This window comes from Engystomops pustulosus, chromosome 1 (assembly GCF_040894005.1).
Source record: "Engystomops pustulosus chromosome 1, aEngPut4.maternal, whole genome shotgun sequence".
Taxonomy (NCBI): Eukaryota; Metazoa; Chordata; class Amphibia; order Anura; family Leptodactylidae; genus Engystomops; species Engystomops pustulosus.
The window spans coordinates 265,892,394-266,036,572 of NC_092411.1; the positions used below are offsets into that span (position 1 = coordinate 265,892,394).

At 42.3% G+C, this 144,179-nt stretch overlaps 2 protein-coding genes and 1 long non-coding RNA gene across 3 annotated transcripts; 2 read left to right on the forward strand and 1 right to left on the reverse strand.

Moving 5' to 3' along the window:
- The first annotated feature begins 22,902 nt into the window (after nt 1-22,902).
- Nucleotides 22,903-39,807, forward strand: LOC140112885 (uncharacterized). Its single transcript, XR_011852707.1, has 3 exons — nt 22,903-22,932; nt 38,394-38,493; nt 39,700-39,807. It is a non-coding gene; the product is annotated as an uncharacterized lncRNA (long non-coding RNA).
- A 7,546-nt stretch (nt 39,808-47,353) lies between these two features.
- Nucleotides 47,354-75,610, forward strand: CLNK (cytokine dependent hematopoietic cell linker). The gene is made up of 7 exons (XM_072132613.1): nt 47,354-47,411; nt 49,586-49,677; nt 52,299-52,409; nt 55,566-55,691; nt 61,120-61,197; nt 62,945-63,100; nt 75,426-75,610. Exons 3-7 carry the CDS (start codon nt 52,320-52,322, stop codon nt 75,576-75,578), a joined length of 603 nt encoding a protein of 200 aa, XP_071988714.1. The 5' UTR covers nt 47,354-47,411; nt 49,586-49,677; nt 52,299-52,319; the 3' UTR covers nt 75,579-75,610.
- Nucleotides 75,611-83,161: 7,551 nt separating this feature from the next.
- Nucleotides 83,162-106,579, reverse strand: ZNF518B (zinc finger protein 518B). Its single transcript, XM_072126076.1, has 2 exons — nt 106,402-106,579; nt 83,162-87,835 (listed from the first exon to the last, which is right to left on the reverse strand). The coding sequence occupies exon 2, from the start codon at nt 87,571-87,573 to the stop codon at nt 85,624-85,626; it is 1,950 nt and encodes a 649-aa protein (XP_071982177.1). The 5' UTR covers nt 87,574-87,835; nt 106,402-106,579; the 3' UTR covers nt 83,162-85,623.
- Between the last annotated feature and the right edge of the window lie 37,600 nt (nt 106,580-144,179).

Sequence of the window (144,179 nt, forward strand, 5' to 3'; positions counted from 1 at the left end):
GCAGTGCTGGGTTCCTGGGTTCAATTCCCAGGGTCAACATCTGCAAAGAGTTTGTATGTTCTCTCTGTGTTTGCGTGGGTTTCCTCCGGGTCCTCCTGTTTTCTCCCCCCCTGCAAAACATACTGGTAAGTGGGTTTATTATATAAATAAAGGAATTATTATTATTATCTTGTTTCTATGAACTTCACATTGTACAGTTAGGTTGTGCTTTAAGGGGTTAATCACCAGGCAATGTTTAGGCTATTTCTTGATGTTCAAGGGGAATCAGCCAATTTTATGTGAAATACTGCGATATAATTAGACACATAATAGACACAATAATCCTGTAAACTCTCAGTGATAAAACATTTGGCATTTTCCCTGTGTCAATCATTTTCCATCAGATACCAGGCTCACACCGGTGTCTTTCTGTGACAGAGACAGGAAAGAGAAAGCTCCCGTGGGAGGGAAGGAACTGAAATGGATATTGTGACTCGTATCTGATAATACAAGAGATAACAAGAAAGGGGAAATGACTAATCAATGTCAAAATGGGAGGAGGATAGTAGGGAAAATGACAATGGATCCGCCAGCAGGACCCCCGGGGGGGAACCGCGCCAAAGAAGAGTCTGGAGAAAGGTTATACAGAACAGAGTGGACCCTGTACAGGTCTTGTCTTCTGTTGTGACACTTCTCCTTATTGTCATTATGTTTATTTATAAGGCCATAACATAGGATGCAGAACGTAAAGTAAAAGAGAGAAGAAGAACGTAATCCGAGTGATATTATACATTACAATACAATAACACTTTATTTATCCCATCAGGACATTGCTCTGAATAGTGCAGCTCCGAGCATAAAAATCAGTTCATAACAAATACATATCATGTTCCATACACATAATAGACATCATGGGGCAAGGCCTTAGGTGGGGGAGGGCTGTAGATTTAAAATATATATATATATATATATATATATATATATATATATGTTTTTAATGTGTGCCTCTGAATATTGTATAAATAGTTAATATTTTGTAATATATATTATTTAAATGGAAATATTATTTGGATTGCATATGATTATATATACTCGGGTATATCCCACCCAAATATAAGCCGAGACACATAATTTTAACACAAAAAACTGGGAAAAACCTGTTGACTGAAGTATAAGCCTATGGAGTCAAAGCCTCCCAGTATACAGCCAGCCTTTATTCCAGTAAATAGCAAGCCCCCTACAATCCAGCATACAGCCAGCCAGCCCCCTGCCCCCCAGTGTATAGCCTGACCCTTCCTCTAGTATATTGTCTGGCCCTGCCCTTAGTATATAGCCATCCCCTGCTCCCCAGTATATAGCCTGCCCCTACCTCAAGTACAGGGACACTTCTACCATGAGGCAGGATGAAAGTCTTGTTTCAGGCGGCATATATCAGAGGCGGCAGGATGGCAGCCTGGATGATTTAGGAGGCAGCCAGTGACCTGATCTATCACCCAGCAGAAGTTCCTGCTGGCTGCTCTCTGCTCCCCCTAGCACAGGTCATATACTATTTAGTAAGGATCCTTTTAGCTATCAGCCAATTAACCACTCAAGCCACCATGAGATTCCCTGATGACGTTCCCCAATGTTATGGGCAGCAGTGCATAAAGACACCATGACATTGTGGGACGTCATAACTTCTGTCTGTAACTCTGACAAAACACAATTTTAGAGTTTCTGAGAGCCAAGGCTCTGAGCAACTTGTCAGAGGGGGATAGAAGTCCCCCCCCCCCCCCTCAAGCAATTGCTGTGACTGGTCATTGTGACTGGATAAATCCCAGCAAAAAGCAGGCTTTCGCCCTCTGAACTTCCAGTATCAGTATAGTATCTCCACACCATACATCACCAGCTGCATACCTCTCCCATCTGTGCTCACCTCTACATCTTGATTTAACTTTAAAGAAAACCTAAAGGGTTAATAAAGCTCCATAAAAAAACATTTTGAATAATTTAAGGGGTGTAGTTTCTTAAATGGTGTTATTTATGTGTTTTCTGTTGTTTAGGTCCAATAAAATCACTTGAGAAATGAAATTGCCCTTAATAAAATGAATTTGGAAATCTTCTTAAAATAGCTACCAAACACAAAAGCTTCTACCATCCTACAAATACAATTTTAAAAAATGTTGCCAACATAAAGCAGACACATGGTGAATATTATTTATTAAGTTATTTTCTTGCTATGACCATTTGTTCAAAAATTATAAAAGTTCAAAGTTTAAAAAAGAGCGCATTTTTACAAAGTTTTGGTATTTTTACAGTTTTTCATAAATACATTCAACATATATCACTCACATGTTTCTAATAACATGAAGTGTAATGTGTCACAAAAAAAACTCTCAAAAAGTTATTACAAATTTAAATTGACACATGTCGGATTAGAAAAATCTGTCTGTGTCCATAAGGTCAAAATAGGCTTAGTCCTTAACTGGCCTTAGAAGGTCATGTGACCTTCTCCAGACCCGAGTGAAAGAGATTTTAGTGGTATCTAGCCCTGTGTGATAGCAGGAGCCAGGCAGGGGCTCCTTTATACTCTATAGCAGTGGTGGCGAATCTATGGCACGGGTGCCAGAGGTGGCACTCAGAGCCCTTTCTGTGGGCACTCAGACCATTGCCCCAGGACAGAGTTCACAAAACAGGACCAAATCCACCAAATCTTTCTGCAGTCCCAGGCAACTGCTCTTAGTGCCAAAGTGACACTTCATTAACACTTCAAAAAAGTTTTGATCTTTGGACGTCATCCTGTGCTTTAGGTACCAAGATGTGGAATAACAGGTAGCAATAAGTTACTCCTTAAAATGTCATGTTGGCACTTCACAGTAAATAAGTAGATATTGGTTGTTGTTTGGGCACTTGGTCTCTAAAAGGTTCGCCATCACTGCTCTATAGACTAGGCCACTAGGGGAAAAGTGAGGACAAATAGCTGCCACTTATTCTGCCCCTGGAGTGAGCTGTATCCTCCACCACCCGGAGAGGGAGAAAATACTTATCTCATAAGGTAAACAATTGATAAATATTGGCATGTGTGTGAGTGATTGTCTATATACAAAGAGTGTGGAAATAAACATTTAAATAGACATGTGTATACAGCGTGCCATTTGAATTTTCGCCTCAGGCAGCAAAAAGGTTAGAATCGGCCCTGCTCTAGTATATAGCATGCCCTTACCTATAGTATATAGCCAGCCCCCCAATATATAGTCTGCACCTGCCCCTAGTATATAGCCTGCCCCTACCCCTAGTATAGAGCTAGCCCCTGCCCCTCAGTATATAGCCAGCCCCCTAAACCTAATATATAGCCTGCCCCCTGCCCCCCAGTATATAGCCAGCCCCTAGCCCTAGTGTACAACCTGACCCCCAATATATAGACTGTCCATGTCCCAAGTATATAGCCAGCCCCTAGCCCTAGTGTTCAACATGACCCCCAATATATAGACTTTCCATGTCCCAAGTATATAGCCAGCCCCTATGCCTAGTACATAGACAGCCCCTTCCCTCCTCCCCTCCAGTATACAGTAAATCAAAAGTTTTTAGGCTGCCCAAACATTGTGAGATCCTGATACAGCAATTTGCAAAAAGTTTCCAAACTATATTAACAAAGTTAGGAGTGCCCCCACATGTTGAGTCCCAGTAACAGTCATACGATGTGAAATCCGGCTAAAGGAGCAAGTTAAACTCCAGCATGTCCCGGTGCAGCCCAATGTTTAGCAGTAATTCCCATGCGATTTAGTGTGTGCACCCTAATGACTTTTTTAAAGAATCATTAATAAAAATTATCAATAGCCAATTATCCTCTTATACCTTACAGGGGCGCAGGCCTTATATCGCAGCCCATTGGCTTCTGCGATGAGTAAAAAGAGACATAAACAGCTAAAGACAATATGAATACAGCTGTTTCAGGCCGGGGGAATACGCCGATCGCTGTAAATCACATTCCGCCTCCATCAATTTGTATTGTTAATTACAGTCATTACAGGGAAGTCATTTACTTAGAATCAGATTTAGCGCTGCGGAGTGTGACATCTCAGTGATTTGTACTGAGGAGAGAATCGGGTTTAGTGCCGCCGAATACTTGACAAGCCCATTTACCAGATGGATCATTAAAAAACTTTAATTGACCTAAAAGACATTTGTGTTACTTTCTTTGCGCTCATTCCCTCCAATGATAATGTTTGTGTTTTACCGTGGGAGAAGACGTAAGTGGGATACAAGAGATATTTTGTGCCAAGAAACGCACATTCACTTCTTAAAGGGGTTGTCCATTTTACTTCATGTTTTCTATAATGTGTGTGTAAGTGTAGAGGGCAGGATATTAGGTAATTTACCATTATACATCTATTACTAGTCGTGTTCCGCTTTCTTGATATGTAAAGTGAAGCCTCGTGTCTTTTACCTTGTCAGCCAGAGATTCCTGTCCATAAAATGGCCGCAGATGGAGGGTCACATGATCTCTTACTGTCAGGACCTTTATCTTATATTCATGAATACCAGGCCCAGAATACCAGACTATAAGGCCCTGGCAGGGTGATTACTCATGGTCAGAAATCGCGGCCATTTTATGGACAGGAATCTGCGGCTGATGAGGTAAAAGTCAGGAGGCTTCACTTTACATATCAAGAAAGTGGAGCAGGACTATTATAGATGTATATTGGTAAATTACCTAATATCCTACCCCCTTGCACTTATACACACATTGCAAAAAAATTTGGAAAAATGGCCAATTTACATGCTTTGTTCTCAACCCTTTTGTGATGTGGCCTGAAAAAGCTCTAGTGACCGGTATTTTTAGCGAATTTTCGTATGTGCCACAACTTTTTTTTGGCAAGCTACCTTAAAATTTTTTGCAGTGCTTTTTCAGGACACATAGGGGCAGATTTACTTTCCCGGTCCATTCACGATCCAGCAGCGGGTTCTCCGATGCTGATTCGAGTCTAGCCAGGATTCACTAAGGTCCGTGCGCCAATATCCACCAGGTGTCGTTGCTGCGCCGAGGTCCGCTGGAGTTCACCGGAGTTCAACTTCTATTACTTGGTGCAGGTAAGTGCGTGTCAAGCACTTTTTTTAAAAAAAATTCAGCGGTTTTTCCGGATCTGTCAGGTTCTCCAACGACCATGCCCCCCAATTTCCATCGCATGCAACCCGGCGCAATTGCGCCGAAATCCGATCGCGCGCACCAAAATCCTGGCATAATTCGGCGCAAATCAGAAATCGTCGGATAGTTAAGACCCCTCACTTTTTTTTTTTTAATCTTACTTTATTTTTTCTCTTTTACAAATTTTCTCCTGTAACTGAGGCATCTATAAGAGCCTCAGTTACAGAGGAAACGACCACCTGTGACTGGTGGTGCCGATCAGAGCTGGACTGAGCAGCTCTGTTTAACCGCTTTAGACCAACGAGCCTATGGAACTGCTGGGCGCGCCGGCTCTGCTCCTCCATGCATCGTGCTCCTTTAGCGTGAAGCTGTGAGGAGCAGAGAAGGGAGAAGCGGTAACGAACAGTATCTCCCCAGGGTCTCCGGTTGTCTCTGACACCTGGAGACCGGGTCCTGCTCCTGCGAAGTAGACCCTGCGCCCGCTGACGTCTAAAGTCCCAGAAGAGTTAATAATAATAATTATCAAATTCCGTAGCGCTTAAAAACAAAGTAAAAACCCTCCACAGTTTCTTTTAATTCACTTAATCGATGAGGGGATAAAGAACTTGTGTTACAAGCAAATTAATGGAGCAAAATGTAATAGCAGGTTGTACACCAAGGACATGTGATAGCGACACACGCACATACCAACAATTACGGACTTTTAACCGAGAACAGAAAAGGAACTGTAAAACTCCCCTGTTATCAGAGCCGTGTGTGCTTAGGAGGGCTTTTAGTCTTCTTCCATAATATTTACTTTGTATTGTACTGATATGTGATTGTTTGGTCAAGTTTAAAATTTTATAGAGCAATTATCCAAGGTTTTAAAGGAAATCTACCATCACAATGAGTCATGATAAACCAGCGACACTTAGGGTACATTCACATGGGCGTTTGGGGGGATGTATATGCGGCTGAAAATTTGGGGCTGGATATACGTTCCGATAGATGGCAATGACGGCCCAGCGGCAGTACAGTGCCACACATGCTCTATCTTTCCCTGTGTGTGTTTGCGGCCGTGCACCGCTGTTCTAAATGGAGGGGTCACCTCTTCCTCCTCTCCAGTGCACCAGTATCCCTGGTCATGTGATGTTCCACAGATGCACGTCTCGTTATATCCCTGGTCATGTTATGTCACACAGGTGCACAGCTCGGATATATCCCTAGTCATGCGGTGTCACACAGGTGCACGGCTTGTTATATCCCTGGTTATGTGATGTCACTGGGACCGATGTTAACCGGTGTTAGCAGGACAGCAAACAGAGATCTAGAAAACCATGAGGAATTTATACAGAAAGTATTTTAGAAAATTGCTTTTTATTTTAAAAAAATTATGTCAATTATTTGCTGAATGAAGATAACCCTTTATGACAACAAAACTATATACATTTGCTAAGTCTGTGATTCATTCCAGCCGATTGCACAGAATATTAAATGTCTCCACCAGGCAGTATAATTTGTCCAGCGGGTAGAAAGCCCTCGTATAGCTCTTTGTTTTTTGTAAGTTGCAGAGGGGCAACAACATAAAGGAGTTAAAGAACATGAAGGCCACACACAATCTACAAGTCATCCTGGAAAGCATCTTATTATATCTTCTTCTATCTTTGATGTTTGGAGGATTTCTGAGGTTCCCCTTATAGATGCACTTGTGCCGTTCTATACAGTAAAATAATGTCTATTGATATATGCAGTACTTACATTTACCGTATATACTCGAGTATAAGCCGAGGTACGAAATTTTAATGCAAAAAACTGTAAAATATTGAACTTGACTTGAATATTAGCTGAGGGTGGGAAATGCATTGGTTACAGCTCCCCCCCCCCCCAGTATATAGTCTGCCAGCCCCTGTAGTATATAGCCTGCCAGCCCCTGTAGTATATAGCCTGCCAGCCCCTGTAGTATATAACCTGCCAACCCCTGTAGTATACAGCCTGCCAGCCCCTGTAGTATATAGCCTGCCAACCCCTGTAGTATATAGCCTACCAGCCCCCTGTAGTATACAGCCTGCCAGCCCCTGTAGTATATAGCCTGCCAGCCCCTGTAGTATATAGCCTAACCGCCCCCTGTAGTATACAGCCTGCCAGCCCCTGTAGTATATAGCCTGCCAGCCCCTGTAGTATATAGCCTGTCAGCCCCCTGTAGTATATAGCCTGCCAGCTCTATAGTATATAGCCTGCCAGCTCCATAGTATATAGTCAGCTAGCCCCTCTAGTATATATCCTGCCAGCCCCATAGTATATAGCCTGCCCCTTCCTCCCCTGTAGTAAAAAAAAAAATAACACTGTACTCACCTTTCCGACGCCCCCCGTAGATCCTCTTTTTGCTCTGGATTCTCTGCAGCTGCTTGCCAATGTCATTGTTTGTGAGCATTGCGAAGGAACCCGAAGAGGAGCAGAAGGACCAGAAGTGGAGCCGAAGAAGAGCTGAAAGACCCAAAGAGGACCCAAAGAGGCACCAGAGCATCGGAAGCAGAAAGATGACCTACAGGGGGCATCGGAAAGGTGAGTAAAGTGTTTTTTATAGACTTGAGTATAAGCCGATTTAGGGTTTTTCAAATTTTGTGCTGAAAAACTTGTCTTATGCTGGAGTATATACGGTACTTATGAAACTGAGGTTTCCATAGGCCCCATATTTTTCATGAATATAATTAGTTGATATATTTATTGCCTAATACCCCTGCAGGCAGCTTATCCCCAGCCGTGACATCACTGTCTCTCCCCAGATAACCCATCTCCGCGCCAGCCTTCTATCTTGAATTTTTAGCCTTAGCTGCTCATGTATTGCCGGGACAGTAAAACCTGTAATTCTGCCATAAACTCTCCAATAAATGATAATGAGGTGATAACGTTCAGTTTCGCTGCAGGCTGTAAGACAAGCTCCATGCAGGTCCGGTGTGTACATCATTGTACTGACATCTAGTGTCCGACATAAAAACTACAATGTATAAACATCATCTTATAAAATTCTTCACAAGTTCATGCAGAGAAATACAGAGAGAACTGATGTCCTATAACAGCGGTGCCAGAGGCGGCACTCAGAGCCCTTTCTGTGGGCACCCAGGCCATCGCCCCAGCGCACCAGACAGGAGTCCAAAGAATCTTCCTGCAGTTCCAAGCAACTTAGAAGATGCTGCTTTCAGTCATATTTTGATACTTACTTCGCTACTTGGGACTGTAGGAAGACGGAGAATGAATAGACAGGGGCAAATTATCTTTGGAGGACCTCCTGAAGGCACCCGGATTCTCTGTGTACAGAGGGACACTGGAAAGAAGCTAAAATGATGCAAATTTTCCATCTCCTGTGTTGCTGTCCTCAGGAGGCCAGTATGATTGAAAGTTGTTGAAGAACAGGGAGCAATAAGTTACTGCTTTAATTTTTGGTTGGCACCTTGCGATAAATAAGGGGGGTTTTGGGCACTCGGCCGCTAAAAGGTTCGCCATCACTGTCCTATAGGGTAACACTGCATTAAATACCTTTTTAGGGGCACCCTATCGGGATGGGAAGTGGGATATAGAGAGGATGAGGGTGGGAGGGGATTTGGTCTTGTTCTGCTTTGATCTGAAATGAGGAAAGGAGGCAGAAGATGGCGTTTTCGTTCTTCAGTTAAAGGTCTCGTGACCTAAGTGGATGCGCTGCATTCCAGATGTTGACCTTTTCGTAGGATTACTACATGTTTTCCAGCTTCATGATTATACACACTCAACTCTTTGTGTATGTGAATTGCTTGTAAAGGGCCTATAAGCCAAATATGTTGTACTGTATAGTGAATGCAGAAAATAAAATAAATAAAAAATACATTTAAAAAAAAAAAAACTTTTGTATTGTAGTTCTATCTGCAAAGAATGAAGACCGCCATGTGGTCACCTGACTCATTTCGAGACAACCATAAAATGTTCTGTAGATGGTTCTGTGTTCCTCATAGCCCTTGCCGGTTCCTTTTATCTGAAAAAAATAGTTGTGGAAACTTTTTTGGAAGACAACAAAAACTACCCAGTGCCATAATACTGATGTCTCATGTGACAGAGGAGCCTTAGGGCCCCTATTCTCACATAGGACTCCTACCTCTCACTACCTCTAGATGTATGTACTACAATACTAGTTAACATAGTGTTGGGGTTAGCACCTGGATTTTGCAAGTCAGCAGCAGCAGGAAACGGCTAAGCAGAGGTGTCAAACCCTCAGACATGACCTAATATTTATAGCCTTCTCTATGTAGGAGATGTCATTGAGAGAGATCCTTCACAATGGCCAGATATGTATTTGGATGGATCTAGTTGGGTGGTTCTTGAACAGATTCCTCTGGCAGCTGCTTTTTTTCATTGATATTCAGAATATAGGAATGCTCAGCCAAACTAAGCATGTATGTGCCTAAAAAGTCAAGAGTTGCAGCCACTGCCTGAATAGAGGTTTAGCTGATAACTAATATAATGTACATGATAGCTGTAAATAGGACCTAAATCCAGCTTTTTGCACCTTTTAGGTGTCCGTTAAAGCGTTCCAAATTTATAACCACTTATAGTGACACATATCAGATTGTGGTGACACATGTCATAAACTGGTCAGGAAGGTGCAAACTGGCTTCAGGGGGCAAGGGGTTAAGTTAGCACAGGTGACATCATTTTCTTGTTCTTACTTTGGAAAACTTCACTAGTCGTGAAGGTAAATAGGGAAGCGATTCTTCCTATAAGTAGAAATTTGCTAAGAATTTAATTTTAGGACTGGTTAGTAGATACATTGCAGATTTTACATGTCAAAAGTTCATGTAAAAAAATCCTCAGCACATATCAGGTCAAGCAGAGTCTCATTCACATTGTGATGGTGCAAATTTTGTCAACTTTTGAAGTTAATTTTTCATGGAATGCAAGGGATAAAAACCACCCAAAACTGTCCCAAAACATGCTCAAAGCACACTTTTTCTACTAAAGAAGTACCAAATTACCACCAGCAGTATCCGTCTGGCATATGTTGGACTTACCAGAGGTGGTGATCTTGAGGGCCCACCCTTCAACCACGAAATAGATCATAATATGAAATGATTATTCCATTCACTTCCAAATGAAGATTTTTGAGGGCCACTATAAAGTGTTAAAACCTGGGGCCCACCAGGGGATTCTCTGATGCTCCGCTGGGCCTGTCAGACACTGACCAGTAGAATCAGAGATGGTTGTGCCCATAACTCAACCTATGCAACAGAGATGAGAGGGCCTCAAAGGTATGGGGTACCCATGGGCCAGAACTTATATTTTTGTAAAAATCTGAGAATGTTTTTGTACTTTCTCCCTGCACTATTCATTCTCTTGTAGTAGGACAGGTGCTCTGTGCACTTGATCTCTGTAGTGTCTACTACAAGTGACCGGTTGAGTACATTGCAGTCTGTGTGGTTGGGAGGCTGTGTAATAAGAGGAAATAGCAGGGGGGGGGAGCACAGTCTGTTCTGGTCACGCAGAAGGTAGAACATGCTCACCACTATATACAAGGCTTCACACCAAATATCTGATGGACGGCAGATACTTATAGTATAGCTAACCACATGTAGAAACAGAACTTAGTGTATATTGTCGCTTCTCTCTGTACAGGGGCCACATCCACCACCTGGATCTCAGCATGCACAGGAGGTATGTACTATGTGTCACCTGTATCGGATGGATAGTTCACCATGTACTGGGATATCAATTTGTGTACATTTTCTATAGATTTATGTAAATTGGATACTATCCTAGGTGTCATCCAAGGTGCTGCAAAGGGCTTCACATTTTCTGGTGATCCTGCAGCAAGCTATATGTTTTCCTTATATTAGTGACATAAAGTAAGTTAAAGGGCTGTGCCATAATAGAGACTTATCCACAGAACATGGATTCCCATAAAATGCCCCATACAGAATGAAGTGCATGCCTGACCTGACCTGAGCTGGATTCATTTCTAGGTCAATTGTACCAAAAGCTCCTTAGATGTGAATAAAGTTCATGTTCCATTCTGTATAGGGCACTACATGGGGTCCCGGAGGTTACACTTTATACCCATGAGTTTTTATTATGGCTACAACCGTTAACCCAAGTAACCCAATTAAAATATAAAGACTAAACCCACCAGTGATGGCCAGAAAACCATCTAAAATAGGGTCCTCATGATTCTCTCTGACCACTGATGTTTTAGGGTGGATAGAATTTTAAATCAGATTAAGAATGCCCGATTCTTTTGTTTCAAAGGAAGACAAGACTTACTGATTATAAAGACCCTGCATTCATGGCACAATTATATATAATACACGTGACCAGTCCATGACTTGTATCTTGTATCTAAGATCTTTTTAAGAATAAAGGCTTATAGAAAGAGTTATTTTTCACAGTCAACATTTTTGGAAATTAGATTGGCCCATTAGAACATGAGAGGTTTTGATATGGTAAAGATCCATACAGGTCGATGGCAGTGATCCCCAAATATAGACCAAACCCTGATGACACGCGTATTATCCATTTGGTGTCTGTATTTTTCATGTGCCCATAGACTTCTATGACCTGTTCTCTACAGCCTCCACACAGACCCATGAAAAAATTAATGGGGGGGGGGGCATTTATTATTTTTTTGGTGGCTGATTTTAATGGTGATTTGCACTGTGATTTTATACTGTGCTGCCCGACCTTACTATGTCAATTCACTTACTATGTCAATTCAATCCCTCACTCCCAAAAAATGTTTTCTTCAATTTGTTACTTAAAAAATAATTATGTCCATAATGTACTGTGAATGGGGCTTACCTGACCCCTAATAACAGCCCTGTGTTAACACTAGATATGGCCACTGCCGCTTATTAGCAGAGGTGGCAGTGCAAGCACATGGAATAAGGCTTCTCTAAACCCATCGAGAATATGTGAATACGCATAGCTAGCGTATGCACAGTTCACATATTCCTGGCATCCTCGCTCCCTAGATCAGGACGGCTGACGAGTGTCCACACAGGGCCGTTAAAAGGGGGCAGGTGAGCACATTCACAGTATATTATGGGCATATAGGAAATGTTTTAAAAATAACAATGAATTGAAGAAAACATTTGTGAAGGGGTTTAGTTGGTTGTTGCTTTTTGTTGGTCTTATTACGCGCCACAAATTGCACCAAAAAAGGGTCTGGAAACTACAATTGCAGGAAAAGTTTCAGCATTCAAAAGTTGCCCAAATGGAGCATGGAAAAAAAAATATGTGAGAGTCGGAAAACAAAGTTTTTGGGAAAACATGATAAATATGGCGCACACGATGCAGAAGGAACAACAAAGGATTTAGACAAAAAAAAACTCAACCGATATCTAACATAAAGACATTAGTGTGCATGAGGGCTAAGACCAGGACGCCGTGGCACTGCGCAATAATTACAATAATTACGGGGCGGAGCCTTGTTCGGTTGCAAGAAAATAGGAATGTTTTTCTATTTGCTCACAATTTGTTGTGTTTTTTTTTATTACTAGCTATTACTAGAAAAAGTCTAAAATATCATGTACAGATATGTGACATCTAAAAAAAGATTGCATTATACCGTCCGCAGAAATGATTGGTGACGTTACTTGTCAGGTAGTAAATGTCTTGCCAGTCGTGTGTGGGAACTTCAAGGAAAAACCTGCATTTCCTGTGATAGACGGTCACAATACTTTCTAAGCGAGTTATATATAGATCCAGTATGAAGCAAGAATCATGAGACTGAAGCTTGTAGACGTGAGAATTATAGCACCTTGGCTATAAACACTTTCACACCGACGTCATATACCCGACAGCCAAATATAAGCTGAAAACATACATTTATATGTATAAGGAGGACACGCCCACTTATTAACCATAGATATTTTTATCGTAATTTAAACCTACATATTACTGTCATATAGAGCTACAGAATATATAGCCCACATAATTTGACCATTTACAACTTATTTTATTAGCAGTATGCCAGCATAGCTACTGCAGCATGTAACAGCTGGTGGAGTGAGGGTGTTACCCCATCGTGACTGTGAACGGCACTCCCATGACATCATCAGGGAGTGACAATCCATCACCAGGACATCGTGGGGTCATTTCTGCAGATCTGTTACAATGTGCCGCAATGCACCATACTGTAGTTTGGCAATATATGGTAGGATCGATCAGAACCCCTAGGGTTAAAGTACCCCAGGGGGTCTAAAAAAAATAGTACAAGTAAAAAAAAAAAAAAAAATGAAACGTTCAAATCACCCCTAGAATCATTTCTAGAACTTATATAAAAATAAATAATAAAAATCATAACATGTTTGGTATCACCGCAACCGAAAAGCGCAGAGCTCCAGAAGCCTCTTTCACATATTTGCATATTAGGGTGATAAAATATTTGAAAAGTTAGAGGGCACTAAAGGATTAGCTCTAAAAAGGGCTCCCATGCTACCGGATTTACTTTAATAGACATGGTAGGTTTCCTTTACAAACACACAATTATATTGTAATGTAAATGCCTAGAGAAGGCAGAGTGCAGGAGGTGCTGCAGGAGTGATGGGCGTCTGTATCCTGTCCTTAGTGAAAATGGGGTCCCTGGTGACATGTTCCCTTTAATGAGCAAAAAAATAACTTTTTTATTCTTAGCAATTGGCTCCAATGAATCAAAGAGTTGAAACTTTCTGTACCCACTGCATATATAAGTTTTATTATGTTTTAATAGATTTTTTTTTAAACTTGTACAAAAAAAATCTACATTGTGCCATTTTCCAAAGCTAATTACACTTTTGCCGTATGGAGATGTGTAGGGTGGTTTTTTCTATTTTTTTGCAGAATAATATTTTCATTGGTATCCCAGTGGAGACTCTACGCCTTTTTGATCCATTTTTATAAACACTTTTATGTGTTTTAAGAAATGGCAAAAAAGCGATTTGGACAGTTGGCTGCTATTAACTCTTACAGGGTTTAGCGCCTGTAATGATCATTGTTATATTTTGATGTGGCATTTTGGGATGTGGCCATACCTAACATGTTGAAGATTTTATTTGTAGGTGATTTGAACTTTTATGTTTTTAATTTTTTTTTTACATTTTTTAAAAACTTTTTAAAATTCTTTTTTATACTGTAATTTTAGAACACCCCCCACCCCCCCACCCGGGGTATGTGAACCTGAGGGGGTCTAATCACTCCTACCGTATAATAAAATTCTACTGTATTGCAGTATATGACAGTTTTTCTGGTGATCTGCAACGTTTTATCATGGCATTGGGTCATTGCCCATCAAGGGTCGATGATCCCATCCAAAATGCTGCCGTGTTTAATTAACACCAACGATTGATGCTAGCACTGACCATGGGTGTTAGCGGTGGGTGTTTGCAGAATAATTTAGCAAACACTCACTATCTATAAGGAGCACTTGGCCCTCTCCATACACCCTTAATGGCATCATTCTGTACTTTTATGCTACATTAAGGGGTCTCCAAAAGGGGTCCTAGCTGAAACTACAGCTCATCACACACAAAAAATAAACATTAAATACGCTATTTAGAAAATACAACTTCTCCCACAAAAAGAAACCTCTCATCTCATCAGAAATGTCAATGTAACAATTAAAAAGGCCCAGCGTTGTTTTGTCCTCAAGAGGTAAATTGACATTTTCTAACAAAACATTATTAATTTATGCAAGAAGAAAAAAACCCATATCGAAATGTCAAACACTCAAAAAAAATTAGGTAGTTGGGATTACAAAAGAAGATATAAATATAGCTCATGTGGTTGCACTAAGTTCATGACCAGTCCTTCATATGTCCTTCAATTGTCCCATTTATGGAATGTGGCATCATTTATTCCAAAATATTTCCACAAATCCACATCCGTGGAGACCCTCACCCAACAAAGAGCAACCCTAAAAGTCTGAAGGATTTTAGTAAAACAAATTAGAGAAATTTATCTACATTTTATGCTCCGGAGATTTTTCTGCTTTGATCATGTCGAAGGTTTTGATAGTCTAACGTGCTTAAAGTCAGATTCTGACAGAATTTGAGTACCTAGATATTATCAGGATAGGAACTGAGTAACCCAATATCCCACCGCGGTCTCAGTGGAGATGACCTTGTCATTCCTTTTCTAAGTGACACGTTAAAATATTAAGGATGATCCTGGGCCATGGTGACAAATAGAAGCAAAGTTTACATTCACAGATACATTGCCATAAAACTGAGGACATGTTAGAATTTTAGTTAAATATTAAAAACCTCAGAGGCAGTTGTAATTGAGCATTTCAGTAGACCACAAATGCGGCAGGAAGGTCATCCTCTCCAGCCCAGGTTTACAGGACTTTCAAGGCTGACTTCTGCTGGAACAAGCAAAGATGGGGTTGAAAAACATGGCTGCTCTCTTCCAAAAACAGCGCCACACCTGACCATGGTTCATGCTGGAATTACAACTCCGCTTCATTCATCTACACACAGCTGAGTTGCAATACCAGCAAAAAACTTGGTCAGGTGTGGCGCCGTTTTCGGAAGAAGGCAGCCCTCTTTTTCAAATTCTGGAAAACACCTTTAAGAGCTCAAATTATTTGTAGCAATTATATTGTGGAATCCAAAATCTGAAAAACAAGGCAAATCAGAAGTACCATATTCTACAGTCAAATCTGAGGACATCTATGCAACAGCTAAAGCTTGGCTGAAACTCATCAAGTCACTCAATGGACAGCACAAAAGAAAATCTAGAAGAGAATATGGATATGCAAATTAGCTTAAAGGGGTATTCCCATGGTAAAAATGTATAACCTAGTCACAGGATAAGTCTATACTAGATGATAGAAGTAGGTCCCACTTCTGGGACTTGCACCTATCTCAGGAACAGAGACCTCCTTCCCATAGTCGGGTTGGGAGAACACTGTGCTATTCAACTCTATGGGAGAATTGGGTGTATGGCCTGGGCTCTTGTCAGCACTCGAATGGAGAATGGCCACATCCGCACAGCACTCTCTCCAATCAGCCTGGCTGTGAGAAGTAGGTCAGCAGACCTCCAATGCTAAGATATGTGGGAGTCCCAGGAGTGGGACCTGCTTTGGTCATCTATTTATGACATAAATGGGAATACCCAAGTGCCACGGTGCAGGGCTGCTGGGGGGACCAACTTAAGGCTGTACATAAGGAATGCATGGGGGTGAGGGGTCTTTAGATAAAATAACCATGAGGGGGCTGTTTGGGATGATAAATGGGGGAATATTTTAGGGAACAGGAAACTTATAGTTTCTTAATTTTTAATGCCACCACATGAGTTCACTGCAAAGAGGCCTACTGAGGTACTGTCGCCCAGGGGCCTACTGAAACCTGGAGCCGACACTGGGAATACCCATTTAAGGGACACATGTGTCGAATAATCCTATTGATGCGTCAAATGTAGATTTTAAATTAAACTTTTTTTAGTCTATTTCTCGCAGATGAAAATGTTAGGTTTCATCAGTTTTTTTTCCTCCACAGAGACAATAGGCAGGCATATCGTGAAACAGGTAAGAAATGTGTGATAAATATACAGATAATTGCAAGGTATCAATAGTTTCTATGTGAACATTGCTTATTTTATTTTCCATATTGATTCTATAAGAACATTCCATGTGGGGATTTATCAGGGCTTGTGCGGAGGAATTCTCTAGAAGGTATCGGGCCGAGGGGCCAAAAGAGAAAAAAATGGGTGTGTGTAAAAGTGACAGAAGTGACAGAAGTGGAGATCATTCCTGGGATGGAAAGAAGTAAATCTCCAGGACCAAGTGAAAGAGACTGTAAACCCTGAAGTATGAGTTCTGGATGTAAAGTTGCCACAGTCCCATGTTGTTAATGTCCGGTGGTGGAAAATGAGAAATGCTCCTCATCGGAGTGTAACCAACAAGATATGTGCCTCTGTTACATGCTGATCACCAAGATTTATGCCTCTCTGTGAATTAAGAAAAGGCTTGTTAATTTTTCCCTATCTTCTCTGTGACGATCGGTGGTGACATACCCTACGTTACCATACTCTACAGAGAGCGAGCCGAGAGGGAAGATGGAGTATCTTGATCAGCTGCTACTCTTTAATAAAATATCCAGCAGCCTCCCCTCATCAATAAAATGTTCAGAAGTCTCATTTTGCTAACAAAATATCTAGCACCAGACTGAATTGGAGCACTTCAAAGGCCATCAATATTTAAGACCTGACCACTAGGGGCGATCGGCCAAACTCATGTTTTCTCTTCATTACTTGGAGAATAGAAAGCTGAATAGATGGTGTGGACAGGATTGGTGATGGAGGTGCTGGTGGTGGTGGTAGTGCTGATGGCGGCCGCATCATATCCTCCCTTAGCGGGGGGACAGGTGGCCGTGTCACAAGGATATAATTTAGTGGTACACACGGCACAGTGAAAGCAATTAGAATTAGTAAAAGAATATATGAATATATGATGCGTAAGTCATAGATCACACGCGACACGCTTTTTTATATTTTATATTAATTTAGATTTTATATTACATATATTTTATTTGATATCAATCCAGTAAATATTTGTTTTTATCCATGTATTTTTAATTTTTTTGTACCCTCCCACCCCTTTTTTACTTATGGACATGATAAAGGGAGCTGTATGCAGGGAATATACAGATTTAGCAAACACTTGCACTGCTATTTTGAAAAAAAAAACCTGATACATTGAATACAGACTCTGCAATTTAGGATCATTATAAACTGCTATTTTGAAAAAAAAAGGCAAAAACGACAGATTGATACTCTAATCACATCTAGAGCTGCAGACAAATGAGATGACATCACAGTAGTTAGATGATTGTTGCCCTGGATGTGACTGGATTATTAAAGTTGATCTAACAGCAGATATAAGACCGCTGCTCTGGATGTGACTGGAGTATCAAAGACTATCTAATAGTAGATATAAGACTGCAGTTCTGGATGTAAGGATATGGAAGATGGCACTCAATCCAATTTTGAAAATAAATGCTTTTATTCTTGTACCCATCCACTCTAATACATATACATGACGTTTCGGTTAAAAAGACCTTCCTCTGATGCTGTGGATAATATATACAGTATCATTAATAGACGCACAGAAATTCATTCATGTCAAATATTCACACAGTATGTAGGGAATAGAAAATACACAAATGCAGTGCGTATCTATGGAAATTGAGGAGCTTCTTTATAGACTTCTCATGTTATACAGAGGTAGTATTATGCAGGATTAATTGTTGTTTCGCACCTGTAGGAAACTGGAATGAAAACACATATGTGTAAAATTATATGCATAAAATGACCTTCACTGTTTACCTGCTATTAGTGGACAGACCATCGGATGGGGACCATTTTTTTCATTCCAGTTTCTTACAGGTGCAAAACAACAATTAATCCTGCATAATACTACCGCTGTATAACATGAGAAGTCTATAAAGAAGCTCCTCAATTTCCATAGATACGCACTGCATTTGTGTATTTTCTATTCCCTACATATTGGGGGTCATTTACTAAGGGCCCGAATCGCGTTATTGCGGCGGGTTACCCGAATTTTTCCGTTTTGCGCCGATTTTCCCTGAATTGCCCCGGGTTTTTGGCGCACGCGATCGGATTGTGGCGCATCGGCACCGGCCTGCACGCGACGGAAATCGGGGGGCATGGCGGAACGAAAACCCACCACATTTTTTTAAAAAAAGTGTCGCTGGACACGCACTTACCTGCGCTTACCGGCCCGGCTTGGTGAACTTCAGTGCATTCCGATGAACTTCAGCGCAGCAGCGACACCTGGTGGACGTCGGAGGAACTGCCTTAGTGAATCGCCGGAAGACCCGAATCCTTCACAGAGAACGCGCCGCTGGATCGCGAATGGACCGGGTAAGTAAATCTGCCTCATTGTGTGATTATTTGACATAAATGAATTTCTGTGCATCTATTAATGATACTGTATATATTATCCACAGCATCGGAGGAAGGAAACGTCATGTATATGTATTAGAGTGGATTGGTACAAGAATAAAAGCATTTATTTTCAAAATTGGATTGAGTGCCATCTTCCATATCCTTACTTGCATACGGGGTTGGGACCCTATTTTCGCACCATCAAATACTGAAACAGAAGTGCAGTGGAATTTCTACACGTATTGCTGCTGTGGATGTGACTGGAGCATCAGAGTTGATATGGTAGCAGGTATAAGACTGCATTTCTGGTTTTGACTGCAATATCAAAGATGATCTAATAGCAGATATAAGACTGTCGCTCTGGATGTGACTGTAGTATCAAAGATGATCTAATAGCAGATATAGGACTGCAGCTCTGGATGTGACTGTAGTATCAAAAATGATCTAATAGCATATATAAGACTGCAGCTCTGGATGTGACAGAAGTATCAAAGATGACCTATTGGAAGATATAAGACTGTTGCTCTAGATGTTACTGGAGTACTAGAGATGATATGATGGCAAGGATAAAACTGCAGCTCTGGATGTGACTGGAGTATCAGAGATGACCTAATGCCTCTACAACAATGTTGGCTAAGCATTGCAATGGAAATCACATAAACTCATACTGTAAGCTGTCTTATACTATACTATGGCAACCAATCAGAGCTTAGAGCTCTGAGCTATGATTGGGAGCTCTCCACAGCAGCCAACCAACAATGGCTCTTTTAGTTTGATGGTGAGGTTATTTTGGATAGTGTGGGCATTATATATCTAATGACACATCAAGTAAAAACTATCCACACCCAAATAAATAATATATTTACAATCTCATTGTCCAAAATGAACAGACTTACTTATTACATGGATGTTTTATCACCACTGCTAAAACTAACACTCTAAAATAACGAACTGAAAATGTTTTAGGAGCAGAACAGAGAAAATATATCTGTCTTGATTCAGTTAAGTTTTTTATAGACTCTGAGACAGATAAATATTTAGTACTTTGCTGCCACCTGGAGGCAGTTCCAGCAACTGCATGAGGACAAAGAAAATGAACACATCTCCATACAATTACCATTGTACAATCTTTCTACTTTTCTAACCTGAACATTACTTATGTAGATGCTGGGTTTATTTCCAGGATCGTATTCTATATGAAATGGGTAATTGATGAAAGTTGCATTCATGAAGTAGAGAAATGAAATAAGACTAAAATATTATTGACCTGTATTACTACTATTGCAAAATAAACGGGGATGTTTTACACCACAAAGAACATGTCACAGTACAAAGATAATACTCAAAGTGCTGTCACAGTACAGAGAAAATACATGCAGTGATGTCACAGTACAGGGATAATATACACAGTGATGTCACAGTACAGGGTAATACACACAATGATGTCACAGTACAGGGATAATACACACAGTGATGTCACAGTACAGGGATAATACACACAGTGATGTCACAGTACAGGGATAATACACACAGTGATGTCACAGTACAGGAATAATACACACAGTGATGTCACAGTACAGGGATAATACACACAGTGATGTCACAGTACAGGGATAATACACACAGTGATGTCAAAGTACAGGGATAATATACACAGTGATGTCACAGTACAGGGATAATACACACAGTGATGTTACAGTACAGGGATAATACACACAGTGATGTCACAGTACAGGAATAATATACACAGTGATGTCACAGTACAGGAATAATATACACAGTGATGTCACAGTACAGGGATAGTACACACAGTGATGTCACAGTACAGGGATAATACACAGTGATGTTACAGTACAGTGATAGTACACACAGTGATGTCACAGTTCAGGGATAATACACACAGTGATGTCACAGTTCAGGGATAATACACACAGTGATGTCACAGTACAGGGATAATACACACAGTGATGTCACAGGACAGGGATACTACACACAGAGATGTCACAGTACAGGGATACTTCACACAGAGATGTCACAGGACAGGATCAATACACACAGTGATGTCACAGCACAGGGATAATACACACAGTGATGTCACAGCACAGGGATAATACACACAGTGATGTCACAGTACAGGGATAATACACACAGTGATGTCACAGTACAGTGGTAATACACACAGTGATGTCAAAGTACAGGGATAATATACACAGTGATGTCACAGTACAGGGATAATACACACAGTGATGTTACAGTACAGGGATAATACACACAGTGATGTCACAGTACAGGAATAATACACACAGTGATGTCACAGTACAGGGATAATACATACAGTGATGTCACAGTACAGGGATAATACACACAGTGATGTCACAGTACAGGGATAATCCACACAGTGATGTCACAGTACAGGGATAATACACACAGTGATGTTACAGTACAGGAATAATACACACAGTGATGTCACAGTACATGGATAATACACACCGTGATGTCACAGTACAGGGATAGTACACACAGTGATGTCACAGTACAGGGATAATACACACAGTGATGTCACAGTACAGAGATAGTACACACCAGAAGCAGAGACCTCTGGCAGTAGTGTAGTTGCCATCAAACTGTAGGCTGCAGGCCCGCCTTCTGCTACATTTAGCAGAGCCTGGGCAGCCACCATGGTATAACTCATGTTGTCTGCTTCTAGCGCAAGATCCCCCACCGGGGCTTTAGTTTCACCGGGGGCCTGGCGGTAGCCGGGGCCCAGAATACTGGAGTGGCTGGTGGTTGCGGCACCTGATGTCACGGTGCTTGGTATGGGGAACCGGTAGGCTGTCCTACAACCTGGCAGGTCTCCAGCAGGTGGTGTTGGCAAGAAATATGGAGGGAGAGGCTGATGTACTGGTTCTCACTGGGGCAACCCCTTATTGTCTGTAAGATGAATCCCTGGGTAATGGATGGGGAAGCCCGTGGTGGTAGACAGCCGTATCCAGGGATGAGACGGAAACAACGTTGTGCAAATCAACTCACGGTTCTTTATTGAACAACAAGTAGCAGGCAACGGGCCTAAACGGTCAAACAGCAGATTCGGATTCTGGTACTGGAGTGGTCAACGAAAGTGGTCTGCAGGATTAATGCACCAGTCCGATAGTAGATGTAGGCTGGGATAATTGAGATGGAGCTGTGTCCAAACTGTGGAAGCTGCAGCTCTGGGTTAGAGTCTCCAGACTCAGTTCCTGGGATTGGTTTCTGTGGCAGCACTGAAGGTGTGCTGTGCACTGACTCTCTCTTCACTCAGACCATGTGCTCAAATACCATGTGCTCCCACTGCACGGGGGTTTTATCCTTTCCCTGGTCAGGTGGTAGCACCTCTCCAATCACACTCCGGTTTACAATACAGCCACATAATTGGGTAACATCTTACACCCATTTAACTATTGCCTTCCCAAGCAGAGGCTACATCTGCAGATTACCTGAGATCTCCCTGTATTATCCTCTGGATGAGTTGCGCAGGGTCACTAGATGGATCCTGACAGGTAGAGAGTCCTATTCGCAATTACCCCCTTGCCTTTACATTGGCAGGGGTGTTGCACAAGCTCTATCCTTTGTTATTCGGCTCTTCTTCGAGAGTGCGACTTATTTTACTTTTACTAATGACCTGTACTCATCGATCGCTCATCAATAGTAGCCAGGAAAACTGTTTTAAAATATTTGGACCAGTCTTAAAATGAGCCTTACTTGACATCTATCTGTAATAACTTCCATACTTCCCTGTATTTTACAACTTTCAATATTGAAGATTTCGGTGTGTCAGCTAAAACATTTTGTAGGTACAGTAAACCTCTCCTCTACTATTGTCTCCCTAACCTGATAGACCCTGCCACAATACACTAATGTTCTGTTCTCCTTATCTTACAGCAAAGGAAGATGATTGTGCTGTAACAGTAAGTATAATTTATATAGTTACCATATATTCTCGAGTATAAGCCGACCCAAGTATAAGCCGAGGCCCCTAATTTTACCACAAAAACCTGGTAAAACCTATATATTTTTTTTACTCAAGTATAAGCCGAGTTTGGGTTTTCAGCACATTTTTTTGTGCTGAAAAACTAGGCTTATACTCGAGTATATATCATATACAGGCTGTTAGAATTGGGTAACACAAAAGACAGGGGATAGTGTGCCCTGAGCTTGCCCCAACCTCTGTCCCTTCCTATAGCCCCCCCACGCTAAACCGTGGGGCGACTACTTGAAGACTCGAAATACACTGGATAAGTGTGGGAAGGGAAACACAAACAGACTGACAAACATAAAACACAAAAGAATGGTAAACTAGCCGGAGTCACAACGAGAGGGTAAGTCAATAGCAAAATCAGTAGGCAAAGAGTCAATGTCAAAAAACGAGCCGAGGTAACAACGATACAGATACAGATACAGAGCAAGTCAAACCTAATGCTGAGAGCGAGTGGAGAAGGATTTCAAACACTGGCACAGGTGACTAGTGAAGCTGCAATTTATGCAGCCAGAACTCCACCTCCAGAACCTGATAGGAGCTGGACAGCTTCTGGGAATTAACCCCTCATGGTGCAGAACAACCAGGCATCATGCAGAGGTACCACAAGTCCCAGCAGTTCCGAACACAACTCCTAGACAGCGCAAGATCTTAGCAGCCGCTGCCCGGGACGAGAGGTGGAGTTTGCGCGGATACGCGCCGGGGGTCGGAGAATGCTGCTGGCACCAGCAGAAGTCCCAGTATTCTCCCTAGCGACCCTGCCACAGGCGGTCCCCTACTTAAGAACACCCGACCTACATACGACCCATAGTTACAAACGGACCTTTGGATGTTGGTAATTTACTGTACTTTAGGCCTAGGCTACAATAAACATTTATAACAGTTATCACAGGCGTCGATAATGAAGCTTTATTGTTAATCCTGGTTCTTATGACAATCCAACATTATTAAAATCCAATTGTCACAGAGACCAAAAAAATTTTTGTCTGGGGATACAATTATAAAATATACAGTTCCGACTTACATACAAATTCAACTTAAGTACAAACCTACAGAACCGATCTTGTTAGTAACCCAGGGACTGCCTGTAATGGTCATGACATCGGAAAAATAAAAATCTACAAAGGATACTATTAAAATATTGAAAATATTATAAAAAATTAGACCTTACTTACACCCAACAGTTATCCTACCATACACTATACAGAGAAACAACTCGAAATCTAAGAGGCTCTGATTTATTACTTCTAGTGCGAAATTGCAAAAGTAACACTTTTTTTTCTACTTTTTAAAATACAATATTAATTATATTATTTTAAAAAGATTTACATGTTTGGGGGGGGGGGTGAACAATCAAAAGAAAAAAAGTTAATGCTGTAAATTAAATGCTGTGATTCAAAGTAGCTAAAAGTTGTCTGATTATTTAGGACCAAAATAATTAGGCTTGAAAATAAAAAAATAAAAATTCATTTTAAGAAAAAAAACTTTTATAATAATAAATGTTTAGTTTGAAAGGCAGGAAGTGAAAAACAGGAAATGCAAAACCTGAAAATGACGCGGTCTTGAAAGGGTTAAGTACTGAAACCTTAAACAACAATAACTTCTGACTACAATGTGGAATAACCACAAATTCCCCCATAATGCTTTGCACTGGTATTGTGTTAGACATTGAAGGGAGTTTGTGGTCAGCAACGATTTGTACAAATTTTGCAGGTATATTTTTTATCTTACGGAAGCGAACAACCACAATAACTGCTGAAAAAAATTGCAGGAAACTTCTAAATAGAATTGAAAAGTTAATATAAGCAATTGGATGTTTACTGTCACTAACTTTTCCACAAATACAGTTAGTGACATGTTCCCGTCGAGTCTTATTAACTATATGCCACCCTTCTTTTAGCTAAAAATTGTTCCCTTCACATTCTTTCCCCACAAAAATTGACTTTATTCTGTTACTTGGCATCAGCAGTGAGTGAGAGGGAACATGGCCTCTTCATCCGAGTCGGGTCGAGTCGGCCTCTTCATGGGACCCCATGTCCCATGCCTCCTTACCATTCAGCACTTCATGTCCTGTGACCAGGGCGATGTCATCTGAGGTCCTTTACCCCCTAACATTTGCAAAAATCTATCCCATGTATATATCTGATCGCATGAAATCACAGCAGCCTCCATGGACTTCTTCTCCTCCCCATCCTCCATGGAAACATGTCACTGTTTTTTTTTTTATTGCATTTTATTTTACATCGTTTCTATTAATACAAACATATAGTCCAGGATTAGCTTTGGTAGATACAGGTAAATTGGCTTTAATAGATTAAGATAGGAACACAGACATTAAAAAACAAAGTTTAAAAAATATGACTGACCTGTGCTTTATTAAAAAAAAAACTCAAACAAAATCACAGCCTTTCTGCAGAATAAAATAGAACACAAAACCTGCTTGTCCGAGCTCTAACTGAACAACAAGTCACACCTGACCAGACCAGGTGCCTCCCTATCAGACCCTGCATAGGCAAAACTCCCAGCCGGGTTTGCAGCCCCAGTTTGTTGGTCTTAGTTGTCACATGCAGCCTCTCCTGGAGACTGAGTCCCACAGTTTGCACCTTTTTATGCACCTGCTGAAGGTGCTGCTGACGGAACATGGAATGGGAAACTGACGCTCCTTTTCCCAATCCAGCTCCAGGGTCCCTTTCAGCCTTGGAAAGTCTCCATCCCTGGAGCCTAAGACACATAAAACAGAAACCTAGGGTAAATATATCTGCTCTGCCCTCAACAACTTTCCCCATCATTATCGTATATAGTTAGTTCTGCATCCCTATTACAGTTCTACATGGAAGGTGTGGGAGATAGGTGGCTCTAGAATCTTGTCTGCACTTTGGACTGTATGTTGTGGTACACTGCATACTCATGATATAGATTTATGATTGCTACTGCTCCAATCATGGCTGCTTAGCTCTTAAAAGGTTAACAGTGGCAAGCCTAAGACCTTCATTAGGCCTGTAGCTGCTACGGCAAAGAATCAGAGCCCCGAATCGCATCACGGGGAGCCATTGCAGTTGGTGAAACTCCATTCAGTGCTTTAGATGGTGCAGTGCTCTCATAACCTGGGCAGCCGTATTCCTTAGATCCACCTTAGTCCTGCATTTTTATTACATACCTCCTGCGACAAAAAAAAAAGGTTATACTGTATTAAAAAGTTTAATAAAATAAAACATTGAAATCCTCTTTTTATCCCACTTAACTACCATATGGTGCTGAGTCGTTAACCATAAGGCTACATTCACACTAACGTATGGGGGACGTATATACGGCCGACGTATATACGGCCGATATACGTCCCCCATACACTCCTATGGGCGCACGGCACCCTACGGGAGCGGTACGGTGCCGCACACGTGCGGCACCGTACCGTTCCGTACCCGGGAAAAAGATAGGACCTGTCCTATCTTTTCCCGTAATACGGCGCCGTGCGCCATAGGTTGCTATGGAGAGGGGCGGAGGTGAGCTGCGCTCACCTCCTCCTCCTCTCCCCGTACACTGCCGTTGCCCGCTACGGTACGGTACGGGCGGGCAACGGCAGTGTGAATATAGCCTAAGAAGTGGGAACCACAGTTGCTGTGTGGGACCCTTGATTCCACAAGATCTTATAAAAGTGCATCAGTTGAGTTTTAGGCGCCACCACCCATGCCAAGTGGTCATTGTGTCGCATAGAGTTGGCACCACTTAGTACAGGCAGCCCCCGGGTTACATACAAGATAGGGTCTGTAGGTTTGTTCTCAAGTTGAATTTGTATGTAAGTTGGAACTGTATATTTTATCATTGTAACCCCACCCAGAACATTTTTGGTCTCTGTGACAATTGGATTATAAAAATGTTGGGTTATCATAAGAATCAGGAGTAACACTAAAGCTTCATTGTAGACACCTGTGATAACTGTTATAGCTGATTATTGTAGTCTGGGGCTAAAGAACAATAAATTACCAATATCCACAGGTCCGTTTGTAACTAGGGGTTGTATGTAAGTCAAGTGTTCTTAAGTAGGGGACCGCCTGTACTACAAAGATTGCCGAGGAGTAGACACGGGAAATTATAATCCACTTTTTCTTCTCAGTGTCCCAGCTGTTAGATCTGACTTCCCAATTGTAGACTTCAGAAAATGGAGCTTTATTGGAAATCCACCATCATAATCCATCCTGATAAACCAGGGACATTACTCACAGATCTAGGCCCCTGTGACTGTGGTAATCTAATTATATTTGTTATCCATGGCCTCCTTCTAAAATCAACAATTAAAATTGCACTCTTCCTACTGCTTCCCCAAAATGTCCCCCCCTGGTAGAGCCCTTTGGCTCATTAGCATGATTATAAAAGTTGATTTTAGAAGGAAGGTAGCCATGGATAACACATATGAGAAGATTACCACAGTCACAGTGCCTGGATTTTGTAGATAGATTTCCTTTAATCTCCTCAACCAAATAAAATGTGGCTCATCTTTTGACTCACTTTGCACAGGTTTTATCTTTATTTATTTCGGTATTCTGAAAATTTTGATAAAGTGAAGAATATATCACATGGAAGCTATAACCCCCCTCATGTAACAGTACTGAGTCATGTTGTATAAATAAGGCGAGAGCCTACGTCCTGGCCCCTTAGGAGAATTCAGCAGAGAAGATAAGAGGCTCATCCAGACACTGGAAAACTAAGAGCTTAGAGCTTTGTCCTTGCAGACACAACATTAACTCATCGTGTGCTAAATGAGCCCTGAATAATTTATAAACATACACATATCTACAATGCAGCTCGGTAGTAATCTGTGACTCCAGGGCAATCTGCTGCTCTGGTACCAGCTGGTCTGGTCCTGCTTATATTTATTCATAAGGTATATATCACTACAAGTAGCTGCTGCCAGGACGCCGCGTCTACAGCTTCTCCTCGCCTGGTGCCACAGATAAGAAATAATGGAGAAAGACTGGGGGGAACCGAGAGAAGAAAACATTTCACAGGCAATCAAATCAAAATATTTATAAAATTAATATTAATATTGACAACAATATCAATAGATATATAGATAGATAATAAATATATAGATAATAGATAGATAGATATGAGATAGATAGATGATAGATAGATAGATGATTGATGATAGATTAATAGATAGATAATAGATAGATAGATAATATATAGATAATAGATAGATAGATAGATAGATAGATAGATACTTATGAGATAGATACATATGAGATAGATAGATAGAAGATAGATAGATTGATTGATAGATATGAGATAGATAGATAGATAGATAGATAGATAGATATATATGAGATAGATAGATAGATAGATATGAGATTGATATCTATCTATCTATCTATCTATCTATCTATGTGAAGAGGCAGCACTCCAAGTAGTGTTGAAAGTGGGTGAACCTTTCACACCGAAACGTCGCGGTTCATGGAATATAGGTTCGCCCACTTTCAACACTACTTGGAGTGCTGCCTCTTCACTTTGATATATTTGGGATTCTCCGCCAAGGAATCACCAGCTACTGCACTCACTGCTTCAGCTGTGCTGCTCAGGACTCTCCCTTGTTTAGATAGATAGATATGAGATAGATAGATAGATACACATGGAAAGTTCAAGTCCGCACAGTGGAAAACTCCTTCAAAGGAGGGGTGCAGAGCCCCCAAGGATCCGGGCCAGGTCCTTACTTGTATATGCGTTGGAAATGGTAGGCAGCACTCCAGAATTCAGGTCAAATAAAGGTGATTTTTATTTGTTACTTGTTCCAATAAAAATCACCTTTATTTGACCTGAATTCTGGAGTGCTGCCTACCATTTCCAACGCATATGCAACATCCCCCACCGGGGCCTAGCTCTTGAGGTGAGGCCTGGAGACAGCCGGGGCCCGCGGTACCGGAGTGGCTGGCGGTTGCGGCCTAAGCACGCTATTGTCACGGTGCTTGGTACGGGGGAACCGGAGGGCTGTCCTACAGCCTGGCAGGTCTCCAGCAGGGTGGTGTTGGCAAGAAAAGATGAGGGAGAGGCTGCTATAGCGGATCTCCCTGGGGCAACCCCTTAATGTCCCGAGTGTGAGTCTCTGTGTGGTGGACAGGGTGCCGGTGATGAAGGCAGCCGTATTAGCAGGGACCAGACGGAGACAGAAGTTGAAGAAAACAACTTACAGTTCTTTATTTGAACCGGCAGGAACCGCAGCAACGTGCCTTTAACAGGTAGATGGAGTGCTGAGATGCGTTTGGAGGGAGCCTCAGGAGATAGTTCACCAGCCTGGATGTAGAGGGCAGGCTGGGAGGCAGCTGTGTCCTGGTAGGAAGCTTCAGCTTGTCCTGTAGGGCTTCAGGTATCACCTTTAAAGGTAAGATGATACCCCTTTTCCTCACTATACTAACTCTAGTCTGATACTCCACTCTTCAGAGGCAGGGGCTAGGCTCTTCCTGCTCTGGTATGGGCTAGACAGAGATTACTCACTCACTCTAGGATTCTCCTACACTAGAATCTCTCTGAAAGAAGATCTCTCTCAGATCTGGGACTTACTAGAATTCCTCCAGAACATTCCTGGCCAGGGGTTTCATTACCTCCCTTTGGTCAGGTGGTGGCTGCTCCTCCAATCACATCTCAGCTTACAAAGGACAGGATGTAACACAGATCATTGGACAATAGCATCTTGCATCATACAAAACACTTAACTCCTGCCTTGCCAGGCAGGATTCACCACTGCAATACCCCTATGTCCTATCAGGACCATGTAGTGTAGTGATTACATGCAGTTGGGACGTATTCGCAAACCCTCCCTCGCCATTGCATCGGCGAGGGTGTTGCATACCCCGGGGGCAATTGAAAGAGCCGCCCTCGGCTCGACTACAGATGGTTTGAGGGGGCAGGCGTGGATAAGGGCACTTCTGGGAAGTGCAGGCTATGTGAGGTGTAGGGACAAACCGCCCATGGTTCTGGAGACAGGAACCTGGGTTGGTGTCGGACTAAGACGAAAACATGTAGCTTGACAGTTGGTCGCTGACGCCATTAAACCGAACTGTACAGTAGGAAAGGTGTGGTGTCATGTCCTGTAATCCACTCCTTGCACCAAGGCCTGTATATTTGTTATATCAACGCTTCTTCCCTGGCGGCAATTATATAGTGTGTATATCTGCATTGCGTTAGCATATGCGACACGAGTACCTCCTGACTGGCATCCTTACCCATGTATGGGTGGCATCCAGTTGCTAACTGTGTAACACCCCCGGTCCCCTAAAGACCCGCAGTTTACGGACTACCCCCATGTGCAAACCTCGGTTTGAGGGATCAGGTAGCGGTCAGTGTTTTACACAAAAAGACGGTCCGACACAGCCACACTACAACCTGAAAAGCCTATGAAAGGGTTAATGCAGACTACTGGCATATATGACAGTGTGCAAACAGGTGGTAAATTCACATTGGCTTAGGAGCCCAATGGGTACACATCTTGAACGTTACAAACGTTACAGAGGTAGATAGGCTACTCAGGGTAGCACGATAGTGAATGTCTCTTTACCTGAAAAGGAAAAGGCATAAAAAGTGCAAGCAGAATGTCCATACCTAAAAAGGAGGCATTAAGTGCAAAATGACAGTCAATAGACACAGCAACTTTTCCCTGGTAGTATCTGGCGAAAGTCTCTCAGAAGGTCTTTAATGACAAAGTCCATCTTCTGGGTACAGCCCTTGATGTGGGGGAAAAGTGCAATGAAGAAGCAAAGGGTCTCCTCTAGTGTAGAGGGACAGAGTCCTTTGTAGGAATCTCTGCTGTGGCAGAGGAAGGGGTGCTATCATAGCACATGACAGTGTATAATCTCTTGACTGAGATAAATAAGGGTGAGAGTCTCAGGACAGTTTCTGGCTCTTTAGGGAAAGGACAGAAATATACAATATGTACAATGGACATAGTACCTGGAGAGGGCTACAGCCCTTCAGGGGTTACTCTGCATCTTCTTCGGTGGTAAGTACTTCGGTGTCAGAAAAACGTACCTGCCTCCTCCTTCTGTGTGACACCAGCTGATACTCCTGCAGGTACGCAGGAGCTTTACCTTTTGTCTCCCTTTGAGACCTCCGCAGTTCCGGCTGGGAGAAGATAACAATCTCCTCATCGTCGTCCTCTGATTCAGGCGCTGGAGTCGGAGTCTCAGCTGGCTCTGATGTTTCAGGGGTTTCAGACCGTGGAGCCGGATCATCCTCCACAGGCAGCAGTATTGGAGACTGCAGTGGGGATGATGGTCTCTCCGAGGTACCTCTTACTGGAGTGGAAACAAAACAGAATTGAGGCACAGTCACAAGTTCTAAGAAACTGGGGGTAGGTGAACACAAGGAGGTCTGTAAGTTGGGGGTCGAGGTGAGAGGTGTGGACATAGGGGCAAAAGGGCGAAGACATCTCTTCAGCCGGTTCCTATGTACCCGGAGTGGTGGACGGTCTCCTCTTGAAATCTCGTAGACTTCAGGGGAGAGACTGTCCCTAACTAGGTATGGCTCACGCTCCCAACGCCCATCTAGCTTACTGGTAGGATGGTTGTTGCGCAGCCACACTCGATCTCCTGGGGCAAAAGGCTCAGCGCAGGCATTACGATCGAAGTCCCTTTTTTGTTTCTCCCGGGCCTCTTCCAACCGCAGATCCACAACTTCTCTGGCATCCGCCAGGCGCCTCTGGTGTTCGTGAACCCAGTCAGTCTGGGGGAGTAAAGACTGGGAATCAGGGGACTCCATGTCCCAGGTCATATCCGCAGGGAGATGGCCGTGCCTCCCGAACATCAGATAATACGGGGTGTATCCTGTGGAGCAATGAGTGGTATTGTTGTACAGGTACACTAATTCGGGCAACAGTTTTGGCCAGTCAGCCCTTTTTGTAGGGGTCAGAGTCCTCAGCATATTGATTAGAGTCTGATTCATCTTTTCACAAAGCCCGTTGCCTTGGGGATGATAGGCTGTGGTCCTCAGCTTTTTGCAGCCATATAGAGTGCACAGCTCCTGGAAGACTTGGGACTCAAATGCTGTTCCTTGGTCTGTAAGGATCTGGTCCGGACAGCCATAGGGGAGTATGAAGCTCTTCCACAGGGCCGCTGCGGTGGTCCTTGCAGACAGATCTCTGACAGGTACTGCAACCACAAATTTGGTATAGTGGTCGATGATCGTAAGAGCATAACTGTGACCGGATCTGCTGGGCTCCAACTTCACGTGGTCCAATGCCAGGATCTCCAAGGGCCGTTGGCTCACAATGGGACGTAGAGGGGCCCTTTGATTGTGTCGCTCTCCTCGAGCGATGGCGCAGGCTGGGCATTCTCGACACCAGGTTTCAATGTCGGACCTCATGTTGACCCAGTAGAATCGCCTTCAGAGGGTGGCTTCAGTCTTTTGAGCGCCAAAGTGTCCGGACTGGTCATGGTACATTTCCAGTACTATCTTGGCGTCCCTCCTGGGAATCACAATCTGGTATAGCCGGTCATAAGTGATAGGGTCCAGAGTTCTTCTCTTTAGCAGACCCTGGTGCATGCTCAGAGTCTTTCTCTGGCGCCACAATTGAGACAGTTCTCCATCAGCTCTTCTGCGCCGGATTCTTTCAGGCACTCGCCCACTAGAGAGATAGTCCATTACTTCTCCTATGGCACGGCTATCAGCCTGAAGACTCATCCATAGGTCCTTTTCCGCAGGGGGCTCTGACTCTTCTTGAGGAGTAGCTGGCACTGCCTCTGTCGGTAGGGAGTAAACTCTCTGGGCATCTTGACGCACAAACCGGGCATAGAATGCTGGCATCTCGACATCTTCCCACTGAGCATCCGTGGAGGGTCCCTCCCACTGGTCAGGGAGACGGGACAGAGCGTCAGCGTTGTCATTGGTCTTACCAGCCCGGTACTTGATGGTAAAGTTGAAATTGGCAAGTCTGGAGGCCCACCGTTGTTCCAGTGCTCCAAGACGCGCGGTGTTCAGATGCGCCAAAGGATTATTGTCTGTGAAGACAGTGAAAGATGATGCAGCTAGGTAGTCCTTGAACTTTTCGGTCACAGCCCAGACTAACGCCAGAAACTCCAACTTGAAGGAACTGTAGTTCTGGTCGTTTTGCTCCGGTTCTCGGAGGGAACGGCTGGCGTAGGCTATGACCCTTTCAGTTCCGTTTTGGAGCTGGGATAATACCGCCCCTAGACCTTGCTTGCTGGCATCAGTGTATAGGGTGAAAGGCAGACTATAGTCTGGATATCCCAACACCGGAGGCTCAGTCAACCGTTGCTTGAGCATCTGGAAGGCAGCTTCTCGTTCGGCCGTCCACTCAATGGATACTCGGGAACGTTGGCTCTCTTTTGGCAGGCCCCTTAGAAGCTCTTGCAGAGGAGCTGCCAGCTTGGCAAACTTCGGGATGAAGCGCCTGTAATAACTGGCAAATCCCAGGAAGCTTTTGATGTCCCGTATGGTTGAGGGGGTAGGCCAGTCGTAGACAGCTGCAATCTTCTCTGGATCTGGCTCAATTCCATGAGCGCTCACCACATGTCCCAGGCACTTGACGCTAGGTTGTAGCAGGTGGCACTTGGATGGCTTGACCTTCAACCCATATTGGGTCAGGATTTGGAAGACTTCAACCAGATGGTGGAGGTGGTCTTCATAAGTCTTGGAGTAGATGATAATGTTGTCCAAATATAGCAGGACGGTCTCGAAGTTGCGATGACCCAAACATCTCTCCATCAGCCGTTGAAATGTGCCTGGGGCGTTGCATAGCCCGAACGGCATGTTGTTGAACCCGAACAGGCCCATTGGGGTGGTGAAAGCCGTCTTCTCTCTGTCTTCCGGCGCTATGGCCACTTGCCAGTAGCCACTGGTCAGGTCCAGGGTAGAGAAGTAGGCAGCTGACCCTAGGGCTGCGAGGGATTCCTCGATTCGAGGCAGAGGATAGGCGTCCTTGTGGGTGATATTGTTGATCTTCCTATAGTCAACACAGAATCGAAGGGTTCCATCCTTCTTCTTCACAAGGACCAGCGGGGCAGCCCATGGGCTGTGACTCTCCCGGATAACGTTGGCTGTCTTCATCTCTTGTACCAGCTTCTTCACCTCTTGGTAGCAGGCTGGAGGTATGGGCCGGTATCGTTCCTTGATGCAGGGTGTCCGCCAGATTAGGGACCGGTCCTGTTATGCCAGTAACTTCCATAGCCGCAGGAGTAGGTGATGCTGACTGCGTGGGATGGCAAGCGAGAGCAGATTCTTCCATTTCCACGGATTCAGGCTCTTTCTGCGGCCCAGTAGGTGGTCGGTCTCCTAATATGTCAATGGCAATTTCCTTAAACTCAAGGAAAGAGGCCTGGGCATGTTGAGAAGAGATGATCTTTAGTTGACACCTTTGATTTCTATCAACAAGTCCATTAATAAATTGTTCCCTTAAGGTTTGATCAGAGGTTTCAGCGTCTTTGGGCTCAAGGCAGGTGATGGCCTTCCATGTCTCCTGTAGGGAGAGGGCAAAGTCTCGGAGGGACTCTTGGGACTTCTGTCTTTTCCCGAAGAATTTCTGCTTCAACTCAGAGACGGTACACTTGTCAAAGGTGTTGCGCAGCCTATCAAGAATTTGGACCACATTCTGACACTGTTCTCGGGGCCAAGACTTAACTTCCCGGAGAGCGGGTCCTTTCAACTGCCCGATGAGGATGCCCACTTTCTGTTCCTCTGTGAACGGGAGCAAGGCGAAGGTGGCTAACAACTTGTCCCTGAATTCAGGGAGAGTATGTGATTCTCCCTCGTAGTAGGGTAACCAGGGGGCCCCCAGATAGTAGGGCATAGTCAGAGGCATCATGGTGGGAGTCCCAGGGACACTAGCTGTAGCAGGGCTGAAGGGACTCTCTGGAGGACTTAACATGCTCCGGTACCCTGAGGAGGGACCAGGGGACGGGACTTGCTCCAGTCCCGTATCTTCGTCCTGGGTGGACATGACTGGCCTAGCTGTGGGAAGCCTGTAGGGTTACACAATGTCCGTTGCTATGGGCGATGGCTAGAATGGGACGTGGGCACTTTAAGACACAGTCACTATTCCCTGGGAGCTGAGCCAATAACCTAGCATCGGAAACAATCTCTACCCCCCTTTAACTTCCCCAGCGGTACTCACTCAGGATCAGCCGCGGTGACAGGACATCTCCGATGCACGAAGGTCTCCGTTCCCGATTTCCGGCAGGCAGCAGGGCTCAGTGATGCTCAGCGGTGTTCTCCAGTCACAGGACACGTGCGCCGGAACTCCGGATGAAGCGCACACTGCTGGCAGGCCTGCGGCGAAATCCAAGATGGCCGATTAACCCTCTTCGTTGCCGGTCGCACTTGCTCCAGCTCCTCCTCCACGGTAGTTTGCGCCACTCGCGCAGGGGGCGGAGCTTAGTGACGCCTCTGGCGTTCCCGCCAGTGAGGATTTGGCGGGCTGGAAATACTTGCTGCGCCACACGCCTCTGAGGTAAATGCTTCAGGCGCAGCAGCGCCGGATGTAGCAGAGCTGGTACAGTTCTTGCAGGGATTAACCTCTTGAGTGCTGGAGCGGCGCTCGACAGCACGTGGCAGCAGTATAACAGTTCAATGTGAAACACACAATCACTTGGGCCTAAACCCGGATGGCAGCAGGGTTAGGCAGCACAGTCTTTTTAATAAAGGAAAGTCTTTAATGCCGGAATAAGGCACAGAAGTATCAATCCTGTTCGTGACACCACTTGCAACATCCCCCACCGGGGCCTAGCCCTTGAGGTGAGGCCTGGAGACAGCCGGGGCCCGCGGTACCGGAGTGGCTGGCGGTTGCGGCCTAAGCACGCTATTGTCACGGTGCTTGGTACGGGGGAACCGGAGGGCTGTCCTACAGCCTGGCAGGTCTCCAGCAGGGTGGTGTTGGCAAGAAAAGATGAGGGAGAGGCTGCTATAGCGGATCTCCCTGGGGCAACCCCTTAATGTCCCGAGTGTGAGTCTCTGTGTGGTGGACAGGGTGCCGGTGATGAAGGCAGCCGTATTAGCAGGGACCAGACGGAGACAGAAGTTGAAGAAAACAACTTACAGTTCTTTATTTGAACCGGCAGGAACCGCAGCAACGTGCCTTTAACAGGTAGATGGAGTGCTGAGATGCGTTTGGAGGGAGCCTCAGGAGATAGTTCACCAGCCTGGATGTAGAGAGCAGGCTGGGAGGCAGCTGTGTCCTGGTAGGAAGCTTCAACTTGTCCTGTAGGGCTTCAGGTATCACCTTTAAAGGTAAGATGATACCCCTTTTCCTCACTATACTAACTCTAGTCTGATACTCCACTCTTCAGAGGCAGGGGCTAGGCTCTTCCTGCTCTGGTATGGGCTAGACAGAGATTACTCACTCACTCTAGGATTCTCCTACACTAGAATCTCTCTGAAAGAAGATCTCTCTCAGATCTGGGACTTACTAGAATTCCTCCAGAACATTCCTGGCCAGGGGTTTTATTACCTCCCTTTGGTCAGGTGGTGGCTGCTCCTCCAATCACATCTCAGCTTACAAAGGACAGGATGTAACACAGATCATTGGACAATAGCATCTTGCATCATACAAAACACTTAACTCCTGCCTTGCCAGGCAGGATTCACCACTGCAATACCCCTATGTCCTATCAGGACCATGTAGTGTAATGTGATTACATGCAGTTGGGATGTATTCGCAAACCCTCCCTCGCCATTGCATCGGCGAGGGTGTTGCACATAGATAGATAGATAGATAGATAGATAGATAGATAGATAGATAGATAGATATGAGATAGATAATAGATAGATAGATATGAGATAGATAGATATGAGATAGATAGATAGATAGATATGAGATAGATAATAGATAGATAGATATGAGATAGATAGATATGAGATAGATAGATAGATATGAGATAGATAGATAGATATGAGATAGATAGATAGATAGATATGAGATAGATAGATAGATAGATAGATAGATAGATAGATAGATAGATAGATAGATAGATAGATATGAGATAGATAGATAGATATGAGATAGATAGATAGATAGATAGATATGAGATAGATAGATATGAGATAGAAAAAAATAAACTCTGCACAGACCGGCCCCCAGATACAACAAGAGACGGGAACCTCTTGATGTATCCAGCGGCACCAGAGGATTGGGTATTGCAGCATGATAAATCTCCCCACGGTGTTAATTAAGGATTGTTTTTGAGTATTAGTAAAGGAAATCAACCAGTTGTAAAAACATAAAAACACCTAGAAATACTCACCTCCGCTATTTGGATGCCTGGACAAGAGGTCCGCTGGGAAAGGGAGGTGACGTCACGCCGGAGGCTCTCCAAGCAAGGAGAGGCTTGTCAAGACTACCAGAGGATGGCACCGGGATCGAGATAAAGAGGGGGGGGGGGAGAATTTCTAGGTTGATTTCCTTTAATTTACTACGTGTGTTTCTTATCCACTCCCCATATGTAGATATTATTCAGTTAGTGTATGTCGGTATTATTTTTCCAATAAGGTCTAATTATTCTTATTATTATAATATTTAGTGACAGTATGGTGAGGTTATTTGGAAAATTACACATTTTGAGCACCTGTTCCCTAAAAACAGTGATGATACTAATGTGAACTGTATGACAAAATGCGATGGTAATATATTATTATTGTTATATGGCTACATTGTAATTAAAGGGAACCTGTCACCAGGAGACCCATTTTTAGCACTCCCCCAGTCCCCACAGAGCATAGTACATACACTGCCAAAGTGTTTTGTATTAAAAATTGGTTTTACAGAAAAAAAGATATGTTATATTGTACCTTTCATTAGCATCTGCTGTGTGACTAGGCAGTTGCCTTTTTGGAGGAGCTGGAAAGGAGCAGTTCCCCCCCACCCTTGGGGAACAGCTTCTCCATGTGACCTTTTCAAATATATGAAAACACCCATCACTTGGCTTAGCGACGCCCACTGCTCCTCTGCAGCCAATCCCGAGTGAGGGGAGTTATTCATATATTTGAAAAGGTCACATGTTTCCCAAGGGTGGGTGGGGGGAACTGCTCCTTTCCAGCCCCTCCTAATTGGCAACTGCCTAGTCACACAGCAGATGCTAATGAAAGGTACAATATAACATATCTTTTTTTCTGTAAAACCTATTTTTTATACAAAAACACTTTGGCAGTGTATGTACTATGCTCTGTGGGGACTGGGGGAGTGCTAAAAATGGGTCTCCTGGTGACAGGTTCCCTTTAAAGGGGTTGTCCACAGGTTGAAAAATATTACTGCTGCATAGAGATGAATGTTGCTGACCCCTTCAAGTTCAACCTTTCTTTTCCTAGCGAGTCCATTAGATAGGGATTTATAGAGAGGTCCTTTTTCTAATTACTCTTACATTGTTAATTATTATCCATTATATTTCTTTGCTTCCTGTATAGGATGAAGACTTGGAAAGCTATGAGTTTATCCACGATGAAAGAGAATTTTATTTTGGTACAATGCATTCCACCAAATCCAATGATACATCGGAATATGCTGGTAAGTAACTGCATATGTAGTTTAAGTATTTAGATTTTACATAGCATTTATTTATTCTGTATACTACCTGATAAAAACATTGAATGGTAACAGAGTGACTATGGCACATACATCATACATTGTCACTTTGAGCGTAGGTATAAAACTTGCCACTCTGCCATGCCAGATACATCCCAATTCTCCTGGATGTGGCGTAAGGGGTAAACAATAGCAAATCTCCCCCATTGACTCCCTCACCTTCAGTCTCCTAGGGATCAAGTGTAAAGCAATGTTCAATCCATCTAAAGGACTCACCTGCTTAGTCACTCCCCTACAGAAAGCTCTAGTGATCTTCTTGTCATTACAGAACAGCCAATGGAAATAGCTTTCTGCCCTGCTTAGCAGGGAAGGAGCAAAGTCTCTGCAGTAAGATGGCAGTATAGCAGGGGAAGCAGTGCCATACTGCATTGATTATCAGAGAGAGATGGAAACCAATTCTGTCCACAGCAGTTGTCCAACATAACAACAATAGCACCAGATTTATTTGTTTTCTGCTACAATCACTAGGTAGATTCATCCAGTTGTGTTAATTTTCACCAAAATTTTCATCAAAATACCTTGCACCACATTCATCAACAGTTTTAGATACTTTAACAAGTAGTACAACAAAAAAAGGATGTGTCCAAGATGAGTCCAGATGAGTACACATATGGGTGGGAACCAAAATGTATCTGCAACCCGTCACCAGCAGGGGGGTTGAGCAAAACCTGGACCCAACACCAAACTTTGAATGAATTTCAGGCTCGGGCCTCGGGGGCCAAACTGAAAAATTTCATTACAAACCTGAACTTTGCATTTTGGCTCCACTCAACACTACCTTAAATGACTTCCAGGTCAGAGGATCTTTTAAGACCTACTAAGGGAGTTTAATGAGAAGAATTTGAGTACTCTAGGCTGAAACCTCCCAACCAATCAGGCTGCTCACACACAATACAGTTTAATGCGTCCAATTTGCATCAAACTCGCAGCATGTACCGGAACGCTGAGCAGCAGGAACTTGACCCATGTCCGTTTATGTGTGAGAAGCCTAAGTTTTGGACTCTTTTGAGAAATCTGTCTCACTGTTAATTACTTTAACACAATAAATTCAATCCTAAAATTCACTGATTGTATTCAAATATTCAAGTTCAGATGTTTTGCGAATGACTATTATGATTTGTTTTCTAGAAAGAAGGTCGTTCAAGCCAGAAACAAACAACCGAACATTTACCAATGCGCAGCTACGTCCTGCTGTCCATCCTGTATCCCCCAGTACAATGCCACAAAGACCACAAGTAACAAAGCTGTATTTTGTATTTCATATACTGGCCTTCTATTCTATTGTGTAGAAGGTTTTTGGGGTTGTAAAAAGCACTAAATGGTCATACATTTCTTGAAATTTTTAAAGATGTCATTTTCCTAATAATCTTTCAACCATTTCTTTTTAAACATTTTTTTCCCATGGAGAATTATACATGAAAAGTCTTGAAAAAATATTCTATATGTAGAGTGTGTTGATTTTTTTTTTTTTAAAGAATGCAAACACACAAAAAAATGTAACTACACATTGCTAAGGGATGTAAATTACAAAAAAAACATGTTGTAATATTTTTCATACTTCTATATTAATTTACATTACACTATGCCATTTTGCCTCTCAAATGTGTCAAGAGTGTGTACAAATGGAAAGTATGTCGTTGAACTGCATTCATTCAGACCAAACTTTTGAGGGTTGGGGTCCCATGGATCCGCCCCAAACTTAAATCTTGCACTCATTTGGACTCATTTGCATAATGTTTAAGCCTATATTTCTTAAATACAAGAGCAGATCCTGTCAGAGGGGACACACACCAGCATGTCAGTGTGCTTAGCTTACAATCCTTCATCCTGGTGGTAGATGTCCTTTAATTAGAAGTTAAACGTGGGGGAAGTTGGAATCGGAACCTGGCCGTTAACACCCCTGATCGTTGTTGACACCAGTTACTGGTGTTAACTCTCTAAATGCCACTGGCAAAGTTGCTATTCCATGATGTCATCAGGAGCAATGACACTCCTGAAAATGGCGGGGGGGGGGGGGGGCTACAACAATTTAAATACTGCTGACTTTGCCAGTGGCTTTTAAACAGTTAACACTCACGATCTGTGCCAGCACAGATCCGTAGGCAACATTGGCCCACATACCTAACATCTGTTCATCAATAATGTTGATGAAAATCATATAATCATATCCAAAATTTATATCCATGGTGAAGCACCTTTGCTTTTATATTTAGAATAATTTAAGACATTGGGGCAAATTTACTTACCTGGTCCTGTTGCGATCCCCGTTTCGGACGGTCCAACGAGGATGTAGTCAGGAGCGATTCATGAAGATTGTGTGCCTGAGTTCCTGCATCCGTCGTTTCCGCGCCGAGGTCCGCCGGAGTTCACCTCCTTCTTCCTGGGCTTGTAAATGTTAAATCTTGCGCATTGTCCGAATCCGTCGGGTTGTCCAACAGCCCGCCCCCGATTTCTGTCACGTGCAAGCCAGCTCCGATGCGCCAAAATCCGATTGCGTGCGACACAATCCCCAGTTTGATGCGGCGCAAAACGGAGATTGTCGGAAAACCTGATGAAAATGCGCTCCACGGACCCTAAGTAAATGAGCCCCATTGAGTTTGTTAACTATGACTATCGCACTGTTGCCAACTTTAGACGCATTGGTTCCCCCATGACATTATAGTGGTTGTCATGGCAGTTCAGAGTCCATAAAGGATTTGGAGCATAATAAAACGTGAATGAACAGGCATATTGTGGTATGAGAAAATCTTCTTGAGCAAATCTGTGACCTGAATGCAGTGAAAACCCCATTTTTCTTTATATAGTAATAAGCATTTTTCTTCAACATATGTTTGGACAAGTTCTTGTCCAGTTTCACATTGGAGGGAGCTGACAATAGAGTTGTCTTATGCAGAGTTAAAACATGAAGCGCTTTTCAGATGCCTCCTATCGGACAATTTAGAAAGATACAATTTTTGTAGAGGAAGAGCCAAAAAGCTACCACTGAAAAAAATAAAACATATATCTATAATCTGTATCTAAAACATTATTTTTCAGGCTATAAGATGCACTTTTTGGCAAGATAAAATCTTACTAAAAATGCCTGTAGTAGGGAAGAGCATCCAGCATATATGGTCATTTCATGTGGCAATTATTTTCTTTCAATTTTTCAATCTTCATTCACAGGCACAAAGATCCAATTTCAGGGAACCAAGAACGGTAAAAGGTACAAGCCTATTGTTGGTTGTTATATATACAGTATATATTTTATTTAAATGTAAGTACTGTATTTTATGTATAGTTTAAATTTCTTAACATTTTCACAATTGACCCAGGTTGTATCCACCAGTACTTAATCTTGATTTTGGTTAAGGAATGCAATTGCTCATGAAACAAACCTTAAAGGGGTTTCCCCTCAAACTAGAGTTAGGTCCTATCGCCCCCCTGGGGCAATTCAGGGGAAATCGGCGCAAATCGGAAATATACGGGTAACGCATCAGGAAAACGCGAATTGGGCCCTTAGTAAATGACCCCCAATATGACAAAACAGAATGTCCTTAGTCTCAGGTTATAGCCCGTGTGATACCTTCTGGTGGCAGTGCTGGGCTAGGAGGAAGGTAACGGTGAAAACCTTGAGTGGTTTTACTCAGTTGCCCCACAGTTAAGTCATTAGCCAGTAATAAAGCCTCTTTCATCCTAAATCCTGAAACTTTTTTCCTCTCCAAAAATTACAATAAATATATAGGCTTTCATGTTTGTACTTTATATATTATATTGTCATCTATTTCTGAATGTAATGAATATAATGAATGGTTTAACAGTTCTTTTCATATTTGGGAGTTACATTTCATGTATATTTTCAGACCAAAGATTGCCAAACAGGACACATTTCCGAGATAAAACTCCACCACAAAGATCTAACATTTATTTAAATGACTGTAAACAGAATGTAAGTATTCACTTAAGGAAAATTTCGTTTCGATTTTTAGACAAGCAACAGAAAAAAAATGTTGTAGACTGAGAACTTGTCTTTCAACATTGGGTAGTCACACGGTCGGTAAGCCAACCCTCCCACTATAACTCTGACTCAATTTACAGAACTTCAACTCAGAATCCGACTCTCCAACTCCACAGTCTTGTTTTCCTGGTCACTCTAACAGTGCTTCAGCTAAATGTGGACATTCCTTCCCAGTGCCTTATTACACTAATCCTGAGCATGTACATAAAGTGCAGCAAACATTCATCTCAACTAAAAGGGGGATAAGGGGTACACAAGCCGGTCTTTCAAGCCATGAATTGTGGTCTGCCCCCTGCTGAATGGACTGCTGAGTCCAATGAGCACTTCCATAACTGATGTAACAAAACTGATGGAAGCTCATTGGTGCATTAGGCCGGGTAGCGGTGGGTACAGCTGAGAAGACTCAGGAGTGGAAAGTGCTTGTGATCTGTACTACACCGCTCCTGGGTCCTGTCCTGCTCCCGGCAGTTCTTCTTCAAGTCTTGATGCCACCGCATAACACCAACCCGTAACACAGAGCAAAGTGACGCATGGAGGAGAGAAGAAGCTGCTTTGGTGGAGGGAGGAGAAAAAGATCCAGGAACGGAAAGTATCCATTTATTTGTCTGATCTGGGGCCTCTAGTATTATTACTTTTATGCTCCGGAGGTCTTCAGTATTGTCTTCTATGGGGTCTACAGTATTATTGTCTGCTTTCTGATGGTACTCAGTATCATTATTTGTCTGCTCTAGGGGTCTCCAGAACTGTTAGTCTGCTCTGGGGGTCTCCAGTATTAGCAGTTTTAAGCTTTGGGGGTCTCCTCTATTTTAAGCCCCATGGGAGTGGCCAGTGAGGAGTGGTTACCCCCATTGATTTAAAATAAAAAAAAACTCCCATGTCCCCCATATCTCCTCACCATTCCCCCATAACTTCCCCCCTCAAGACGTCATACATGTCTGCCTTACTACTCAATGGCCACTCCCGTGGGACTAGGGACACAGCTCTGTATATAGAAAGGTAAACTTTGATCTAACTTATGGTTTTTTTTGGCTATGTGAACATTATTCTCTATGGGGACATGGGGGGGGGGTCACATGTCATTAAGGTGTTAATTTGTTTGTCTTTCTATGTAATGTGTAGAAATGTTGGGTCCTCCTGAACAAGAGATGTTCTTTGTAAACACTGGGGGAATTTATCAAGAGCTGGTCCTTCCTGCTGTGGTATAGCGCTACTACCTGCGATATGTCCTGATGTCCATTACAATACACAGAAGGGAGCCATAATAAATGCCCCCCACTTTTTCTCCACTTTTCTTGTATAGAGAAAGGTCTTGGAGGATGCGTTCACACCTTCAGTTTTTCAAATGCAGTTTCCGATGTTCAAACCTGGAGCGGAGTAAAAAAAGGAGGAGGAGGAGCTTCTCTCAATGATATGTTCTCACCCATTACGCTCCACACCTACGCCTGGTTTGAAAACTGAACGTGTGAATGCACCCCGAATAGGGTGAATTTCCTTATAGGGTGTTTGAAATCAGTTCTAATTAAAAGTTTAATCCTGGAAAAATGGCAAAATATTTTTTCCTCTAGTAAGGGTTTTTAAAGTTTTGATAATTTCTAGAATGTTACTGGAGATTTCATTTCCTTTTTTTGTTTTCTTTAACTGAAAGGACAGAGGATTTCAGATCTCAAAGTGTTCAGCAGAAACTGCCAATGTTATAATAATTTCTCTTTTTATATTTTTAGTCTATCCAGAACAGTTGTAGCTCGCAATCTCCTAAAGGTATAATATCAAAGTCATCACATCAATCAATATCTTTGTTAAATGTATATACAGGCAGTCCCGGGTTATGTACAGGGTTATGTAGGTTCTTTAGGTTTGTTCTTAAGTTGAATTTGTATGTAAGTCGGATCTGTATATTTTATAATTGTAGCTCCAGCCTAAATTTTTTTGGTCTCTGTGACAATTGGATTTTAAATATGTTGGGTTGTCATGAGAACCAGTATAAACAATAAAGCTTCATTGCAGACACCTGTGATAACTGTTATAGCTGATTATTGTAGCCCAAGGATAAAGTACAGTAAATTACCAACATTAGGTCAGTTTGTAACTAGGGGTTGTCTGTAAGTCGGATGTTCTTAAGTAGGGGACCGCCTGTATATTACGATACAGGTAATACAGAAATAACTTCTAGTAGATAGTCTTAAAGGTAAAAGAGGAACAGTCCCTCCTAAGTTTTTAATATTTTTAAATACTTTTATTGTTTAACTTTAAGTTCTCTACAAATTTAAATATGGCTTTGGTAACTGGTAAAACTTTAAGTCTCACTTTATACTTAGAAAAAATAGGAAAAATATATTTAATACAAATTAAGAATTTCCATTATTTTCCCTCCTCTGGTTTGCTATCAATCCCATGATGCTGCCACTTAGCTTCAATGTATGCAAAGCAAAAGAAAAAGTTAGCTTCACATAACTAGTCAGAGAGAGCACCATCACTTATAGCTGGGGTGCACTGTGATTATACTGCCCAGCAATATTCTCTATACAATAAATATACAGTCAGGGAGGCCAAACTGTAGGTTCCTTATTTATAACTATGTGACAGGAAGTCTTATAATTATTGTTAGCAACTGTGATGGGAGTTACTGTCTACCTGTGGCAAGCCTGTATGGCAGTAAATTAATGCTGACTAGTTATTCTCTACCACTAAGGGTAGGCGAGGAAAGTAGGCAGGGACACCTGTCCGTTTCTCAGAGCCTACATTACACAACACCTGCAGAATTTTAGATTTGGGACAAAGTAGGATATGAAGACTTTTTTAAAGTCAAGCATGTTTAGCATCCAAGTCAAGCATGAGAAACCAGTGGCACCTAGATCTATGCACCGTGACTGTGGTAATCTTCTTATTTTTATTACACATGGTCTTCTTCCTACTAAAATCAACTTTTAATATTATGCTAATGAGCCAGAAGGCTACTCTAGCCCCTTTGTGCTGGAGCACTTCCCCCCTATCATTGTGTGCTGAAAATTCCTCTGAGATTAAAGCAGGCAGAGGGAAGGGAAGTGCTGAGGAAGCAGGGGGGGGTGTTACAGTGTAACAACCTATAAAGCCAGAGCAGGGGGGACTAGGGTAGCACTTCTGTCTCATTAGCAGAACTTTAAATGTTTATTAAATGGTAGAAGGAAGGAAGCAGTGGATAACAAATATAAGAAGATTTCCACAGTCATGGTACCTGGATTTATGAGTAATGTCTAGAGATGAGCGAACATGCTCGTCCGAGCTTGATGCTCGTTCGAGTATTAAGGTACTCGAGACGGCTCGTTGCTCGGACGAGTATTTCCCCTGCTCGAGATCGAGCATTTAATTAAAAAAACACAGTGAAGAACAATGAAGAATAGAATAAAAACAGTGAACACAGTGACCACAGGATCATTTAAGTGAAAAAGACAGTGAAGAACACAGTGAAGAATAGATTACAGATGTTCGGCACATCTGCTTACTTGTCGGGAGATACGCGCGGAACGGTGCGAACAAAATAGTATGTGAAGAACACTATATATGTGTGAAGAACACATTGAAGAACACGGTGAGCAGGACAGAGACAACGGGGAGCAGCACAGAGACACCGGGGAGCAGCACAGAGACACCGGGGAGCAGCACGGAGACATCGGGCAGCGGCAGCACAGAGACATGGGGCAGCGGCAGCACGGAGACATGGGGCACGGAGACATGGGCACGGAGAGCAGCGGGGCACGGAGACATGGGGCACGGAGACAGCGGGGCACGGAGAGCAGCGGGGCACGGAGACATGGGGCACGGAGACATGGGCACGGAGAGCAGCGGGGCACGGAGACATGGGGCACGGAGACATGGGCACGGAGAGCAGCGGGGCACGGAGACATGGGGCACGGAGACATGGGCACGGAGAGCAGCGGGCACGGAGAGCAGCGGGGCACGGAGACATGGGGCACGGAGACATGGGGCACGGAGACATGGGCACGGAGAGCAGCGGGGCACGGAGACATGGGGCACGGAGACATGGGCACGGAGAGCAGCGGGGCACGGAGAGCAGCGGGGCACGGAGAGCAGCGGGGCACGGAGAGCAGCGGGGCACGGAGACATGGGGCACGGAGACATGGGGCACGGAGACATGGGCACGGAGAGCAGCGGGGCACGGAGAGCAGCGGGGCACGGAGAGCAGCGGGGCACGGAGAGCAGCGGGGCACGGGACAGCGTATCTCCCGACAAGTAAGCAGATGTGCAGAACATCTGTAATCTATTCTTCACTGTGTTTTTCACTTAAATGATCTTGTGTTCACTGTTTTTATTCTATTCCTCACTGTTCTTCACATCTGTTAACTTGTCGGGAGATAATATACGCGCGGAACAGTGAAGAATAGATTGCAGATGTTTGCATACATCTGCTAACTTATCAGAAGACATTCTTTTTCAATTAATTAACACATTTTATTCCCGAACCATGGTCCCTTTGAAAAATGCTCGAGTCTCCCATTGACTTCAATGGGGCTCGTTATTCGAGACGAGCACTCGAGCATCTGGAAAAGTTCGTCTCGAATAACGAGCACTCGAGCATTTTAGTGCTCGCTCATCTCTAGTAATGTCCCTGGTTTATCTGAAAACTGCATCATCATCATCATCATCATAATAACAATGATAGTAATGATAATAATATAGAGAATGTGTCATTTATTTAGGTTTTATATTATGTATAGTAATAAGTGCTAAAGATAAAAGGGAAATTATCAACATTCAGATTTTTATTTGTATTGTTTCTATTTTTCTATTAAAGGTCCAGTCGTAAATCGAAGTTTAAAGCCACAAAAACTTATTTGCCAAGTTAATGGTAAAGTATTGTAAAGCATTTATCAACATAAATACAGGCAGTAATAGGGTTATGTACAAGATCGGTTTTGTAGGTTTGTTCTTAAGTTGAATTTGTATGTAAATCGGAACTATATATTTTATAAGATGTAGCTCCAACCAAATTTTTTTTGGTCTCTGTGACAATTGGATTTTAAAAATGTTGGGTTGTCATAAGAATCAGGATTACCAATAAAGCTTCATTACAGACGCCTGTGATAACTGTTATAGCTGATTATTGTAGCCTAAGGATAAAGTACAGACAATTACCAATATCCAGAGGTCCGTTTGTAACTAGGGGTCATCTGTAAGTCGGGTCTTCTTAAGTAGGGGACCGCCTAAAGAAGCAATGCAATTTATTATACGAGAGATCATGTGATCTCATGTGAGTGTCCCCTAGTTTTATGTTCCAAAATTTTTTTTTATACATTTCATAAAAAATTAAGAAGAAAAAAAACACCAATACACAGATTCACTCAAATGTGTGAAAAATCACACACATTGGGGCAGATTTACTTACCCGGTCCATTCGCGATCCAGCGGCGCGTTCTCTGCGGTGAATTCGGGTCCGGCCGGGATTCATTAAGGCAGTTCCTCCAACGTCCACCAGGTGGCGCTGCTGCGCAGAAGAGCATCGGAACGCAGTCAAGTTCACCGGCCTATTCCTAGTGAAGGTAAGTGCAAGCTCCGCGACACTTTTCTTTTTTTAAATTCGGTTTTTCCGAATCCGTCGGGTTTTTGTTCGGCCACGCCCCCCGATTTCCGTCGCATGCAATCTGATCGTGTGCGCCAAAATCCCGGGTCAATACAGGGGAAATCGGCGCAAAACGGAAATATTCGGGTAACACGTCGGGAAAACGCGAATCGGGCCCTTAGTAAATGACCCCCATTTTGTTCTTTCACACCCGTAGAAACCTAGGCTAGAAAACTATAATTTTTTTTAACAAAGTTTATTTTGTTAAATTAAAAATAAAAACGAAGCCCATATTGACAATTTTAATTATCTATCACATAAAAAATTATATTCCACGCGATCAACAAACTTTACGGATGCCACGTGCATGCAAATAAAAATAGCAGGCTTTTATGACTAAAAAATAAGCCCACCCATAGCCACATTAAAAAATATGTCAAAAGTTTTGGTGCTTACGAGGCAACAATGAAAAATGTTTTTTTTTCCCAATAGGATTTCATTATGCAAATAAGGTCATTTGTAAAATTCAAAAAAACAGGTAGAGAAAAAAACATTTTATGTTGTGAAGGTTGTAAAAAAATGTAGACATGTTAAATAAAAGTAGGATAAGAAACCCAAAATTGTTCTAAAAACTGTCAGTTAAATTTGTGAAAATAATTTTTTTTTTTTTAACTTTTAGAAGGCATTAAGAAAATTTCATTTTCTTAGTCCTTTGTTAATTATCTGACAATTCAATAAAAAAAATTCTAATAATCACAATAAATAATCTAATCCTTTCCACCCAACAATCCTCGAATTCCAATAAAAGACCTATCACCACCAGCTCTCCGGCAGACCCATCACTACTCACCATATTACACTTTATTATTCATTAACTATACTGTTTATGTGCTTGAAATTGTGATGATATTTTCATTATTGCTCTGTTTAAAGGAAATCTACCATCAAAATGAAGTATGATAAACCACGGACACTTACTCATAGATCCAGGCACTGTGACTGTATGTGACTTATATTTGTTATCCATGGCATCCTTCCATTTAAAATTATGCAAATGAGCGATGCAAGCTGTGGGGGTGTAACTAGAGTCCCTCCATGCTGTAGCTTCATAGGCTGTTACACTGTTTCACCTTCCCTGCTTCCTCAGCACTTATCCATCAGTCTGATGTAATCTCACTGCAGCACAGGAAGTCTCAGCACACAGTGGGAGGGGAAAAGTGCTCCTGCACAGTGTAACAGCCTGCAGCAAGGAGGGGCTTTGGTAACACCACCAGCAGTCCTTCAGATCTATTAGCATAATTTTAAAAGGAGGAAGGGCATGGATAACAAATATTTGAAGATTACCACAGGCAAAGTGCCTGGATCTATGAGTAAGTGTCCCTGGTTCCTGATGGATTTCCTTTAAGATTATTCATATTTTATTATAACAACAATAACCAATGACATTGAATGGGTGTTTCTAGGAAGTACATCATCTACCCATGTAATCCACGGACGTAGTGGGATCAAAAGGGAATTAAGTCCATCCATTCAGCCCACCAACCTCAGTGCAAGAGTAAGTAATATTAATAATGTACTGACAGTCCCGGTCTCCTGGTTTGCACCTCTATAGTCACACAAGGCACCATAACTGCTCAGTTGGTGCTTGAATCAGTATGTCTTTCAAGCAGTGTAAGACTGGGGGGCCTAGGGCCCATCCCCATCATATTGTAGCCCCTCTCAAATCCTCCTCATATTTTGGCCCTTTCCATCTCACCCTCAGTGTTGCTTCCATGATCTACCCTTTATCTCGTGGAACCCTTTATCTTCCCCTTATATTGTGGCCACCATCATCTCCGCCTCATATTGTGGTCCCTCTCCTCCCTACCTAGGTTCCTGCACAGTTCTGGTGCTTCTGGTTTCAGGCCTGCAGTCAATCGGAAGTTCCTGGGGACATGGGACCCATTTCATCAAATGAGTGGTCTCCTAATCCCAAAAGCAAATACTCACTAAAGATGGAAACAGGAGATAGCCAAGGAAAACCCAAAAGTCATTGGGCCAGAGCTATTATTCTGGCTGCGCCAGTTTTCTGGAGCTTGTTCATATATTCATAAAGTTTTGTCTCATGACTGTGTCTCCTCATAATTTGGCCCTTTCCATCTCACCCTCAATGTTGTTCCCATGATCTACCCGTTATATTGTGGGACCATTTATCTTTCCCTTACATTGCGGCCCCATATCTGTGTCTGACAAGACAGAATAAAATGTGCACCAAAAGGGGCTGTTACCGATTTGTCAGATTTGTAGTCACATGTAATACAGTGAATTGACAGAATTGTGTCGCACGCTGTATGTTAAAGGTGCAGTTAAAAAAATGATGGTGCACTCTTCCCAAGCAGCGCAGGAGATTGCCCTTCGTGCAGTTTGCCTCACTTTTGATAAATGTTGCCCATTGGAGAAAATGTTACGTAAGAATGCTGACATTCTAATTTATTGAGAAGCACTAGTTTTTTATATTTAGACAGATCAATCATAAAATAGTTTCAAAAAAAGTACACATATAACTAAAATTATTGCCAGACAACAAGGTGGTTATCCACACCAGGAGAAGTAATGACCGAAGTCCTAGAGAAATGTGTCTGAAGCTGATTCTCCTTTCCGTATAATCATGTGACTAAAGCTGGACGGATCTCCTTTCTTTATAATCATGTGACTAAAGCTGGGCGGATCTCCTTTCCTTATAATCATGTGACTAAAGCTGGGTGGATCTCCTTTCCTTATAATCATGTGACTCAAGCTGGGTGGATCTTCTTTTTTTTAATCATGTGACTAAAGCTGGGTGGATCTCCTTTCCTTATAATCATGGGACTCAAGCTGGGTGGATCTCCTTTCCTTATAATCATGTGACTCAAGCTGGGTGGATCTCCTTTCCTTATAATCATGTGACACAAGATGGGTGAATCTCCTTTCTTTATAATCATGTGACTCAAGCCCGTGGATCTCCTATCCTTATAATCATGTGACTCAAGCTGAGTGGATCTCCTTTCTTTATAATCATGTGATTCAAGCTGAGTGGATCCCCTTTCCTTGTAATCATGTGACTCATGCTGGGTGGATCTCTTTTCCTTATAATCTTGTGACTCAAGCTGGGCAGATCTCTGTTCTTAACAATCATGTAGCTGAAGCTGGGTGGATCTCCTTTCCTTGTAATCATGTGATTGAAGCTGAGTGGATCTTCTTTCCTTATAATCATGTGACTAAAGATGGGAGGATCTCCTTTCCTTATAATGATTTTACTCAAGCTGAGTGGATCTCCTTTATTTATAATCATGTGACTCAAGCTGAGTGGATCCCATTTCCTTATAATCATGTGACTCATGCTGGGTGGATCTCCTTTCCTTATAATCTTGTGACTCAAGCTGAGTGGATCTCCTTTCCTTATAATCATGTGACTCAAGCTGGGCAGATCTCTGTTCTATACAAACATGTAACTGAAGCTGGGTGGATCTCCTTTCCTTGTAATCATGTGACTCATGCTGGGTGGATCTCCTTTCCTTATAATCTTGTGACTCAAGCTGAGTGGATCTCCTTTCCTTATAATCATGTGACTCAAGCTGGGCAGATCTCTGTTCTATACAAACATGTAACTGAAGCTGGGTGGATCTCCTTTCCTTGTAATCATGTGATTGAAGCTGAGTGGATCTTCTTTCCTTATAATCATGTGACTCAAGCCCGTGGATCTCCTTCCATTCTATTAAATCCACATAGTGACTACATGGTCATGTGATGAAATCACTTGCTGGGTTTCCATGGATACACTAGTAGGTTTACATACAACTGGGGCTTTCCCCACTCAGCTTCCTCCCCAGTGGGAGCACTAGCTGAGAGGTAGAGGACTAGCATAAAGTGGCACATTCCTATATACAGTATCAAATTAAAGAAACAAGACAAAAGTCAGCTGCCATAAGGCCAATAATGTGCAGAAATGATTTAATCCCAGAAGTACGGAATGACCTCCATGTATCTCCTCATTCTGTAAGCATTCAGGAAGAATAACCAACATCTACATCTGGATATCTATGCATTATCCATGTCATACCTATTTGATACAAATGTCACATACATCTATGGATCTGTATCATATCCATCTCAATTATGTGCATATACACTCATCTATATCCATATTTTTCTTGGTAGAACCCACCAGCAGATTGTATTATGGAGACAGGGGCAGTGCATAGACGCATGAAGCAGCTCCCAAACTGGCCGCATGCGCTGATCCTTCCAAGAGCCCAAGCTTCGGAAACGGTCAGTGTTATCATGTTGTAGGTTGGATTCTGTATGGAATGTAATTTTATGTATGTGTTGTATAGGAGCTTGCTTTTTGTTGGACAGTATGTTTTTTTTAGTCTTCAAAGAAGAAAAAACGGCACTCTATGACATAGAAGTCACTCTTCACTTAGTATATTAACAATACAGGAAGTTTGATCCCGGTTTCGAAGAATGCTGTCTTTTCCTCTAGGATTTCTATTGCTCACCGTGCACCTCGGGGGTTGGTCTTTTGTATGCACCACTGGATTGGAGTGATTCCAGTTGCTTGGCTTTACACAAGATAGTGACTTTCTCTAAGTTTTTTTTTTTAATTTTTGTTAAGATAATATTAGATTGCAATGTTATCATAAATTGAGTAAACATTATTTACAATCTGGAATGTAAAAAAAATTATCTTATTTTCAGTATTTCTCTCTTAAATATGTGACTTTTTATGGGCATTTCCATAAGTGTCAAAATGTGAGCCTTTTACATTCGCTTAGCATAATTTGCTGCAACAGAGTTTTTCACTATTGTGCTGGTATAATTTTAGAATCCAGATGTGGACATTCAAAAAAGTTGCAACTTTTATGCAAATCGTTTAAAAAGTTCCGAACTTTGGTGCAAATAAACTCCTATCCTAAGCAGGCAAAGGAAACAATTTAGAAGGGGTTGCGAAGAATTTGTGACTTTTGTGCAACTTCAAAAAAACAAAAAAACTGACACACGTCTGATATTTTATCCTCTAAGAGAAATAAAAGTCCAAAATTAGGGAAAAAAAAAACAAAAAAAAACACACAAATGTCCAGGTTAAAGCTAGATGACTCCCATTATCTTTATCCTGTGTGTAAGTCAGACTGCAGTAATACAAAATTTGTAGAAATAAATTTTGTAGTTGAACTGTTTTGTTTCACAATTACCGCCTTCACTGTGTTCTCTAAATAACTCCTTCCTTATCTCTTTGGGTCATTATGCTCATGAAGATATCAAATTTATACAGGCTTTTTTATGTTTTTCTAAATTATTTTAATTTATATTTTCTATACAAAAAAAAGTCTTTGTTTTGCTATATTCTAATACCGATAACTTTTGCATACTTCCCCCTCCACCAATGTGAAGAGTCAATTTTTTGTGGGATGAGATAAAGTTTTCATAGCTACCAATGTGGGCATTGCGCAAACTTTTGATCACTTTTATTTAAATTATTTGTTGCAAAGTTTTTTTTTCTGGGTTCTTTTAACGTTTTGATAGATTGGGCACGTGATATTAGCTAAAATATTTCTAATTGTGTTTATTTTTGTGCTCTTTAGAAAGGGGGGACCTTTTTTTATAATATCTTTTTTAAAAGTTTGTTTTTACATTTTTTTAGGCCCCCTAGGGTACTTGAACCTTAGGGGTCTAAATGCTGATCCAATACACTAATTTACTGGATCTGTAAAAGACCCAACTTTGGAAAAGTCTCATTCTGACCCTGCTATGACAGTTATAAGATCCTCATCATGGGTCCCGTATGTCAGAGCAACCAATCAGTGCTCCGGATAATATCACAGGGTATACTCACGTGCAACGAGCATATAAATGCCTCATTTGCATTTGTGCATGGCACTTACATTGTTTAACACTTGCAATTTGATTGTGTGTGTTAGCAGTCCATGAGCCCTCTCCATACCCCCTTATTCATGCCATGATATACAATTCCTTCATGGGTCGTAGAGGAGTTAGAAAAAAAGGCAGGGAAAAAGGAAGCACAAAAGAACACATTTCTTTAATAAAGTATCGTATCATATAAGCCGAGACCCCTAATTTTACCACCAAAAACTGGGAAAACCTATTGACTCGATTATAAGCCGAGGGTGGGAAATGCATTGATCACAGACCCCCCTAGTATATAGCCAGCAAGCCCCCAGTAGTATATAGCCAGCAATTCCCCAGTAGTATATAGCCAGCCTGCCCCCAGTAGTATATAGCCAGCCTGCCCCCAGTAGTATACAGCCAGCCTGCCCCCTGTAGTATACAGCCAGCCCAGCCTGCCCCCAGTAGTATACAGCCAGTCCAACTTGCCCCCTGTAGTATACAGCCAGCCCAGCCTTCCCCAAGTAGTATACAGCCAGCCCAGCTTGCCCCCAGTAGTATACAGCCAGCCCAGCTTGCCCCCCTGTAGTATACAGCCAGCCCAGCCTGCCCCCAGTACTATACAGCCAGCCCAGCCTGCCCCCAGTAGTATACAGCCAGCCCAGCCTTCCCCAAGTAGTATACAGCCAGCCCAGCTTGCCCCCAGTAGTATACAGCCAGCCCAGCTTGCCCCCCTGTAGTATACAGCCAGCCCAGCCTGCCCCCAGTACTATACAGCCAGCCCAGCCTGCCCCCGGTAGTATACAGTGAGCCCAGCACAAAAAAAAAAAACTTATATAATCACCCTGCGGCGGCCCCGATGCGTAGCGCTGCTCCCCCGATCTCCGCGCGGCTACTCTTCTGTCTTCCACTCCCGTCTTCTGTCTTCAGTAACATACTGCAGGATGTTACCTAAGAAAGAAGACAGAAGACAGAAGAGGACCCGCGCTGACATCGGGGGAGCAGGGCTGTGCATCGGGGCCACTGGAGGGTGAGTATATAAGTTTTTTTTTTTAAGTGCTGGGCTGGCTATTGACTTGTGTATAAGCTGAGTTGAGGATTTTCAGCACATTACACGAGTATATACGGTATATTACAAAGTTCAAAAAAAAATTTCAAAAGTTTAGTTACACTTTACGTACATTTTTCTATGTAAATTTGGATATCCTGGGAATGCCGGAAGTCTGCAGGACATGGGACATCTCAGGAATCCCCAAAGGCAGCTTCCAGAAGGTCAGATGACCTGTGGCTCCAACCGGCAGAAAAGGAAAGTTTACCTGTAAATACAATATAGATGACCCTATCATGGTATTGAACTTACCCTGGTAAAGATAGCTACTTCTTGGGATAAGCATCTCATTTATGTATATTTTCTGTGACATTTTGTAGTAGAGACAGATTCAACTCAGGGATGTTAAATATGTGTCCATGCTGCTGAAATCGGAATCCACACATTTATGCAAAAATGGTTTAAACACCATAGTATTAAAATAAAAACCTAGGATAGAAATGATCACATGTGTATTATTCATATGTTACTAGGAAATACAAACAAGACACGGTCAATGTACCAGCATACAGCGATGTAACGATGGTGGGAAGGATCCAAGTCTTGTAGAACTTCTCCAGCGACAGCTACAAAGTCTCAGTGATACAAGTCCCAGCGAGGCAGGTTTTATTGACAAATTACTCAAGTAATAAACATATAAATCAAGATTTGCTATAGAATTGTGGATGGCACTGATCAGCAACAAGTCCTTCATATCTTAAGGCTACATTCACACTGCCGTATGGGGGACGTATATACGGCCAACGTATACACGCCATATGTATGTCACCCATAGACGGCAATGGGCTCACGGTGCTGTATGGGAGCGGTATGGTGCAGCACACATGCAGCGCCGTACCGTTCCATAGCTGGGAGAAAGATAGTACATGTCCTATCTTTCCCCAGAATAAGGCGCCGTGCTCACCCCCTCCTCCTCTACTGGGCGCCAACATGTGCCCGCCGTGCTACGTTGCCCTCTTTTCAGTGCAGTATACACAAATAGTTCAATGTAGATGAAGAAAGAATGGCAATCACCTAGATACTTGAAATAACTTCAGCTTATGTCATTTATTGAAACATACTCACAAATGAATACAGCAATGAGGGAGGGAGGTCACAGGGTGCACCCCGCAAGTGAGGAGTAACAGCCATTTCACGTTTATCGCTTTAATCAGCATCTATACAGTGCTGATGCTTGGCTGTTTTAAAAATTTCCATGGAAGTGAATAGAGTAAAAAACATCTTCAACGGTGCCCCAGGGTTTTTTTGGTTTGATTTCATTTTAATTCTGTCACAATGTCTGCTTTATTTAAAAATTTTTTTAATGTTAATGAAAAGATTCTTCAACTGCATGATAATTGCACCCTTTACACCAACTCGACACAAAGTGGATGTGGAGGGGTGTGAAGGGTGCCATCTTTTGTGTCGGAGTGAGATGGCAAAGAGACATTCCTGCCCAGCGTCTGAACAATATCAATAGCCTACACCAGTTCAGATGCAGGTTATAGCACAGTTCTAGAATTACCCGTGGGAGGGGTGAGGGGTGGGAAGGGTGAGGAAGGAGCATCACATGATGGTGCACCATGTGCTAGCGCACGATAAATGCCCCCCATAAAGTGAATGTTAAGAAAGGGCACAGAAAGAACACCAAATTGCACCATACAAAGTATGTACAGTTGGAAAAAAAATTATTTAGTCAGGCACCAATTGTGCTAGTTCTCCCACTTAAAAAGAGTAGAAATGCCTGTAATAGACATCATAGATAAAACCTCAACTATAAGAGACAGAATGAGAAAACATATACAGAAAAGCACATTGTCTGATTTTTAAAGATTTTATTTGCAGATTATGGTGGAAAATAAGTATTTGGTCACCTACAAATAAGCAAGATTTCAGGCTCTCACAGACCTGTAACCTCTTCTTTAAGCGGCTCCTGTGTTCTCCCCTCATTACCTGTAGTAATGGCTCCTCTGTCCTCCCCTCATTACCTGTAGTAATGGCTCCTCTGTCCTCCCCTCATTACCTGTAGTAATGGCTCCTGTGTCCTCCTCTCATTACCTGTAGTAATGGCTCCTGTGTCCTCCCCTCATTACCTGTAGTAATGGCTCCTGTGTCCTCCTCTCATTACCTGTAGTAATGGCTCCTCTGTCCTCCTCTCATTACCTGTAGTAATGGCTCCTGTGTCCTCCCCTCATTACCTGTAGTAATGGCTCCTGTGTCCTCCTCTCATTACCTGTAGTAATGGCTCCTCTGTCCTCCTCTCATTACCTGTAGTAATGGCTCCTGTGTCCTCCCCTCATTACCTGTAGTAATGGCTCCTCTGTCCTCCTCTCATTACCTGTAGTAATGGCTCCTCTGTCCTCCCCTCATTACCTGTAGTAATGGCTCCTCTGTCCTCCTCTCATTACCTGTAGTAATGGCTCCTCTGTCCTCCTCTCATTACCTGTAGTAATGGCTCCTCTGTCCTCCTCTCATTACCTGTAGTAATGGCTCCTGTGTCCTCCTCTCATTACCTGTAGTAATGGCTCCTGTGTCCTCCCCTCATTACCTGTAGTAATGGCTCCTCTGTCCTCCTCTCATTACCTGTAGTAATGGCTCCTCTGTCCTCCTCTCATTACCTGTAGTAATGGCTCCTGTGTCCTCCTCTCATTACCTGTAGTAATGGCTCCTCTGTCCTCCTCTCATTACCTGTAGTAATGGCTCCTGTGTCCTCCTCTCATTACCTGTAGTAATGGCTCCTCTGTCCTCCTCTCATTACCTGTAGTAATGGCTCCTGTGTCCTCCCCTCATTACCTGTAGTAATGGCTCCTCTGTCCTCCTCTCATTACCTGTAGTAATGGCTCCTCTGTCCTCCCCTCATTACCTGTAGTAATGGCTCCTGTGTCCTCCTCTCATTACCTGTAGTAATGGCTCCTCTGTCCTCCTCTCATTCCTGTAGTAATGGCTCCTGTGTCCTCCCCTCATTACCTGTAGTAATGGCTCCTCTGTCCCCCACTCATTACCTGTAGTAATGGCTTATCTGTCTTCCTCTCATTAACTGTAGTAAAGGCTCCTCTGTCCTCCTCTCATTACCTGTAGTAAAGGCTCCCCTGTCCTCCTCTCATTACCTGTAGTAATGGCTCCTCTGTCCTCCTCTCATTACCTGTAGTAATGGCTCCTCTGTCCCCCTCTCATTACCTGTAGTAATGGCTCCTGTGTCCTCCTCTCATTACCTGTAGTAATGGCTCCTGTGTCCCCCACTCATTACCTGTAGTAATGGCTCCTGTGTCCTCCTCTCATTACCTGTAGTAATGGCTCCTCTGTCCTCCTCTCATTACCTGTAGTAATGGCTCCTGTGTCCTCCTCTCATTACCTGTAGTAATGGCTCCTCTGTCCTCCTCTCATTACCTGTAGTAATGGCTCCTGTGTCCTCCCCTCATTACCTGTAGTAAAGGCTCCTCTGTCCTCTTCTCATTACCTGTAGTAATGGCTCCTGTGTCCTCCTCTCATTACCTGTAGTAATGGCTCCTCTGTCCTCCCCTCATTACCTGTAGTAATGGCTCCTGTGTCCTCCTCTCATTACCTGTGTCATGGGTGCTCAAGTGATTCTTGTCACAGATCACGGGCACACCCGTCCCCCTCTCTGTGGCGCCGCTCCCCCCGGCCTGCACTTACCTCTCCACGATCCTGCTCCCATCCAGGCTAGGCCTTGCGATCATCCCTGCTCCCTAGGGCATGTGCCCACTGACACTCAGAGATTTAAGGGGCCAGTACACCACCATTCCCCACCAGATCTTTGAGCTTCTAGCCTCAGTGAAAGCTTCCCTGTGAGTTCCCTGTGTTCCTGCACCTGCCTTGCCTTGATCTCCTGTTGCCGACCCTGGACCTGTACTCTGACCTCTGCATCTGCTTTGCGTCCGGCTCTGGTGAACAGCAGGTGATGTCTAGTATATGGCTAATACCATCTCCCGTGGTGGTCCAGAGGGTTCACCTCCCCGAACCCTGACAATAAGATCCGGCCATGGACCCCGAAAAGGTGCCGCTTTCGATTCTGACTGATCTTTCCAACATTGTCGCACAGCAGTCCCAGCAGATTGCTTCACAAGGAGAACTGCTTGGCTAAGTTACTGCCGCACGGCAACAGCTGCTTATCTCCCAACATCAGGCTTCAGCGACAGTTCCTTTGACTTGTGCAGTCACACCGGCTTGTCTACGGCGGCAGAACCAAGGTTCAGACTCTCCATGCCTAATAAGTATGATGGGGATCCCAGGCTCTGCAGAGGCTTTTTTACCCAGTGCTTATTGCATATTGATCTGATGCCCTCCCAGTTTGTCACTGAATGCTCCAAGGTGGCATTCATCCTCAGCCTTCTATCTTGGAATGCCCTGGACTGGGCTACCCACCTATGGGACAGAAGTGATCCAGTCACGGCTACCCATACTGCATTCCTGGCTAATTTCCGGTCCGTGTTAAAGGAACCCACGCAAGCCTCCTCAGCTGAAGCAGCACTGCTGCACTTACGCCAGCGAGTATGCTTTCATGTTCCGTACTCTGGCTTCTTAGCTCTCTTGGAATGACACAGCCCTGTCGGCAACATTTAACAAAGGACTGTCATTTCAGGTCAAAGATGCATTGGCCGCCTGTGACCTGGTGGCTACTCTGAGTGGTGTTATCAACCTGGCCACTCGGATAGACATGCGGTTCATGTAGCGTGCTGAAGGGTTGCGTCACGAACAACCGCAGGCCCGGCTTCCACGTGTACCTTGCTTGGCTCTGGTTTTCCAAAGGCCACTATAGCCTCCGGCCACACAGTCTGCAGAGGAGCCTATGCAAGTGGACAAGGTCCGTCTCTCCACCAAGGAACGTTCCAGATGTTGTAAGGAGAATTGGTGCCTGTGTTGCGCCAGTTCTAAGCACTTCATCGGGGCTTTTCCTGTCCGCCCTCAGCATCCGGGAAACGCCAGCACCTAGGGTTCTTGGGAGAAGCGTAGTAATGGCTCATGTGTCCTCCTCTCATTACCTGTAGTAATGGCTCCTGTGTCCTCCACTCATTACCTGTAGTAATGGGGCAGATTTATCAAGTGTCTGAAAGTCAGAATATTTCTAGTTGCCCATGGCAACCAATCACAGCTCGGCTTTCATTTTACCAATGCTCATGAATAGGCAACTAGAAATATTCTGACTTCCAGACACTTAATAAATCTGCCCCATTGTTTTTAGAGAAGAGTGAATGTTGAGTTGCATCCAAAGAACACCAGACCTACTGTGAAGCATGAGGGGAGGTGCCAACATTATGACGAGGGGGCTGTTTCTCTGAAAAGGAACCAGGATGACTGATCTGTGTACATGAAAGAATGAATGGGTCCATGTATTGTGAGATTTTGAGTGTGAACCTCCTTCCATCAGCAAAGGCATTGAAGATGACACGTGGATGGGTCTTTCAGCATGACAATGATCCATAGCCCACCACCAGGTTAATGGAGGAGTGGCTTTGTGAGAAGCATTTCAAGGTCTTGGAGAGGCCTAGCCAGTCTCCAGATCTCAACCTCATAGAAAAATTTTGGAGGGAGTTGAAAGTCCATGTTGTCCAGCGACGGACCCAAAACATCACTTCTCTGGAGGAGATCTACATGGAGAAATAGGCCAACATACCAGCAACAGGGTGTATGAACACCGTGTGAACACTTAAAGAAAACACTTGATCTCTGTCATTGCCAACAAAGGAAATATAATAGAGTATTGAGATGAACTTTTTTCCACCATAATTTGCAAATAAATGTTTTAAAAATCAGACTATGTGATTTTCTGGATTTGTTTTCTCATTTTGTCTTTCATAGTTGAGGTTCTACCTATGTCAATGATGTCTCTCTCATCTTTTTATGTGGGAGTACTTGCACAATTGGTGGCTGACTAAATACTTGTTTCCCCACTGTAAGTCTTCTCATTTACATCCTACCACACCCCTTCTTTTATTCTGTAATATATACAAAAGTTTAATATATAACATTGTATTTGTAATTTTATGTATAAAAAAAATCTCTACTTTAAATTTATTGTTTGTTTTACAGTTTGTAGGAAATTCGGAATGGTACCTAAAAGAATATGACCGTTGTAAAGCAGAACATGTTTTATATCAAGACAATAGGGTATGTGTGTGTTTCTCCTATGATAATCAATGAGATCTTCCCCATGTTTTCCATTGGAATCCAGACTTCATCTGTAAATTGACAATCAATGTTATGGCCCATCTAGAGCGACTCAATCTAGACATTAGATAGAGGTAACTGATGATTAGTGGTAAGAGAGTAAACCTTATTATGGGTCTTAAAATCTACAGGAGAAGAGTGAAAAAGATTATAAGCAAGTAGAAGCAGATATAATCTGGGGGCACCAACGCTTACTGAGGGATTTTACATTTTGGCTAATGGGGAGAGGGACTAGAGCGCAGACCAAAATCTGTGATATCTAAGGATGAAGGTTGCTTGTAAATTTGGTCGTTTCAACATTTCAAGATAACGGCAATCCAAATACACAGTAGTAATTTTTTTTTCATATTACTAAAAAGTATACTCTGATAAAAAACAAAAACACTGTTAGATTTCTAAATACACGGCATACAGTTATGCTATATATTACAGGTGTAGTCTGAGTTGGTGTTTGGCTTGTCACAAGGGGCTTTCAGAAGCAACTTTTAGGTAGTGTCCACATTGGAAAGAGTTCATTGACCTCATTGACTTGCCAACACATTTTTTTTAATTTGACAGGCATGGGGCGGGGTGGGGCGGGGTTATTGGATTGCCTTTTTTAGGCACTTCCTGCCACCTTAATGACCCAGGCAGACCACTGGTTAGAATCATTGTTTAACATCCAAATACCGGTGTCACTCACAACACAAGTACTTAGCACAAGGAAATCTGGTATCATGCCATGCATAACATGCTTGTACCAAGAAAAATATAATTCACTCCGGCACTGAGAATCTTCTGCTCCAAATCTTTATTAATAATCTGAGTGTTACATAATAAAAGCAGATATCCAATCCAGGTAAGCCGTTGAACATCCATATCCATTTCTCTTGACATCCATAACATGGTCTGACCATTTACAGTCAGGATACTTTGCCTTCAGAGACTACCAAGAAACATAAACCTCTATGAATTGGAACTGTAAAGTTTGTAAAGTCAAATAATTCACCTTTTGTTTGGGATCCAGTGAAGGTCAAATTTGAGTATGGAGACCTTATTGTGAGCGCTTCCTTATAATTCCTTTATTTATATAGCGCACACAGATCCTGCAGAGCTACACAGAGTTTTCCAAAACGGTCCCTGTCCTCAATGGGGCTACCAGTATGTTTTGGAGTGTGGGAGGAAACCGGAGGGCCCAGAGGAAACCCACGCAAACACGGAGAGAACATACAAACTCTTTACTAGAACCCAGGTCCCCAGTGCTTCCTGTCTTTGCAATACACTGCTGTAACTATCGGCGGGATTATCTGGGGAGTCATCACATTCAGTTTCCCCTAGCAGCAATAAAAAGTCACATTTAGGGTGTAAAGGCCCAGCTTTAACAACTGTGGGCAAATTTGCCATAGGATACTATATAATACATGTGTCATCCATGCCCAACTGTACCTCATTTTCCAGGCAGCAAACATGGTTCTAGACCCTCCTTTGCATTGTACAGTTTTTATCAATAAAGTTTTGCTCTATTTTTGAAATCACTTACTTATACCATTATATATAATTTATACATATACGTTTTAATTTGATTCCAAATACTTGGTGCATTCTTTTTTATTAGTATAAGTACTTGATGAGTGATATAATGTGATGAAAACATTGTAAAATAAGATTTTGAAATTCTTGTGTACCAGATATCAATTTGTAATTATAGGATGGAGCATTTTTGGTGCGGGACAGCAGTCACAGAACATTTCATGAACCCTACGTTTTATCTATCTATTATCAAAGTAAAGTGTATCACATCAAGATACGTTACTTGGAAGAAACTCAACAATATGCTCTGGGAACAGGACGGAGAGGAAACTCTGTAAGCAAAACAAAGCAAAAGGGGGTTCATCAAGTAGTGTAATAGAGCCCCCCACCTACCTTATACAGTATATATGCAGTGCATTGTGCTTGTTAACTCATTCCTGTCTGCCCTCTGACACATTAGGTAGGTTTGAGTCTCTCCTGCTCAGATCGCGATTACGTGATTGCCAGGTCTGAAGGGGTAAAGAGAGCTAATCAGACATTGTTTCCCCCTGTAACGGGCTCTCTCATAGATGAAAGAGAACAAAAAATGTAAAAAACTGTAAAAGTGTCCCCCAAGGACTTTTATGACCTCATGGGTCATAAAGTAAAAAAAACACACATATAATATAAATATATAAAATTATAGTGAACATCTTCTCTCCTATTGATACCTAGCATACTAGAGCATGCTAGTATGCTAGGTATGCTACAATAACACCCTAGCATTCAACACCACCTCCTACACCCTACTATACCTTAACACCACACCCTAACATACAACCAATTATAAAAAATACATATTAATATTTACCAATGACTTAACCAATGAATACAAACGGCTGTCACACAATAAGAATTTAATTCTAATGGTCCTTTAAGGTAATTTCAACAAACTTCCAGATAAAAATGTAATATTCATTAGAAAAAAGTTTTTCCCCTACTTTTTGTAACTATAACCCCAATTTTAACACCATTTATACATTTTTAACCATCAAAAAAACCACTGCATTCATATACAAAAATAAACAGAAGTTAAGGTCCTTAAAATTTGCTAAAAACGCCTTTTTAAGCCTTGTCATTAAGGGGTGGAGTTATAGGACTTAACTATTCAGCAGATGATATTATGTATTACATTTTCAAATATACATCATATAAAATATATTAAAATCACATTTTTGTTATATTTATTTCATGATAGTATTGTTGAAAAGGAAATAGGATACAAAAAGGTTAAGGAAAATTGTTTTTAGTATTTTATGAAATCAATTTTAAAGGTTTTTTTTATCATGACTTCTAAAAGGAAATTATATTCTTCAGATTTTTTTTTAAATTATTATCTAATTCATCCATATGCACATCCTGTGATCATAAACAAATAAAAAATGTATTATTGAAAAAATATTTATTTTGAAATAAATGTGTCAGGAACCAGGGGTAGTGGACCCACTAGACCTCCAGAGACGATGACATATGCCGACACCTGGGACCGGAATCTAAGTGGTATCGGTTTTCACCAAAGACCACCGCAAAGCAGGTTGGACTTGCTACAGCGTGGTATCACCAAAGTAATTCCATAGGTGCGACTTTGACCGCAGTGGCAGCCAAGGCGAGGTACACAGACGTTAGACAGAATCATAGGAGGGGACAGGCAGGGGTTAGGATGGGATTGGAGGCGGGAACGTAGAAATAGATCAAGGCAGGCAGAACAGGATCAAAGACAATAGGAGAACCAAGGTCACAATGGGAACACAGAAAGATAGCACAAGGTATATGATAAGCTTTTTCTAAGGCTTTGAGGCACAAAGATCCGGCAGGTTGTGCAAGAAGAGGCTGGAATATAAATTCTGGGAAGTGGCCAGCGCCAATTAATGATACGATGGCCCTTTAAATCTTTTGACACCAACGCACGCATCCCTGTCCCAAGGCCGCCGGACTTGAGGCAAAAACTAGAACGGGTGAGTAGCATGGGCATCGAGAGACACGGGTGACTGAAAATCATACTTTTCATAGTTTATACGGTTAAAAAAAGACACTTGTCCATCAAGTTCAACCAACGAAGGGAAGGGATTGGATGAGGAAGGGATTTAGGGGAAACAATTCTATATCACATAACCATCAATGTTATTTAGGTGTAAAAAGGCATCTAGAATAGAGATGAGCGAACATACTCGTCCGAGCTTGATGCTCGATCGAGCATTAGCGTACTCGTAACTGCTCGTTGCTCGGACGAGTATTTCGCCCGCTCGAGAAAATGGCAGCTCCCGCCGTTTTGCTTTTTGGCGGCCAGAAACAGAGCCAATCACAAGCCAGGAGACTCTGCACTCCACCCAGCATGACGTGGTACCCTTACACGTAGATAGCAGTGGTTGGCTGGCCAGATCAGGTGACCCTGGGATAGACTAGCCGCTGCCCGCGCTGCTCGGATCATTCTCTGTCTGGATGCCGCTAGGGAGAGAGCTGCTGCTGGTCAGGGAAAGCGTTAGGGTGTTCTATTAGCTTACTGTTAGGCAGGAGTGATTCTAAAAGAACCCAACAGCCCTTCTTAGGGCTACAATAACGTTATAATTTTTTTTTTTTTTATTTGCGGCTAGTACCATATTGTGAGGAATTTGCAGGGGGACTTGCTACCGTTGTGTTTAGCTCTTAGTGACACACATATCCACCTCAAACACCAAAGTGGGAAAATTTATTAGGGGTTTGAGTAGAATTAGGCACAGTCTGCCAGTTTCTTTTTATTTTACGTTTATTGTTTTAATAACTCAGTGTCATCTCATCTGGCATAGTAGTGTGCTGTAATACTTGGCTAGAAAATAGCCATAGGAGAATACAAACGGCTTAATTACGCCTACAGTAGCGTTATATATATTTGATTTCTGGTTGATCTGCTGGTGGCTGTAGTTGTTGCAGTGCATCTACTAGTAAATTGTGAGCAATTTGGAGTCAGACTTGTGACCACTGTGTTTTAGTGACGCACATATCCATCGCAAAGACCGAAGTGGGAAAATTTATTAGGGCCCGGGGTTGTATTTCAATTAGGCACAGTCTGCCATTTCCTTTTTTATTTTACGTTTATTTTTTTCATAACTCAGCGTCATCTCATCTGGCATAGTAGTGTGCTGTAATACTTGGCTAGAAAATAGCCATAGGAGAATACAAACGGCTTAATTACGCCTACAGTAGCGTTATATATATTTGATTTCTGGTTGATCTGCTGGTGGCTGTAGTTGTTGCAGTGCATCTACTAGTAAATTGTGAGCAATTTGGAGTCAGACTTGCGACCACTGTGTTTTAGTGACGCACATATCCATCGCAAAGACCGAAGTGGGAAAATTTATTAGGGCCCGGGGTTGTATTTCAATTAGGCACAGTCTGCCATTTCCTTTTTTATTTTACGTTTATTTTTTTCATAACTCAGCGTCATCTCATCTGGCATAGTAGTGTGCTGTAATACTTGGCTAGAAAATAGCCATAGGAGAATACAAACGGCTTAATTACGCCTACAGTAGCGTTATATATATTTGATTTCTGGTTGATCTGCTGGTGGCTGTAGTTGTTGCAGTGCATCTACTAGCAAATTGTGAGCAATTTGGAGTCAGACTTGCGACCACTGTGTTTTAGTGACGCACATATCCATCGCAAAGACCGAAGTGGGAAAATTTATTAGGGCCCGGGGTTGTATTTCAATTAGGCACAGTCTGCCATTTCCTTTTTTATTTTACGTTTATTTTTTTCATAACTCAGCGTCATCTCATCTGGCATAGTAGTGTGCTGTAATACTTGGCTAGAAAATAGCCATAGGAGAATACAAACGGCTTAATTACGCCTACAGTAGCGTTATATATATTTGATTTCTGGTTGATCTGCTGGTGGCTGTAGTTGTTGCAGTGCATCTACTAGCAAATTGTGAGCAATTTGGAGTCAGACTTGCGACCACTGTGTTTTAGTGACGCACATATCCATCGCAAAGACCGAAGTGGGAAAATTTATTAGGGCCCGGGGTTGTATTTCAATTAGGCACAGTCTGCCATTTCCTTTTTTATTTTACGTTTATTTTTTTCATAACTCAGCGTCATCTCATCTGGCATAGCAGTGTGCTTTCATACTTGGCTATAAAATAGCCATAGCAATAGGATAGCATCGTTTGGTTTTAAAAACTAAAAAACACAAAAAAAAAACAAAAAAACAAAAAAAAAGTTAAAAAAAAAATTCAAGTTATAACTCTCATTTTCAAAATGTTTAACCCGAGGGCTAGGGGTAGAGGACGAGGGCGGGGACGTGGGCGTCCAACTACTGCAGGGGTCAGAGGCCGTGGTCCTGGGCGGGGTGAGACACCACCTGCTTATGAGGGAGCAGGGGAACGCCGCAGAGCTACACTCCCTAGGTTCATGTCTGAAGTTACTGGGACTCGTGGTAGAGCACTGTTGAGGCCAGAACAGTGTGAACAGGTGATGTCGTGGATTGCCGACAATGCTTCGAGCAATTTGTCCACCAGTCAGTCTTCCACGCAGTCCACCCATGTCACCGAAATCGGCACTCCTCCAGCTCCTGCACCTCAGCCTCCTCCCCCCCAGTCTGCCCCCTCCCAGCAAAATTTGCCATTTGAACCGGCATACTCTGAGGAACTGTTTTCTGGACCCTTCCCACAGTCACAAACCACTTGTCCGGTTGCTGATGAGCAATTTTCCGATGCCCAGGTTTTCCACCAGTCGCAGTCTGTGGGTGATGATGACCTTGTTGACGTACTGGAAGAAGTGTGTAAAGAGGTGTCCGACGATGAGGAGACACGGTTGTCAGACAGTGGGGAAGTTGTTGTCAGGGCAGGAAGTCCGAGGGGGGAGCAGACTGAGGGATCGGAGGATGATGAGGTGACAGACCCAAGCTGGGTTGAGAGGCCGGGTGAACACAGTGCTTCTGAGACGGAGGAGAGTCCTCGACCAGAACAGGTTGGAAGAGGCAGTGGTGGGGCCAGACGGAGAGGCAGGGCCAGAGCTGGTGCATCAGCGCCAAATGTGTCAACTAGTGAAGCTCCCGTGGCGAGGGCTCCTGCGGCGAGGGCTAGATTTTCAGAAGTCTGGAGGTTCTTTAAGGAAACACCGGATGACCGACGGACTGTGGTGTGCCACATTTGCCAAACCAGGATCAGCAGGGGTTCCACCACTACTAGCTTAACTACCACCAGTATGCGCAGGCATATGAATGCTAAACACCCCACTCAGTGGCAACAAGCGCGTTCACCTCCGGCCGTGCACACCACTGCTCCTTCCCCTGTGTCAGCTGATAGTCAGCCCCCTGCCCAGGACCTTGCCACAAAAACCCCATCGTCGCCTCCACGGTCCTCCACAGCATCCACCAGCGTTCAGCTCTCCATACCCCAGACGCTGGAGCGGAAACGCAAATATAGTGCAACCCACCCGCACGCCCAAGCCTTTAATGTGCACATCTCCAGATTGCTAAGCCTGGAGATGCTGCCCTATAGGCTAGTAGAGACCGAGGCCTTTCGCAGCCTCATGGCGGCGGCCGCCCCTCGGTATTCGGTCCCCAGCCGCCACTACTTTTCCCGATGTGCCGTCCCAGCCCTGCACCAGCACGTGTCAGACAACATAATCCGTGCCCTGACCAACGCCGTTTCTGACAAGGTCCACCTGACCACGGACACGTGGACGAGTGCTGCCGGGCAGGGCCACTATATATCTCTGACGGCACATTGGGTTAACTTGGTGGAGGCTGGGACCGAATGTGACCCTGCGGCTGGTCATATACTGCCGACGCCGAGGATTGCGGGGCCTACCTCAGTCCAGGTGTTTGAGGCCTACTATGCCTCCTCCTCCTCCCACCCCTCCTCCACCTCCTCCTCCGAACGTCCATCCGTGGGCATGGCTCCATCAGTCGGTAGCTCTAGGCACAGCAGCAGTGCCGTCGCTAAGCGACAGCAGGCGGTGCTCAAACTGCTGAGCCTAGGCGATAAAAGGCACACCGCCCAAGAACTATTACAGGGCATCACGGCGCAGACTGATCTGTGGCTGGCACCGCTGAACCTGAAGCCAGGCATGGTTGTGTGTGACAACGGCCGTAACCTGGTGGCGGCTCTGCAACTCGGCAGACTGACACATGTGCCATGCCTGGCCCATGTGTTAAATCTGATAGTTCAGCGTTTCCTCAAGACATACCCCAATCTGTCTGATTTGCTCACGAAGGTGCGCCGCATCTGTGCGCATTTCAGGAAGTCCAGCACAGATGCTGCCACTCTCAGGGCAGCGCAGCGCCGCCTCCAACTGCCCGCTCACCGACTGTTGTGCGACGTGCCCACGAGGTGGAATTCAACACTGACCATGTTATCCAGAGTTTACCAGCAGCGCCCAGCGATTGTAGACTGCCAGATGTCAACTTCCACCAGAACTGGTAGTCAGGTCAGTCAGCTTCCTCAAGTCTACAATGAGGAGTGGACGTGGATGTCTGATATCTGTCAGGTGCTGAGTAACTTTGAGGAGTCAACACAGATGGTCAGTGGCGATGCCGCCATCATCAGCCTCACCATCCCGCTGCTTGGCCTGTTGAAAAACTCTCTGGTCAGCATGAAGTCGGAAGCTTTGCGCTCCTCACAAGAGACGGGGGAAGAAGATTCCCTTGTTGATAGCCAAAGCACCCTTAGGTCTGTTTCTCAGCGCATATCGGAGGAGGTGGAGGTGGAGGAGGAAGAGGAGGAGAATGTTGGCGAGACACAAGAGGGGACCATTGTTGAGTCCTTCACTGTTGAGCGTGTATGGGCAGAAGAAGAGGAATTGGAGGAGTTGGAGGAGGAGGAAATGGACAGTCAGGCCAGTGAGGGGAGCGAATTCTTACGCGTTGGTACTCTGGCGCATATGGCAGATTTCATGCTAGGCTGCCTATCCCGTGACCCTCGCGTTCAAAGAATTTATTCCAGCACCGATTACTGGGTGTTCACTCTCCTGGACCCACGGTACAAGCAAAATCTTTCCACTCTCATCCCTGGAGAGGAAAGGAGTGTGAGAATGCATGAATACCAGCAGGCCCTGGTGCACAAGCTGAAACAGTATTTCCCTTCTGACAGCGCTAGCGGCAGAGTGCGTAGTTCTGCGGGACAAGTAGCGAGGGAGAGTAGGCGAGCAGGCAGCTTGTCCAGCACTGGCAAGGGTACGCTTTACAAGGCTTTTGCCAGCTTTATGTCACCCCAGCAAGACACTGTCACCTGTCCCCAGTCTCGGCAGAGTAGGGCTGATCTTTACAGAAAGATGGTGAGGGAGTACGTAGCTGACCATACCATCGTCCTAAATGATCACACAGCTCCCTACAACTACTGGGTTTCAAAGCTGGACATGTGGCACGAACTGGCGCTGTACGCCTTGGAGGTTCTTGCCTGCCCTGCCGCTAGCGTCTTGCCCGAGCGGGTTTTCAGTGCAGCTGGTGGCATCATCACCGATAAGCGTACACGCCTGTCGACTGACAGCGCTGACAGGCTGACGCTTATCAAGATGAATAAAGCATGGATTTCTCCTAATTTCCAATCTCCAGCAGGTGAAGGAAGCTCAACCTGAATAATTTATCCACTCCTCCTCCTCCTCCTCATTTTCCTCCTTCTCCTGCTCTTTGTACAGTAAAGCAGAGGAAACTGGCTATTTTTTGACAGGGCCCACTGGCTCTACCTATAGTACTTTATGCATTTAATTTTTCTGGAGGGCCACCGACCCGGTCCTCTGGTTTGAAAACTTTTTTGGACTGCCACATACAGGCACTCAATCTATTCCATTTTTCTGGAGGGCCACCTACCTGCTCCTCTGGTTTGAAAACTTTTTTGGACTGCCACATACAGGCACTCAATCTATTCCATTTTTCTGGAGGGCCACCTACCTGCTCCTCTGGTTTGAAAACTTTTTTGGACTGCCACATACAGGCACTCAATCTATTCCATTTTTCTGGAGGGCCACCTACCTGCTCCTCTGGTTTGAAAACTTTTTTGGACTGCCACATACAGGCACTCAATCTATTCCATTTTTCTGGAGGGCCACCTACCTGCTCCTCTGGTTTGAAAACTTTTTTGGACTGCCACATACAGGCACTCAATCTATTCCATTTTTCTGGAGGGCCACCTACCTGCTCCTCTGGTTTGAAAACTTTTTTGGACTGCCACATACAGGCACTCAATCTATTCCATTTTTCTGGAGGGCCACCTACCTGCTCCTCTGGTTTGAAAACTTTTTTGGACTGCCACATACAGGCACTATCCAAATTAAATTGTCTCCATAGCAGCCTCCACACGTTGTCTCCATTGCTTCCTCCAAAAGTCGTCCATATAGCTGCCTCCATACATCGTCCCTTTATAAAACGAGGTGTGTCAGGCAGAAATTTGGGTTGTTTTCATGGATTCCACATCAAAGTTGTTAACTTTGTCGCCACCCAGCTGTGTTATCCACAAAATATACTGGCAAACTTTTATCATTTACCAATATTATTTCAGCGCTTCTTGCGCTTCTGTTTACATTCCCCTCACCCGCCATATGCTAAACTTATAAGAACGCTACTACACTTGATCTTATACAAAAGGTTCTTAGAAGTGCTGTTTGGGGAGTAGCCTAGAGACACGGGCTTGGATTGGCGAAAGCTCGCCTGGCAGCGGAGCGCCAGCTCCATGCCAAGATCCAACTAACATAGTTTTAACTGCAGCACCTTTAATCTACTACTAGTTCACTGCCTCCATACATGGTCCCCTTATCAAACGAGCTTTGTCAGGCAGAATTTTGGGTTGTTTTCATGGCTTCCACAACAATCTTGTTAACTTTGTCGCCACCCTGCTGTGTTATCCACAAAATATACTGGCAAACTTTTATCATTTACCAATATTATTTCAGCGCTTCTTGCGCATCTGTTTACATTCCCCTCACCCGCCATATCCCAAACTTATAAGAACGCTACTACACTTAACTTGGTGCACGCTGGGACCGAGTCTGACCCTGGGGCTGGTGATATACTGCCGACGCAGAGGATTGCGGGGCCTACCTCGGTCCAGGTCTCAAAGGCCTACTATACCTCCTCCTCCTCCCACCCCTCCTCCACCTCCTCCTCCTCCGAATTACCATCCGTGGCCATGGCGCCATCAGTCGGTAGCTCTAGGCACAGCAGCAGTGCCGTCGCTAAGCGACAGCAGGCGGTGCTCAAACTGCTGAGCCTAGCCGATAAAAGGCACACCGCCCAAGAGCTATTACAGGGCATTCCACATCAAACTTGTTAACTTTCTCGCCACCCTGCTGTGTAATCCAGAAAAGATACTGGCAAACTTTTATCATTTACCAATATTATTTCAGCGCTTCTTGCGCATCTGTTTCCATTCCCCTCACCCGCCATATCCTAAACTTATAAGAACGCTATTACACTTGATCTTATACAAAAGGTTCTTAGAAGTGCTGTTTGGGGAGTAGCCTAGAGACAGGGGCTTGGATTGGCGAAAGCTCGCCTGGCAGCGGAGCGCCAGCTCCATGCCAAGATCCAACTAACATAGTTTTAACTGTAGCACCTTTAATCTACTACTAGTTCACTGCCTCCATACATGGTCCCCTTATCAAACGAGCTGTGTCAGGCAGAATTTTGGGTTGTTTTCATGGCTTCCATGTTAACTTTGTCGCCACCCTGCTGTGTAATCCACAAAATATACTGGCAAACTTTTATCATGTACCGATATTATTTGAGCGCTTCTTGCTCACCTCCTTTGGTTCCTCTCTGCCACCCATTGGTTTGAAGCCTGAGTCCATTTAGGGTATGTCGCCATGCCACTCTCTAGCCTGCCCCTGCTGCCACTGCCTCTGCATGAAGTCCCCTATAGTGTCAGGGTCAATTATTGGATGTTTTAGATGCTATCTAGCTTCATTCTGTCACTCTGTCATGGCCATGCTGTTGCCCATAATTTTGGCATAATGGTGCGATTAAGCAGCCTCAGAGGCATCCATGCATGCTGCCCCTGCTGTTTCCTGTCCATTTCCGTGGTGTTTCCATCCTTTTCTGAGGTTCCCAGGTGTTTGGCCAAGCTTCCCTGTGCAGAGCCTTGGTCCCCTTGAAAAATGCTCGAGTCTCCCATTGACTTCAATGGGGCTCGTTATTCGAGACGAGCACTCGAGCATCGGGAAAAGTTCGTCTCGAATAACGAGTACCCGAGCATTTTAGTGCTCGCTCATCTCTAATCTAGAACCTTCTTGAAGCTCTCTGCTGTCCCTGCTGTGACCAGCGCCTGAGGCAGGCTATTCCATTGATTGACAGTTCTCACAGTAAAAAAGCCCTGTCACCTCTTGTGATTAAACCTTGATTTCTCCAGACGGAGACAGTGCCCCCTCGTCTTTTGATTTGATTTAATCTGAAACAATTTACCACCATATTTTTTGTATGGACCATTCATATATTTATATAAATTAATCATGTCCCCTCGTAGTCGTCTCTTTTCCAGACTAAATAAATCTAGTTGTTTTAATCTTTCCTCATAACTGAGACCCTCCAAACCCCTTATTATTTTTGTGGCTCTATGTTGAACCATCTCCAGCTCTAGGGCATCCTTTTTATGGACTGGTGCCCAGAACTGGACGACATATTCCAGTTGAGGCCGAACCAATGCCTTGTATAGTGGTAATATTACATCCCTATCACGTCCAGACCACATTTGATACATGACAAGATCTTGCTGGCTTTAGAGGCATCTGACTGAAATTGAATGCTGTTATTGCTGTTATTCAATTTATGATCTACTAATACCCCCAGGTCCTTCTCAACAAGGGACTCTCCCACATTTACTTCCCCAAGGACATATTTTGCCTTTGGATTATTAGCCCCCAGGTGCATAACCTTACATTTATCCACATTGAACCTCATTTGCCAAGTGGATGACCAAACATTCAGTTTGTCCAAGTCACCCTGAAGCCTATGAACATCCTCCATAGACTGTATTACACTACACAGCTTGGTGTCATCAGCAAAAATAGACACAATGCTATTAATTCCTATCTCTATATCATTAATAAATATATTAAATAGTAGTGGGCCAAGCACAGAACCCTGGGGTCCACTTTGTCTTTGCAAAGTCCAAGAACACAATATCCACAGGCATCTGCTCACCTCTTCATAGAAGCAGATCAGGTTAGTCTGACAACAGCTATCCTTAGTAAACCCATGCTGGCTGTCACTTATTATACTATTTGATGTCACATACTCCAGTATATAGTCTTTTACTAACCCTTCCAATATTTTCCCCACAATGGAAGTTAAGCTTACAGGCCTGTAATTGGCTGGCTAATTTCTAGAGCCCTTTTTATATATTGGCACCACACCAGTCATTACGGAATCCCTGAAGATTTTAGACAGTGGTACAGCAATAACAGAACTGAGTTCTTTAAGAACTATGGGGTGTAACACATCTGGTCCAGGAGCTTTGTACACATTGATTATATTGAGCTTAGATTGGATCATGTCTACATTCAGCCAGTCTAGTATATTACAGGGTGCATGACCCGCACTGGCACCACCCACGTCAGAAGTTCTTTCTTCTATCGTATAAACGGAGCTAAAAAACCCATTAAGTATCTCCGCCTTCTCTTGGTCTCCTGTCACCGATGCCCCATTTTCAGAATAATTTCTTTATCTTTGGCTATCTTTGGCCACCTGTCTTTCATTTTGTATTTTGGCTGATTTGATTTCCTTTTTACAGATTTTGGTAAGTTTTTTGTAAGTACTGAAAGCCTCAGGTGACCCGTCAGATTTATATTTTTTAAATGCCCTCTTTTTCTCATTAATTGCCCTTTTAACTGTAGCTGTAAGCCACGAGGGGTGTAATGTAGCCCGTCTATACTTGTTACCTATTGGAATAAATTTAGAAGTATAATGACCCAGGATAGATTTGAATTTCTCCACTTTAACATTAGTATCACCATGTGACAGTATTTGATCCCAGTCTATATCCTGTAGTGCAGCCCTGAATTTCTGGAAATCTTAAAATTTAAAGTTTTAGATTTTCCCACCTGTTTCTGCTTTTTAAAGTTTAAGAGGAAAATAATTATATTATGATCGCTGTTCCCAAGGGGTTCCCGGACACTGACATTTTGGACAATCTCCTCATTGTTAGAAATCACAAGGTCCAACAATGCGTCACCTCTTGTGGGATCTTCTACAAGCTGCACCATAAAATTATCCTGAAGAATATTCATAAAATGTCTCCCCTTCATAGATGAAGATGAGCCCTGACCCCAATTTATATTTGGAAAGTTAAAGTCTCCCATTATCACTACGGTCCCCTCCTGTGCAGCCCGCACCATCCGTTTATATAGGTGACCCTCTATTTCCTCAGAGATGTTAGCGGGTCTCTAAATGACACCAAAAATAATTTTCTCAAAGCTCTCTTGGCTTTGAATTTCAACCCACAAAGTTTCAACCTCCTCACACTCTGAGACCACTGACTCATTCACAATCGCTTTTAAGTCTCTTCTGACATACATATATATACCTTCTTTTGTGAAGAAGCATACTATTATATTTTATTTTAATAATATATATATTTCATTTCCAATTACTTTTTATAATTACTTTTTTGCCAGTCAATCTCTAATTTCACATTTTTTCATTTTTTGCTTTAGATATTCAACTCTGTGGAGGATATTATTGAATTCCATAGAAGTTCACCTCTTCTTCTCGTGGATGGAAAAGCTTATAGTCATTATAAAGGACATCAATGTTTTCTGACCCATCCACCACTAAGGATTGGTAGAAGGTCATCAAAATCTCTTTGATAGACTACAATTTACCTGTTTACAAAAGAATTTTAAGAGTCACATGATTGTGTAACCTTGCAACTGATCCTCAAATATTGGCCACAAATGTAATACAACTGTGCCTTGACCATGTGTTTTGCAGCTCCATTGACTTTTAAGGGACTAGCAGAGCCGTAAACGTGGCTGAGAATAGGGCATTTGTTTTTTCTTAAGCGCCATAGGTTGAGGGATCGGGCTGAGTAATCTTCCGGTGTGTGTATGAGCCGGTAACAATACATGGAGCCATGAGACAAACACAACAAAAACTCCTGTACCACCTGAGAAAAAACAATAACAATGAGGGATAACAATGGAAATTTTGGGGTCCTACTATACCTATGTATGTCCAAATGTTCAAGGTTATTCTAGCTGTCTATTTGGAGACTTTTCCTGTATGATTTGTATATTTGTAACATCTTAAAATAAATAATAAATGTCTCAAATTGCACCAAAGAAAAACATTATATATGTAGATCATATTTATACCACTATTATATATGCAAATATAAAACAAAATGGTAAGGCATTCATCAAATTTTTTTCATTATTTTCTTTTTCACAACTTTTTAGGATTTTTTTTGTGTCTTTTTTGCAACTTAGGTTGGGGTTTCGCAAAGTTTGTCATGTTCCTTTTTTTTCTGTAGAGTGCTTGATTTGTCATAAGTTTCCAGATGGGGAAATAGGAAAAAGTCAAAAAATCTTTTGTACAAAGAAACTCCAGACAAGGGGTTGCTGAAACATTTAAGACTTTTGTGTGACTTTTAAGACAAAAGTCTCAAAATACCACCAGACTCACATGCCTCATAAATCAACCACTAAGATAAATAAGGCTAGCCTTAAACCTTTAAAAAAAAAATCCCAAAAACTAGACACACCTTTCCAAACTTCCTACAGCTCCATCAACTTCAACAGTTTTAATAAAAAGGTTCCAGTTCTAATAGATCAATCTCACCTTACACATTTCAACGAAATGGTCAATAAAACATCAGTATGGAACCAAAGTCGTTTGTCTTCTAACCTCGACCTTCATATTTAAACCTTTCTGGTCTTCTAATTAAGGTGATCCTGCTGATCTCCACCCTGCACAAATCCAAAAACCAAAGCAGATCCAAAGTGCAACACCACTTGAAAAGGCAATATCAAAAGAGGACTATTCTACTAGTAATTATTCCATAAAAAAAGCACAATGACCAACCAGGTAGTAAAATGCCAGAGGACACGTAGCTCAATTTTCTCCATTTCGGTCTTCTTCAGGGGGGTGACTTTTCTGAGTGGTGTTGCACCAGGGATCTGCTTTGATCTTCGTAAAGAGAACCAACTTGAAGATCCATAAGGTGTGAAACACGTGCATAGAGGGAAGAAGAATAGTGACTTTGGATCCATGCAGATCTTTTATTAACTAATACTTTTAAATCTTTTCGGTGAGATTGAACTTTATAATCACTGGAACCTGTTTATTAGAACTGTTGAAGTTGATAGAGTTGTAGCAGAAACTTTTGTTTTATTTGTGCTCAAAAGTTTGATTGTGTTTTTGGACTTGCATTGTGTTTTCTGCCCCTTCTTTGTGGTTTAATACTCTGGAGAAAAAATGCTGTTTTGGTTATATTATATTTGACCTGCTTAAAGGGTTGTTTTCAGCAAAAAAAAAAAAAAAGTATTGTTTGTATAATGAAAAAGTTAAACAATTTTCCAATATACAAAACATCATTTTCCAATATACTTTCTGTATGAATTCCTCACAGCTTTTCAGATCTCTGCTTGCTTTCATTATATACAGTAGGAAGCTTCATTGTTTACTTCCTGTAGATAAAAAAAACAGTCCCTGGTCATGTGATGTCACACAGGTGCACGGCTCATTATATCCCTGGTCATGTGATGTCACACAGGTGCATGGCTCATTATATCCCTGGTCATGTGATGTCACACAGGTGCACGGCTCATTATATCCCTCGTCATGTTATGTCACACAGGCGCACAGCTTGTTATATCCCTGGTCCTGTGATGTTACACAGGTGCACGGCTCCTTATATCCCTGTCATGTCATGTCACACTGGTTCACAACTCGATATATCCCTGGTCACGTTATATCACACAGGTGCACAGCTCATATATTTCTAGTCATGTGATGTCACACAGGTGCACGGCTCATTATATCCCTCGTCATGTTATGTCACACAGGTGCACAGCTTGTTATATCCCTGGTCCTGTGATGTTACACAGGTGCACGGCTCCTTATATCCCTGTCATGTCATGTCACACTGGTTCACAACTCGATATATCCCTGGTCACGTTATATCACACAGGTGCACAGCTCATATATTTCTAGTCATGTGATGTCACACAGGTGCACGGCTCATTATATCCCTCGTCATGTGATGTCACACAGGTGCACAGCTTGTTATATCCCTGGTCCTGTGATGTTACACAGGTGCACGGCTCCTTATATCCCTGCCATGTCATGTCACACTGGTTCACAACTCGATATATCCCTGGTCACGTTATATCACACAGGTGCACAGCTCATATATTTCCAGTCATGTGATGTCATATAGGTGCACAGCTCGTTATATCACACAGCTCTTATTAGTCTCTATGGTATAACGAGCCATGACCATAGACCGGCATCTAGAAAAGTAAACAATGAAGTTTCCAATTGCCAGCAAACAGAGATCTAGAAAACTGTGAGGAATCAAAGAAAATGAATAGTTTCAGGTACGTGCTGAGTCCTGTTAAGCATCACCCCGAGACTTAACTTATCTTTGCCTGGAGGGTTCCATTCCAATTTTTGTTCACTATAGGCAAGTTTAATTGACCAATTTTGTTAGGTTGTTTTGGGGTTGTTGCATTTTGTTGTTTTCATTTTAGTATTCCAGATTATAGAACTTTTTGGCATCAATGGCTAAAAATAAATTTTTCACATGTTTTGTAAATGTTATGAATTATTTTATTCTTGGATGACGATAAAAAAAAGTGTCTTACAGGTTTAATATATATAAGGATACAAGACTTTTTTTGTTTTATGTATTTTATTATATAAAATAGTTTTTGAAATGTGTTTTGAGAATATTTATTTTTTAATTTATGTATAACTGCATTTTTCTGTTACATTATCGTTCATGTAGTAGATATAAATTTTCATATTTATATTACAAAATATTCCCTGGTACTCTCAAAACATTCAACATAAACCGAAGGATGAGTTTGACTCTGTGGCTAGTAATCACAATTATAAATCCTCCCTTGCATACTGTAGGGATTATCTATAATCCTCAATTCTGCTACTTTGTTGAGATTACCAGATGGATCTTCATAATGAAAGTCTATTTTTTGAGTTAGGAAAAGTTATGTGATGTATCTGCTTAAAGCATAACTGTCAAGTTACCAAAGCCAGAGAACTGAGGGCATTCACATGAATCAGGACAGCATGTTTGTAATTGGACAACCTAAAGCATGTGATGAATCACATGCTTGTGACATCACTTCAGGTCCTATTTTCCTACAGCCCCCCCCAACAAGAATTCTCAAGCTTTCCTATACAGTTTCCCATGGTTACCAGAAAGCATGATAAAAAGAGGGGGGTGTGAATTACAGTAAATTAGAGAATTGCTTATTTTTGCTTAGTGCAGAGTTATGCAAAAGTCTTTATACTTTACAGTTGTTCTTTAAGGGAAATCAACTAAATGGATTCAGTGGTTTTGGCCCAAGCATAATTACACTTTGGCATGCGCCGGTGAAACAGGAGCCGTTCTTCATTTATCTGCCAATGGCTTATTTTTCAAGAAAAACCACTTTTAGAAATATGTAAATGAGCCTCATGGGATACTTTGTATATTATAGGATTCCCTTCCGGCTCCGATAGCTGCTAATTATTCACACCTTTCATCTGGGCTTGTGCCTCCCTTGATCGACAGCCAGTGACATTAACCATCTCCCCATATGCACAGTCGGTTGTCACATTGAGCACCTAACACAATGATGAGGCAAGCGGGCATGCACAGGATTTGCCATAATATGCCCAAACAACAGTCATAAGAGGGTATTAAGCATCCTTATTCATTTGCAATGATTACATTTTAAAAATGTTTTCCCTTTCAAGTTGTATTTTTATTAGGTGTAGTATCCGAAGTGCGGTTTAAAGACTGGCCAATACTTAAGCCAACTAGTGACCTTGGTAGATTTATGGGAAAAAGGGGAGAAAAGAAAACAGATGGTAGCGCTACCTAGCGCAAGGTTATCCTTTTTGGGAAATGGTTATTTTGGAAATATAGAGATATCAGACTAACCTTGAATAGAAAAGTTAACCTGTGTTACTTTTTTACCATGAATCCCCAAGTCCTGTCTTGATTACACATGCTACCGGCTTCTCACCCAATATAATCCCACTAAGGACCAGGCTTATATCAAATGAAAGCTGGTGGCAGCCTACTGGGCTGATACGGTTCTGTTTCACTGAGGCCAGTGAAATGGGTCTTTCACCTGTTCAAGGTTGTGAGCTAGCGTTGTGCGATATCAGGAGGTTGTGTGGACACCTCCAACTCACTTCCTGTGCCTCCCAGAACCCGTGTGTTCAAGGAGTGTCTATAAAACAATAATTGACCTTATGAAACCCTCTGAAATCAGGAAAACAACAAGTTTTTTTATCAAAGTCTGCAAAAAGAGGCATTGTTTTCCTTATATCTTAGAATTTACTATCATATATCTATGTATTGTACATACTTGAGTAAAGATCAAAGAAGTCCTTTGAGATTGTTTTACTGCTGTTAGAATCTAAAAATGTATCTTCATTCCCATCTTAAAAGGCCTTTTTTTAGTACTTACGACCTGGCAGGACCTAACTGAAAAGCCCCAAAAACTGCACCCAGGAATTGTTCTCACATTGCGATGTATCTCTTAGGGGACTGGAGCTTCCCAATAGATCTGGCGGGTTTAAGAACATACCCTGGCGCATGATGCAGCTCCCCATATATTCAAATAACTGTGTGATCAGACGTCGATCCGGGAATTTATTCTTAATGCTAGATTTGGTAAAAATGTGCTTCTCTTTTAGGAGACAATTGGATTATAAGAATTTAATCTATCTTATTGTCGATGTTATTAGGAGAAACTCAACAGGTGAAGCACAAATGAACTTTCATTTGCCATGATATCTAAAAGTATGACAAGGTCTAGACCTCCTATTTGGATCACACACTTACCAATAAAGGGCATCTACCACCAGGATGAAGGACTGAATGCAAATGATCCTAAGGTCATTGTAATTTCTACTAGCTGTTTTATTGGTCTGCACCATGTGACGTAAACAGCCAAATTACGACCAGGAGACCATACTTACACCTGTGTTTATCTCTCTATTGGATATCTTTCTATCCATGGCGTGAGAAATCATTGACCATGAAGTTAAACTTCACCAAAAACCGGTAAGGTCCTTGGTTTGGGACACTGGCCAAATGCTACAGAAAAAAATAAGATGCTATCTGTAGAATTTTGGTTTCCCAGAAGAGGAAATAAGAAACACTGAAGTGTAAATAGAAAAGTGCCTTGAATAATTCCATAAACTATTTATCAGAAAGACTTTGAGATCCTGTTGACATTTCATACCCTGAGGGGGCTGGTAGTTTAATAAGTTAAAATATGGTCTTTCTATGGTTATATTTGCCTGAGATGAGAGTGAAGTTCAGAAGCTGCAGGGGGAGCGTCACTTTAGACACCCCTATCTTTAGTACTATGGAATCTAGAAATTTCCTTTACTTATTTAGCGCTCACAAATCCCGCAGTTCTGCACAGATTTGACCAAATCAGTCCCTGTCCACATGGGGCTCATAATCTAATCAACCTACTATTATGTTTTGGAATGTGGGAGGAAACCTGAGGACCTGGAGGAAACCCATCACAAACATGGAGAGAACATACAAACTCTTTCTGGATGTTGATCTGGATCAGACTTGAACCTACAGAAACATGTTTTTGTGAAATATTAAAGATGAGAATCTCATCTTTTAGATGACATCAGGCAGATACAGGCAGTCAGAGAGATGGGGGAATTTATCATGGCTTGTACACCAGTTATGAGGCAAGGGGGAGGGCAGAGGGCCGGAGATGCTCAGAGCTAGCCAATAAAATGTATGAGAGCTTGGTGCAGGTTATAAAGCAATTCTACATCAGACAGGGCGTAGGGTGCATCCAGAGCCACTTAGTATATTTGGTATAAAAGGTGTGGGACGGGAAGAACATAAAAGCGCTACATTAAAATTCTAATTAAAAATTCCTGCCTTTTTTTTTTTTTAACTGTCTAACTACGGTTCTTTAGCTCACAGAACCACAAGCCTGATGTCATCTGAAAGGTTTACAAATCTGTGCCCTAATAAGATGTTCCTCAGGACCTCTTTTATTCTAACTCTATAAATATAGAGGTATAAAAGTTATGCTAATTACCATGGGACAGTTAGGCCTCAGGGTTAATATATGCGCTGACCCTGTTGCGGAACCGCTAGCACTACGGGGAGGGGGTGAGCATGAATTAAAATATGTGGCTGTCTGAGGCACTCGGGGGACGTAGCCCGAGCGCCCCAGCGTAATTTGCATAACTTTTAAAACCCTTTATAACATATTTCCGCACTAGTGGCGTATATTGTTATAATAGAAGAAGTCCTGAAAAACATTGTTCCTCAGGAACTTATTAGGACACATCTACCATCAGTAAACCTAGAGGAGAGGTGGTTCTACCATCACCATAGACGGGGCATCCTCTACACCTAGAGGAGAGGAGGTTCTACCATCACCATAGACAGGGGGCATCCTCTACACCTACAGGAGAGACAGTTCTACCATCATCATAGACAGGAGGCATCCTCTACACCTAGAGGAGAGGAGGTTCTACCATCACCATAGACAGGGGGCATCCTCTACACCTAGAGGAGAGGTGGTTCTACCATCACCATAGAGAGGGGGCATCCTCTACACCTAGAGGAGAGGAGATTCTACCATCACCATAGACAGGGGACATCCTCTACACCTACAGGAGAGTTGGATCTGCCATCACCATAGACAGGGGACATCCTCTACACCTAGAGGAGAGGTGGTTCTACCATCACCATAGACTGGGGGCATAGTCTTTGTGGAGGGGAGAGGTGGTTCTACCATCACCACAGACAGGGATGCTTTACTCGAAAAGTAGTGAGACTATGGAAATCGCTGCCAGAAAAAGTTGTTTAAATTATCAGTTATTATATGTTCAAAAGGAGAGCAAAAATATCACATCGTATGAGAATAAAACATAAAAAACTATTTTATAAGCAGTTTCTGTTGATCTAGGGAGTTATTGTGACTGAAATATTAGGAGTCCGTGAGGAATTTTTCCCTGCTTTGGGCTGATTGGCTTCAGCCTTGCAGAGTTATTGCCTTCTTCTTGAACTTGATGGACCGATGTATTTTTCTAACCTTATTTACTAAGATATTATGATACTAACTGTAAAAATTCAACACCGATATAAAAAGATATGAAAGCAAAAGGTTTCTTTAAAACTTTATTTTACAAAGTAATTTTTTTCATGAAAAAATACCTATTTAACATGACTTGTGCAAATCCAGTAACCATATAAATAAAGCACAAAATTAAAATAAAAAAACAAAAACAATAACTCAAAAGAAAATTTAATTTGGTAGAATACAATGAGCCTCAGTTATAAGAACTAACATAGTGGCCTTATTGCTTATAGTAACCAATCACAAGGCAGCTCTGATGTTCCTACAGCAAGCTATGATATAAAAGCTAATCCTTGATAGGTTGCTATGAACAAGTCTAGCTATTATGTTCGACAGTTAACACGAGACTCCATACAGACATTAGGAAAACTTGCTCATCTCAGTATCAATTTAATAAAACCAAGAATGAATAAAAAACATTTTAACGTTCAATTTGAACAAGTAAAACAAAAACTATAAAAAAGGGTGAAAATTTTCCAATTTGCCAGAAAGTTTTGTAATTTTTAATGGCACATTAGCTGGAGTAGTAGTCCCCTTTCTTCACATATGGGATTCGGAGCGCCATGTTTGGTACATAACACATTTCTAGAAGAATTTTGAAACTAAAGGAGACAGTAGAAAAGTCATTCATATCACTGATCTAGCCGTATAAGTTCACATTGAGAAAAATAACTTGAACTAAATTCTATACCTAGTACAGAGTTTCTCAAATCTAAGCCATAGTTGATAGGAACACTATTACCAACTCACCTTGTAGAACTCTACATTGCTACCATTTAACGTTAACCTTTAACCTTCGGCTAGATAAAAGGGTTTTTCAGATTAATAAAATTATGCTAAAAGGGGGCATCTGCTGGTACATGGTAGCATAATAAAAGCCTCATTTCCCTTCCTGCATGTTGCCAGACACCGTAGGAAAAATAAAGGAAGGTTTCTCGGCCAATAACTGTTTGAGATGAATCCCTGCTGCATTCACCGATTAGCCTCTCTTAGTGCTTCCTGTTCTGGTAGAGACAGACAGGAAGTGGAATGTGGTGGGCATCAGAGAGTGAAGCCAACCCTATCAACATAATTTACATGACTGGAAAATCCTTTAAATATGAGGGCATGGGTAATATGTTATCAATGTCATACATTTACAAGAGGAACCACACAATGCAAAAATGAAAATATCCCAGGATTGAGATTTCATTATGTGTTTCCAAAAACAGATGCCTGAAAAAAAAAATCATGGGTATCAGTATGATACAAATTGTGTTTATAGACAACCGTCAGGCTACCTTAAAAGAAAAGGCTTGTGCCAATCCCTAATAAAATGTAGCCAATTTTGTAGTTATAAATTTTATGGCATCTGTCAGAAAAAAAAAAATACATCAGTGATACATGGCCTGACTGACATGCTATAGCACTAACATTTGTATGAAACAGTCCTGAATGAGTATTTTATAGAATTGTATTCAACCAAGACCCAAGAATTTCTGATCTGAAATTTTCTTAACAAATCATTAAGGCATTGGAATTGCTGATTTCAACAAAACCAACTATGATCACTTGTGAAATTTACTATTGGAATTAATACTTTGGTCTACTAACTTGAGGACATAACAATCAAGTAGGTGTTGGAACATGGAGATACGTTGAAGATTGTAGGACACCATCCTGTATCCCATGATGTTTGGGCCCCACTTATATAATACAATGGCCTATGAAGGGCTAAGTTGCAATACCAGATGTGGCCAAGAGTATTTGGGAGGCTAGATCTGTAAATTCTTTTGACAATTACTTGGAACACACTAAAATGTTGTCAATCATCAAGGAGAACCGCCCACTAGTTTTCTAAATTCAAAATGAGCAGATGTTCAAATCTATAAATAAGCACACCTCTGTAAGGAAGGCTCTTAATCAGTGATCCTACTGGACTCTTCGAGCAACAACAGGAATTTTAAAAACATACAACATATCAAATCTTTTTCCATAAAACTATATTTGAATCTGCTTAGCTCCTCTTGCTCTTGAACATGCTTCCTCCAGATTGGACGGCATTGTAGAGTCCCAGGTTCGGTAACTTGTAATACTGTCATAAAATGCCTCAATTTTGCAATCAAATTATCTCAGTTTTCCCAATTACCTGGGGATAGCAATGAAACAATAGGCAACTATAATACCAAAGAATGGTTAACTGGTACCGTCACCTGAATGTCCAATGTTATCTAACTTAACACGCAAAAAAGGCAGCTAAAATTAGGCTTTGACGGACTATTCAATTTATTAAAAAATCTGTATGCAGAAAGAAAAACTTTAACTAGACTTTCCAGAACAATATACCTCCAACATAAAGAATCAAAAAAACATAACATTCCAATATATTGTCATTTCCATTGAAAGACAACATCTAAAACAAATTTTTGTAAAAAAAAAAAAAAAAATTAAATGTATAGGGAGAATCTACTGTTTTAATTGTTCATTCTAACAAAAAAATAAAAAAAATTTCAAAAAAGGTATGATGTATACAGACCAGTACTTGACACCTTCTAGTTGGTTATCATACACACTTTTTGCTCATTTGCTTGGATAAAGTTATTTTTGTGATTTTGCCCCTAAACACTCGGATGGCTTTCATAATATGAGATACTTCGATAGACTCCACATCAGGATGGTTTAATACCACTACAGGTTGATCGTAGGTTGGCATGCATGTCATCTGATCCTTCTTAAAAGGATGCAGTCTCAGAGTTCTCAAGATTGGTTGAGGTTTACATTTCACAGTTGGAGCTACAAGTCTTTTAAGCTTCTCTCTGACACTTTCCTTTCGAGTTTTAACTGCGAGTGGCAGCGACTGTTTATCCACCAGACATTTCTGACTACTACTCTGCATTGTACAAGAAAGCGGCTGCATGACTATTCTTTTGTCATAAGATAAAAAGAGCGTCTGAGGCTTACTGAAGTTGTTTGTTTCTATCTTGCCAAGACGGTTTGATATACGTCCACCTTTCCTGCTCTTCTGAGGAGCACATGGTTGACTGTCAGGCTTTTTGACATCTGTTAGTGCGGACTTTATAGACAGCTGTATTGGAGGATCAGTGCATTGGGTAGAATTCTCTATCTTGGTTTCACATGGTTCTTTTTCACTTTCCAAAACTGCAGATGGTTCTTTTTCACTTTCCAAAACTGCAGATGGTTCTTTTTCACTTTCCAAAACTGCAGATGGTGCTTTTTCACTTTCCAAAACTGCAGATGGTGCTTTTTCACTTTCCAAAACTGCAGATGGTGCTTTTTCACCTTCCAAAACAGTATTTTTGAGGACATCTTGAGTTTTGTCAATGTCCATCTGCGAAATTAATTCAGAGCCAGGTAGAGTAGGTTCTTCTTGACATGTGGGTGGAATCAAAGAGCAGTGTGTTACTTCAGCCTCATCCTTCGATGGACTTGTTTTTGGACTGCTGAATGGGCATTCCCATTGTATGCCTTCAATGGCGTTATGAGAGTCCACACTTAGAGAAAATACAGACGAAATTATTGGTCCTCCAGTAAACTCCTCAAGGTCTTCAAACATGTCATTGGCAACATCATTAATAGCATTTATTATTTCATTTGTATTTTCACTTGGACAAGTCACTGGAGTGTGAAGATTTTCCGCCGTTCCGCATAGAGTATTTGATGGGGGCAATGGAGACTCTTGGCCGTGAACATTTAATACTGCACACTCTTGTAATGAAGCGCCATCTGGGTTTTCCACTATGGTTTTAAGTGGCACATGAGGTTCTAGAGATTTTGGTTCAAATATAGGTTCAATCTTAGGAGGCTGATTTGGCAAATTCGATTCAATCACATTTATATACTTTAATACCAAGTGGCATGCGCTGTTAACAGGTTTGACTTCAATAACCTGAGCAATACAATTGGGGGGCACTTTAAAAGATGTTGGGGCAACCACAGTTAATGGAATCCATGGATGTAACGGTTGGTCTACTGGTGAAATTACCTCAACTTCTACATGACCTGAAATGTTATTTCCATTAGGAAAAAGGGTATTGTTACCAGAGCCAAGGTTGTCCACATCTGCAGTTAGGTCTATTACATCTGCAGTTAACGAAGAAGGGCCATTTTGTAAGATATCTTGGATATTGGGTACCGGCACTTGAGTTTGTGTTATGTTAATCGATGCCTTCTTGGATTCGTTTTCTACGGTGCTCACTGAACACTGAATCTTTCCATCACCATGAATTCTTTTGATGTGTTTGACAATATAATCATTTCTTATGGCCCCATATCCACAGTACCCACAGGTGTAAGGAAATTTCCCTGTATGCGTCACCAGGTGTCTTTGAAATTCAGTTTTGGTGTAAGACACAAAATCACAATGAGAGCACGCATACTTGATATCATTGTGAAGAGACACATGGTTTTTATACTTGTTTGGGTCCTTTGTGGAGAATCTGCATTTTTCACAGTTAAACTTTTCTAACATTTGCTTTTGTAGCAGGCTATTCATCTTGTTTCCGTTCCAAGGTTCCTTGTTCACATAAAAACAACATTACATAGTTATTGGTTTCAAGGACCACATGGGAGGATGAGTAAATTTACTTATCAAACAGTCATCACTGACAACTTTTCTGAAAGTTCATCAAGTGATTGATGGTTTCAAAACTTCTAGTTCACAAAGTACATGAAGGTTGAGAAACTTCAGATATCAAACTCCAAAAATGTATTGTTCTTCATAGCAATTTCTTCAGCTTGAGTTGTGTAAGGGAGGCCTAAAATATAAGAAGAAACACAATTCAGTATTTAACAACATAAAAATAAAAAAATATGTTAAAACCATAACCAAATGCAAAGAACAATAGGCCCTATTACGAAAGACACTGCCAAGTGTACAATGCATAGAAAAGTTTAGCTGCTCACACCACTCTAGCAAGTGCCTTGGTTGGAACAACCTCCCGATCGGTAAGATTACTTAGAACCTCACAGTCATGGTTTATTTAAAGCATAGAATGCTCAAAAAACTGTTGAATGTTAAGTCTAAACCCATTTCTTTACTGGCAACATATTGTGGAAAAAAAACCCTTTCCGAGTTGTTTATTAGTGATCGAATAGTGGCATTTAGATTGTGTTGGCCACATGCACCAGCAATAACTGGATAGTGGGGCAAAGCCATTTTAGGGAGCCATCTCTCCCCAATGACATAAACAGGAGCGATGAGCCTTTCCAACATGGCAGCGCCATTTAACAACTCCGATTGGTCTGAACAGCATTTTAAAATTCACGTTCAGCCGAACCTAAATTTCAACGGGTCTACTCATCAATAGTGGAAAGTAATATCCTCCATAAAAAAGTCATAGGCAATAGGATGTGGTTCTGTTTGTGGAGAGGCCTTGCCCTTTGAATCTCTGTAACATCTGTTCAGAGTCATCTTCTGTAAAGTACGACTGAGGGTGCACCGATAGGGTCATTGCGTTTCACTCGGACATTCCAAGTGTGAACCTTGGTTTATACTTGCTGACTATCTTGATCTGTGCCACATAGTTTTTTTAATCTAAATTCACCAAATCATAGCCTGTAAATCACAGGTACGACATAGGGTAATGGTCCAGATGTATGAGGTAGTAGTGGGTGTATATAGTTGATATGGTTCATAGGTTTACGATACATTTAAACTTTCTAGATATTTTTTTGTAATTAAAAATAGGTTATCTATTTATTATGTTTGTTTTCCAATAGCCCTTTGTGCTGAAGTCTATCATGGAAGAAAAAAGAACTGTAAATTATAGTTATTTAATTATGAATTAAAAGGAGTTGTCCACTTTTAGCAAACAATTGATCTGGTTTGTGTAATGAAGTGTTTCCGACATACTTTGTATCAATTATCAATTTCAGTGGATAGAAATCTGTCCTTGGTCTTGTGATGGACACGCAGTACCACGAGCAATTATCATGTGGCTCGGATTACTCTCCATTACAATAACAGCTCGTGCACCTGTGTGACATCACATGACCACGGACAGATTTATATCCACTGAAAGTAAACATAGAAGCTTTCTATAGAAGCAGAGATCTAGAAAACAATGAGAAATTGATACAGAAAGTATATTGGAACACTATCATATTTGCAGAAAGCTGACAACCCCTTCAAATAAATTATGAATAAAGTATTAGAGTGCCAGTAAATACAAAAAATATATATAATTTCAGATTTCTATTGCAATTTTTTTTTCTATGGTGCGTTACTTCATTAAATCAGATTTTAAAAATCCCCCAAAAAAGTAAACACTACTACTTTTAGTATCATTACAATGTTTAAATGTAAAACTACTAATTATCATTATTAAATTTAATGCACTGTCAGTGTAATGATTAGAGGGTTGTTTTTTTAAAAAAAATCATCAATAATTTAAGCAGAGTTTTAATTTAAGCAAAGTTAAAGAGAACATCTTTAACTTTTACTTGTAACCTATGAATTTCAAAAGCTGAATAAATGCAATAACAGCTATAAAATAAATACTATCACACAGTGCTTATATTGTTACCCTAGTAAAAATACTTCACGAAATTCAGTTACTCAATGTCCAAATAAAACTGCCCCCCCAAAAAAAAATCCTAATTTTTTTTCCATATTTTGTCCATATATACAATTTGTTCCATATCTAAATTTATATCGGTAAATATTTCTAAATCTGCTAAGAAATCAAAGCATGGATGTCCATAAATTAAGTTAAGTTATGTGTAATAATGAGAAAAGGAAAAAGTTTTCAACACATGAAGTATGAGGTGTTAAAGGCCATGAAACAAGTCACCAGCTGAAATTTATCAGTAAGTAGAAAGCAAGAATGTTCATTTTTGGATGTGAATATCTCTGGTTCTGTATCACCTAGAAACACAATCCCGATGGAATATTAAAATAAATTCACCTCCTAAACAGAACACCATAATTGTGTTTCTAGGTGCCAGGTTTCAGGAGTTTTGACCTTTTGAAGTGAGCTCCCCCCCCCCCCCCCAGCTTGTAAGCGGAAGGCAGACAGCTGACGGAGTAGTAGAAGACACTTTGAAAAAGTACATGCACCCTCTGCCTCAGATCGCGGAAATCGGTGATAGTTGACTAGTTGACTGTGTAAATTCAAGTTCGGGTTTCATGCACATTTGTCCCGAACCGGACAGCCATTCTGGCAAATTAACACCCCTAAAAACTAGCCATGGCTATGATTGGCCAGGGTGTCTTCTGAACCTACACTTTGGGTCTGCCCATGTCTACCCCTTACCCCAGTCTTGAAAAGTAGACAAGCTTAATTTATTAAGAGGTGTTTACTAGAAGCCAGTGTAAATGAGAGCATAAATATAGACCACTTTCTGGTGTAAATTATAGTAAATTGGTTGGCTCATGGGAGGCCAGTTAAGCTCCACAAGGGGCAAAGATGTGCCTAAGGTTTCAAGTTAAAGCACCTTAAAACTTAGAACTCAAGATGTTATAAAACACAGATTTCTGGTTTAAAATATAATAAATGTCCCACATTTTTTCTCTTCTAATTAATGAAATAAAAATAAAAATGTTACAAATTTCCTTACTTCCATTTGTCTCAATTAACTCAATCAACTTCTTTTTAAATATAGAGCTTTATTAATATTTTCTTTTTGCAGTCTCTTTGTTTGATCCCCAAGTAATAGAAACTATATAATAAAAATGCATGTGAACTCTGAAAACAAAAAAAAAGATGTAACTGCATATTGTCATTTGTTTGTATAATAAAACAAAAAATCCTTTTGTTCTGTTTTTCTTTTCTTTGCTAACATAAGTGGTGGAAACTTTAATGAATGCTAAAAATAAAATAAAAAGTTTGCCGAAACATTAAAAAACAGCTAAACTACAATATCCTTTAAATTACATTTTATTAATGTTAATGAAATCTGCATTGTATTAAATCAAGTAACTTAACTGAATCTGACCCAACTACTGATGAGCCAAATCCAACATTTTTAAATTTTTTTCGATAGGCTCCGAAGTTCCTAAACAATCAGTGGTAAGTTTCATCCATTATGTAAATCCGTTATTCCTTTATTTATTTAATTCCTTATTTATATAGCACTCACTGATTAAGCAGCGCTGCACAGAGCTTGCCAAATCAGTCTCTGTCCCCAATGGGGCTCACAATCTAATCAACCTACGAGTATGTTTTGGAGTGTGGGGGGAAACCAAAGGACCCAGAGAGAACAAACAAACTCTTAACAGATGTGGACCTGGATGGGATTTGAACCCAGTGCCCCAGCGCTGCAAGGCTGTAGTGCTAACCACTGAGCTAGTGTCTTTACAGAGAGGAGGGCAGTGCCGGACTACATTTTCCTGCCCTGAATCACCCACTTGACAGCATCCTAATTAGCATATTCTGTGATAAAGAATGTCCTCGATCACACAGGAATGGTGGGAGATGGACAAAAATTCTAACCATTTCTGAATTATTGGTATGACAAATATTAAATGATGCAAAAAGCTAAAGTTGGGGAGTGGTCTTTTTACTTAAACTGTCTGGTTTAGAAAGCCTAATTTTAAAAATAAATAATCGTTGTTCCAAGACTCTGTAAGATTGAGGCCACAAGGGACGAACATGGTGATAAGTCAGGGGCATTCGGCATCATGGTTTTTTTTTATTAGCACACAGCAAAAAATCTCCATGATATTAATTAAAAAAGTTTTCAAAAGATATGTATAATCTATAAGCTTTTAAGCTTTTGATGCCAGAATTCATGCCCCTTAACATCTTGATGAGTCTTAATTTTTTTTTTTTTTTTTTGGATATGTTACAAATTGATTTTTTAGTTTTTTTTTAAATAGAAGAGAAAATAAATATTAAAAAAAAAAAAGAATTAAGACCAAAGGTTTAATTAATGAATCTTATTTAAAAAAAAAAAAAAAAAAGTCTAAATTTCAATATATAAATTAATTAATCATGGATGATGAATAGAAATAACTAGATTTCAGTATGTTTTATCCCCCCCCCCCCTCCAATACATTTATTATTTGGAGGTAGTAGTTTAATGCAAGTTTGCCTATAAGAAAAATAGAAGATTTCATGTATGCAAATTAAATATTAAAATCCATGTCAAAGCATGCTACGTGAGGTCAAGCCCCTTTATACTACATCAATAGTGTTTGGATTTCTACAATGACCAACAAGCCATAAAAGAAGAATGCTAGAATCCAACACAACCAGCCTTTCCGACACACGAGGGAAGCTGCTGCCCGACAGCCAAAACCAAACTATTTTGTTTTCTAGAAGCTGCTCTTACTCTTCCAATTTCAGATCACATGAACCCATAGTTAGAATATGTGAGAGCATTTGGTGGAGCTAGATTCAATAGCTGGTGGTCAAATGTTAAGTGCATTGTCAATCTAAGGCCTTGTTGACATGAAAAGGCAGTTTTTACCATAGAAATTTGCAGACATTGTTAGGTATTGGTGCTAGAGAGCTGTGTAACCGTACCTTTGTGTATGTTGTAAGTAGAACTGTTATGTTTTTAGCCAAGGCTTTCGGCTCAGGTGTGAGAAAGCAGAAAGCTCTTCAGGAAGAAATACTAAATCAAAGCCCTCGCTGTCGTTGCAGAGCTAGAATATAACTTTACTATTCACAGTTTTGCTGCTACTAACACAAATAAAAAAAGAGGTTGTCCACATTTCAATAAATCTCTTCCATTAGACAGGTCTGCGTGTATGTACATGTACCTTTGCCTCTTTTGAGAGCTTTAGCCTTTCTCCGTTCTCACCATGCTGCTCTCTGGATACGTAGACAATTCACAGTCTGTCAATGTTCCAACCCACCCTCATGGCATCTCCCACTGTGTCTTTTTTCACTGTCCAGTTATAATTTGCTCAGCCATGTAAATAAAGAAGCACGAGACTCTGCAGACAGCACTAGAGTAAGTAGCAGGAATGCTGAATCACTTGATGAACATTCAGGGATTATTAAGGCAGTAAAGGCACAAGGACAATACGGTCTGCAGATATGTATGGTCTAAACTACTGACAAATTACCATTAAAATGGTTTCTGCTCGCCCCAAGTTACTACAAATCAACAGTCTCTGACATATCAGCTCCTAAAATTATATTAAGATTGAGTAAGCAACTACATTTTTCAAAGATAGTGTTTATGGGGTTCAAAAATAATATTATCTTCAATAACAACGGATCTGAAAAGCAAACAAAAGAGATATAGGAAACAGGGTGTAAAAGACTAAAACAGTCATGACCATTAACCAGTCAATAAAACGCTTTTTGACCAAAATCAAAACACTATTAAACACGGAATTCAACCAGTGACCCAGGGCTCCAGCTGTCATTTCAACCTTCTATAAATATTGGGAGCATAATGTACCAAACATACATATATTATATTATAATGAAAATGCACTAAATTAGAAACAAAAGTGAAATCTATGTATATAAAAAAAAAAAAAAAAATCATACCTGCAGTAATGCTTTATAAACGCCACTAAAGAAGAAAGACGGAATGAAGAGTCTACATATAGAAGACTACTACACTGGTAATAATCATAAATGTGGCAAAAGTTGTGGTTGGATGTCCTATTGGAAAGGATGTGTGCAGGTCCAAGAGAAAACAAAAGGACTCATGGTTTATACTGAACACGGCACCTGCTGAAGGCTAAAGTCAATCCTTTCCATATGTAAAGCAGTCAGCAGAAGTTTGCATATCAATAGTATCACAATATATACATCAACTATAGAAGCATATTTCAAAGCTTTGTATTCAAACTCAATACGAATGCCAATACACTGTCATACCCCGGGTGCCAATACAAAGCTCTTGTGTGTCCTCCCTCATCCTCATAGACTGCTTACAGTCTATGAGGATGAGGGGGTGACACAAGAGCTTACAGTCTATGAGGATGAGCATAATACATTACAGTCTTTGAGGTGGGCGGGAGTTTAGTGGTGTAAAAGCGCCATTCTAAGAATGATTATGTTAGGAACGAGTCTATCATCAGACATTATTATTACACATGTATCATTTTATCTCCCTCAATCCTTATAACAGGGGGTTAACTTTTAAGCTTGAGTAAATATGGGGCCAGCAGAGGCGGAGGAGGCAAATAGGGATAGGAGTTAAGCAAATATCCACCTGGTGTAAGGAGATGAATTTCATAGCAAGACTTATTCCTTACTACATGATACGTGACCGACTACATAATCACAGATGATAAAATTACTAACACATTAACCCCATAGTGGCTTCATAGGACTGAAATCAGAGGAAACTAAACTACAGATTGGGCTCAGGCCAATAAAAAGTCATGACTTTACTAAGAAAATTCGATGGTGCATATAGAGTGAAACACTACAAACTATAACTTTATTAACCCCTTCCCGCACCTTGACGTGATACTACGTCATAGGATGCGGGTAGTTCCCGCACCTTGACGTAGTATCACGTCATGGCGATCACCCGGGCTCAGAAGCTGAGCCCTTGCGATCGCCGCGGGATCCCAGCGGTACGCGGTAGATGGGATCCCGCAGTAACAGCCGGGATCGCGACTATCGCGATCCCGACTGTTTAACCCTATAGACGCCGCGGTCATAGTGACCGCGGCGTCTATGGTGCATCGGTGCGACAATCGGCATCCTCCGTGCAGGGCACGGAGGTGCTGATCGTTGCCTTGGCAACCCTGAGGCCCGATCAGGTCCCCTGGGCTGCCTATGGCAGCTGCCTGCTAGGATCGTGCACTGTGCACGATCTAACAGTGCAGCTGTCAGCCTATGCAGAATGCATAGGCTGACTATGTAATATGCTGCAATACATTAGTATTGCAGCATATTACAATGAACAAGTGATCAAATGATCACTTGTTCATGTCCCACCCTGGGACAAAATAAAACAGTAAAAAAAAAGTTTAAAAAAAAGGTGCAACTAAAAAAAAATTATTTAAAAAGAATAAAAGTCCCCTTAAGTCCCGTCCCATGCAGTAATCAAATAAAACATTAAAAAAAATTAAAATCACCAAAAAAACACAACATATTGGGTATCACAACGTCCGTAACAACCCGTACAATAAAATAAAATGGTCACTGAACCCGTACGGTGAACGCCGTAAAAAAAAACACAAAAAAACCTCACAAAAATGATTAAATTTTCACATCTGACCGCATAAAAAGTGCATAAAAAGTGATCAAAAAGTAAAATGTACCCCAACATGATACCAAGAAAAAGTACAGCTTGTCCCGCAAAAAATAAGCTCTAAACCAGCGCTGTAAACAAAAAAATATAAATGTTCTGCCCATTGTTACATGGCGATACAAAAACAAGCAAATTTCTCACAAAATGAGTTCTATATTCTGCAAAAAAGTTAACCATAAAAAAGCCATATAAATGGGGTATCACCGTAATCGTGATGAGCCGTAGAATAAAGATAACACATTATTTTTATGGTACGGTGAACGTCGGGGGGGAAAAATGCTAAAAACCATAAACAAGAATGATTTTTTTAACCACCACCAAGAAAGAGTTAATAAAATCTGATTATTAGCTATTGAGCCCCCCCGTAAATGATGTACCTGAAAAGTGGATCTCATCCACAAAAAAAATGATCCCCCATATGTCCAAATTACAAAAAAATAAACATTTTATAGCCTGTAAGATGTGACATTGCAGATCTGCTCTGAATGGTGCCTCCTTCCGTTCTATGCCCGGCCGTGCGGCCGTACAGCAGTCACCACCACATATGGGGCATCCTCTGACTCGGGAGACGTTGGGTATCAAACTTTGTGGAGTTTTTTGTCATTTAATACTTTGTGACGGTTTAATTTTTGGCCAAAATTAATATATTGTCTAGAAAAAATGACAGCTTGTAAATTACACCTCCATTTTGTTTTAACCACTGTGAAGCATCTAAAGGGTTAACATACTTCTTAAAGTTGATTTTTTACACATTGAGGGGTGTAGTTTCTAAAATGGCATAATTTATGGGGGTTTACTGCTGTTTAGGCCTCTCAAAGTCAGTTAAAGCTGAGCATGTGCCTCTAAATAAGGGTTTTGGCGTTTTTCCTAAAAATGAAAAAAATTGCTCCCAAAATTCTGAACCTCCTAACAACCTAGAAAAGAGAGAGGAGGCATAAAACCCTATGCCGAAATAAAGCAGACATTCGGGAAATGTTAGTTATAAAGTTACTTGGGTGCTATGACTATCTGCCTGAAAAGCAGAACATTTTGAACTATGAAAATGAAGAATTTTTAGAACTTTTTTCCAAATTTCAATTTTTTTCATAACTAAACACAAAAGATATCATCAAAATTTTAATATTACTTTGAAGTACAATGTGTGACAGTAAAACAATCTCAAAATCCCCTGGTTAAGTTAAAGTGTCAAAAAGTTGTAACCTCCTATAATGACACAGGGCAAATTTTAAAAATCAGGCCTGGTCCTAAAGGTCTAAAATGGCATAGACACGAAGGGGTTAACTACATGTATAGTCATGGGTCTTCGTTACTTTTTAAGAACTTATTTAACCCCTAGGCGCACCAGGACGTTATAGGACGGGTCTGACTGTAAACTGCCATGTGCAGACAGTTTGCACTGCTCTACAATAAATTAGTATTGTAGAGCAGTGTATTGAACTTGAACCAGCGATCGAAGCATTGCTGGTTCAAGTATGGAAAAGTAAAACAATGTAAAAACAATGTAAGTTTACACATTAGAATAAATAAAAAATAAATACATAAATATATATAAGCCCCTAAAATGTCACTTTCCCATAAAAACACTTCATAAAGTATAAAAAAACACCAAAACACCCCACATAATTGGTATTGCCGCGTCCATAACAATCTATATAATAAAACAGATTTGTTACTGGACCCGCACGGTAAATGCCGGAGGAAAAAAAACACTAAAAACTTTGCAAAAAAGGTTATTTTAAATTAATACCTTAAAAAATGCTCTAAAAAGTGATTAAAAAAATGTTCTGCACTCCAAAATAAGCCACTAAAAAGAACAACTCTTCTTGCAAAAAAGAAGACCCTAACCAGATTTGTCAGCCAAAAAATAAAAAAAGTTCTGCATTTGAAAAGATGGTGATGCTAAAATTAACAAGATTTTCTCCAAATTAGTTTTTATTCAGTACAAATGAATAAAATGCACAAAACCCCACATATTTGGCATCGCTACGTCTGTGACAATCTGCATATTAAAACAGAATCATTATTAGATCCGCAAAGTGAATCCCGTAAACCCCCCCCCCCCAAAAAAAAACGCTCCAAAAAAAGATAAATTTTAATTAATACCCTATAATAAATGCTGTAAAAAAAGGTTATGTATATGAAAGACGGTGGTGCTAAAATTAACATTTTTTGCCAAATTACTTTTTATTCCGTAAAAATGGGAAAAAAAATAAAATCTATATGAATGAGGTAGAATTTTTATAGAATAGTTAACGGCCAAAAAAAAAAAAATTTTCCTAAAAATTGATGATTTTTATTTCCTCCACCAACAAAGAGTTAATAAAATCTTACCAATTAGCTATAGATGCCCCAAAATTCCGTATCAGAAAAATTCATCTCAGGTGGAAAAAGAAATAAGCCCCTATAGCAGTGGTGGCGAACCTATGGCACGGGCACTCAGAGCCCTTTCTGTGGGTATACATACAATGTGACATAGCAAATCTGCTCCGGATGGCGCCTCCTTCCCTTCTATGCCCGGCCATGCGCCCATACAGCAGGTTAGCACCACATATGGGGTATCAGTGTACTCGGGAGGAATTGGGTATCAAACTTTGTGGAGCCTTTTTTCTTTTAATCCATTGTAAATGTTTCATTTCCCACCCAAAATGAAGGTATTGTCAAAAAAATATTACAATTTGTAGACTGCACCTCCATTTTGTTTTAACCCCTATAAAACACCTAAAGGGTTAACAAACTTCTTAAAAAGTGGTTTTTCATATGTTGAGGTGTGTAGTTTCCACAATGGGGTAATTTATGAGTCTCACTATTATTTAGGCCTCTCACAGTCAATTAGAAGTTGAGCAGGTCCATCTAAATACGGGTTTTGGTGATTTTACAAAAAAATTTTTTAAAAATGTCACCCAAATTCTGAGCCTCATAACATTCTAGTAAAATATGTGGAATCTAAAAAATATCATGGCAACATAAAGCAGACATTTGGAATTGTAAGTTATGAATTTATTTGGGTGCTATGACTATCTGCATCAAAAGTAGAGAATTTAGGACTTTGAAAATAAAGAAAATTTCCAGATTTTTGCCAATTTTTGTTTTTTTTCCCATAACTAAACACAAAAGATATCATCCAAATTTTTTAATTAATTTGAAGTACAATGTGTTACGAGAAAACAATCTCATAGCGTTCCAAAGCTATAACCACTTATAGTGACAAAGAGCAGATTTGAAAAATGGGGCCGCATCCTAAAGGCCAAAATAGGCGGAGTCCCGTAGGGGTTAATATATATTTGATTTTTAGTAATTTTTTTTTGGTTATTTGGTTCATATTGTTTGTTATAAATTAAAATTTTATATATATTTTGATACCCTTAATACTATCTAAATTGCTGACATACACTATATGGACAGAGGTTATGGGACAACTACAGGAGCAGAGGACATCCCATTATTATGGAGCTAAAGAATTCTTGCAACTAAATCTACCTGGAGAATTTCTTCCCCTTTCATTTGCATTTCCCCTTGCATTTCGAATCGGAGGTCAGGCACCGAAGTTGGACAAGGGGTCCTGTAACACAATTCTAGTTGACTCCATAGATGTTGGATGGGGGTCAAGGTCAGGGTTATGATAGTGAGGATTCTTAAGACCAGTCTCCCTAGACATTAGCCCAGATTTATTAAAGGCTTTGTGCCCATTTTCTTATGCAGCTTGCACATGTATTTATGTAGTGGTTGCGCCAGTTTTGTATAGCCGGTGCAGTGTCCGCCATGACAAAAAAGGGGCGTCTTGATAAAGATTCGCACTGGTCATCACATTTGTGGAAGTCCCCACATAATTGTGGCATACGCTCGTAAAACTGAGCGCTCCAGAAAAAAACCCGGTGCACTCAGTAAAAGCGTGTTTGGCGCGATAGACCGTGCGCTGGTGTAACGTGCAGTTTTCCATCACCAACGATAAATCTGGGCCAATGCCTTTCGTGCTAGAGTACACTAAAACCTAAACAGCTAGCACAAAGTTGGAACTGCCAGAATTATCCAAAATTTCTGGAAATACTGAAGACTTTGGGGACATTAATCATAAAGCCTCGCCGCACCGGATACATCAGGAGGCTGGAGCAGTAACTTAGCTGGATGCACTGGCAGACAATTCCATGCCATGCACCCCCTTTCACACCCGTATATGCCCACTTAGAGCGCAGGTGGCATAAAGGGAGAAATAATCCCAATTCCTGGTATTACATTTGAGACTTCCTTTCACTGGAACTAAAGGGACTTTCCACCACGATATCCAACACACGGCATTGTGCTGGGCGATTTAAGACTTTGTATGGAGCCGTGAAGTTCAGGGGTATTTGTGCCGATGGTGATGCCAGAAGAGGTTTAGATTTCTGTAGTTATTGGTCAGCCAAGCCTTGGAGACTTGTGTACTATGCATTGTATAGTACAAGTTGATGTTGTTTTTTTTTCCACTTTTCACAGTTAATCAGTTATTAGATAAAACAGCAGAGACTTGAAATAGGTTTAAAAATAAATGCTAGAAATAATCAATAGCCCACATCCATCACTGTCTACTATGTGCAGTTTGCCTGTGGAGTCTGCAGAGGGCGCCAGGATTCAGGATTTCTGGTGCCGTGCTTCATGAATCTGGCATCCCCTGCCCCCAACTTTTTTATTTATTTTTTTTTATTAGTGAACCTTTCACATGGGCCGTGGGACAATTCTTTCGGACCGTGGCGCAAGATCCGACTGAGCATCACAACGCCCCTTCCAGTGCAGAATTTTGTGTCACGTCGGGTATAGTGCCACTTTAGAAATTAAATACAGGTGCAAGCAGTTTGCACTGAAAAGGACGTGCAAAGTTAGACAAAAAAATTGGCGCAGGGCCTTTAGTAAATGTGGGCCCATATGTCTAGTGGGTATCAGAGTGGCTCAGAGGTTAGTACCTGTGTTACACTTTAGGTTCTGGGTTTAAATCTAAGGAGTCTAAGGATGAGGGCGGTCTAATCTTTCACATTCTTTCCAGACTTTCCAAAAACCGGCAACACTGTGGTTATCTTTGATATGGGGGATGGGGGGAAAGAGGTGGCCTGGCAGTGTTGCCAGTTTTGGAATTCCAATTATGATGTTTAATATAGGTCGCTAATATTTGTGCAAAAAATTGGTTGGTGTTAGAAAAATATAAGAATAGGTTGTTTTTAATAAAAAAAAAAAAAAAAAAAAATGATAAATTGGCCAGAAATATCACCATGAGAGATGAATCAAAGAAACCCAAAAAATTAAGGAAAAAAAAAAACAAAAAAACACGTAAATTCCAATACTAAAGACAAATCACCCCTGTAAGCTTTGCATATTGAACCAGTCGGCTTTGCTTCAAAATTCCAAACATAACCTTATGGGGCATTTAGACATCAATGTAAGTGATTTCAATGTACATACTACGATGCAGAATATGTTGGAGCTATATCCTGTAAATGATAAGTATTTTATATTAACTTTAGCTCTTTTTGTAACAATTAATTCCCCATCCAAAAGGGCAAACTGATAGCAACAAGGTGTGAAAAATAGCCAAAACAAAATGAAAAACCACTAATAAACAATCATAAAGCAAGTAAAAACCTTGTATGGAATCCATTCACTATGAATAGGCAGATGTAGAACAGGTTCCTGCTTACAGCCACCAGCCTGACATTAGATTTCAACTTTGCCAAACGAAACATAAAAAATATTTGTGCTTGAAATTTTTGTAGGAGTTAATAAATATTCAACATTTCTTAGAAATGGCAAATATACTTATTTAACAGTTTTTATGCAAAGAAAATACATAAGAGCGACAAACACAGAAAATACATATACATATACAGGCAGTCCCCAGGTTACATACTAGATAGGTTTGTTCTTAAGTTGAATTTGTCTGTAAGTCGAAACTGTATATTTTATAATTGCAGCTCCAGACAAAAATTAATTTTTTGCCCCAGGGACAATTGGAGTTTCTAAATTTTTTGCTGTAATGGGACCAAAGATTTTCAATAAAGCCTCATTACAGACACCTTACAGCTGATCATTGCAGTCTGGGACCATAGTAAAGCATCCAGAGAGGTCACCAGAGGTCAGAGGGGTCTGTCTGTAACTATGGGTTGTCTGTAAGTCGGGTGTCCTTAAGTAGGGGACCGCCTGTAATGTGGTGAAGGTACAGTCACTGCATTCAGCTCTCATCCAATATAGTGGAATCATCAGTCTGTATGACATGACAAAGCTGTATAGCTCCAAAGTGGAGTAACTCAGTAGGTACATCAGATAAGAGGGAAGGAACATGGCGCTGGTCACACTTTGTTATCCTCGTTCCTCAGGTTGTGTTGTTAAAGCAAATCTACCACCAGGATGAAGGATTGCCCCCTCTGGCAGGATCTGCTCTTCTTTTAGCTTCTTATGCCCCGATTTTTACAAACAAAAAGCTTTTAAAATAATGCAAATTAAACTGAGGGGCTTCAGGCTCATTTGCATAATTTTCTAAAGCTTTTTTTCTTAAAAAAACAAGGGCATAAGAAGCTAAAAGAAGAGTAGATTCTTTCAGAGGTGGCACACATTAGTACGTCAGTGTTCTTGGTTTACAATCCCTCATCCTGGTGGTAGATTTCCTTCAATCAGATCTTTCTACAATTCTAGACATAGACTCTCCAGACACATTCTAGATATATGTCTCTTTTAGGCACCAGACTGAGGACTGAATTGCCACAATGGTTTGGCCAAAAACTAAATCATTCAACAATATTATGCACATGCATGCTCGGCTGAGCATGAAGGTGTTCTTATTGGTAATAGGGAAATTAGCCGTTGCCTAACACCTAAATTACTTGGATGAGAAGAAAAGATCTGGCATGCTAAATGTTAATAGTTCCAACTCTACTTTCACCATTTACATTAGATAGACATCCAAGGATGGATGAAGACTTCCAAGGGCACTGAGCTGTGTAAAAATTGTATGGCCAAGGAGGGGACCCTATCGTTTCTGCAGTTTAGGGACCTTTCACAAACCTTCAAAGATTCTTCTTGTATACAAGCAGTCCCCGTCTGAAGAACACCCACTTACAGATGACCCTTAGTTACAAACAGACCACTGGATGTTGGTAACTTACTGTACTTTAGCCTAAGGCTACAATAATCAGCTATAACAGTTATCACAGGAGTCTGTAATGAGGCTTTATTGTTAATCCTGATTCTTATGACAATCCAAAATTTTTAACATCCAATTGTCACAGAGACCAAAAAAATTTGTCTGGAGCTACAATTATAAAATATACAGTTCCGACTTACATACAAATTCAACTTAAGAACAAACCTACAGAACAGTACATATATGAGGTGTCCTTGTCTTTATTATCTCTACAGGGCCGTATTAAACTTGGTGATTGATTTAGGTGGATAGGGCCAGGGAGATTTGCTTTCTAAACTATCCACATAATAATACACTACTGTACTTATGGTATTGTAAAGTTATGGTAAAATCTCTTGGTTCACTTGATACTTATATATGGAGCTACTTAAAGTGGCAAATACAGGCACCATAATGGGGGGGGGGCTAGAAGAAACTTTGTTATAGGGTCCCTTTTCTTATGTATGTCGTTGCACCAGATCTAGACACTCACCCTAGAGAATCAATAATATCAGCCATAACATACACTTACAGAGATAAAACACTCACCGGCCACTTTATTAGGTACACCTGTCCAACTGCTCGTTAACACTTCTAATTTCTAATCAGCCAATCACATGACAGCAACTCAGTGCATTTAGGCATGTAGACATGGTCAAGACAATCTCCTGCAGTTCAAACTGAGCATCAGTATGGGGAAGAAAGGTGATTTGAGGCCTTTGAACGTGGCATGGTTGTTGGTGCCAGAAGGGCTGGTCTGAGTATTTCAGAAACTGCTGATCTACTGGGATTTTCACGCACAACCATCTCTAGGGTTTACAGAGAATGGTCCAAAAAAGAAAAAACATCCAGTAAGCGGCAGTTCTGTGGGCGGAAATGCCTTGTTGATGCCAAAGGTCAGAGGAGAATGGGCAGACTGGTTCGAGCTGATAGAAAGGCAACAGTGACTCAAATCGCCACCCGTTACAACCAAGGTAGGCAGAAGAGCATCTCTGAACGCACAGTACGTCAAACTTTGAGGCAGATGGGCTACAGCAGCAGAAGTCACACCGGGTGCCACTCCTTTCAGCTAAGAACAGGAAACTGAGGCTACAATTTGCACAAGCTCATCGAAATTGGACAGTAGAAGATTGGAAAAACGTTGCCTGGTCTGATAAGTCTCGATTTCTGCTGCGACATTCGGATGTTAGGGTCAGAATTTGGCATCAACAACATGAAAGCATGGATCCATCCTGCCTTGTATCAACGGTTCAGGCTGGTGGTGGTGGTGTCATGGTGTGGGGAATATTTTCTTGGCACTCTTTGGGCCCCTTGGTACCAGTTGAGCATCGTTGCAACGCCACAGCCTACCTGAGTATTGTTGCTGACCATGTCCATCCCTTTATGAGCACAATGTACCCTGTAACATCTGATGGCTACTTTCAGCAGGATAATGCGCCATGTCATAAAGCTGGAATCATCTCAGACTGGTTTCTTGAACATGACAATGAGGTCACTGGACACAAATGGCCTCCACAGTCACCAGATCTCAATCCAATAGAGCATCTTTGGGATGTGGTGGAACCGGAGATTCGCATCATGGATGTGCAGCCGACAAATCTGCGGCAACTGTGTGATGCCATCATGTCAATATGGACCAAAATCTCTGAGGAGCTTCCAGCACCTTGTTGAATCTATGCCATGAAGAATTGAGGCAGTTCTGAAGGCAAAAGGGGGTCCAACCCGTTACTAGCATGGTGTACCTAATAAAGTGGCCGGTGAGTGTATATCTATGAAAGCAGAAGCTCACTCTACAGTGAAATCTTTTATTGGCAGATAATAAGAGTGAATAGAGCCGCCCCATATCAGCAGAACACATATCTATACATAGAAATGCTACCTGTCATCATGTAGATGTAAGCAAATAAGAGTCAATAATGACTCTACATGGTAAACATCAATCAGAGGATCTCGCTCAGTAGCGCAGCCTCAGGCATGAGACGTGTAATGACAATGATATTCCGCCACTGATACCAAGAGACACCTAAAATCAGAACTGAAAGCATCTGGGCCAAAACTTTCACAGGTCAGCTGCTACATATGGTGGAAACACCATATCCTAAAATAACCTGGAATAGGACCCTCCCCCTCCACCGCCCAGAGATTAGGAGAGTGTAGCAATCATTCACAGCATAGTAAACAACCTATAGACAACATACAGTCTATGATAAAACCTGAGTCACAGGGTATGGAGGTATTGACCAATAATCTCCCCTCCCCAATACTGAACCCTATCACACGGATTCACAGCCGATCAGGCACCAGCCACGCAGAAACTTCCGCAGTAGAAGAGACTGGTATTAACTCTTTAGCTACCGCAGCTGTCTAATCATCTGAAAACAGATGAAGCCTTGAAGCCTCATTAAACAGTTAAAGTCAAAGTAAAAGTTTCCATGAACTGGAGAAACTCGTCCATGGTTTTGCTTTCTCCTATGACCATCTCTTAGTTGAGCCTGGTAGGGAACTGCTCCATTAAACTGGGGTGCTGCCCACTCACAAGTTATCCCCCATTTCCAGGGTAGGAGATAAATTGCTGATCTTTGGGGGCCCCAGTGGCGAGACCTCCACAGATCACAAGAATGGAATCTGTTGTACCCCAGATGAATAAAGAGGCAAGTAAACTGGGGTGCAATCCACTGACAAGGTATCCCCCATTTCCAGGATAGGAGATAAATTGCTGATTGGTGGGGGAGACCTCCACAGATCAGAAGAATGGGGGTCTGTTGTACCCCAAATAAATAAAGAGTTAGGTCTGACATCCCCTCCATCCACTGTCTATGGAACTGAAGGAAGTAGCCACGTAATGTTGCTCCGCTATCTCCATCAGTGCCATAGAGATGAATAGAACAGCTTGTGCCACCAGTTGCGGTGTTCCTTTGGTGTACAGCGGACCCCCGTTCTAGTGATCCATAAGGGTCCCACCATAGATCAGCTTTTATCCCCCATCTTAAGGATAAGGGATAACTAGTTATGACTTTACAACCCCTTTAATGTTGCGGTACCAGGGTCAGATGAGTAGTAGTCCAATATCCAGCACCATGACTGGTGAGCTGTTGTAAGACACTGGAGTGATGTGCCGAGTACTGCTGCGTCAGTGCCATGCATTGTATAGTGGCTGCGCTCTGTACTGCAGCTCAGCCCCATTCACTTCAATCGAGTCATGTGACTGATGGACATGACATCATAGAGTGGAGATCCTGGAATGCTTCAAACCACCTCTGGACAGGGGTGACAAGATTTTACCTTGATTTCCTATTCCACTTATAGATGATCAATACATAAGTCCCAGATCACCCCTTTAAAGGGATTGTCCCATCAAAAGAACACAAGCTGTCAAAACACACCGCCACACCATTCTACGATTCTGTTGTATGGCCCCATTACCACTCAATGGACAACCAGTTTATCACGTTAGTTTAAACTTGGCAACCGGTGATCCACTCTACATCAGCTCAGTATTCTACATAATAAAGGGGTCTGCTAGTGCCCCCCTTTATTCCCCAATATCTACATTATAGGCTTGTATATGGCGCCTATGACTCAGGACACTTGTTTACTCTGATATCGGTCTTGTATTACACCATCACACTGATCCTGAAGCCAAAATCCAAAATTAACCCTGTAATCACTGGGAGAAATGTTACAAAACAGAACAAAATCTCCAAAATCATAAAGTCTCCAAAACAAAAACAAAGAAAACAAACAAACAAACAAACAACACAATGTATCAGCAGAAACAACAGAACACCACACTGGCTTAACCCTTTCACGCCCAAGATCCAGAAGCAGCAGTGGATCCTACAATCACAATGCATTAACCCCTTCCCGGCTACAGAGCACATTGCCAGCTTTGACCTCCAGGATAACAACCCGCCCCGATCCTCCTGCACACGGCTTCGTTTAACCCAGTACACGCCGGATCTGCTGCGACCAGCGACCCCCAGCCCTGGTGCACTCCCCGATCACCTCGTCAGCGGCCATAAGCGGCGCCCCCCGCCTCTGTGCTCTTCATTGTGAGCCCCAATGACTCCGATCACGTCCCGCAGAGCGGCCACAGCACAGCGCGACCCGCCGCTGGCCCGTCTGCTATGACGTCAGAGATCCTGTAGACGGCGCTCTCATTGGCCGCCCGTCTACGTGTCTCCAGTAGAACTCTACAGGAGGCGTGGCTGAGCGCGCGGCTCGAGACGAAACAACGTTATGTGAGAGGAGGGCACAGCGCCACCTAGCGCTCAGCCACGGGAAACACAGGCGGCGTTATACTAGCAGATTCGTAAGGTTCTGCTGAGCTCTTGACACTGCGGCAGGAAGAACTGAGGTTTTGTAGTCGGTTTGGCGACGTACTCATCATTTCACTTCAAATTTGTTATGTTAACTATCTATTTTTCTACTCAGAGTGATAATATGTAATATAATAGATTATTATAATATTCTTTCTAGTATTATTTTGATGGAAATATGCAAATCCGTTTTCCAGGATAAGACATTATAAAAGTCATGCTTGTTGTTAAGGGGGCTGCCTTTCAATGGAGCAAAAAGAGGCAATGTTTTCCTTGTCGCATTTTGGAAAACATTTTTGATTCCCCAGTGGAGAGTCAATGGCTGTAAGTCTTCACATGTCAGTAAGTCTATGAAAGGAGAACTCTTACTTCCCGACCCATATTATTGTACTGGAAGTCAAATCCAATCAGTATTAAGATACATTACTTACTGCTTCCTTTACTGATCGCGTCTGTCAGTATTCCGTGCGTTTCTTCCATCGTTTTCCTGAATCCCAATTCTGTATGTATAAAGCACCGCTTACAGATTATAGGGTGCATATACAAATAATATATAAAACATTACAGGCGGTCCCCTGCTTAAGAACACCTGACTTACAGACGACCCCTAGTTACAAACGGACCTCTGGATGTTGGTAATTTACTGTACTTTAGCCTTAGGCTACAATAATCAGCTGTAACAGTTATCACAGGTGTCTGTAATGAAGCTTTAGTGTTAATCCTGATTCTTATGACAATCCAACATTTTAAAAATCCAATTGTCACAGAGACCAAAAAATATTTTGGCTGGGGTTACAGTTATAAAATATACAGTTCCGACTTACATACAAATTCAACTTAAGAACAAACCTTTAGAACCTATCTTTTACGTAATCCGGGGACTGCTTGTACTCACAAGAGCTTACAATATAATAGATATTACTATGGCCTAGTGGAAGCATAAATGTATCTTGTAGTAAGATTTTAAAAAAAAACACATTATATGTATTTAAAACTATCCCCCTAAGTAAGGGTAAGTACCATCACAGAGAAACCAACTACATAGTTATGTCTGAATACCTTTACTTTGCATTACTATATTCTGACCTGGTAACTAGTGTTGAGTGGACCTATTCAAATTTAAGTTTGGCCAAGTTCAGCTGTACCGAAATTTTAAAATCAGTTTGGTGTCGGTACCGATAATAGGTGTTAACTCTTTAAATGGTGCTGTTGAAGTCGTCAGCAGCATTTACATGAATGAAGGCTGAGAGCACCGGCACTGACATGCAGTGATCATGGGTGTTAACTCTTCAAATGCTGCTGGTTACTTTAAATCAATTGAGAACGAACGCAACATTTTAAGGAGGGTTATCGCACCCGACGGTGACATGTAAGTGCCAGATCACTCGCGCTCCATGTGCCAAATCACTCGCGCTGTGACTTTGCCAACTTTATTTAAAGTGCATGCAAAGATCGTGGCCATTAACAATGGGGCGGTTGGGTCCAGGGAACCCAAACCACTTAATTTAGGTACGAACCAGAACCTCGCAGTGTAGTTCCGCTCAAAAGTAACTTTTTTATATTTCAATGTTTGCAGATGGCAAATATTTTGCAGGATAAAACAAAATTTTCATCAATATCATTTTCGATCACTTTTCATCCAAATAGTTATGGGAGGCAAAAGAGCAAAAGATTTTTTTTCATTGTTTATCCTATAGGATAATTATTTTTAGATTTTGATAGATGATCAATTTGGGACACACTGATGCCTTACATGTTAATGATTTTAATTTGTTAATTTATTTATATATACAGTAGATATGTGTGTTTTAGGGAAAGGGCAGTGATTAGAATTTTTTATTTTGTTTAACTTCAAAAGTTATTAAAATTTTTTTATTTAGACTGTCATGGCAACTTATAGATGCCCCCGACCCATGCGCCACTGCTTTATAGGTGACAGGAAAACTGGTTAAGCAGGATAAGCACCGATTGTGGCACTTAAAGGAAACCTGCCTGTGTGATTTGGACCAATGGTTTAGTGTCCCAAATCAGGTATATGCCGTGAAGTCGGGATCCTGTCTTGGCTTCACTATTCACAATGCAAGATGAGGCGCCGACGCAGGATCTGCTCATGTTCAGGTAAGTATAAATGTTTGGGTTTTTTTAATTGCAGCCATTGACTGATAATATATAGGTCAATTTGGGACCCTAAACCACAGATCCATATGGACATGTAGGTGGTTTAGGGTTCCAAATTTACCTGAGAGGTCTTCTTTACCAGTAGGTGTCTGCTGATGTCTCCCCTGTATGGAGAGAGATCAGTGTGTAAGTCCTCTCCAAACCAGTTTTGGTGTATGCTGTATGTGCATCTAAAAGTTGAAGACTATTTTTGACTTTTATGTTGTAGCACAGTAGGATATTAAGGCTAAGTGCAGACAGTGGGGCTCATTTATTAGGGCTTCTGCACTAGAACACTGGAATAGAAGCCCTGAAATAAAATGGTAGCGTATCGACTTCCGGTTCCGGCGCTGATGGAGAAAGACGCGTGCTAGAGAGCTCCGTCTGACCCCCGCCGCTTCTCGCTCCAGAACACTGCCAGAAGTAGACCGGTGGCCCAAATAATTGGAGTCGCCAACAGTATAGAGGTGCCACACTTATATGGAGCGGTACCTGCTACGAAGCGGCCAAAAATCGTGTCCGTCTCCCCGCCCGAAGACCGGCGGTGCGTGCTCTCCTTGCCCGAGAATGCCGTCACTGGAGTCTCATAAGAACAGTGCTGCAGAGGAGTCCCAAATGATACGACCTGCAATCCACCGCTCAGAGACTGTAACATCCAAGGTGGGTGACGTGGATTACCAATTGCTAGCTAGAGAGGTGGCCAAATGTCTAGCCCCGGACCTGGTCAGCACGTTAACGGCGGCCATACAGGTCACACTTACGGAAATCAAAGGGAAAGTGCAGAACCACGAGGAGCGTATAGCAACGCTCGAAGAGTGCACGGAGGCGGGAAAAGAATCGATTGCAACCATGATGACTACGCAGCAGCATACTGAGCAGCTAACTGCTACCCTGGCTGACCGGATTGAGGACTTAGAAAATAGGTCACGACGTAGTAACCTACGGCTGGTAGGGCTCCCGGAACATGTACAGGGAGGCTCCCTGCGCAAAATATTTGAGGAGGACTTACCTCGTGCTCTCGGTGTGGGACCCAGGAAGCTGGTGGAAAGAGCACATCGGATAGGCCCCCCGGGAGTGAATGGTGGTGAGGGGACAACAGCAGAGGTAGCGCAGCGGCCAAGACAAGTGATCGCGAAATATTTGAACTATGCAGATAAAGAGGAGATATTGCGCGCTTACCGAAACTTGCGGGCCCCACTCTTTATAAGAGGTCAGAAAGTGCTTCTTTTTGCTGATTTCTCAGTTGCGGTGATGAAGAAACGCAAATTATTCAGCCCATTATGTTCTTCTTTGGCGGCAAAAAACGCTCGATTTCAACTGGCATACCCAGCGTTGCTGAGAATTAAAACACAAGATGGCGTCCAACATGAATTTAATGACCCGTCAGAAGCTGAATCTTTTGTGACGCAACTTCCAGCCGAAAGCCTGCAACTGCATGAGCGGCGGCCCAGGAGCACCGTAATGGAGGAAAAAAGGAACAGCCAGCAGCGGATTATCCGGGGTCACCAGACTACAGGAGACCGAGACGCTCGGGTGAGATCAGGAGAAAGGTCGTATGGACCCCGGAATAGCCGTGATAGAAGTGACTTTTAAACATGCTAAATTTTCCTCCTGCTAAGGCATAGTCTATTATAGTGAGGTAGATTACAATAGTGGGGCCTCTATGTATAGGAGGGAGGGAGATTAAGGCTGGGATGCTAGACTAAAGGGATAACGAGGAGTACGGGGAGCAACAGGAGGAGACGAGATTTTGTCGCTTAGACATTGATATCCGAACAAAAGGCGGGGGGGGGAGTAATCTTACGTGACATCAGAAAAAAAGGGAGTCACTAGCTTGTATGCATATTTGTTGTTCTATATTTTTCTCTTTTCGCTCTTTTTCACCTGTTTAGTGATAGAGAGCGAGATAAATTAGTAGTATCCCCCAAACAGCGGGGAAAGTTATTAGGGACCTAATCTTCGTATTGGTGCTTTAACAAGCGAGCAAATAGCAGGGGGGTAAGAGATTTTGGAGGGGGATAGGGAGGGTCGAGGGAAGGGGGGGTTTTTATTGTTTTGTTTCATTGTATTGATATTACAGTTTTTTCTAGTGGTGCAAACCTAACTTAAGAGGTCCCCTTGGGCTGCTTCTTTATACTGTCGGATACCATACCACACGTTGCCTGCTCAGCTTTTGTTGACACGAATCATGCGTGTCGTGTCATGGAATGTAAAAGGGCTGCGCGCCCCACAAAAACGAATGATGATACTACGGCATCTAAAGAAATTGAAGGTAGATATAGCGTTACTACAGGAGACGCATTTGACTGAAGAAGACTTTCCCAGAATGTGTAAACTCTGGGTTGGGGCGGTGTACGGTTCTCCAGCCAAAGAGAGAAAGGCGGGAGTGATGATATTAGTTAACAAAACCTTGGCTAGCCAGGTTCAACAAGTGGACCGAGACACAGAAGGGAGGTTGATCAAAATTAAACTGTTGTTGCCGACTGGTGCCTTAAGCATCTATAATGTGTATGGCCCCAATTCAGAGCAAAAGGCCTTCTTTGACACACTCAGCACAAGGATCCTGTCAGACAGCGAGTCTTGGAAGTTAGTGGGAGGAGATTTCAATGATGTGATGAGGACGGAGGAAGATAGGAAACGACCAGGTCACCAACAAGTTCGCCCTGACAATAGGGAAACCCCACTATCCCAGTTTAAACAGATGACCGGATTGGTGGATGCGTGGCGCCTACGCCATCCGCAAGATAGAGAGTTCACGCACTATTCCCATCCGCATAATACATGGTCAAGACTGGACTACGTGTTACTGTCCAACCCATTAGTCTCAAGACTGACAGACGCGCAGATTGAAAATATGGTCATTTCAGACCACTCCCCTGTACAGACGGACTTGGCAGACGTGAGCCCTAAGGGTACTGATATCCTGTGGAGATTCCCTTCCTTTTTAACAAAGGATGAGAACTTTTTGAACTTACTACAGGGATGGTGGCAGGAATACTTGGGAAGTAATAGTGAACACGCTACGGACTCACCATTGTTTTGGGAAACGGGAAAAGTAGTAATGAGAGGACGTATAGACACATACTATCATGGCCTTAAAAAAGCGACGCACAGACAATACCAGCGAGTGGGGAGGTTAGGAGGGCGTACACGGAATTTCTATCCCAACCTACACTAGATAACAAAGAGCGGTGGATGCGAACACAGAGAGAGTACTTGGAATGGGCGGAAAGGAAGGAAGCATTTGTACGATCACAATTGGAAGCAGAACTACATAGGTATGGGGACAAGTCGGGTAAGCTACTAGCTAATCTGGCAAAGGGAAGGAGGACACCGATCCATACTCTCAGAATGAGGGACAAGAAGGGGGAAGTAAGGACTGACCCGGCTGGGATCAACGCATTGTTGGGGGAATTCTATGAATCTTTGTATTCAGGCCCTATAAATAGTGGGGAAGTGGGGAAATCCTTTCTCGATAGACTAACACTCCCGACGTTGTCAATGGATCAACTACAGACATTGAATGCCCCCATCACGGCAGACGAGATACAAAACATCATTAAAAATCTCCCAAACAACAAAGCACCAGGGCCGGATGGCTACTCTGGGGAATTTTATAAGGCAATGCGCACCCAGCTGGCGCCAATTCTGGCTCCCTTATTTACAAAATTTACACAGGGGACCCCATTATCCACTCACATGAATACTGCCTATGTGAAATTGATACCCAAGGAAGGGAAAGACCAGGAAGACCCTGCATCCTATCGCCCAATTTCTCTAATCAATTTGGATTTGAAAATTCTGTCTAAATTGTATGCAAATCGACTGACGCCCATTATGCCCACGCTTATATCATCGCTGCAAGTAGGGTTTACAATGGGACGTTCAGCAGTAACAAATTTGCGCAGAGTACTGCTGGCATTAGATGTCACTTCACACGGTCCTGTGGGCAATAAGGCGCCTGCCCTGGTCACTATTGATGCAGAAAAAGCATTTGACAACGTATGCTGGGAGTGGCTAGGGCAGGTGCTAGACAGCATGGGGTTTACGGGCCCATTCAGAGAGTATTTGACAGTACTGTATCGGGGAGCGTGGGCGAGGGTGCACACCCCTGGGTTTATTTCTAAACCTTTCGCGCTACTGAAGGGAACACGCCAGGGCTGCCCGCTCTCGCCTTTGCTATTCAACCTTGCGTTGGAGCCACTGGCGAGAGCACTGGCAACCTTTCCAGTATTCGAGGGTATAAAAGTAGGGAACTCATCGCTCCGTGTGGCCCTCTTCGCGGATGACATAGTGTTATTTTTAGAGGATCCGATGACCCATCTACCGAGAGTGATGCAGTTATTCGATGAGTTCGGAACCTTCTCAGGGTTCAAGGTCAACTTAACAAAGAGTGAAATCCTCTTTCTAGGGAAACAGAGACCCCCCATGAGCCCCCTGGGAGCGTCCGTTTGTGGTATCCCAATAGCTGCGGCGTGGGTACGATATCTGGGAATTAAAGTGGGCAGAACGCCGGACTCCCTATATGCACTGAACTATCCGCCTCTTTTCGCCAAAATAGCGAGGGAACTGAAGCAATGGCATAATCTACCTCTATCGCTCTTAGGTAGGAACCAGTTAGTTAAAATGATGAGTCTCTCTAAATTGTTGTACCCCATGCAAACTATCCCCTTATTAATCAAACACAAAGACGTTATGTCTCTGCACAAGACAGTCACACATTTTTTATGGAGGGGAAAACGCCCACGTATAGGCATACGCAAATTGATGGTCTCTAAGGACAAGGGGGGGATGGGGTTACCAGATATGCGCGTCTATAATCTGGCATGCCTGCTGCGTCATATTATAGACTGGATGAAGGATACCAGCTATTACTCAGACACGGTGTTAGAGGCAGAGTATTGCCAGCCATGGGATTTGAAAACGCTCCTTCATGTACAAATAGGGAAGCAACCGGTGGCAATTAAGCAATCAGCAATGTTCAGGGACACCATCGCGGCCTGGAAGGCTATACGAAAGGGCCTCCGCTTGCCATGGCTCATATCTAAGCATCTCCCTTTGTGGAACCACCCAGGCTTTTCCCAAGGCCGACAGAGTAGGTTATTTGTGGAATGGAGGGACAAAAGAATACATACTGTGAGTGACCTTCTACACCAGCAAGAACATAGGTGGTTGACCAGGGAGGAACTGATAAGAAAATATGAGCTAAGGGGACCCCAATTTTTCCAATATGCACAGATCAAACATTTTTGTGTGGATGTGGTTAGGAATATGGAACTAGAGGCGAGCCAAAACCAGTTTGACAATATGTTGTTGTTGCCCATTCGTACGGGAGGGATCTCGATTCTATACAAAGCACTGAGACGGAAGTTAGAAAAGGAAGATCTGACGTTTACAGGTTGGGCGACACAATTGGGGGGTGAGGAGACAGCGGAAAAGATCCTTAAGGGCTGGCAAGTCCTAAGTAACGCAGTAGTAAATCAAGTATGGAGAGACACGCACTTTAGAATAATGCACAGAGCAATATACGCCTTTAATTTCCCACCATCCCCGAACAATCCCCAAAGATTGACGGCTTGCCCAAAATGCCAGACCACAGGTACAGACTTATTTCATGGCCTATGGCTATGTGAGAAATCACAGGCGTACTGGGAGCAATTGAGAGAGATAAGTGAAGGTCTATGGCACCGGGCAATACCCCTAGACCCAATGACATACCTGTTTCACTATGACGCACAACAGGAGGATGAAACCATACAGAACTTCTGTTGGCTGCCAAAACTGTTTCATGTACTGTGCTTGGTAGCAAAGAGATCACTACTACAACAATGGCTGGAACCAGGGGTTCCGACAACAAATAAGGTGATTGAGCAGATGAAAAAACTCTTTTATACTGAAAAACTTGAAGCAGAACGCCATAAGTCCAAGTTGGCGGGCAAACTTTTTAAGAAATGGAGGTTGTTTGTGGTAAAATACTTCACTATCCAGGAAAGAATAGAACTAATGAAGCCCTTTACTCTTACTCAATGGTATCTGACAGAGCAGCTCAGGGGCACCCTACATAGATGGGGATTACCCTGAAAGAGATTAAAATATGGAGTTCACTCTATGCTGTATAAGTAAAAATGCACTTTGACACGAACCCATTGTTGGATATGTAAAATGTATACGAATATGTAAGCTAAATGGCCTGCGAGCCAATCATTTGTTTGTATGTTAAATGGCCTGTGAGCCAGTCATTTGTTTGTATGTTTACTCAAAACGTAAAATTATTAAAAATATTTAAAAAAAAAAAAAATGGTAGCGTATCATTTGCATTTGTGATCAATTTCCCCTTCACACCAGCTCCATGCCAGGGGGGTACGGCAGTGGGGGAGTGGTCTAAAAGTTATAGGTTATTCATGACTTTTATGTTTTAGTAAAGTAGGAACTTAAAAAATACTAGCGTATCACTAGAGTTTGCAATTATTTTTTCCTTCACGCCAGCTCAATGCCAAGGGGGGCCTGGAGGGGTTCTGTGGCTGGCAGGGTCAAGTAGGCCGGCATGGGGCGTTCCTGTCCCCGCCTTATTAAACTAAATGTTATTTGGACAAAGAAGTCATGTAGATGTTTTTCGACATGGAAATGTTGTGCAATTTATAAAATTAATTAATGTGGCTTTTCAGAGGATTAGTCTTTTAACATTTTGAAAAATCTGTGGGAACTTTTACTGGAAATGATGTTGGATTTAAGGTGGAAAAAAGAGGTGGAAAAAAATGTATGCAGATTTGCATTAAAGTTGCACAACACTTAACAGACAACCACATGAATTATGCATATAAAAATATGCAGATTTGATGCAGATTTACATGTGGTTTTTAGGAATAATGTAGTTTGCTTAAAGAATCAGTCTCAAAGAAAAGTTAACAATGTAAACTGTATTAAAGGTCATCTTTTTTGCATAAGAATTATCTGCCCCCTGTCGTTCCTCAGCTGTGTCATGTGACCAGCCATCAGACCGTTTTCTACATTTATCTTGTGATATCTGTGCCAGTTCACAATTCAGTGCCATCAGTGCTATCTGTGGAGTGTGGCTCAGGATGCACTGATAAGTGTCATTTTTTTTTCATTTTTCCTTGCTATTCTGAACACTGGTTTACTCCTTTTCTTCCTGTCACAATTGATTTCCATTACACCTCTCTGTCTCCTGTGGAGTTTGCTCTTGTTTGCAAATGGCTATGCTGTAATAGGCATAATATCCCTCCAATCATAATTCTGCCCTGTATGGAAAGAACTGATCCAATCATCTTCAGGACTGGGACTCTAACATCTCCTAAAAGGATCGCTGACTAATTCCTCTTTGCTTCCTATAGTTTTACTTTGAACCAACTGGCATTCTGTATTTTTTATTCATTGTCCCTTTTCTTGTTTTCTGACTATCCATTTGCCTACTGATTCTGTGCGGCATTGTCCTTGTGGTTCTGTCCTGTATCCTTTTGATTTCTCTTTGATATTTGTATTGTTATGTCTTTGTCTCTGCACTTTGGTGCCGGAAGGAAACATTCAGGAAGGAAACCAGTTGCGACCTATTGCTTAGGGTAGGCTGGGCAAGGACAGCTGGAAAGGGGTTTAAGTCTTAGAGTTCACTGTCCTTGTATGTCCTTCCTGTCCATCCAGGCCGTTTCCAGAGTACATCATATTAGATAATCATAAAAATAATTGGAGAAATAGACTTCCTGTCCAAACAAACAATGCAGTGAGAGTTGGAGAGTCCGATTGCGGGTCATGCAATTACTCATGCGTTACTCGAGTCAAACTTTTTCCGATGCTCGAGTGCTCATATCGAATAACGAACCCCATTGAAGTCAATGGGAGACTCGAGCGTTTTTCAAGGGGACCAATAAAATGTGTCATTTTATTGAGAAATAAGGAAGTCAGTCCTGTTTCTCCGTTATTTTTATTCAATGACATATTTGTGGAACTTCAAAAAGGAGAATGACCCATGTTAAACATCTGCAATGTGTTCTTCACACATATTGTTCTTCACATACTATTGTGAAGAACACCGTTCTGCACTAATGTCTTCTGATAAGTTAGCAGATGTATGGAAACATCTGCAATGTGTTCTTCACTGAAGAACACATTACAGATGTTTTCATACATCTGCTAACTTATCGGAAGATTCTTCACACATATTGTTCTTCACAAAATATTGTGAAGAACACCGTTCGGCACTAATGTCTTCTGATAAGTTAGCAGATGTATGGAAACATCTGCAATGTGTTCTTCACTGTGTTCTTCACTTAAATGATCCTGTGTTCACTCTGTTCTTCACTGTTCTTCACTGTGTTTCCGTAAGTGAAAGCTCGTTCTAGAGCAGGCAAAATACTCGTCCGAGCAACGAGCCGTTTCGAGTATGCTAATACTCGAACGAGCATCAAGCTCGGACGAGTATGCTCGCTCATCTCTACTGGTCATATGACTCAGTTAAGGGCCAAAAGAGAGGGCATAACTCACAAATAAAGCAACTGGGTGCAAATGATCAATTTACCAACCCCGTGGAAGCAACAGCAAAACCTGCATTGGTGTGCTGGGGTGTTGTTTACCATAATGGAGTCCCTTATTTATGAAACAATGTGCCATGCTGTGGTTGGTAACTATTTTAATTCACCTTGCTAAATACAACGTTATTAATGATTAACTTTAACTGTAGTAATTGGTTTAATTGTACTTTTGTGTTGTATATACTTTCATTGGTATCATATGCTTGTTAATAGTAGAGATTGTTACGATATGGGTTCACTTTTTAGATAGGTATTAATTGGTAAATTTTTCTATGAACCCCATGGTGAATAGGCCATACCAACTAAATACTGTGCATAATCACAATGGCTGATCTGCTGTTTAATTTAAAGGGGTTATCCGGGTTTTAAAAATTTCTTATGGCTGGGCTGGGGAGGGATATTTAAACATAATAAACATGTACTTACCTCCTCCGGCGCCGCCGATGTCCCGCGCCGCGGTCCCTTCGTTCCGTGCCCCTGTTTGTTTCACCATTAGAGGGTACTTTAGAGGGTATAAATTTATAAAATTAGTTAATATATGAAGGTTTACATTTATTCCATCTCAGAGCATATGGAGCTGCACTCCAGTGTGGTAAACATTACCAAGCTATACCTAAAATGTGCATGCTGGTCTTTCACACCTGATGCCTTATATAAGGAGACTTATTTCTAGACATAAGATTAAAGGGGTTTTCCTACAAATTCAAGTAAGGCCCTACCCACAGGATAGGGCCTAACTTGCTGATCGTGGCAGTCTCACTGATGAGACCAAACAGATCACAAAAATGAGGGGTTCGCTGGAGTCCCACATACCTCAGTCGGACCCCTCATCAGCTCCACAGAGATAACTGGAGCAGAACGGTAACGGGTGGCCATCTGCTCCATTACTGTAATGGAGCGACAAGGGGTTGTGGGACCCCACCGGATTCCTCGTTTTCGTGATCTGTGAGTGTATCATCACTGAGACACCCACCGATCAGCAAGTGAATAGGACCTAACTTGAATTTGTGGCAAAACCCCTTTAAGTAGGGTGTGCCATAAATCTGGAAACTCTGCATAACAGAACTCTTTACACACTGACATGAGGTGGGCACAACATATTGGGCAGCAAAATGCTGTATTTGTTAAAACCAAAGCAATTTTTACTTTGCACCTGCCCTGTACACTCAGAAGGCATCTGTTGGTGTCAAGATACGCAGTATACCCCTTGATGAAGTCCTTTAGGGGTGTTGTTTCTAAAATGGGGTCACCCATTGGGGGTTATTTTAATTCAGTGCCTCTCCAATTGCCTGCAAATGCAGTGTAAATGACCAAATTAGGCCTAAAATATGAAGGCGCGCTTACTACTGTTTTATTCTACTGTTATTCTACTGTTTTATTTTCAGGTAAAAATTAGGGCCACATGTGTCGTGTTTCTTATGTGTCCTCATATTGCAGTTTACAGACACATGTGGGGTGTTGGCATGTTGAGAAGAAATTGTGGTTCATTTTTTATTTAACCCATTTTGAATGTGCACGTTTTAGGGGTTTTTAGGGTGCGGGTTTTAGGTGCTTGGCATATGTGCTAAAAAGCTGCAAGGAAAACATATGTATAAGACCAAAGTGACACTATGGATGTCAAAGGGGCAATTGTATGGAGCGAAATCCATAAAGAAAGTGCCTGCCATGTTTATACATAATAGAAGGTGTATGTCACTTTACAGGAGGTACATGACACCGCAGTGTGAATAGAGCCTTAGTATTACTTAGTATTACTAAGTGTTACTTATTTTTACTTAGCTTTCATTTATGTAGTCTTATTACAATGCCATAACCCACAACATGTCACTGTAGATCCTCAGACACGTATCAGCCAGCCGTCGCAGTCTCCCCCTAGCTGTCCGGCTTTGTTTTACCTCTCCTTCTAATGTCCTCTCTCCAAAATGGAGATTGTCACTATGGCAACCTCCTCCTCTGACACTGCCTCTACCTCTAGGCCTAAAGACACAGACGCAGCCTATTGTCCCTTCAGCTGCTCAAACCCTCCACACAGATTGTGTTTTAGAATCATATCCCTAATACATGTGGCCTTACATCTGTCTAGAATCAGAAATAAATGTAAGAGATCAGCCATTTTTTGGGTTCCCTTATTATGATAATCCTGTGTGTTACTAAGCAGTGGCCATATTATGAGGCAGGACTGTGTACTCAGGTCTGGGTAAGATTTGTTCACATTAGTTGTGGTGACAGATGCAGCTTCTTTAGAGTCAGATTTATTTGCAGGACAAGTTAAAGGCAAAGTTTCGCAGTGACCGCTCATAAAATAGGAGTATACAGAGAGAAAAATCAGCCGTAAACAGCCGCACAAAAAAAAAATACAGGAGTGCTGTGTTATTAGTAAAAATTTTAAGCCTAAAAATATTGTTGGCCTCTCCAAGTTCAAATTTTGTTAGAACTGATAAAAAAATTAAATAAAATAACAAACATAACGGAAAATGGTTGCCAAATGTCCGAATCGGCACTTTTTTGCCATTGTGCCACACACAAAAGTGTGATTAAAAAGTGGTCAAACAAGCTGTAAAAACAAAATAGTTTTTCAACAATTTCACCACATTTGGATTTTTTTCCAGCTTCCTGGTACATGGTGTGGAATATTAAAGGGGTTGTAAACTTTAAGCAAATAATTGAAATTGTTTGTGTAAGGAAAAGTTATACAATTTTCCAACATACTTTCTGTATGAATTCCTCACCGTTTTCTACATTTACAAATAAAGAAATTATTTTTAGATCTCTGCTTGCTGTCCTTCTATGGGAAGCTTCTCTATTTACTTCCAGTGGTTAGATCTGTCCATGGTCATGTGATGGACACGCAGGAGCACGAGCCACTATCATCACTGAGAGTAATAGGAGTTGTGTGATAATAACGGCTCCTGCACCTGTGTGACATCACATGACCATGGACAGATTCTATCCACTGGAAGTAAACGTAGAAACTTTCTATAGAAGCAAAGCAAGCAGAGATCTGGAAAACCATGAGGAATTGATACAGAAAGTATATTGAAAAATTGTATAACTTTTTCTTACACAAATAATTTAAAGTATTTACTGAAAGTGACCAACCTCTTTAAATAAGCCCCCTAGGGAGTATGGCTCTGTATACATAAAAATAAAAAAGTTATGGATTTTTGAAAGTGGACAATGGAGTGAAAAATTGAAACAAAAAGTAATTGAAATGATCCTTTAACACTTATAGATTACCAAGCAGGTGCGGGATTATAAAATAGTTACAACAATGGGGCAGATTTACATAGATCGTGCGTTCGAGTTCCCTTCTGTGTCGCTGCTACGCCGAGGTGCACCGAAATTCACCTCCTTCTTCCTGGTGCATGTGAGTGCTTGATCTTGCAACACAAATTCTTTATTAAATTCTGTGTTTTTTCCGAATCCGTCGGGTCGTCCAACAGCCACGCCCCCGATTTCTGTCGCGTCAAAGCAGCCGATGCGATACAACCCGATCATGTGCGCCAAAATCCTGGGGCAATTCAGCACAAAACGGAAATATTCGGGAAACCCGACTTAAGTGCGGCATTCGGACCCTTAGTAAATGAGCCCCATTATATTTTCTTCCTATTAAATTCTATATACAGTCCCTGGGTTAAGTACAAGATAGATTCTGTAGGTTAGTTCTTAAGTTGAATTTGTATGTAAGTCAGAGCTGTATATTTTATAATTGTAGTTCCAGACAATTGTTTTTTGGTCTCGGTGACAATTGGATTTTTAAAAATGTTGGATTGTCATAAGAACCAGGAGTAACAATAAAGCTTCATTACAGACACCTGTTATAGCTGATTATTGTAGCCTAGGGTTAAAGTACAGTAACTTACCAACATCTAGAGGTCTGTTTGTAACTCGGGGTCGTCTGTAAGTCGGGTGTTCTTAAGTAGGGGACCGCCTATATATGGTAAATGTACATATACTTTTTATAACTAGACATAAATTATTGACACGTTCATATGTAAGTGTGAGTATGCCTACTTAGCCGCATCAGTCTAGCAGTCACCTATCTTCAATAGGCCGCACCTCAGGGCCAAGTTGTGGGGGTATGTGCTCAGACCCTGACACTGAGTATATTTAGTACAGGGTCGTTACTACAGTGGTTGCAGTTAAAGCAGCTGCTATGAGGCCCACAGTGTCAGTGGGCCCTGACCTGACACTAAAGAAAGGTTGATATGTACCATTATATACACACTACACTGCACATTGTACAACATAATGGGGCACATTTACTTACCCGGCCCATTCGCGATCCAGCGGCGCGTTCTCTGCACAGGATTCGGGTCCGGCTGGGATTTAAGATGGTAGTTCCTCCGCCGTCCACCAGGTGGCGCTGCAGCGCCGAAAATAATCTTAACGCCCCGGAATGCACCATCCCATAGAAGGTGAAGGTGAGCGCTCCCCAAGCGACACATTTTCGTTTTTTAAATGCGGCGGTTTTTCCGAATACGTCGGGTTTTCGTTCGGCCACGCCCCCCCGATTTCTGTCGCGCGCATGCCGGCCCCGATGCGCCACAATCCGATCGCGTGCGCCAAAAACCCGGGGCAATTCATGTACAAGCGGCGCAAATCGGAAATATTCGGGTAACACGTCGGGAAAACGCGAATCGGGCCCTTAGTAAATGACCCCCAATATGTATATAACATATATGTGATTTATACATGGTATATACACTCACCGGCCACTTTATTAGGTACACCATGCTAGTAACGGGTTGGACCCCCTTTTGCCTTCAGAACTGCCTCAATTCTTCGTGGCATAGATTCAACAGGGTACTGGAAGCATTCCTCAGAGATTTTGGTCCACATTGACATGATGGCATCACACAGTTGCCGCAGATTTGTCGGCTGCACATCCATGATGCGAATCTACAGTTCCACCACATCCCAAAGATGCTCTATTGGATTGAGATCTGGTGACTGTGGAGGCCATTTGAGTCCAGTGACCTCATTGTCATGTTCAAGAAACCAGTCTGAGATGATTCCAGCTTTATGACATGGCGCATTATCCTGCTGAAAGTAGCCATCAGATGTTGGGTACATTGTGGTCATAAAGGGATGGACATGGTCAGCAACAATACTCAGGTAGGCTGTGGTGTTGCAACGATGCTCAATTGGTACCAAGGGGCCCAAAGAGTGCCAAGAAAATATTCCCCACACCATGACACCACCACCACCAGGCTGAACCGTTGATACAAGACAGAATGGATCCATGCTTTCATGTTGTTGACGCCAAATTCTGACCCTACCATCCGTATGTCGCAGCAGAAATCGAGACTCATCGGACCAGGCAACGTTTTTCCAATCTTCTACTGTCCAATTTTGATGAGCTTGTGCAAATTGTAGCCTCAGTTTCCTGTTCTTAGCTGAAAGGAGTGGCACCCGGTGTGGTCTTCTGCTGCTGTAGCCCATCTGCCTCACAGTTCGATCTAGTGTGCGTTCAGAGATGCTCTTCTGCCTACCTTGGTTGTAACGGGTGGCGATTTGAGTCACTGTTGCCTTTCTATCAGCTCGAACCAGTCTGCCCATTCTCATCTGACCTCTGGCATCAACAAGGCATTTCCGCCCACAGAACTGCCGCTCACTGGATGTTTTTTCTTTTTCGGACCATTCTCTGTAAACCCTAGAGATGGTTGTGCGTGAAAATCCCAGTAGATCAGCAGTTTCTGAAATACTCAGACCAGCCCTTCTGGCACTAACAACCATGCCACATTCAAAGGCATCAAATCACCTTTCTTCCCCATACTGATGCTCGGTTTGAACTGCAGGAGATTGTCTTGACCATGTCTACATGCCTAAATGCACTGAGTTGCTGCCACGTGATTGGCTGATTAGAAATTAAGTGTTAACGAGCAGTTGGACAGGTGTACCTAATAAAGTGGCCGGTGAGTGTATGTGTGTATCTGTTATGTGTTTATGCTGTATGGTATGTATATACCGTATGTGTGTGTATATATGCTTTATATGTCTGTATATGACACTGTATATGTGTGTGTATATGTGATGTGTATATGCTCTACATGTGTGTTTTTGAGTGAAGTATTGTATGTTTATGTAGATAAGTATATTAATGTTTGTGAATATATGAGTTTAATATGTACATTTTAAGGGGAGCCCATTCAGTCTACTATGAGGCCCTGCCTCTCCTAGTTACACCCTTGATTTAGTATTTTATAAAGGAGGGCTGCTTGTTCAGCTAAGACATAAAGGAAGAAATAGTATGGTACACTAGGGTAAACTTAATTGGGGGTTCATTGGAATTGATTAGTTGTAACCACCAAGTTACTTGCCTCTCCACTATTAGAACCTTCAAGATTGTTGTAAAATTCTGTGTTGGCCAACCTACTGGGTGAATTTCAAATTCAACTCCTCAACTCCAAACCTTTTAAGGGCCCACATGTCTGTGAGGTCTGCAAAAATATAGTCAGCACGGTCACAATGATGAATGTGGCACTAAGGCATCGTTTTAGCAACTAATCTGGAAAAAACAATGACAGGCCAAGACTGGGGGCAGAGGAAAAAAATAAAAGCTAATCATAATTTACAAACAAATGGGTCCTTACATTATGAGCTAATACTTAATTAGCTGTTATTTAAAATTTTGTTCCCCATAGCAGAAAAATGCTGTTGACATACACTGTAATGGAGATAAACTACTGGCCCTTTGATTTTCTCCGTGCGGAGCCCACACAGGACATAAGATGGACGCAGGTCACATATCCTGCTTGGGCAGGTCATGTGATCACCACTATGTTTGGCTGTAGTCGGTTGGTTGCAGTGCATCCAGTATGGCCAGTGTTGTGGTGAGACGTCATCTCAGTGAGGTAATGTGCAGTGATGGAAGTTACACATCATTACTATGGTAACACAGCAGGACAGACTATTACATCATCACTGGGAGCAGAGATCTAAAGGATCATGGGACTTGTAGTTTCTAGTGGTGTCCATCTTGGTGATAACTCCACCTACTTTAGAAAGCCCATAACATCTTGTGAATCATAAAATCAAACTATTTTGGCTCCATTTTGTGACTAATGACATTGAGTTTTATTATATTCATTTAATTATAGCATTATGGGTTTTTGTATCAGACATTCATATTCCTGGAATACCCCATTAATATTCCTGTCTTGCAGCTGTCTAGACTAGAGGTGCTGATGCTCATTAGACCACTGAATCCGCAGAAGCCGGGTGGTGAGGGCATCATTCCTTCATCTGAGACCACTGCAGTCAGTGGCCATGGTTCAGTCCTATGCGTCAGTGAAGAGATAGATGTTACAGGGCCAGGGATCTTAAACAGAGTAAATGGTTTTTATTTTTGCTTTTCTCTCCCCTCTAACACCACCACCCTCCCAAACTCAAGCTTACAGCTGATAAATAAAATCAGCTGATAACATTTCTATTTATCTTCTTACATTCAGTCACTGGATAGACCAGTTTTCTTAGAACTAAATCATCAAGTGAAAATTTCTGCAAGTATGGAAAGAGTTAATCTTCTGTCTCCTCTCCTTATCTACCTGCTGTGTATGACCTTGAGATGGCTTTCAAAACTCTGCTCACTACAAAGAAAAGACAAAAAAATGGGACAGAGAAGCTTTTTTTCTTTAACCAGTTCCTTACCAGGTTACAACTATATCCGTCACAGTACGATTAAGGCTATATAGCTAGGACTCCTAGGCTGAGCCCTCTCTCTGCAGGGCAGGTGTCAGCTGTTTTATACAGCAAACATCTGCCCTTAACTGCAGCAATCAATGCCAGCAGTTAACCTGTTAAGAGACATTTGTCCCTGAAACTATACCCCCTTCCTCCTGTCCCTGTCTACTTGCCTTGCCAACCCTAAGCTGGCACAACCCAACTATGGCAGCGGTAACCTTATTGAGGGTGTACAGTGTACACCGGATTATACCATGTCATGAACGATCTGCCCATAAATATTTGAATAAAAAGTGATACAAAGGTCATATAGTTCCCAACGTGGTATCATGGAAAACATCAGCTCGTCCCATAAAGGAATAACAAAATGATATAAAATTGGTAACTCTGTGATTCTAACTAACCCTAAGAATAAAGGGGATGTGTCAATCGGACTGTAGAGGAAAGAATGTAACATCAAAGGTCAACTTTAAAGGTCAAATAGGTCAACTTTTTGTCAGTTCTCCCACAGTACACTGAACAGAATATAAAATCATCATTGTTCTGCTGATAACTGTTGTAACATCTATGTAACCGTGTCTGTATCGCTATCTATCTGTAACAATATGCCGGAGCACTGTGTACAAAACAATTTCTGCACTGAAGGAGGCGCTCCGTTGCAGAATTGGACCGTGCACCAGATTTAACATGCAAAGTTCGACAGAAGAGTATCGCACGCCCTATGTTTAAGGTTCACCAAAAATAAAAAAGTGGTGCACTCTATCCGGCCAGATTCATGAAGAACGGGCACCAGAAATCCTGAATCTGGCGCCCCCTGCCTACTACACAAGTACATAGTACAGACACCATTGTTCTTAGTAAATGTGCCCCATTGTGTTATACATTGAGACCAGTACTATATACTGTACATTAGTGATGTATTACAGTCCAGAGGCCTAATATATAATTGTTCTTACTTCATGTTAGGGGAAAAAGACAACAAATACTTATATAATGGTTCTTCAGGCTGGGGTCTGCAGAGATCAAGCAAAACTATTCCATCCATTGTATAATTAACGACTAAATGGCCCCACAAGACAACAGTGATAACATTTAGCATATTGTGGATGTATTCATTTTTATAGATCAATAATTAATATACATTTATATTACTTTTATTATACATGTGAGCCTCCGTGGTTTTGTATTCTGGTGGCCATTGACTTTCTCCCTTTAGCCTCTTCTTTGTCTCCTTTGCTCCGCTTTCTCTGGCTCATTATTCTTAGGGGCGTTATCCCTGTGGCAGATTCCTTTCTTCACTTACTGTGACTGCCTACTCCTTTTTTTCACATTTTATCTTCCTTCTTCTGCTATCGCTGACACTTCTCCTTTTTCTTTTTCCATCATCATCAAACTTTCTGCTCCAGCTCCATGCACTGGTCTTTATAGATCAGTCAGAGGATTGATGTCATGACATTTAGCATTGCTGTCATAGTATTTCCACATTGGTCCTTCTGTTCTCATGTGCTTAAATCTACTAGATTGGTCAGTTTTAATCTAGAATCTTTAATGTTGATCTATAAGACAGTTGCTGATTGCTCCAGTATACTAGACACTATTGATGCTGTGAATTGAGGATAGGTGAGCTATTTCCATAATTAGTAAGAATAAGGTTGACCTACGTATTCTTAAAACACAGACTGGGAAAGTGATTATTTTAGTTATTGAATTTTACTTAACGTGTACCTTAACGTGCATTATATATTAATATTTGAAGTGGTTATGAACTACAAAGTAGTTATTCTATAGGGAATGGGTTTGCATTTCCCTACATGCAAGTATCGGATGCTATACTGATTGCAAGGACTTGGATGAAGCCAATATCAGCAACTATTGGGGAGTGGCGGGATCTGATGGAGAAAATAAGGAACTATGAAAAAATATACTATGATAAAATGGGATCGCCGGGAAGGTGGAAAAAAATATGGAGAAAAACTGTGAAAAAATGTTAGTTCGGAAACATATCTTAATAAGGGTTTTTTTCCCCCCTACTCCCTCCATTGGCAAAATGGGGTTGGTTTTTACTTTGGATTCGAAGTTGGATTATATTTGGATGTTTAAGATTCACTGGCGTAGGATAAAGATGATATGTTGAGCATATTCTCTTTTCAACAAGATGTAAATTGTGAAAGCCTGTCATTTTATAATATGCATGTTTGTATACTGTCTTGAACATGTAAAAAGTGTATGTTAATTATGTAAGGAAAAAAAGTCAAAATAAAATTGATTATAAAAAAAAAATAATCTGGGAACAGAGATGTGATACAGACAAATACATTTGTCCCTGAAACTATGCCCCATTCCCTACAAGTAAAGGGTAAAAATACCAGGATACAGACTACAGAATAACAGGATAACCAGAATATTACTAATTTCTAATACTATCACAGGCAAAAAAACTATGAGAGGCAGATTTATGTGAATTCAGAGTCCCGACCCCAGGAAGTTATTGGATCAGAAATCCAGACAAGACAGAACTGCAAAGGAGCAATGTATAGGGAGTTTTAGTCCGTAACAGCGGGTTAACTATTCATGAGCCAGGAGACTCTCGGGTGTGGTGCAATTCAATCAAGACCGTCAGGAAAAGGAATTAAACAAGGTTTACACAAACTAAAAAACAGCATGAACAGACTCAGCGCATCCTCTTTCTTACCTGATGGCAGAGTCTTCCTGTCTTTGCCCTATAGGTCAATCTATTAAATCCTTCCTATAGTTCCCATCTATGTGTTCTTTGTTCTATTTTAATGATGGAGCTTAACAGCAAATTTGATGAGATTGCATCAAGTAAATCAACTGGCAACTTTCTTCATATGGAGGGGAAGGGAGCATGTAACAAGTAGTAGAAACCTGCAGTGATATAATTTCATGAATTGTAGAGTCTTTTTCTTCTGTGCAGGTAAAGTGTCTGGTGGACAGGGGCTGGGGAGCTGCAGGGGAATGAAGTTGTAGTCTGAGGGGACTTCTGCATTCAGGAAGATGTACAAACCCAAGGCTCTCCTACTAACTACACAGAGAGTCGGATGACCTAGTGTACCTTTCCCTCCAGATTGAACAGGGAGCAACAGTCTCTCTTTTCCAGCAGTAGTATCCCTCCAGTTTCTTGAGAAAAAAAGTCTAGTTACTAACAGTGATAACAAGTACAGAGTGAGGAGATAAGAAATCACTCATTTGTTGGCTCAACTAAGGAGGGTAGCAAACTGTTGGATATAGGTAATGAAGGCAATAGACAATTTTGCCCTACCTGACAAGACCTAATATTTTGTGAAAAAAATTATAAGTTGAAAGCATCCTTTAAATATTGTTTAACTGACACCTCACACAGTTGCATACATCGAAGTATGAAAAAGTTACAGCTGTCAGAAAATGCAGACCTTCTAGATATAAACATAAACATTGTTTAAAGATATAAAAACATTTTTAAAAAAAACTATATAAATTCTGTGATTGTACTGACCCAAAGGGGATGTATCAATTGGACCGTAGAGGAAAAGATGTAACATCAAAGCCTGTATGAAAATAGGTCAACAATGGGGCACATTTACTAAGGGCTTTCTCACATTCTTTGCACGTTCTTTTGGTGGAAATTGGCTTACAGAGGTATTTAAGAAGTATTGTTAGGGGGCATGCCGCCAGTTGGTCCACCTGATCCGGACCAAGCACCGTATTTAACTTTCAGATTGTGTCGCACGTTGGTGAGCTCTGTCGGGCCACTGCGGGGAAACGCCAGATTCATGATTTCCGGCGCACGATCTTAGTGAACCCATCATTATACAGAGAAATAGCACTTTTAGAGCAATTTCCGTCTTTCTAAGTAAATTTACCCCAATTTTTTTTGTAAATTCTCCCAAATTTGTAATTTTATTTGTGCTCGGCGAGTGTGCGCTAATTTTTAAAAATTGCACAGGCACGCCCTATGCCTATCCACCATGCCGGCGGCTGCACCCTCACAACCTATAACACAACAGTGATTAAAGGAAACCTACCACTTCTGAAGGTAGGTATGAGATGCAAACACCGGGCACCAGCTCAGGGTGAGCTGGTGCCGGTGCTTAGTCTCGTTAGTGTTAAAACCGCGGTATCGCGGTTTTAACACTTTTTAAACTTTCTAGCAGAAACTGCTTCGGTGCTGCGTGCGCACGATCGTGCGCGCGCCTACATTGGAAATGCCGCAGGCGTTGCGCGCGCACGGTCGCGCGCAGCGCCGAAGCAGTTTCTACTATAAAGTTTAAAAAGTGTTAAAACCGCGATACCGCGGTTTTAACACTAACGAGACTAAGCACCGGCACCAGCTCACCCTGAGCTGGTGCCCGGTGTTTGCATCTCATACCTACCTTCAGAAGTGGTAGGTTTCCTTTAAATTTAGCAATTTAGTATTTGTTTTTATGAATCTTTGTAATGCCTCAATAATGTATTATACATTGATAATACTGTTATTATTAATGTAATGAAGTGCTGAGGGAGCAGGGGGAGGCCAAGACAGTATAACTGCTTATGCAGACAACTCCCATAGCCCTTCTGGCTCATTAGTATAATTCTAAAAGTTGATATTAGAAGGAATAATAAATATAAGACGATTAGCACAGTCACGGTGCCTGGATCTATGAGTAATGTCCCTGGTTTATCAGGATGGATTCTGATGGTAGATTCCCTTTAATGGTTAAGTAGAGCGAGAGCGTACTTCACTAAAACACTCAAACAGCATTCTAAAAATAATAGTAGACTATAAAATAGGTTTTCTGTGCGTTGCCGTAATGTAGCTACAGCTAGTAAGGAGTTACAGACATTTCTTCTACTCTGGCAGGTTGCAGGAATGTGTTCTGTGCTAAATCTCTGTATATGTGTAGCAAGAGTGACCAGTCGCTCAGAAATCTACTTCTCACAATCTTGGAGACGTCTAGAATAAGGCCTATTGCATTTGATTTATGTCTTTTGACCATTGCTAGACTAAACAGTGTGTAGTTCTGTTACTTGACTTTATTCCTACAATAGTGAAGGCTAGAATAAGAAATGTAAGTGGAACATGTTCTCTGCCTGTTCTCATTGCATGACATACAACAACAGAGATTTTGTATATACTGTATGTCAAAAATAATGAGTATATACACTGGGTACGAAAAGTATTCAGAGCCCTTAAAAATTTTCACTATTTCTTTAATTGCAGCCAATTGGTAAGATCAAAAATTTTTTTTTTCGTTCATTAATGTACACTATGCCCCAACTTGACAGAATAAAAACAGGAATTATTAAACAAGAAAAACTGAAATATCACACGGTCATAAGAATTCAGCCCCTTTGCTCAGTGTTGAGTAGAAGCAGCTTTGTGGCTAGTATAGTCTACTTGAGAACATGCAACAAGTTTCTCACCCCTGGATTTGGGGATCCTCTGCCTCTTCCTTGCGGATCCTCCCCAGTTCCCTCAGGTTGGATGGTTAATGTTGGTGGAGGCCATTTTCAAGTCTCTCCAGAGATTCCCAATTGGGTTTAGGTCCGGGCTCTGGCTGGGCCTGTCAGGAATGGTCACAGAGATGTTCTGAAGCCTCTGCTTTGGTATTTTAGCTGTGTGTTTAGGGTCATTGGGGGGTCATTTACTAAGGGCCCAAATCACGTTTTTACGTCAGGTTACCCGAGTTTTACCGTTTTGCGCCGATTTTCCCTGAATTGCCCCTGGATTTTGGCGCACGCGATCAGATTGTGGCGCATCGGCACCGGCATACACGCGACGGAAATCGGGGGCATGGCCGTCGGAAAACCCGTCGGATTCGGAGAAACCGCTGTATTTTAAAAAAAAAAAATGTGTCGCTGACACGTGCTTACCTGCACCCCGCCTGGCTTGGTGAACTTCAGTGAACTCCGACGGAATTCAATGCAACAGCGACACCTGATGGACATCGGTGGAACTACCTTAGTGAATCGCTGGAAGACACGAATCCTCCTCAGAGAATGCACCGATGGATCGCGAATGTACCGGGTAAGAAAATCTGCCCCATTGTCTTGTTGGAAGGGGAATCTACGACCCAGTCTGAGGTCCAGAGCTCTGGAAGAGGTTTTCATCCAGGATATCTCTATACTAGTCCACATTCATCTTTCCTTCATATGCAACCAGTGATCCTGTCCCTGCCCACATAGCATAATGCTGCCACCACCATGTGTCACTGTTGGGATTGTATTTAGCAGGTGATAGGCAGTGCCTGGTTTTCTCCACACATACCACTTAGAATTAAGACATAAAAGTTCAATCTTCATCTTATCAGACAAGACAATCTTATTTATCATAGTCTGGGTTTCCTTCATATGTTTTTTGTACACTGTATGTGGCTTTCATATGTCTTGCACTGAGAAGAGGCTTCCGTCAGCAGCTGCTTTGGCAGTTCCTTAGACCTATTCTGAAATGCACTGTGAGCTGTTAGGTCTTATATACTGTAGACAGGTGTGTGCCTTTCCTAATAAAGTCCAATCAGTTAAATTAAACCCAGCTGGACTCCAATGAAGGAGTAGAACCAACTCAAGGAAGATCAGAAGGAAATGGACAGCATGAGAGTTAAATATGTGTTACAGCAAAGGGTCTGAATATTTATGACCATGTGATGTTTCAGTTTTTCTTGTTTAATAAACAAGCAAAAATATCTATATCTATCAAGTATTTGGTCTGAATACTTTCCGTACCTACTGTATATATACTTGTCAAGGAAATATTATTCTTGAATGTGTAAGATTTGTTGAACTATTGGGCAATTACAAACTTTGTAGAAATATATGGCATCCATTGAAGCGTCCAGGCCTCATTTACATCCAGGCCTCATTTACAACATCCTGGACATCCTTACAACCTGATAAACTCTGACCTGCAGAATGTTCTCTGGTGACCTCAAAAGCCATTTGGTCACCTCTCCCCTGCACCTAACCCCACCCCTGCATCTAGGAATTTGGAAACAAAGAACTGTTTAAATATTCCTGGACTCTCCCCCCTCATTAACACTTTGCCCAATTGTGAATGACCCTCTGGACTAACTAATGAATGGGAGGTTCTGAAATCTGAACCAAACGGTAAAGATATAAAACAATATGAAATCCAGGAATTGGTGTTCACATTTTGGGGGCTGCTTGACAAGCTGAGTGTGTCCCTTATTTCTCCCACCTCCAGGGATCAGGATTTACTTTAAGTTGTAAGTTTCTGTTATTTTTCCCCCTTTTTATTTTATAACTGTTTTGCCGTGTTGTGTGTCATTTTATTTTGTAATTCTTTTGTTTTTAATATCTTTTTTATGCACTGACCAACTTTTCGTGATTAAAGCTTTTCACTTTAATTTTGGTCCCTGTATGCTCTGCGAACTCATAGTCTTGTGAAGTGTGACTAGCTGTGTTACTGCTAAAGTGCTGAGTGTGACAAGGTGACTGCTTGAGAGCAAGAGTTGATGTAGAGTGGGATACTTATTGGTCCCAGTATAAATGCAATAAGTGGTGGCAGCGGGTCTGGTTCTGGTGCTGGAGCTGTATGAGGTGTGATTTAGGCTCAATTTGTGTCCTGAGTGAAAGGTGAGCGCAAGTTTGAGTAGGCTAAATTAACCCGTACAGTTGCACCCCACGTCACGTGACGAGGCGGCGGCGTCCTCGCCGTGACAATACTGTAACTGTTAGTTATTTGGACATTTTTGCTCATCTATAAACTGATATGTCTAAGTATTCGATATTATTAATAAATATGCTCTGTAGCTGTTTAGCTCTTTTTTTAAGGGATATTATAGACTTGCTTTTTGTATTATGTATTGTATATTGTAAGGGTGTGGGAAATTATAGCAGCAGCAAAGAATAGTTTTCTTTCCACCTTTGTGGTAAAAAGAAGTTCTTTGGATCTTGCACCTGTATTTGCAATGTGTTTGCGCCACTTTTGTGCCGTAAATGCACTTTGTTTGACACTTTAGAAAACCATGCGCCTATAGGGGCATGGAAGTGCTTAGTTGGGGTTTGTGCCGCATTTATTACTGCGACTCATGTATAATGAAAGTGCACGGAAAAGAAAAAGGTGCAAATGTGTCCACACTTACCATAGAAATGATTGAACACTGTGGGGCAGATTAACTTACCCGGTCCATTCGCGATCCAACGGCGTGTTCTCTGTGGAGGATTCGGGTTCTGCTGAGATTCACTAAGGTAGTTCCTCCGACGTCCACTAGGTGTCAGTGCTGTGCTGAAGTTCATCGGAATGCACTGAAGTTCACCGTCCTATCGTGGGTGCAGGTAAGCGCACGTCAAGCGACACTTTTTTTAAAAAAATGCGTTGTTTTTTCCGAATCTGTCAGGTTTTCGTACGGCCACGCCCCCGATTTCCGTCTCGTGCATGCCGGCGCCGATGCGCCACAATCCGATCGCATACGCCAAAATCTCAGGGCAATTCAGGGAAAATCGTCGCAAATCGGAAATTTTCAGATAACCCTTCGGAAAAAAGCGATTCGGGCCCTTAGTAAATGACCCCCTGTGTGCCAGTGGTTTTGTGCGTTTTGTGCTGTGGTGCACCCTACACATTAGGATAACCACTTTTTATATATCTGGCCCATTGTTATTATGATGCTGTATGTAAGTTATTAGTAGTACAATGGAGCTGTCATCTTTGACTTAATCTTCAACCCTCTAATTATTGTGAGATGACTCTCCTCATTAAAGGGATTGCCCACTTTCAGCAAATAATTGATTTATATGTTTGTATAATGAAAAGTTATACAATTTTCCAATATACAGTACATTCTGTATCAATTCCTCAGAGTTTTCTAGATCTCTGCTTGCTGTTATTCTATAGAAAGCTTCTATGATTACTTCCAGTGGATATGGTCTTTTGATGGACATGCAAGTGCACAAGCTTTTATTATTATAGAGAGTCATCAGAGCCGTATGATACTAGCGGCACGTGCACCTGTGTGACATCACATGACCATGGACAGAGTTCTAGCCACTGGAAGTAAGTATAGAAGGCAGAGATCTGTGAGGTATCAATACAGAAAGTACATAAAAAATTGTATAACTTTGCCTTACAGAAACCATATCAGTTATTTTCTGGAAGCGGACAATCCTGTTAAGTTTCTCTTTATACACTTAACCTGTTAAAAAAAAATTCTATAGGAAACATAAAACATCAGACTTGTCTAAGCTTCAGTGATTGGTATATGTAGATATAACACAGCCCTGCTTGCTTGTTCTGCGTATCCTAGGTGAGAGGGGACAACCACAAAGATGGTCCCTCCCTAGGTGTGAAAGGGTAACTTAACAGACAATACAGCTAAGTTAGCATATAAAGTACAGAATCGTGTACTCAGAAGAATAGTCAAAAAACATAAGCCAAATAACAAAAGCACAGATGTATAGCAAGCAATTCATAGTAGACATAGCTCAGAGAGGGTCTTGTGATGCCATTGGAGCCCCTCAGATTAGGTTGCCGTTTCCCCCGGGGGGGGGGGGGGCTCTTGGTTAATACTTAAAGGGGTGTTCCCATTTCGGCAAATTAATGTTAATGTTTTTATGATAAAAAGTTACACAATTTTTCAATATACTTTCTGTATCCATTACTCGCGGTTTTTTAGATCTCTGCTTGCTGTCCTTCTATAAAAAGCTTCTATGTTAACTGCCAGTGGATAGAAATCTGACCAAAGTCACTAAGATGCACGGCTCGTTAGTATCAGAGAGTAATCAGAGCTGTGTGATATAACGAGCTGTGCATGGGACTTACTGGCTTGTTTTGCACAGTTAGTGCTTTTTTAAATGTTTTTAAATGTATGTACTGTAATCTTTAATAAAATATTTATAATTTGTTACACATCTTGGGCATCCCTGTTTCTCTATATAATCTAAATATTCCATTTGGATGCTGATAAACTATTACTTTCAGACCCTACCCCATACATCTTTCGAGCTGTGCACCTGTGTGACCATGGTCAGATTTCTGTCCCCTAGTAGTTAACATAGAAGCTTTCTATAGAATGACAGCAAGCAGAGATCTAGCAAACCTTGAGGAATGAATACAGAAAGTGTATTGGAAAGTTGTACAACTTTTTATAATACAAACAATAACATTAATTTGCTGAAATGGGAATATCCCTTCAATCTAACTAAAGCGGTCGTGATTAGAGATGAGCGAGCACTAAAATGCTCGGGTACTCGTTACTCGAGACGAACTTTTCCCGATGCTCGAGTGCTCGTTTCGAGTAACGAGCCCCATTGAAGTCAATGGGAGACTCGAGCATTTTTTAAGGGGACCAAGGCTCTGCACAGGGAAGCTTGGCCAAACACCTGGGAACCTCAGAAAAGGATGGAAACACCACGGAAATGGACAGGAAACAGCAGGGGCAGCATGCATGGATGCCTCTGAGGCTGCTTAATCGCACCATTATGCCAAAATTATGGGCAACAGCATGGCCATGACAGAGTGACAGAATGAAGCTAGATAGCATGTAAAACATCCAATAATTGACCCTGACACTATAGGGGACGGCATGCAGAGGCAGAGGCAGCGGCAGCAGGCTAGAGAGTGGCATGGCGACATACCCTAATTGGACTCAGGCTTCAAACCAATGGGTGTCAGAGAGGAACCAAAGGAGGTGAGCAAGAAGCGCTCAAATAATATCGGTACATGATAAAAGTTTGCCAGTATATTTTGTGGATTACACAGCAGGGTGGCGACAAAGTTAACATGGAAGCCATGAAAACAACCCAAAATTCTGCCTGACACAGCTCGTTTGATAAGGGGACCATGTATGCTTACAGTTCATGCCAGTCGCTGCACTGGCTGCCAGTCTCCTTTCGAATACAGTTTAAAATAATAATAACCCTCATCCATAAAGCTCTGTATAATGCTGCACCCCCCTACCTCTCCTCTCTTATCTCAGTCTATCGGCCAACCCGTGCTCTTAGATCCACCAGTGATCTTAGATTAACCTCTACCCTAGTGCGGACCTCCCACTCGCGTCTCCAAGACTTCTCTAGAGCTGCACCAATTCTATGGAATGCTCTGCCCTGGACTATCAGACTAATACCTAACCTCCAAAGTTTCAAACGTGCTCTTAAAACCCATTTCTTTAGGCAAGCCTATAACACTCATTAACTGCATGAAGTTTTAACTCTTCTACTAACCCGTCCTGTGTCGTCCTCCCATCTGTTATCCAGCAACCAACAGGCACCAGACTTCTCTGCAGTCCCATTCACCCTGGACCTGGTATATAAGATGACGACTGAGTGGTTCAAGCGACAGCAATTCCATTTATTATATTTTTTTCTATTCCCTAAGAAGAATGGCTTGACCATTAAATATTCTTTTACCTCGTGTTACCCCATCATCTTCATAAACCGTAAGCTCTGGCGAGCAGGGACCTCACTCCTGTTGTTCCATACAAATGTTGTGCTCTGTTACATTACATTTGTATTTGTTTCCTATGATTTGTAAAGCGCTACAGAATATGATGACGCTATATAAATAAAGATTATTATTATTATTATTATGGAGGCAGTGAACTAGTAGTAGATTAAAGGTGCTGCAACTATGTTAGTTGGATCTTGGGATGGAGCTGGCGCTCTGCAGCCAGGCGAGCTTTTGCCAATCCAAGCCCCTGTCTCTAGGCTACTCCCCAAACAGCACTTCTAAGAACCTTTTGTATAAGATCAAGTGTAGTAGCGTTCTTATAAGTTTAGGATATGGCGGGTGAGGGGAATGTAAACAGATGCGCAAGAAGCGCTGAAATAATATCCCTAAATGGTAAAAGTTTGCAAGTATATTTTGTGGATTACACAGCAGGGTGGCGACAAAGTTAACAACTTTGATGTGGAATGCCCTGTAATAGCTCTTGGGCGGTGTGCCTTTTATCGCCTAGGCTCAGCAGTTTCAGCACCGCCTGCTGTCGCTTAGCGACGGCACTGCTGCTGTGCCTAGAGCTACCGACTGATGGCGCCATGCCCACGGATGGTAATTCGGAGGAGGAGGAGGTGGAGGAGGGGTGGGAGGAGGTATAGTAGGCCTTTGAGACCTGGACCGAGGTAGGCCCCGCAATTCTCTGCGTCGGCAGTATATGACCAGCCCCAGGGTCAGACTCGGTCCCAGCCTGCACCAAGTTAAGTGTAGTAGCGTTCTTATAAGTTTGGGATATGGCGGGTGAGGGGAATGTAAACAGATGCGCAAGAAGCGCATGATGCGCATGGAGCTGGCGCTCCGCTGCCAGGCGAGCTTTCGCCAATTCAAGCCCCTGTCTCTAGGCTACTCCCCAAACAGCACTTCTAAGAACCTTTTGTATAAGATCAAGTGTAGTAGCGTTCTTATAAGTTTAGGATATGCCGGGTGAGGGGAATGTAAACAGATGCGCAAGAAGCGCATGATGCGCATGGAGCTGGCGCTCCGCTGCCAGGCGAGCTTTCGCCAATTCAAGCCCCTGTCTCTAGGCTACTCCCCAAACAGCACTTCTAAGAACCTTTTGTATAAGATCAAGTGTAGTAGCGTTCTTATAAGTTTAGGATATGCCGGGTGAGGGGAATGTAAACAGATGCGCAAGAAGCGCATGATGCGCATGGAGCTGGCGCTCCGCTGCCAGGCGAGCTTTCGCCAATTCAAGCCCCTGTCTCTAGGCTACTCCCCAAACAGCACTTCTAAGAACCTTTTGTATAAGATCAAGTGTAGTAGCGTTCTTATAAGTTTAGGATATGCCGGGTGAGGGGAATGTAAACAGATGCGCAAGAAGCGCATGATGCGCATGGAGCTGGCGCTCCGCTGCCAGGCGAGCTTTCGCCAATTCAAGCCCCTGTCTCTAGGCTACTCCCCAAACAGCACTTCTAAGAACCTTTTGTATAAGATCAAGTGTAGTAGCGTTCTTATAAGTTTAGGATATGCCGGGTGAGGGGAATGTAAACAGATGCGCAAGAAGCGCTGAAATAATATCCCTAAATGGTAAAAGTTTGCCAGTATATTTTGTGGATAACACAGCAGGGTGGCGACAAAGTTAACAACTTTGATGTGGAATCCATGAAAACAACCCAAATTTCTGCCTGACACACCTCGTTTGATAAAGGGACGATGTATGGAGGCAGCTATATGGACGACTTTTGGAGGTAGCAATGGAGACAACGTGTGGAGGCTGCTATGGAGACAATTTAATTTGGATAGTGCCTGTATGTGGCAGTCCCAAACATTTTTCAAACCAGAGGAGCAGGTAGGTGGCCCTGCAGTAAAATGGAATAGATTGAGTGCCTGTATGTGGCAGTCCCAAAAATGTTTCAAACCAGAGGAGCAGGTAGGTGGCCCTGCAGTAAAATGGAATAGATTGAGTGCCTGTATGTGGCAGTCCCAAAAATTTTTCAAACCAGAGGAGCAGGTAGGTGGCCCTCCAGTAAAATGGAATAGATTGAGTGCCTGTATGTGGCAGTCCCAAAAATGTTTCAAACCAGAGGAGCAGGTAGGTGGCCCTGCAGTAAAATGGAATAGATTGAGTGCCTGTATGTGGCAGTCCCAAAAATTTTTCAAACCAGAGGAGCAGGTAGGTGGCCCTCCAGTAAAATGGAATAGATTGAGTGCCTGTATGTGGCAGTCCCAAAAATGTTTCAAACCAGAGGAGCAGGTAGGTGGCCCTGCAGTAAAATGGAATAGATTGAGTGCCTGTATGTGGCAGTCCCAAAATTTTTTCAAACCAGAGGAGCAGGTAGGTGGCCCTCCAGTAAAATGGAATAGATTGAGTGCCTGTATGTGGCAGTCCCAAAAATGTTTCAAACCAGAGGAGCAGGTAGGTGGCCCTGCAGTAAAATGGAATAGATTGAGTGCCTGTATGTGGCAGTCCCAAAAATTTTTCAAACCAGAGGAGCAGGTAGGTGGCCCTCCAGTAAAATGGAATAGATTGAGTGCCTGTATGTGGCAGTCCCAAAAATGTTTCAAACCGGAGGAGCAGGTAGGTGGCCCTGCAGTAAAATGGAATAGATTGAGTGCCTGTATGTGGCACTCACAAAAATTGTTCAAACCAGAGGAGCAGGTAGGTGGCCCTCCAGTAAAATGGAATAGATTGAGTGCCTGTATGTGGCAGTCCCAAAAATGTTTCAAACCAGAGGAGCAGGTAGGTGGCCCTGCAGTAAAATGGAATAGATTGAGTGCCTGTATGTGGCACTCACAAAAATTGTTTCAAACAGAGGACCGGGTAGGTGGCCCTCCAGAAAAATTAAATGCATGAAGTACTATAGCAAGAGCCAGTGGGCCCTGTCAAAAAATAGCCATTTTCCTCTGCTTTACTGTACAAAGAGGAGGAGAAGGAGGAAAATGAGGAGGAGGAGGAGTGGATCAATTATTCAGGTTGAGCTTCCTTCACCTGGTGGAGATTGGAAATTCTGAGAAATCCAGCCTTTATTCATTTTAATAAGCGTCAGCCTGTCAGCGCTGTCAGTCGACAGGCGTGTACGCTTATCGGTGATGATGCCACCAGCTGCACTGAAAACCCGCTCGGACAAGACGCTAGCGGCAGGGCAGGCAAGAACCTCCAAGGCGTACAGCGCCAGTTCGTGCCACATGTCCAGCTTTGAAACCCAGTAGTTGTAGGGAGCTGTGTGATCATTTAGGACGATGGTATGGTCAGCTACGTACTCCCTCACCATCTTTCTGTAAAGATCAGCCCTACTCTGCCGAGACTGGGGACAGGTGACAGTGTCTTGCTGGGGTGACATAAAGCTGGCAAAAGCCCTGTAAAGCGTACCCTTGCCAGTGCTGGACAAGCTGCCTGCTCGCCTACTCTCCCTCGCTACTTGTCCCGCAGAACTACGCACTCTGCCGCTAGCGCTGTCAGAAGGGAAATACTGTTTCAGCTTGTGCACCAGGGCCTGCTGGTATTCATGCATTCTCACACTCCTTTCCTCTGCAGGGATGAGAGTGGAAAGATTTTGCTTGTACCATGGGTCCAGGAGAGTGAACACCCAGTAATCGGTGCTGGAATAAATTCTTTGAACGCGAGGGTCACGGGATAGGCAGCCTAGCATGAAATCTGCCATATGCGCCAGAGTACCAACGCGTAAGAATTCACTCCCCTCACTGGCCTGACTGTCCATTTCCTCCTCCTCCAACTCCTCCAACTCCTCTTCTTCTGCCCATACACGCTGAACAGTAAAGGACTCAACAATGGTCCCCTCTTGTGTCTCGCCAACATTCTCCTCCTCTTCCTCCTCATCCTCCTCGACCTCCACCTCCTCCGATATGCGCTGAGAAACAGACCTGAGGGTGCTTTGGCTATCAACAAGGGAATATTCTTCCCCTGTCTCTTGTGACGAGCGCAAAGCTTCCGACTTCATGCTGACCAGAGAGTTTTTCAACAGGCCAAGCAGCGGGATGGTGAGGCTGATGATGGCGGCATCGCCACTGACCATCTGTGTTGACTCCTCAAAGTTACTCAGCACCTGACAGATATCAGACATCCACGTCCACTCCTCATTGTAGACTTGAGGAAGCTGACTGACCTGACTACCAGTTCTGGTGGAAGTTGACATCTGGCAGTCTACAATCGCTCTGCGCTGCTGGTAAACTCTGGATAACATGGTCAGTGTTGAATTCCACCTCGTGGGCACGTCGCACAACAGTCGGTGAGCGGGCAGTTGGAGGCGGCGCTGCGCTGCCCTGAGAGTGGCAGCATCTGGGCTGGACTTCCTGAAATGCGCACAGATGCGGCGCACCTTCGTGAGCAAATCAGACAGATTGGGGTATGTCTTGAGGAAACGCTGAACTATCAGATTTAACACATGGGCCAGGCATGGCACATGTGTCAGTCTGCCGAGTTGCAGAGCCGCCACCAGGTTACGGCCGTTGTCACACACAACCATTCCCGGCTTGAGGTTCAGCGGTGCCAGCCACAGATCAGTCTGCGCCGTGATGCCCTGTAATAGCTCTTGGGCGGTGTGCCTTTTGTCGCCTAGGCTCAGCAGTTTGAGCACCGCCTGCTGTCGCTTAGCGACGGCACTGCTGCTGTGCCTAGAGCTACCGACTGATGGCGCCATGCCCACGGATGGTAGTTCGGAGGAGGAGGTGGAGGAGGGGTGGGAGGAGGAGGAGGCATAGTAGGCCTGAAACACCTGGACCGAGGTAGGCCCCGCAATCCTCGGCGTCGGCAGTATATGAGCAGCCCCAGGGTCAGACTCGGTCCCAGCCTCCACCAAGTTAACCCAATGTGCCGTCAGCGATATATAGTGGCCCTGCCCGGCAGCACTCGTCCACGTGTCCGTGGTCAGGTGGACCTTGTCAGAAACGGCGTTGGTCAGGGCACGGATGATGTTGTCTGACACGTGCTGGTGCAGGGCTGGGACGGCACATCGGGAAAAGTAGTGGCGGCTGGGGACCGAATACCGAGGGGCGGCCGCCGCCATGAGGTTGCGAAAGGCCTCGGTCTCTACTAGCCTATAGGGCAGCATCTCCAGGCTAAGCAATCTGGAGATGTGCACATTAAGGGCTTGGGCGTGCGGGTGGGTTGCACTATATTTGCGTTTCCGCTCCAGCGTCTGGGGTATGGAGAGCTGAACGCTGGTGGATGCTGTGGAGGATCGTGGAGGCGACGATGGGGTTTTTGTGGCAGGGTCCTGGGCAGGGGGCTGACTAGCAGCTGACACAGGGGAAGGAGCAGTGGTGTGCACGGCCGGAGGTGAACGGGCTTGTTGCCACTGAGTGGGGTGTTTAGCATTCATATGCCTGCGCATACTGGTGGTAGTTAAGCTAGTAGTGGTGGAACCCCTGCTGAGCCTGGTTTGGCAAATGTTGCACACCACAGTCCGTCGGTCATCCGGTGTTTCCTTAAAGAACCTCCAGACTTCTGAAGATCTAGCCCTCGCCGCAAGAGCCCTCGCCACGGGAGCTTCACTAGTTGACACATTTGGCGCTGATGCACCAGCTCTGGCCCTGCCTCTCCGTCTGGCCCCACCACTGCCTCTTCCAACCTGTTCTGGTCGAGGACTCTCCTCCGTCTCAGAAGCACTGTGTTCACCCGGCCTCTCAACCCAGCTTGGGTCTGTCACCTCATCATCCTCCGATCCCTCAGTCTGCTCCCCCCTCGGACTTCCTGCCCTGACAACAACTTCCCCACTGTCTGACAACCGTGTCTCCTCATCGTCGGACACCTCTTTACACACTTCCACTACGTCAAGAAGGTCATCATCACCCACAGACTGTGACTGGTGGAAAACCTGGGCATCGGAAAATTGCTCAGCAGCAACCGGACAAGTGGTTTGTGACTGTGGGAAGGGTCCAGAAAACAGTTCCTCAGAGTATGCCGGTTCAAATGCCAAATTTTCCTGGGAGGGGGCAGACTGGGGGGGAGGAGGCTGAGGTGCAGGAGCTGGAGGAGTGGCGATTTCGGTGACATGGGTGGACTGCGTGGAAGACTGACTGGTGGTGGACAAATTGCTCGAAGCATTGTCAGCAATCCACGACATCACCTGTTCGCACTGTTCTGGCCTCAACAGTGCTCTACCACGAGTCCCAGTAACTTCAGACATGAACCTAGGGAGTGTAGCTCTGCGGCGTTCCCCTGCTCCCTCATCAGCAGGTGGTGTCTCACCCCGCCCAGGACCACGGCCTCTGACCCCTGCAGTAGTTGGACGCCCACGTCCCCGCCCTCGTCCTCTACCCCTAGCCCTCGGGTTAAACATTTTTAAAATGAGAGTTATAACTTTATTTTTTTTTTAACTTTTTTTTGTTTTTTTTTGTGTTTTTTGTTTTTTTTTGTGTTTTTTGTTTTTTTTTGAGTTTTTAAAACCAAACAATGCTATCCTATTGCTATGGCTATTTTCTAGCCAAGTATCAAAGCACACTACTATGCCAGATGAGATGACACTGAGTTAGTGCCTAATTGAAATCCAACCCCTACTAAATTTTCCCACTTCGGTCTTTGCTATGGATATGTGCGTCACTAAGCGCAGAACACAGCGGTCGCAAGTCTCACTACAAATTGCTCAGAATTGGCTAGTACATGCACTGCAGAAAGTACAGCCACCAGCAGATCAACCAGAAATCAAATATATAGAACGCTACTGTAGGCGTAAGTAAGCTCTTTGTATTCTCCTATGGCTATTTTCTAGCCAAGTATCAAAGCACACTACTATGCCAGATGAGATGACACTGAGTTAGTGCCTAATTGAAATCCAACCCCTACTAAATTTTCCCACTTCGGTCTATGCTATGGATATGTGCGTCACTAAGCGCAGAACACAGCGGTCGCAAGTCTCACTACAAATTGCTCAGAATTGGCTAGTACATGCACTGCAGAAAGTACAGCCACCAGCAGATCAACCAGAAATCAAATATATAGAACGCTACTGTATGCGTAAGTAAGCTCTTTGTATTCTCCTATGGCTATTTTCTAGCCAAGTATCAAAGCACACTACTATGCCAGATGAGATGACACTGAGTTAGTGCCTAATTGAAATCCAACCCCTACTAAATTTTCCCACTTCGGTCTTTGCTATGGATATGTGCGTCACTAAGCGCAGAACACAGCGGTCGCAAGTCTCACTACAAATTGCTCAGAATTGGCTAGTACATGCACTGCAGAAAGTACAGCCACCAGCAGATCAACCAGAAATCAAATATATAGAACGCTACTGTATGCGTAAGTAAGCTCTTTGTATTCTCCTATGGCTATTTTCTAGCCAAGTATCAAAGCACACTACTATGCCAGATGAGATGACACTGAGTTAGTGCCTAATTGAAATCCAACCCCTACTAAATTTTCCCACTTCGGTCTTTGCTATGGATATGTGCGTCACTAAGCGCAGAACACAGCGGTCGCAAGTCTCACTACAAATTGCTCAGAATTGGCTAGTACATGCACTGCAGAAAGTACAGCCACCAGCAGATCAACCAGAAATCAAATATATAGAACGCTACTGTATGCGTAAGTAAGCTCTTTGTATTCTCCTATGGCTATTTTCTAGCCAAGTATCAAAGCACACTACTATGCCAGATGAGATGACACTGAGTTAGTGCCTAATTGAAATCCAACCCCTACTAAATTTTCCCACTTCGGTCTTTGCTATGGATATGTGCGTCACTAAGCGCAGAACA

Coding starts and splice junctions, on each gene's coding strand:
- CLNK (XM_072132613.1), top strand. CDS start 52,320: ATGGAGACAGGGGCAGTGCATAGACGCATGAAGCAGCTCCCAAACTGG. Junction 52,410..55,565: donor GAGCCCAAGCTTCGGAAACG/GTCAGTGTTATC, acceptor ATATGTTACTAG/GAAATACAAACAAGACACGG. Junction 63,101..75,425: donor CAGGACGGAGAGGAAACTCT/GTAAGCAAAACA, acceptor TTTTTGCTTTAG/ATATTCAACTCTGTGGAGGA.
- ZNF518B (XM_072126076.1), bottom strand. CDS start 87,573: ATGAATAGCCTGCTACAAAAGCAAATGTTAGAAAAGTTTAACTGTGAA.